This window comes from Plectropomus leopardus, chromosome 23 (assembly GCF_008729295.1).
Source record: "Plectropomus leopardus isolate mb chromosome 23, YSFRI_Pleo_2.0, whole genome shotgun sequence".
NCBI classification, from domain to species: domain Eukaryota; kingdom Metazoa; phylum Chordata; class Actinopteri; order Perciformes; family Serranidae; genus Plectropomus; species Plectropomus leopardus.
This window is the reverse complement of record NC_056485.1, coordinates 5,531,218-5,658,058: the sequence shown is the minus strand read 5'-3', so window position 1 is coordinate 5,658,058 and position 126,841 is coordinate 5,531,218. Positions and strand designations below refer to the sequence as shown.

General features: G+C 39.1%; 8 protein-coding genes across 10 annotated transcripts; 3 read left to right on the top strand and 5 right to left on the bottom strand.

Annotated features, from left to right (window-relative positions):
* Positions 1-3,107: 3,107 nt before the first annotated feature.
* kiaa0232 (KIAA0232 ortholog) lies at positions 3,108-15,695 on the bottom strand. The gene is made up of 8 exons (XM_042511867.1): positions 15,455-15,695; positions 12,627-13,202; positions 12,028-12,168; positions 9,661-9,730; positions 9,472-9,556; positions 5,931-9,312; positions 5,635-5,743; positions 3,108-3,975 (listed from the first exon to the last, which is right to left on the bottom strand). The coding sequence occupies exons 2-8, from the start codon at positions 12,861-12,863 to the stop codon at positions 3,959-3,961; spliced, it is 4,041 nt and encodes a 1,346-aa protein (XP_042367801.1). The 5' UTR covers positions 12,864-13,202; positions 15,455-15,695; the 3' UTR covers positions 3,108-3,958.
* A 13,875-nt stretch (positions 15,696-29,570) lies between these two features.
* LOC121962396 (troponin C-like) lies at positions 29,571-36,123 on the bottom strand. The gene is given in 7 exon segments (XM_042512655.1): positions 29,571-29,714; positions 29,806-29,837; positions 29,840-29,947; positions 32,389-32,497; positions 32,853-32,856; positions 34,954-35,093; positions 35,666-36,123. Coding segments are annotated over 7 exon segments (675 nt in total). The 5' UTR covers positions 35,804-36,123.
* A 2,926-nt stretch (positions 36,124-39,049) lies between these two features.
* On the bottom strand, positions 39,050-45,638 carry LOC121962206 (tyrosine-protein phosphatase non-receptor type substrate 1-like). 3 transcript variants are annotated; one of them, XM_042512426.1, is made up of 5 exons: positions 45,577-45,638; positions 44,522-44,878; positions 41,073-41,180; positions 40,457-40,557; positions 39,050-39,251 (listed from the first exon to the last, which is right to left on the bottom strand). In XM_042512426.1, the coding sequence occupies exons 1-5, from the start codon at positions 45,632-45,634 to the stop codon at positions 39,186-39,188; spliced, it is 690 nt and encodes a 229-aa protein (XP_042368360.1). In that variant the 5' UTR covers positions 45,635-45,638; the 3' UTR covers positions 39,050-39,185. The 3 variants fall into 3 exon arrangements, with proteins under 3 accessions (XP_042368360.1, XP_042368359.1, XP_042368361.1); XM_042512425.1 differs by lacking the exons at positions 44,522-44,878; positions 45,577-45,638 and adding exons at positions 41,473-41,829; positions 42,377-42,460; XM_042512427.1 differs by lacking the exons at positions 39,050-39,251; positions 40,457-40,557; positions 41,073-41,180 and adding exons at positions 44,008-44,199; positions 44,316-44,438.
* Positions 45,639-48,653: 3,015 nt separating this feature from the next.
* Positions 48,654-63,781, top strand: LOC121961995 (equilibrative nucleoside transporter 2). Its single transcript, XM_042512155.1, has 13 exons — positions 48,654-48,824; positions 54,839-54,895; positions 55,387-55,468; positions 57,077-57,222; positions 57,435-57,574; positions 57,659-57,793; positions 58,008-58,105; positions 59,289-59,358; positions 59,716-59,909; positions 60,004-60,106; positions 60,205-60,290; positions 61,570-61,769; positions 63,462-63,781. The coding sequence occupies exons 2-13, from the start codon at positions 54,864-54,866 to the stop codon at positions 63,571-63,573; spliced, it is 1,398 nt and encodes a 465-aa protein (XP_042368089.1). The 5' UTR covers positions 48,654-48,824; positions 54,839-54,863; the 3' UTR covers positions 63,574-63,781.
* Positions 63,782-69,173: 5,392 nt separating this feature from the next.
* On the bottom strand, positions 69,174-92,005 carry LOC121961997 (serine/threonine-protein phosphatase PP1-beta catalytic subunit-like). Its single transcript, XM_042512156.1, has 8 exons — positions 91,900-92,005; positions 76,241-76,372; positions 75,923-76,153; positions 74,574-74,678; positions 74,133-74,204; positions 72,383-72,534; positions 72,096-72,230; positions 69,174-69,770 (listed from the first exon to the last, which is right to left on the bottom strand). Exons 1-8 carry the CDS (start codon positions 91,949-91,951, stop codon positions 69,663-69,665), a joined length of 987 nt encoding a protein of 328 aa, XP_042368090.1. The 5' UTR covers positions 91,952-92,005; the 3' UTR covers positions 69,174-69,662.
* A 3,177-nt stretch (positions 92,006-95,182) lies between these two features.
* rela (v-rel avian reticuloendotheliosis viral oncogene homolog A) lies at positions 95,183-110,105 on the top strand. Its single transcript, XM_042512052.1, is given in 12 exon segments — positions 95,183-95,326; positions 97,876-97,911; positions 99,956-100,101; positions 100,281-100,426; positions 102,561-102,652; positions 104,165-104,299; positions 105,341-105,445; positions 107,033-107,248; positions 107,406-107,480; positions 107,591-107,674; positions 108,655-109,445; positions 109,447-110,105. Coding segments are annotated over 12 exon segments (2,121 nt in total). The 5' UTR covers positions 95,183-95,319; the 3' UTR covers positions 109,735-110,105.
* An 816-nt stretch (positions 110,106-110,921) lies between these two features.
* On the bottom strand, positions 110,922-112,733 carry c23h11orf68 (chromosome 23 C11orf68 homolog). The gene is made up of 2 exons (XM_042512053.1): positions 112,661-112,733; positions 110,922-112,183 (listed from the first exon to the last, which is right to left on the bottom strand). Exon 2 carries the CDS (start codon positions 112,137-112,139, stop codon positions 111,396-111,398), a length of 744 nt encoding a protein of 247 aa, XP_042367987.1. The 5' UTR covers positions 112,140-112,183; positions 112,661-112,733; the 3' UTR covers positions 110,922-111,395.
* Positions 112,734-114,280: 1,547 nt separating this feature from the next.
* On the top strand, positions 114,281-123,033 carry drap1 (DR1-associated protein 1 (negative cofactor 2 alpha)). Its single transcript, XM_042512796.1, has 7 exons — positions 114,281-114,501; positions 115,106-115,178; positions 116,094-116,187; positions 117,478-117,603; positions 119,310-119,400; positions 119,600-119,688; positions 121,875-123,033. The coding sequence occupies exons 1-7, from the start codon at positions 114,460-114,462 to the stop codon at positions 122,059-122,061; spliced, it is 702 nt and encodes a 233-aa protein (XP_042368730.1). The 5' UTR covers positions 114,281-114,459; the 3' UTR covers positions 122,062-123,033.
* The last annotated feature ends 3,808 nt before the right edge of the window (positions 123,034-126,841 follow it).

Here is a 126,841-nt window from a genome sequence, read left to right as displayed (position 1 = left end):
AAAAAGAAGAGAAAAAACACAGAAACACACAGGCTGAGGTTTGGTTTATTCCTTTATTAGATGTTAAGAAAATCCACAATGAAACAAAATAATTTACTCAGGGTGTACATGAAATTAGAACAACACAGCTACTCGGGACAGATGGGGTTGAGGAACATAGAGGAAAGAGGGGAGGGTGAAGGAGCGTCTAGGTGGGAATGAAAAGACGAGGAAAACTCAAGTTTTCAGTGCTGGATATGTTCTTCAGACCACAGTGCAATCGAAACTCAGCGACCCCTGTCAGTGTCGTTCCAAATGCATATACCCTCACTGAATGCATGTTTTTGTTTCTTTTTTAAATTTTTTTTTTTAACACGGCCTATCGAAAATGGAAGAATCGAATGGAGAAAGGTGTGATGCGTTCCTTTCAACCCCCATGTAAGTGCTTTTTGTGACTTTGCTTCTTGCACACATTCGCTCACAGATTCACACACTCTTCAAATCACTGATTTAACCTCACTTGTATTTTTTTTTTTTAAACCAAAATATATATATTTTTAAATCCAACATAAAAATGATGTTTGCATGCTGCATTTTCGGAGACACTCCCTGGTTTGTTTCCTCCAGGTGTCCCTCACTCAAAAGTAACCAACATGCAAAACTAACTGAATGACTTTTCTCCATATATTCTTGAATGTTTACATGCGCCAAGGTATTGCATAGAGGACTCAGGGCTCTTGAATTCCCCTCCACATTGCTTATGCAATCTACAATGGCTTAATTCTTTTATTTCCCCCCCACTAAAACTATAGCTCTACGTTAATGACAGTCACCTCTGTGTTTTGCTTCGACTCCTGTCAATAATTTCTGCTCTACAATCAAAAAAAAAAAGGTTTTACATTAATGCATCAATGCACTGTCACAGGTCTGAGTGTAGATTATGCAGTATGCTTATATCAAAAAATTCCTGAGTGTCTGATGACTGTCAAAGAAAGGTGATAAGACCCTGAAGTTGGAGTACCTTTCATTCAGCTACTTGGGGGTCCTTTTTTTTTTTTTATCAATTGAGGTGGACTGAACGAACCGTGGGCCTGTACATACAATCTTTGTTTTTTTTTCTTTTTTTTTTAAAATGAGGAAGCCGTTTTCAGAGCCATGCCTGCAACAGAGACAACCTGCGACAGTGCATTACAGAGTGTCTGCTCATACGTTAAATTGCCCATAAATGGAGGGATGGTTTTAGTTATCTGTGCTTCAGTTTCACCACATGTGACGAATACGTCACCCCGCTACTGTCCTCATAACCTGTTTGAAAATAGTTAAAAGGTCCAGCGTGTAGGATTTATTAAGGGATATATTGGCAGAAATGGAATATAACATAAAAAGTATGTTTTCTTAAGTGTATTATCACCTGAAAACAGGAGTCTTTGTGTTCTTGCTACCTTAGCATGAACCTACACAGGAGGCGCTTCCTTGTCTATGGAGATCGCTGTGCTGCATCGCCATGTTTCTACAGTAGCCCACAAGAGACAAACCAAACACATGCTCTACATAGGGACATTTGCGTGTTTGTTAGCAACCGTTCATTGACAAACAATGTTGGAAAAACAGGGGTTTTTTTTAAATTTGAAACAGCTTCATTTAGTCTTTTTACAAAATTAAATCACCAGGTTTGTTTGGTTTGGAAAAAAAAGACCTCTGCGGATAATTTGACTCCCGGTAAAAGCCTCTTAAACATGTGGATCTTGCCTGACAGCGCCAGAGAAACACTTATTTTAACGTGAAATGGCTTCATTCAATGGTTTTTACCAGTTTAAATATCACCGTTTGTTTTGGAAAGGAAGAGACTTCTGTGGATAATTCAGCTCCCTGTAAAAAACCTCCTGAGCGGCTGATTTTCAGTTATCGAAGAAAAAAAAAACGTGAGCACAGATTAGCGGATGCTAGGCCAACAGCCCGTCTTCAACGTGCCAAACAGCAGTGAAGAAACACTGATTCGTTGAGTGGAAATTGTTTTTTCAGTGTTTTTAAATGGTCTGAGGAGATCTCGTGTATAATTCTGCTCCCGGTAAAAACCTCCTGTACAATGAACACTGAAGGAATTCTAACCGGGAGGAGTTTCAGCTGGTTGCAATCTGCAATCCCCCTGAATCTTACACACTGGACCTTTAAATTGAAATATTTTTCACAATGCATTAATCTGCATATGCTTTGACTTCATTTTCAAAGCAGAGGTTGCTATAAGGGCCAGTCCAACACACCTTAAGGGTTTTATTTCAGGGTGAGTTTCAAATTTAGGGCGCACTAATGCTTTTTTTTTTTTTGAGAATGTATGTCTCTGCATACATTCATGTTTCTCTGAGATAAAGTTCTAGTACACTCATTCTGAACCAGTGCCTTCACGAGTTCTGCTGCCAACACACACACGCACACACAGTGAGACATTACTCAATATTTCAACAAGATATATTGTAAACCAAAAAAAAAAAAAATTAAAACACACCTCATATGGAAAAAAAAGCATTTGTACCTTAGTGTAATTATGTCATGTTTTTGGTTTGACCACCGCCCCACCACTTTTGTGTTTTGTTGTACGTTTGTTGAGTTGCAGCACGGACAGTTAATCATCAGTCAAAGCTGATTTTTGTCTGATCTGCTTGGGGACAAGTTTTCTGAATAGATGTGTGAGATTCAATACCTGCAAGTATTTCTGCTTCAGCTGTTACAGGCCTGACAACTAAGATTTTACCTTAAAAATAAAAACCAAGCCACATTAAGCAAGAACCGCCATCAGGCTAAACTTTTTTTTTTTTTCTTTTCACAAATTTTCGCAAAAAGGTATTCATGGAGTCTGACTGTCTGGACTACAAACAAAACTAGGCTATGCCATCTACTTATCACAGCCATATTATGGAACTGCAACTTCAAATTGAACATATTTATAGCACCAATAGTCTGTACCATAGAAATTACAAAAAATTAAAACAAAGGTTTCATTCAGTTGAACACAGGTGTCTGCAGAAATGGCTGTAGTCATGTCTTTTCATGATGGGCCTTTACCCCAAAACACAAACTTTTTTTTTCTATTTTTTTTAATCCCCGAATTATTTTACAGCATTGCATTTCAAGTAGATTATTAGTATTTTTTCCAACAAAACTCCTTTTGATTTTTTTCATTTTTAAAGGATTTTTTTTTATTTTAGCCTCACAAACCATACTATGTCTACTACTAGCTTCTGTAAGACTATCACCATTCAAAAAATCAGACTCATTTATAACTTTTCACACATGGGGAATTTCGGGATATTTAAAAGAAGGCTGCACACATTCTCTACTTCACATTCAGAAAGTCGTTCAAACAAACTATTTAAATTAAACTCTCAAATTCTTACACAACTCAAAAAAACTCAACATCCTTATATTATCTTTCTGAACACAAGATGGAAAGTAGAGGATGCGATTGCTTCACACAACATTATGTTCAACTAGAAAAAAGAGGAGTGAGACTGGCTGGACGAACAAACATGCACAACCATTCAGATACCACCAACTACCAGTATCCTAGCTCGAAAGCAAAAAATGGCGGGAACAAAACTGACGAGGACAGAACAAAAGATTGTCCCTACAACCTTACTGCGAGACTTGAATGAGGACCAGTGTACAGAAGAATCAAATGAAACAAATTCTAAAAATGTCTAAAATGCATGTCTGCACATTGCATCACTCAAAGACAGAACATATTTTTTTTTCTCTCACTTTTTGTTGATCTGATTGTTGGTTACACAAGGTTTTAAGTTAGTAAATGAAAACCAGCAGGGGTTATGTGTGGGAGTTTTTGGAGGGGTGTGTCAGAAAATTAGCCTACATTAGGTTTTCCAGCTCTGAGATGACCCTGAATCTTTGCTGGTTGAGGTCCAGTCACAAAAGGAGAGGAAGGGTTCCTCTCCGCGGACAGGTGTCCTCTGCAAAACTGGAGTATTCAAATGTTGCTGCTCCCTGTGGCAAGAAAGCAGACAAAATGTTTAGACTGCTGCACATGTAAATATCCTGACTATTCACTTTACTTTTAATTCCTTAATCTCCTGCATCTGTTGTTATTTCCTAACTCAGCCTACAGATTCTGTGACCCAATTAGGAATTTCAGCCCGACTGCCGCTAAATTGATTTTCAAAATCCCTCAGTGGAATATAAGTAGGTGTTATCAAAAATGTAGATACTATTTAGAAAGCTCCCTTTTATGGCTGTACTAGCAGAAGATGGTAGCCAGTAGTGTATAGCACTGATTAACATCAATGGAGAGTGGAGTGACAGTGTATGTCTCTTGTGGGAGGAAGCTTTAGGCAGTGGCTCTGTCCACCATAACCATCATACTTGCCTCAAAAACCAGTTTTCAACAATCGTGAAATAAGTGGCAGAGGCAGCGCTTACTTTCCCTTTGCTGATGAATACAATTTAAAGGAATAGTTCAGATACTTTGCAGTGGGGTTGTATGAGGTCATAGTCAGTGTATTACATATGTACACTGCAGTCAGCATGCCCCAAGCTTTGCCAAGTAGGCTGGAGTCCCAACACAGAACATAAGCGATCTACTGCTGTGGATGGAGTTAGCAACAAAATTAATTTTAGCAACCTAAAAAATCCTTATAGCATTAAAGTGTACGCTATAATTTATTTATTTTTTTTTACCACTTTACCTTGCCGTCACACAGCAACTTTCAATGGGGAACTGGAGTTGGTAAATTGCTCTTTTTACAGCCAGACTCCATTAAGAAAAACATTGATTTAACATCGCTGAACACGGAAGTTGCTGATCTACCACTGCCTCAATCAGTTATTTTGTTTGTGACATTTAAAAGACAAACAATAGCACAAACTAACTCACTGATTGAGGCAGCGGGAGACCAGCAGCTCACATGTTCATCAAGCTAAAATTACTGTTTTTGTCGAAGGAGTCTGGTGATTTTGACAAAAGCATAGCACATTAATGGTTACTGTTGGAAAAGGTCTGTCGGTGAAAATATAATCAACACAGCTTACACTTAAACTGTAAAGGATTTTTTTAAAGTGGAACTTTTTTTTTAGGTGGCTAAAAATCACATTTTGCTGCTGCCCCCCATCCATAGCAGTACATTGATTAGTTTCTGTGTCTGCTGCTCCAAGGGCAGCGTGCCAACCGACATATACTGTATGTAATATACTGACTGTGGATAAGTACCCCATACAGCCCAACTTCAATACATCTCAACTATCCCTTTAAACAATGTCTTGATGGTAGCCCTGCTACCACAGTCATTAAAGTGGTAGATGAATTAAGTAACAACTCCAAGCTGACAATTTACAATAAATTAGACTTGTCTCACCCACACAACTTACAGAAATATTGTCAGCAGAGGGTTAAATTAGTTGGTTTATTCATAATTCAACATTTACACTTTAAGTTTCCAACCACTACTGTGTTGTTGTTGCAGTTCTGCCTGGTAGATGATGTTCAAGTTGTATTTTGCTTAACCTTAAGACTGTTTTTTAATGCTGATCATCTCTCTGGTTGAAATAAAATAATGGCTCAACATTAACAGTGTCACTTGTTTGATGTGTTGCAAGAAAGCATGAATAAAATTGTAAGAATGTTAAATATGTTTCCGAAAGCTGCTCTACCTGTACACTGAGATCCAGGGAAAAGGGGGGAACAGAGTGTGTTCTGCCACCAGCACTCGTCTTGCTGGTTGCCAGTTCCTCCCTGTCCACTTATATTCAACAGAGGGAACTAAACAAGACAAAGGAGAAGTGGTTAGTGTGTTTCAGTTAACTGCTGCCTGACACATCAAAGGTGAAGCCCATTTTTACAGCTGGTGCCTGATTATGAAACACTGTGTTGTAAGGCTAACACTTCTCTTATTCTCTAGCATACTGATCTCAATTGATTTAAGGAGAAACTTTTAAGAAACCCTCACCTCTGGCACATCTCCAACAAAGTCATAAGCAATCCCATACTTGGGGATCTGACCTGCTGGTGCAGATAAGCAGGACTGCTTTTCTCCTGAAGATTCCTCCTTTTGAATCTTGCCAGCTGAGACGTCGGTCTGTCCACCTGCAGTTGATGCAGCTGCTGCCGTTTTGCAGTCTAAGCAAATCTCTTGCTCAGCAATTGGCAGGAGGGTACTGGAGCCCTCCTGTGAATCCAGAGAGGTCTGGGCACTCTTCTCCATGCCAGACTTCTTTAATCTGGGTAAGAATTTACCAGATTCCAGTTCTGACTTCCCGTAATAGGGGCCCTCACATTCTGCATCCTCCTCCAGAGGTTTGAGATCTGCCTGAGGATCATCGAAGACGTCCACCGGCGCCAGGACGGGAAAACTCATCTCCTCTTTGTCAGTCTCGGCCTCTGAATCGCTCACTCCACCAGGAGACAACTCTGAAGCCGATATTGGTCGGAAATGAGTCCTGGGGGAAATGCGGATGGCCCTGTACTGCGTCCGGTTGATGCCATATATTCGTGGGTGGAAAGCTTCATTCTCAGAGTCCGAGCAAAGAATAGATTTGGGCTTGAACCCCGGACTGAACGAAGCCATGTCCTCGGGCTCAAAAGAACACTCAACGTGGAGGACTTGAGAGAAGGGATTGTTCAGGTTGAAGGATGCAAACGGGTATTCTAAACCTTGCTCCTCGCTGTGCAAGCCTCCGTAAGATCCGAGCAAATCTTCATGGAAGATGAAAGAAAATCCCTTATTCAATCCGTCTCCGCCTCCCCTGATGGCCTGGTCACTCTGCCCAAAGGACACAAGAGGCCTCCACAGGGGCCTGTGTCCAGGGGCAAAGCAGCTGCCAGTGTTCATGAACACATCTGTGCCAGTGATGGTGAGCATATCTGAGCTGGAAGCAGAAGCAGCTGCAGCGGCACACTGGAGCAGGCTGTCTTGGGTGTCACTTGGCGGCACAACAGCCCAATTCTTATCACCGCTTAGTGTCTTCAACTCTCCATACACCCCTCCTAAGATGAACGATGTACTTTCCTTGTCAGAGTTCAAGTCCCAGGGCTTGGACGGAGTCATGTAATCCCCGGCACCATCTACCTTGGAGAGTTTGTTTTTGGCTAAGTCCTGTTCTTCTTTCTTGCCTTCCCAAAGGTGATACTCTGAGCGCTGCACTGCTTTTTTCTGAGGTCCCTGAATTGGAACTCCTTTCGCCTGCACTTCCAGACAGCTGCAGCAGTAACCGCCTGACTCATCGGAGAATAGCCCCTCGCTTGGTTTTTCGACTCCTTGCTTTGACATTACAGATTTGTCATCTCCTATTGCAGTCCAAATGTCCTTTATTATCCCTGAGCTGTAGTCATCACTGTGTTGGTTTGTGTTGTCTGAAAACATGCCAGTGCTGTACTGTTTACTCTCGTCCTCTTCCAATGCGATGCCACAAATGGACTCCAATTTTGATTTTTTGGTGAAGGTCTGGTTGGATGTTGTACTAACGCTGACCTCCTCACACTTGCGCCCGGGGTCTTCTTGCAAGAAATCTAAGATTTCATCCTCCAGATATGTACCAGAGAGAGGAGGGATTATACAATCAATCTCTTCGTTTCCGATTTGAGCAGCATCCTCTGTCGGAACATTTCCTTGCTCGTTGTCTGAACGAGTCTCCTCTGAATGTGACCACGGACTGCAAGTTCGTGTTGAAAGGTTTGAACAGTGTTCAGTTTCATCAAAGGCACTATTTTTGGTCCATATTAGCAAACGAGACTGTTTATTAGAATGTGGGTCGAGACAGCTACTAGAATCTGTGTTGTTTTCATGACCAACGGAGAGTGAGTCGCGAGGAAAAGGGAAAGTGGGGCTGTCATACTGCAGCTCAAAAAGAGAGAAGCAGGATGAGTTCAAACCAGATGGTTCACTGGCGGCTTCGGGGACAGGTGGCTCCTCCAGGTTTCCGGATAGTTTGCTCAGGGTGAACGAAACACTATCGAGAAGGGGGGAGAGCCGAATGGGAGAGTCTCCGACGAAGCTTTCTCCATCTATATCTTCTGAAGTAGATGGCGAATAACATCCCCACACTTGAGCCATGTTTTCAAGATCCTCCATTAAGAATCCCACAGATCCCGAAGCTTCCTGTGAGTCTGCCCGTATTGCACTTTTCCCTTGCTGCTCAAGGCCATCTAACACTAAACAACATTCTGCCTCAACGTCTCTTTGCTCTTTGCTTTTTTGTCGAATCATACTTAAGATCCGACTCTCTTGTATAGAGTCTGAGGCACTAGTATCCAATATGGATTGATAAATATCAACTTCATAGAAGTGAGTGAATTCAGACAGATGCTTGTCATCTAAATCTCTACTATCCTCTGGCTGAGGGCAGCTTGAGGTCCCAGTGAGTTCAACAGTTTCATCTTCTGCTTCGCCAGGCCCTTCCACAAAGTGCCCATCCACAAACGAGCCTGCTGCTAGGTATGCTCTCTGGTAACTCTCATTGGCAATGCAGATTCCCTGGATTCGCTCTGGCAGCCTCTCCATGTCGGCTGACAGTGCAAAGCCTTCAGGAGAGTCTACCCTGTTTCGATATTTTGTTTCCAGCTTGCTTTGTCTGCTGCTGAAAGGTACAAAATACTCTGTGATGGGCTCAGTATACCAAAGTGGCTCCTCCATGTATTCCTTTTTGTTTCGGGCCTCAACTCCGGACTCTTTTGCCTCCTTCCAGCCTGGATCTTTACGAATCTCCTTCAGAGGTCTCTTCCCCTTTTTGTAAAGCTGTGGTTGTTTGGCAGCTCCTGCAGTGGCGCTGCTACTGCTCCCCCCTGTGTTTCTTCGCTCCTCTTTGTCGATTACCTTCACCTGCAGCTTCACTTGCGCGCTGTTGCGTGTTCTCTTATTCTTTGCAGCCTCCCTGGATTTGTGCCTTATTCTAACTGCCTTGCTTCTAGATGACTTCAAGTCACCCTGGTTCCCGCTTGAGCTCGAGCCCGCCTCACTAGAGCCAGAAGACCAGGATCTGGGTCTGTATTTCCCCTCTGATCTGTGTCTCGTCTGTCTCTTGGAGTGGACGGTAGATTTCTCCTCTGCAGCTGCGCCGCCATGGTATCGGTTTTCTTTCTCCTTCTTGCTTCTTCGTAGCTGGCCTCTCTCGTTGGTCACAGTAGTGATGGTACCACATGCTTCGAGGTTTCGCTCCTTTGCAGCCTCGCCTTCGCTGTTGCAATCTTTTGGGGATGAGGTGTCTGTGCTGGTCTGTGGGGCTGCAGAGGATGATGAACTTGAGTATGTGCAGGCCTTAGCCTTGTTCCACACCGTCATGATCTCTTGGAGACAAACAGGTTTCTCTGACAAAGGAGGAAAGGCTTCATAATACCTGCAGTGACAACAGGAACAGAGACAACAGGAATTAAATCCATTCATAGCAGTACAGTTCAAATAAACAAATGAATGTGGATGTTTTTTGCAGACACTTTTGGTAAATACACATACACATACAGAGTCATTAATCCACAATATTCATGACGTAGCTTACATTTCCACCTGGTCCTTTGAAGAGGGGGACTCAGCTCGCTCCGGAGACTGAGAGCCATCAGATTTCTTTTGAATCTGTTTTTCCTCTGTAAAAACATAGATAAATAAAAAAAAATAAAAATGTAACATTTAAACATCTTGTTAGACCAATTATGATTCAAAACTGGTTAATAAAAAGTATGAAACAAACCTTTCTGTTTGTTTTGGATGTCCTTTAGTTTAGAGCAAAGCTCTTCAACCAGGCTCTCAATTCCAGAGTTCTGCACAAACACGACAAAAAAACAGACTGATTTTTTAGACCTCAAGCTCAATATTAGGAACAGCCTATGATTTTAAAAAAAAAAAAAAAAAAATATGATGTAATCATATACTTGAGTGGAACACATAAAACTTCTAGCTTGAACAATACTTGGAATTGGTCTGAACACATTACCTATACAAATGTTTTTGACAAAAGTTTTACGTCCAGAAACGTGAGTGAAAAAAAAAACATACATTTTAAAACTTTGTCAAAAATGTAATCAAAAGCCGCATCTTAGTATAGAATAGGAATGACTGGACATTGTCGATATAATGGTAGAGAATTACTGGTAATAAACTGCAGCAATATACTGTATTGTGGGGATGAGATGACAAAAACAATACAAAAAGCAAGCCATTACATAAACACAGAAGAATCGTGACTTTTTCAAATTCCAAAGCTGACATGACTGTCAAGATCCAGTAGCCTAAGGTGCCTTAGGTAAGAATGCAGAGTTCCCAAAAGCTACACTGACCCCTAATGCAACCCAAAAGAAAGAATTAAAGGCATGAGGTTGACACAAGTCAAGCCAGCTGACTTGTGAGAGCTTAGGCATGCTTGGCCATGACTGTGCTATATTTAGCTACAGTGCAGAGAAATGCTTTCAAAAAAATAAAAATAAAAGGGCTGAGCAACACTACAAGTGATTGCCTCACTGTGCTTTAAGACATTGAACATTTACTACATATCCTGTTCAGTTTTCTGCCTTCTCACATTTAGGTAAATTATACGTGAAAAACATAACAACAAAAGGTTTGACATAAACAAGACAATGTTCAAATGCATGCTAAGACCAACTCAGCACTGTTGTAGCAATGGCTTCAAACGAAATCACAACATTGCTGCTCCTCAGTACCAGCCATGTCTGCTCACTCATTTCCTGTTCACAGAAATAATATGCCTTACCATGCCACCTCATGAAAAGCAAAGCAAAGTTTCCTCCTGCCCAGTGTTTCCTCTTGCATCATTGTGCTAATGCCGGTCAGCTGACAGCCGACCGACTCCGCTGCTCAATGCTGCAATCCTGTGCAGCGTGTGCTGGTTAAAAAATAGACTGCAGAATCCAGTCCCCAGAGAAGAGCTCAACACTCCTCCTCTTGCCTTGCAGACCCTTCCCCCTACCCTCCCTCCAGCTTTATGTTGTGTCATTCTTCACTAAATCACACCTCCCTTACTACTGCTGGCCACTGCAAAAATGAGGCTCAGTCACACAAAGGTATGGAATAAAAGGGATATACATGCAAATTATATTTATTTGAAGGTCATGCATTATAAATGAATAAAGCATTTTTATGTCAAGAAACAACTTTTGACCTTTATATAACCTTCCCAATGAAGACTAATTGAAGATATGGCCACAAAGGCAAATGAGGTGACGATGCATTTACAACTAAGACTCCCCCTTGTTCAATGCCTCAGCCTCCCACATTGACATTGCTTTATTCAGTGTCTATTCACTGTGATTTATGCAATTAATATCTGCATGACTTCACTTCAACAAACAACAAGGAGTACTACTGTAACAAATTCCTCACATGCCTTATCAATTCAGAATGCTTTTCACTCAAAAACTGGTCAAACTGTTCAACATGTGAGTAAAGACTCCTTTGTATTCCTCAAATGTGACTCACGTGTGGGATTTTTTTTTTTACACAACAGAAAAAAAATAAACAGTTCCTCCAGGATTTCTTGGGCTATTTTTGTGAATGTTGCAGCCGTAAATGCCTGATTTCACAGCAGCTTTTCTAAAAAATTTAATGCAAGTTTTTTTAAATTAAAATTACATAGCAGCCAATGTTTGCGTAAAATAAAACTAATAATAAAAAGGAAAATCATTCAAGTGTTTGTTTTTGTGTTACAGTGCTGCTGGCACTGACTCCACATGACTTAAATCAGTCATTAAACCTGTTAATAAATTGCTGGGTAACATTAGCCTTGTTATGCTAACAGCTATCATTGTCACTGTGTTTGACCGTCACAGACGTAACAGTAGTCTGATAAACAGAGAGAAGGGCAAGAAGGAGTTAAGTGGATCAATACGCCACAGGCAGCTCTACTGATTTTTTTTTAGGTGTTTTGAACAGTCAAATTTGCTGTAAAGTTGGGGTGATTAGACAAAATTGAATTGCTGTGTACAATTCACAGGGACTGGCTAAAATTGCATTAACTGTTGCGATCGCAACATCACAAAATCCTTGAGGGACTGAATAAGGCATAATGTGACTTAGAGTTAGGCCGAATGATAATGATGCTTACTTCATCAGATGCAGAGCGGAGGCATTGCACAGCAGCTTGCTTCTTCATTTCCTCAAGACTCAGGTCAGTCCCTCCTTTCTTCTTACTCTTGCCCCATTTCTTCCCAGTTCCCTTCTCCCAGCCCAAGAAGATGTCATTTTCCTTTCAGGCACAAACAGAGAAATGTCAGTCACTAAAGGACAAACTAGTGTTTGTCAGGAAAACAAACATATCTTTCCATGCTTTTTAAAACATTTGTTAAATATGAATAATACAACAAATGTATATGAACATTTTTATGCAGGCTCGTATAACAACAATGTGCACATAAACACGGCAAACTATATGAATAAATGTAATGCCAAATGGCAGAAATCAAAAGAGGAATTAGTCAGTGGTGCGAGCACCATGATGTGAAAGAAAAGCCCCATTGTTACCCTCTCCTGGCAAATTGATGTCTTCCTCTAACGAGCCCATTATACTCATTTCACACACTTACTTCCCTTCCTGAATAAAGCCCACTGCCCACTCATTCGACAATGCAAAACACAAACAATGACAAACATTTTACTAAGCTTTTTGACACAACTGGAAATATTTCTTAAAATGTGGGAGCCCACCTGGTCCTGCAGGTCATAGTCGTAACTGTCATGCAGGAGAAGGCTGAGGACGTAGCGGGTGTAAATCATGGCATCAATCCCGCACTTCTCAAGCTCCTGGCCGAGCCAGCTTTGCACTGGACCCAGCGACTGGAGCAGGGACATCTCTGAGGCAGGCAGGGGGCCCACAAGGGGGTAGGGGCAAGAGAGGTTTTCGGGAGGAGCAGGACCGTCTGAATCGGTGCTCACTGGACGCATGGGACCTCAGGTGTTGGCCATTCTCAGATAGAGCAGCATTGTGATGGGTTGTTATTGTAGGGTGGTGGGCGGAGAGGGGTTCAGAAAGGACGAGGCAGAACCTTGGGAAGAGGGGTCAGTCACTCCAGCAGGACGCACTGAAGGGGCTCTACATGGGGTGGCATGTAGGGTCTTTTTTTTTTTTTTTTTTTTTATTGCTTTGAGCAAAAAGGGAACTTTACTCGTCAGGCATGGCTTATGCTGCTGATCGATCTCAGCTGCTGGGCAAAACACAAGACGTGTTTGCGTCTCAGTAGGAGGGGGCCATTTTGGGGCTACGTCTTACTTCACCGGCACAACCTGAAACAGAGCAAACATGTGTCCGTTTAGCTGACATATTTTGTTCAATACATTCATTTGAAAAAATAAAGCTAGAGTCAAAGAACTTATTCATGATCCATTGCCTCTTTATATTTAAAAAATGCATGAAGGGATGAGGTCACTGTTTTGGGCATGAAAATTTTGTTTTAAAGGGGGAAAGAAACAGGGAGATAAACACTATGGCAGATCATACAACAGCATGCAAGTTGTGTTCTTCTCCCAAAGGATGTAGCCTGACTGTTCATATCCTTGATTACCAACAAGCTAATGGGCTCCTGAGAGAGCATGAGCTCTTTAAATAATGCAGACACAAGTCACAATCATGACACATTATGCTTTAAAGCGGTAAACAGGTTAACAATGTGATGAGCATTTTTCCTCAGAATATAGCACATTCACTATCTCCCACATTCAGGTGAAAATACCTCTAATATCAGTTATGCAAGTTTGCATGTAATATGACTTCCGTTAACCCTTTGAAAGTTGAGCAAACAGGCTCGATTCCTGTTTCGATTCCTGGGGGAATCATTTACAAATATCAAGTAAATGACCTGGAAATCGCATCAATTTGTTTGGGGTTTAAATACTTGTGAAATGCATCTGAAAACAGCATAAGAAAAGTGATGTCGCTGCAGGTTTCAAAGTGTTAAGTAAATGCAGTGTGACACAAGAACTAAATGACAGAAGTTGTTATGAGCACATCATTTTTGAAACACCTTGGTGATACCAAGGCTTTGAAAAGAACCCTAAAACAGGAAGCACCACTTTGCTTTTAATTCCCTTTATTATAATCACAATCACAGTTTCAATTGTGAGTAATAAACGGAATATGTGCAAGATTAGTGCCCATGTCAGAACAACAAACTGCAGCACAACTGTAAAGTCAACGGGCAGGGCAACACTTGCTGTCAAGTGCATGTGTTTCATATGGCAGCAGCGGATTGAAGGGCCGACGTGAAGAGCAAATGGAGGCTGCGCCGGTTTGATTGGCTGACCCGGCCGTCACTCAGCACTGGCACATTATCGCTTACTCAGAGGCGTCGAAGGGGCATTATAATAAGTTTAGCAGCAACTTATGCAACTAAAACACGAAAGCACCAATCGCCATTTCATAGAAAACCGTTGTCAATTAAACGATATAGTTACGCAGAAACTGAAAGGTTAGCTAGCTTCATCGGTAACTGCTAAATATGGCTGACCAATGTCTACAACCCAGCTGTTTCTTGTATGCCCACTAGCCCCGGCTGCTAGCTCTTGACTGCACTGCCCACATACCAACTTTATCCTACAGCACATTACTACAGGCAATTTCTCTGACATAGACATGAACAACATAAAACTGTTTTAGCGATGTTAACAATCGAGTGACCTTTACTTGCGGGCGTTTTATAAGGTTGTGCAAACACATTTGGATTTATGGCATTAACATTACCTTGCTGTGCTAACGAGTGCGGCAATGCAACTACAGAACAGCCAGGAACGGTAGGGTACTAATATTAAATAACATTATAAATGCCGTTAGTAAAATAATATGGCATATAATCGGTGATTTGGTAGCGGCTTTAGTGCCACTGACTTGTGGTATTAGCGTCGGCTAGCTAGCGTCACTGTGCAGTCAAACGGCAAGGTTAGCTGGACCACCGACCTTTAACGTTAGCTAATGAGCTAAGTTAGCCAAGTTAGCAAGCGAGAGCTGCTAGTCTCCTGTCATAAGGCAGTTTATTATTATTTCTACCTAACATGTATCATTAAGGTGAGACATGATGTGTTACATAATTAATTTCAGGCTAGCTACGATGTTTCTCCGTCCCCGTGAGGAATAACGTTAGTTTGGCAATGTTATGTCGGGCAGGTGAACAGAGGCTGCTTCTATACAGTGACATTCGAGTCCTCCATAAAATAGTTACTTAGCAACACGCTAACGTTAGGCCAAATCTAAACTTTCAGTCGGAAAAATAGCAGCTAAAATGTTCAAAACTATATTGCACAAATGCCCGCTCCAAACTGACACAAGCTAACGTTAGCTTTTACGTACGCTTGTTGTTGTGACCAAGGGGGAGGAGGAGCAGCCCCGGTAGGCTACCACAGGACTGTCAGACGTTTTCTCTTCAAAATGTACGCCATATCGTCACACAGCCAAAGAGTAAGCTGACAAAACACGACACGCTTAAATGGAGACAAAACACCACACTACGACAAAAAAAACCGAGCCGCTTCGCCGGTTTACCTACCTGCCGTGGGCTGAAGTAAAGAGGAGCAGCGAAAGGGGAGCGGCTATTTCTCTCCCGCTGCCGTTCCGAGCTCGAGCTCTGGAATCCGCTGCGGTAGCATCGCGTATCATGGACGCCGACAGAAATGGCGCTGTTTTCAGATCCACTGCTTCTTCAACAGCGTCAAGGAAACCGGCGACATTACGGCTCATGCAGGAGGAAGGTCATTCCTCGACGACACTTAATACCCAGAACCACAATGTCCGCCATCCAAAAGCCAGTTTCATTCGGAGAAGGACTCCCGAAAGCGCCACCCTCCGCGTTCGTATCTAGGCAACAAGGCAAACCTCTGCCGTCCTATTCGTATAGGTTTGATTCTTCCGCTGGGGTATTGCATCAGAAGCCCAACTAGTACTCTTATCATCAGCACTCAAAGTTAAATCAAATGATGAATGACTCTCGGCAACTGCGCTGATAATTAGATAAGCGATTACATCATGTCTCTTGGGTTAAAGTTTGGGAGACTGATAATAAGTAAAAACCAAAATATAATCAATATTTCTCAGTCTATTGGCACCACATAGGCAACAACATAATATGATTTCAGTGGATCAAAATCTTTAATTTACAGTGTTATTATAATTTACAAAGGGGGGGTCACAATATCATAATGATACAGGGAAGCCAAGTATACATTTTGTTTTTAAACATATATTGTTTACATTGCAAATAGGCCTACAAATTAAAACTTTTGGTAACCCACTAAAACAAAAATCAACTTTTTTTTCAGTTTTCCTTTGGAGACATTATTTGCAGTTAAAAAAAAAAGGCAATAAATCGCAATATATGTTATTACAATACTCAGCCTATTGCAATAATGTTGAATCGTCACTTATGTTTTCAGATACAATAATAATAGTACCTTCATTTCTAAATTGGTTTTCGAAACATGTTACAATGAAAATGACAATAAACAAAACATATTATAATAAAAACAACAAAACAAAATGATGTATTCTTAAAACTAACCTTAAAAAAAGACAACGTTTTAGGGACTGTACTTCATTTATCAGAGTTGAGGGTTAAACCTGCTATAATTCTGGCTGCAGCATTTTGAAGTTACAGGAATATTACCTGAAAATAAATAAATAAAATAATATGGAGAGTAAAAAAAAAAGACACAAGAAGGAAGAGAATGTGAAAAAAATCAATAAAAAAATTCTCTGTAACATAATTTTATATGCAATTATAAGAATGATAAATATAGTTTTCTTGACTTTTTCTGATATCTAATAATCTCCCCACTTCTAACCTTTCCCCATCTTTAACCTTTTTTTCCCCAAATTTCCAGACATTTTTTGCATGTTACCAAAAGAAATTAAACCAATTATCTCAAACTCTATAGGTTTCAATGCTTGTGAAAAGCATCTGAACACAGCAATGTTGATCCAGGTTCTAAAGAGTTAAACTGCTGACTGAAGTCGAGGTGGTTTATATTATTAAACCAAGTACTCACCTTAGCTACATATTGCCAATAAATTTATGACCTCAGCCACAACAATATTGCCATTTCTGTGTATTTTTGCCATGTGTGTGACCACAGATTTGAGTTTTGCACAAACAGACCCAGGAGTTGCTCAGTGAGATCCAGCAACCATTTTCTGCCTCTCTAAGCATGTGTGTGTGTGTGTGTGTGTGTGTGTGTGTGTGTGTGTTTGTGCGTGTGTTGGGGGTGGTGCTTATTCTATAGACTGACCACCTGCCCCCAGTCAAGGGTCCATAGTGGCACACTTCATGTGCCCTCTGGCCCCTGGGGTCATGACCCCTGGGACGAGATGAGTCCAGGCCTATTGACCAGCTGTTTGCACTCCTGCCACAAACACACGCATGTGCACACACAAACGCATACACACACACACTCAGAGAAACACATACTACTGTGCTGTATTGCCTCTAATTATCTTAATCCCCGGTTGGCTGTTTTTGGAACCCCAGGGCAGCATGTACAAAAAAACTTAGTACCAGATACTTTTGCTTGATGGAAAACCAAAAAAAAAGGCAAGTAGAGTAGCGCAGAGCTGGTATCATGTAGGGGAAAAGCGCCATTAGTGTATGTGGTGTGAGAGTGTGTATAGAGAGAGCAAACAAGGTCAGGAGTGGGTGTGCAAATGAGAGGACAGACAAAGAAAAGGAAGCATGCCTAAGTGATAGATTGTTTATCTAACAGCTGACATGGTATAGAGGTAATATCTGTATGTTCACTACAGTTCCCAGGGTCCCTGAGGGCCAGCTCACAGACTAATATTGAGCTGCTTCTGATCTTTATGTGAAGCCAGAGCACTGCCGCCAAAGGCCAAACCCAAATTGACATCCTGCAACACTGAACCCTGATCAATGAGGAAGTTGTGTGGCTTTTCACCATCATCCTGCCGCTGATAAAATCTCATCTGCGTGCGTTGACATGCAACAACTTAACACCCGCGGAGCAACATCTAAATCAGCCCTGTGCTCTTTGCGCTGACAGCTTTCTTATTTGCCAGCGTTAACTGAAAGTCAATTTGGAGCAGATGGCACAGTTAAAAGATGCCCAATAATCCTCTCCCAGGAACGGGGTTAGGGAGGGGGTGGGGGTGGGGTTCTGGGTGATTTCACTGCGAGGTTGTGAAAGACAAATGAGACGCACAAAGCTTTGCCCTCCACCTGAACAGCGAGTTCACAGTGCTGTCTGGGGTGAAGGTGGTTATCATCCGCAGGGTCAGTCACTGAGGTGAATCCTTTATTAGTCAGCTCACGATCTAGATAACCATAGACATGTGGTGCACTGTACATTTGGACTTGTTTACATTGTCTGTGTCCTAACACAACCTCATAATCATTTTCATGCTGTCAAAGCAAACATTTGGACTGTTTGCTTTTGCCCTCAGTTATAATCAATTATAATCAGTCTGAATATGAGACAGTTCAAAAACCTTGTGTATGGGCTTTAACATTACATCTGCTCCACTACAATTCAAATACGATCCAATTTTAATTAATACAATAGACGTAAAGCACTGCTATTATTAATGATGATATTGTAACATTTTACTCTGCTGTCACTGTAAAAAAAAAAAGTTGGTGTCTGGGCTGTCTTGGAATTTTAAGTTGACTGAATTTGAGAAGACAAGTTGAATCATTACAAAATGGGCCATTCCTCTTATAGTATAAGCCTTTATATGACATACGAGTTCTAACGCATTACTTTTTGTAGTTCTATGTATGAACAGTGCATTAGAACAGCCTGCTCAGTTAGCTGCTGAGCAGTCACGTCAGTTATGTGTTGAAAATATTTTGCAATAACTCACCTCTACAAAACCATTGCAAACTCAGGAGGGTTCGTCATACCAAAAATGAGGCCTACAGAGGTGAAGAGAGACCTCTGTACAACCAGGCCAGAAACATAGAAATGTACTAACAGAGGACATCAGACTGGCAAAGAGGAGCTACTCTGAAAAGCTGAAAAACAAGTTTTCAGCAAATGACCCCAAATCAGTGTGGAGCAGCCTGCAGAACATCACCAAGTACAGGAATCAACCCCCCACTCTGTGGAGACCCATCAACTGACTGTAATGTGTTTTACTGCAAGTTTGATTTACCTTCTTTCACACCCTTCAACCGCTCCGACTTGGCAATCAATCAACCACCTGCACCGCCTGCCATCCCCTCACCCATCTCCACTGACCCCCACCTGCATTTAAGATATGTGAAAAGATGTGTGTCAACTCTGCTTTCAAAGATAGAAAATCAGGAAGGCAATTGGCCCATATGGCGTGTCACCCTCTTGTCTGAAAGTCTTTGCTGAGCAGCTGGCCCTCATCTTCACATGGATTACTGGAGCTGTGTGAAGTTCCCCCTTGCCCCAAATGTTCAGCTATTGTACAAGTCCCTAAGAAACCCTCCATCACAGGCTTAAATGACCACAGACTGGTTGCCCTGACATCTGTGTCATGAAAGCCTTTGAGAGACTGGTATTGATCCACCTGAAGAACATCACAGGACCCCTGCTGGACTCCCAGCAGTTTGCCTACTGGGTAAATAGAGCTGGACAGTGGATGATGCGGTCACCATGGGACAAAACGACAACCTGCAACACCTTCACACCCCCAGGGCATACGCAAGGATCCTGTTTGTGGACTTAGTTCAGTGTTCAATACCATCACCCTTGACATGCTACACACCAAACACTTCCAGCTCATTGTGCCAGCCCGTGCTTGTCAGTGGATCACAAACTTCCTGACAGACCCATGGCAGCAGTTACAGCTGGCGAAAGTCACATCCAGCCCTCAGAAAATCAGCACTGGTGCCCCCCAGGGATGTGTGCTCTCCCCACTGCTCTTAATCCTCTACACTAACAACTGCAACTCAGGAGACCTGTCTGCTGAACCCTTGAGATTTGCAGACAATACAATAGCTTCCGGGCTCATCTGAGACTTGTCTGCACACAGACAAGCTCCCATTACATCACCCGTTAGCAGGAGTGATTATTGGTCCAGTGCAGCGTGGTGCATTCTGGTAGTTGTAGGTTTTCTACCTTGTTAACAAAAGCAAATGTCATAGCCATTTTTCTTTGTTTTTTTCTGGTCCTGTAGCAATAATTTCAGAGGCTTTTCTGTCTTTGATAGGTGTGTGGTTGAGATCACAATGAAGGCAGAATTTGAAGCAAGGAAGGGCAGCAGAAGCCCTAATTTTATCTGTTATTTCAATTTCTATGCAAGTTGAGTGAGTCTAACAAAGACCACGAGTCAATTTCCTTTTATGTGTATCCTCTATGGGCCAATAAAGCTTACTCTGATTCAGATGCTTCACATGAAAAAAAAATGGTTCTCGTGATGCAACCTGTTAACCCCACACTTGGTAAACAGATACATTGTTACTTGGATAAATAAGTGTGAACATAGCTCAGTTATAAATAGCAAGTGCAACCAGTTCAGCTTCAGACCCAGAGTAAAATTCCTCAATACTAAATTCACAAAGAAATACTGCTGGGATTTTCAGGACTGGCCATCGGTATTCGATGCAGTATTGATTAATACTATAATAAATATGTAAAAAATCAAACCGTATCATCAGAGTTGAACAGATCTGGTTGGGTCAGTCTTTGTATTCCTTCAGTTCGTCTGGTAAAAGTTTATTCCGTTTAATGAAAGTTAATCATGTGTTGTCCAGATGATCTTTTGTAACGTACGATTTAATCATCTTGTCTCATATGTGCGGCAAACAGCCAACAATCCTGACCTTGCATTAAGTTGACACACTTCTTGACACTAATCCTTTTACAGAATTTAAATACTTGCCACTGAAGAGACCAATCACAGCTTGAAGCATTAATTAAAGACACCAGTCAGGATCTTAGGTAAGAAACGAATCCCACCCAAAACAAAGCCATATGGCTTTGGTTCCTGAAGCTATTTACCACTGTCTGCTTGCCGTCTAGGCTCCGTCTGCACACGTAATTGCATACATGCACTTGTATGTGCTCTCACACAGACTGATGTAACAGTGCCTGGGTGATGTTTTGTTTCCTGTGCTTACAGTTGCGCAATGCTTCCACTGGCGCTCAGCCAGTATACCATACCTCACCTCAGGCCATTCAGAAAGACAAAAAAAACCCTGCAGATAGACTCCTGTGACAATAATAAATTATTGTGTGTATTTTGACAATCTATTCCTCTCTTCTTTTACTACATGTTGCCGTAGCCATGCTGCGTCTTGCAGAGAGATTATAACCAAGCTGCAAACTGTTATCAAGAGCCAAAACATCAAAACAAAAAGCAACAGTGTGCAGTTATGTGATTGGGAATATTAATAAAAGGATCATTTTCATAATGTTAAGAGTTGATTACATTGTTAAGATGTGTGCCTTCACTTATTTTCTGCCAGCGTATGTGTTGGAGGGGTAAATAGTGTCTTTGTCTCTCTTTTTCACGAGTCTCATATAATTCTGAACAACAGGATCTCTTTCACCTCTTTTGGCCTTAATTTGGATGCTGCAATGCTAATTATTGAGATAGCTCTCAGTTTTTATGTTTCTATGACATGCATATAATCAGCAGTACAGTTTGTTCCACCACCCGCAGCAGCAACTGCGCATACCTCTAAAGGTCACCGAGTTCTTTCTGCAGTAGGTATGGCTGTTTGCAGCCTGACAGACACTTTGTCTACACTCGTGTAAAAGGTCAACTACAACGGTAAACATGTATGATCTTTGTTTTTTGCTCTGTAGAATGATCTAAAGAGGCTGATTATCTCTGTGACTCAATTTTTATTCCAGCAGAGAAATCAATCAGTAGGTCAATCAATACAGATCAAGCAGTCTGATGGTTTAGGGTGGTTGGTTTCTGCCTGTACTTACATAACAAAACCTGAGGCCCTTAAAGCTGAATTTGAATAACTATTGTGTTAGGATTAACAGTTAACATTATCCATGGATGGATGATGTTGCTGCATGTCATCCCCCCTCTCTCGCCCTTTCATGCTAACACTCTGTCCTAACTAATAAAGGCAAAAATGCCAAAATAATCTTAAAAAAACTTTAAAAGAGACAAAAAACATGAAACCATGAAAAACACACCCCAATAGACGCAAAACAAATAGAGAGACACATAATGACCAAAAAGAGACACCCACAAAAAGATACAGTGACGGCAAAGATGAAAAAACAACAACAGCAACAAAAAGAGGTAAAACCACCGTAATGACTGTGTGTCTTGCTCCTAGGAGAGGTGGTGGGGTCTTTTCCATATCTGAGCCCGGGGCCCCATTGTTTCATAATACGGCCATGACATTATCCCATGTTGTATTGTAAAACAGTGCAAAATTAAATAAAGGTCCATTTTCAGCATTTGATGAGGTGACAATTGACTGTTGAGTAAAGGAGAATGGTTAGTGATTGTTTCAATAATGATCTAAACTTTGTGTGTCCAGGGATTTACACTGGTGGGTTTTTTTTAAAAATTACTTGGCTCATGTCAAACCTCATGCAGAGAGAGAAAACTTGAGGGCATTGGGAGCATTACAGGACTTGTATGGGTGCTAATGGCTTTGGATGAATTCAGATACGTTCTGGCCGAAAGCGATGTAAGGGCCCAGATAGCTCTGACAGTGTGCAAATGTATCTGTGCTAAAAGACTTTTCTATAGGCTGCTGACGATACAGAAGGACAAAGTCTCTTTGTCATGCGTTTCACCGTGTCTGAGTGAGTGCCTGAATAAGAGACCAAGACAGAGAGAAGGCCTGTTTGGGACAACAGGACAGTGCACAAACATTACTCGTTTTGCTTTACGTCACAGGCAAGTGGCTGTAAAAGCAGGAAAATGTGGATTACATCATGCGGCCACAGTCTCTCCACAGAGAGCCTGTTATCAGCACAGTGCAGGCATGAATGTGCTCTCAATGCAAATAGTGTGGCCTGTCCGCCCTCTGTTAACCTGTATGCTGTCTGCACTAATGAATGATTAGAGATAGCTGTTTCAGCCGGTTTATATAGTGCTCCAAGTCAAACACAACTCGGACAGTTTTGTGTCTTTTCCCTCTCTCTTTGATCAGAGCCTGATTAACAGACAAGACACTTTTCAGGAGAATTAAATGATACCAAACCAATTTTAAGTAATTGAATCAACATTTTTGTCTGCAGAAAAGAGTTAAAGAAAAACTCCAACAGCAAAACCAACAATAATGTCTCCAACTAACAGGTATTGCCCGTTTATCCAAAGCCTAGTGTATTCCTCTATGCCATGATGCCTAAAAAAACTATTAAAGGGAACCTACATGCTTTTATTTATTTTATGCCATATAGAATTTTACAATGTTGGATATTTATATTGTAACGGGGAGTGGTAGGACAGAATTGCAGCACAACAGAGCAGATGAGTAATTAGTCATTACCTTTTTTATAATCTTTTGGAAGGCTGAATGGAGAAAAGGTGAGTATAATCAGGTTGCAGGTAAGTAGGGACAGTTATCAGTTCTGAGGTGGAGCAGAGTTTATGGGTCGAGCAGAGTTTGCAGACAGACTGGGGTGAGCTCACGTTCACAGGTGATAGCTCAGAGTTCGAATGGGGAAATTGTGAACGTGGAGCAGACTGGCAGGTGAATGTATCAGGTAAGTTGCAGAAACACTTACAACAGGGAGCTTGTGGGAAAAGCCGGGACTCCAGAGAGGGGCAGGCAGGGCTCGTGATCAAATATGAAGCAGAGTTGGTTGGTATGGTATGTGATATGAAGCAGGCAGGCAGCAGAGCAGAGGAATCCAGTCGGAGCAGGTAGCAGGATCAATGAGGATAGGCGGGGAATCGATGTACCATCAGAACAATAAACACCAGTGGCACTCACATGGAGGAGATGTGAGCCGAAGCAGTACACCGCACAGCCACGGGCAGATGAGAACCAGGAAGTGCACAGGCAAAACTCGTGGTCAGAGATAGAAGGCTGTTAGGTATACCGGGGCAAAGAGGAAGAGGTGAGCCTAGTCAAAACCAGGAAAAATAGCTTAAATACTGGCTTGATTGGAGATGAAGAGCAGCTGGGAGCACCAGGTAGAGGTGATGAGGTTGATGAGGGAGAGTGGCTGGGTGGAGAGAGAGATGGGGGAAAAAAGTAAGCGTAAAAAAATCCACAGCGGCAGGAGATAGGCATAGCAGGCCGTTACACACATTATAAATGTGATTACAGTTTCAAATAATGAGATAAAAGTATGTAAACGTTCTGAGTACTTTGTTTCTACTGTTTGTTTTTTTCTACTTTGGCTATAAAATGAGTTAGATTATACGGAATTTTTTTATATGATCATCTGCTCCAACCACAAGTATTAACATTCAGGCTTACTTCATGCTAATGTCAAGGAATGCTAATTTCTCCCAGGTTTTTGGATCATATTCCTGTTGGAACATGAGTGGTTGTGTTTAGAAGCTTTTATTTGTGATTCTTCAAGGGAGAAAGTGCTGCTACATGCAGCTAGAAGAAATCTAATCTTTGTTGCCAATGTTGTTAATTTTTCCCAATATCAGATCATATTCCTGCAGGATCACGTCTGGTTGTGAAGATTTTGGTTTGAAAGCCTTTTTTGTGGTTTTTCACAGTAGAGAGTTCTGTTATTCTCTGTTACATCATTTCCTCTGCTACAATGACTTTGCAGAGAGATCAGCAGAGGCAGTATACCCAAACATTTAAGTGCTGCCAGACTGTCTAACACAACAAAAAACAGAGAAGCTTGAACACAGAGAGGGAGTGTGACTTCATTCTCTGCTCAGGACGGTATTATTATAATATGTCTTTACATAGCAAATAGCTGTTTGCTGTTATATTAATGCTCTGAATTTTGCATACAACACCTTTGATACTCAGCTGTGAAAATCAAATGATGTATCAGCTGCAGTGTCTTGTGTCCTTGTGTGACACTGTAATCATTTATAGTCATTTAATACCTCATTCTCCTTTTAATTTGGCTCTCAACATTTCAAAGTGACAAATAATGCAGTAACACCTTGGAGCAACATAGTGAAAAAATGCATTACTATTTCAGGTCTCAAAACACGTGAATGATGGAGCCAACAAGCTTAACCACAAACGTTCCTGGCTGAGGAGCGCGTGGCATTATAAGCCTGCTTATCATGTGTGTAGGTCAAAGGTGATGGTGCTGAAACTACTGTCTGGTATGAATGAGGGCTGTTTTCTCTCATTATCAGCATTTAGAGCCACTTAGAGCTTCTTGTCATGTTGATAAAGACAACGCAATAAATCTTGTCAGCTAGTCACACAGATTCTTTGAAAAGGCATCTGGTGCTGGACAGACAGCGTCGCTCAGCTGTGTTCAGGAATCACAGTTCATCAGCGGAGATAGGACTCTTAAAAGCAGACAGATGCCAGAATCCTGTTTGACAGAAATGGCCTCTGTGACACTAAGTTAAAAGGAATGTGCGGTATGGGAGGCACTGTTGTATAAGCCCTAGCAATTGTTTAAAACTGATGATACAAAACTACCACTCCACACACACAACAGGCTCTTCGAGGAAGACAGGTTTTGAGGAAAGGGTAATGACATGCCCATTAACAGAGCCTTTGTTTGGGGAATGTTCCTTGCGTGGCCTCCTCCTCTTTTGCAATGCAAAATGAATACATGAATAATTCCAGTCATGTATAATTACAAAGACTCACACAGCAACAATTTCTGGCACGGAGAAACGCCTCATATGGTTTTGGCTATCATGATTTAAAGGGCCATTCCACAGTTTTTTCAATCTTGCCGCTCTGTCATAAAACAACATTGAATCATTCACTCCGTTAGTCCCTAAATGACTAACAGCACTTTAGCAGAAGCCTCTACCTTAATGTAATACAGCTGTGACATCACAACTTCACAAAAGTGCTGAGTGCCTGTTTAACCCTTTGAAACCTGGATCAATGTTACCTTTCAGACACTTAAAACGCTGAGTAAATTTTCTTTCTTTTGAGAACGTTTTTTTTTTTTTTTTTAAAGGGAAATGAGGAACTTGGCAAGAAATGTTCCACAGATTGTAAGAAATTGGTTGCAAATTATTTTGAAAAAAGACAAGGGGGGAAAATGAATAAGAATATATTTATATTATGTTTGTATTTATAATTATCATAACTATATATTTAAAGTTATTTTCACTAAATTATTTTTAAGCTTTTTTTTTAGGGTCTTTTCTTTGTTTGTTTGTTGAACTTTCTCCCTTTTTTTCAATTTATAGGCAATTTTATTGAATTTTTTACAACTAGTAAATTCTAATAATGTCAAATTCGATGTGTTATCACTGCTGTATGTTCCACTACTTTCATTTGCTTGCCCCCAACTATGTTTGTCAGCTATTGTGTGGGAAAGAAATGTACAGTGGGTTTATCAGAGGCTTTTCTCAGGAAAGTAAGATTAATGAGAGCGATAAGAGTGATCCAAAATCATAACTTATCAAACTGTTAAACCAAAACAACGACCTAAAAGATGCTTAAATGTTTCACAGAGCCAAGAAGAACTGCTGGGAAATCTCTTTTGTTTGTCCCAACGTGTACTTGTCCATTGATGACACATCACAAGCTGAAAATTGACGTAATCAACATTCAAACAACCCAGTCGTCAAACAGTCATTTTTCAAGCAGACTATCGATAGTACATGATGTAGATCGGACCCCTCTTTAAAATCCAGTGACGCTCCATGACGCCTCCGAGATCAGGAAAACACACTTGGTTAAAGTTCAGAGACAAAGAGCAGCACTGTGTTAATGGTGTTTCTCCTGCTGGAAGTCAGGCCACGAGATGAGCTGGACACCCTGGCAGCTCATATGACCAAGGATGTGTGGCTTTAAAACAGAATGAGGTATTCATAACTGCTTCGCACCTCCTCACGTGGGCCGAGCTAAGCAGCATTTGTGCGTGTGTGTGAGTAATTGGTGTAAACCTCTCACCACAACTATCTTGCACGACAAACGCTTTAAGATTGGAGTCTATGTGAAGACTTTTGTCCCAAAATGAGTCAGCATCAGCTGCAATCTGAAAGTGTGCTTTAAAAAATAAAATTAAAAAAAGTGTGATATTTACTCTATTTATAATGGCATTTATTATGACTACTACGGGTCACATATCTATGGTAACTATTCTAAACGCAAGGTCAGTTTATTAACCGAGTGGTGGATCTTAGGCGACATCAAGCGGTAACTTCTGACACTGAAAAATTAAGCAAATCAGGACGTGCCAAAAACTGTAGTTCACAGAGTGGCCTCTTGAGGCTGGCTCCACAACAGAATCCCTATAGACTCCCATGTTACAATAAAACAGATTTGTTTTCTTAAGCTACCGGTAATTACAGTTTCATGTGTTGTTATCAAGTGGAAGTGCTAACAACATCTTGATTTTCTGAGTTGTACTAGAATACGTTCGACTTGGGTGTGATGTCATTTCTAGCTCGGACCTCTGACTTTGGATGTAAACAAACACACCCCACTTTCAAACTTTGAAGCTTTCATGTGTATTAAAAAAGTTGGTTGCCAACAAGTGGCTAAATGAGACGACAGAACGCCATCACGCCGACCTGTGCCAAAAATAGCTTTACAGCCTCCCTCGTAGAGGTGGTGGTGACATGACCATAGTGTGGTTCGTTGTTGCCAAACAATAGTTTTTTACTTCTGGTGATTGTATCTAGGCTTCTAAAATCCTAAAAATTGTGCTTTACTGTGAACATTATCTTGCAAAACAAAATTGATAAATATCATGAACATTTTTGTGTCACAGAGCTCATTTTCTGCAATAATCCTCAATCCAATAGAAAAATCCCATCGGCTTTTTGACGAGGGAACCAGTGCAGCATCAGCTTCCAGGTTGGCTATTAGAAAAGCATTATGCTTTGGGGCACTCTGTGGAACACAATGAGCCCAGTGAGGGGCCACAGTGCAAAAACACAAAAAAAAGAAAAAGTGACACAATTCGTACATTTGTTTCGTATTCTTTTATTGTTTGATTTCATTATTTTTTGTTTGTGACTTATAGGGGAAGGGGAGTGGTGGGTGGCTTAGTTTGCTTAATCAGCGAATGTGCTATGTCCAGCACGAAGATATTCCCATTGCTTTTGACCGCACCCCACGGCCTGCCTCTGAAAATAGAACTTTCATATGAAGATATTGTAGACAGTGGTGGTATAGTAAAAATGTAATATGTTTGTGCTTCTGTGTACATTATTCATTTCTTATAATGCAGTAGAAATCTATGCTATGACAAATAGACATCAAAATATTAGATTACATGCAGCACAAAACACAGGACACTCACCCACCCTACCACCCTTTTTTTTCTTCCCACCTGAATCTCCTGACTCCAGAGCTACATCCTCCTCCACTCTGGATACCTAATCCCCATAAGCCTTTATAATGCCTCGGACAGAGAGAGAGAGAGAACCAGAGAGGAAGTAGAGAGAGGAGAGTCTGAGCTTAATGACCTTGCAAGCCGATTACGAGGCAGCCACGTTCCACAAACAGCCCTGTGAGGCCTTGCACTCAGCCTGCACACTCAAATCAACAACAGCCACGTAGAAAAGGGAGGTCATGAAAACAGATACAGTGATTTGTTCAGGGTGGCAGCAGTGACTGATGGTACTGATGATAATAGGGAACCTCTGCACTTCTTTCTTGAGTGTCCCAGTTTATTGAAAGAAGCACTAATCTGCCACTAGAGGGCAGCAGAGGCATTTTCTAATTACACAACTGTCCCCGCTGGAGAAAGTGTGTCACTTGGCCAATGCTCCCTGGTGGGCTAATAGAGTGTTGACCTGACCTCAAGACAGAAAGTATTACAGCGGTGGATTAGGAGGCAGGCCACATCAGACCAGTGGTGGGAGAGGTATTCAGAGCCTTAACTTAATTTTAAGTTAAAGTTTTAATTAATGATAACTGAGAAAATGCACTTTGAGTATTAAAAGTAAAAGTCCTCAATGCAGAAGATTGTCCCCCTGTACTATATATTATATATTTATAAATGAACATTCAAAGCACATTTTTTTAACTATTCACTAATTATTTTAATATTATTATTATTATTGTTGTTGTTGTATTATTGTTATTATTATGTATTTTTTTGTATTAAATATGTGCTATTAAATTAAACAGCTAAATATGTATTTTGGACCTTTTCCCCCACTAGTCTGAACATTCGACATGTTATGGAGGCAAAACAGTCCCAAATCTTAAAACTGATATATAGGCTTTTTTATACATGGTTGTCTACAAACAGCCTGAATTGAAGATTAAATTATTGCATGAAATTGTTGTGATCATGCTTTGTATTTTGATAGTGTATAGATTTGTCTATTCAAAGCAGAGCATGTAAAAAAATAGCTCAGTTTCACAAACTTTTTTGTTATGTCCTATAGCCTATTATTTTTTTTCACCATACTCTTACCATTTCCAAAGGTAATATTGGTGTATGTGGTCAATTCTGTTTGACCTACTCTTCTTATTGCATGTGATTTCATGTTATTCACACAATAAATTTACAGAAGCCATGCACAGGTAAATCATTTTATTGAAATGTTTCAGGAAATAGTTTTCTGCCTCTGCAGCTGCCATTTGGCCCCACCCCAGGGTGCTGTGGCCCTGTTCACTTCTTCTGACAAATGCGGCCATGGCAGGCACAGGCGAGAGCGCCTACCGTCTCTACAAATTCCTGGAAGTCGACCTCAGAGTCTCTGTTAAAATCCAGAGCTTTCAGCAGCTTGTCCACCTCGGCTTGGTTCTTTGTATCCTGTAGAGACAAACGAAAACAGCATTAATATTGTTGGCCACTGATTAAATCCTATGTTACACAATTATCCCTCCCAAGTGGTGTACAGTACCTTGAGCAGTCCAGGCAGCTCCTTCTCCAACTGGTCTTCACCTCAGCTTTGCTTAGGGAGTCCTTTTTGCTCTCTGCACCAGCATATGTATCAAAGGTGTCCGACAGGAGGGCCACAGCTGTCTCTAGCTTGCTCATGTTTGCTGTTTTAAGAGGTGGTTAGTCGTTGAAGAGGAAAATGGAAAATCGACACTGATCAGATGTATCGGGACTGGAAGGGGAAAATGTCAGCCTTTATACCTTTTGAAAAAATGGCTTGGGACATGTGTCAAAAGGTCTGCTTTTACAAGCTTAAGTCGATAAAGGTGGTGGCTCCACTTGTATCAACAAAGGCTCTGTCCAACAACGCCCTGTGCACCAGTTGCTTCAGGTACTAGGCTGTAGTAATTTAACTGATGATTTAAGGTGAGGTATTTCTTTTAAGTAAACCACAATACATTCTGGGATTTCTTTGATTTGAGACAATTATTTCATGGTGCAAGATTTAAATCCTGTACTGGTTGTGTCACGTAGGGTTTCATCATTAGATGATGCAGAAACATGTTCAGGTGTCACTGCATCTGCTGTGGTTGGTGGTTGTGTAGCTGCTGCGTAAAGGTGAACATAAACCACAAAAGAAAGGTTCAAACTGCTTAAAAGTCAATAACTCAGTTGCAGCACTTTGTTTTAGCACAATAAGAAAGAAACACATAGAAATCCCCACATTTTGCATCTCCAATATAATACTGCAGGACACATTTAAGAAGTTGGACTCCATACGAATGTAGATTGACATGTGACATAAGTATGTCATAAAAATGGCATTAAAAAAAAAATTAAAGTCACAGTACAGTTATATGTCATAAAAGAGTCAGAGTTTTTACTGCATGCATGCATGCATGCAATTATTCTATTATATAAATTATTTGCAAATCATTTTAGACCTATATTCATTAAAGTCCAAAGAAAAGATATTTAATGTTCAAATTGACAAACGCTGTTGTTTTTTGGTTTATATACACTTATTGTGAGTTTGACACCTGCAACACGTTCCAAAAAAAAAAAAAAAAAAAAGAGCCAGGGGCATATTTACCACTGTCATACATAACTTTTCCTTTTATCAACACTAAAATGTTCAGTTCAGCTGCTGAGTTTTTAAAAACTTCTCTCAGGGGTTTGTACGTAGTTTCATTCCACCGCTGCCTCAGGCTTATCAGGTGTAAACACAACGCAAGCAAACATCAACTCTTGCATAACAACCCAAAGTCTTGAATTTGTTGTGGTCTTTACAAAGATCCTGTTGCTGTGTTTGTGTTGGCTTTTAACACCTACGTGAGTTTAAAATAGATGTGTGTGTGTGTGACCACTTAGATGTTTGCAAGACGCTGCTTGTAAAGCGATATATTTTGTATGGCGCTCTGTTGCATCAGCTGCAAAGCCACTGCTCTGACCACTCGCTTGAGATTTTCCAATTGTCCTCTGGCTCTGCACGCTTCTGACGGGCCAGGATCACTTAGTCAGCTGTGTATTAAAACACAGCTTCTTATTGATTTAAGCTTGGCATGCTTGATCGAACCAAGGCTGGTAGTGTTTTATCAACAAATAAACACACGTCATCTAATCCTTCGGTTGAAGCAAGACCATGCAAATGTTGATTTTTATCTCTATGAAGACATAGCAAACTGTGCATGTGGGTGTTTTCACTTGTCCTAGTTAGACAGGAAGTCTAGCGATAGCGCTTACATGAGCGAGGCTATTTGACCAGCTGCCTTTGCGCTCTAAAACCATTTCCTATCATACACCATCGACCACATGAAATGTCAACTTCTTCTTCTTCCTTAATTATTAAATTAAATACATACATTTCTGGAACAAAAATCTAAACTTTGGATAAAATCAGGTTCAAATTATTTATTTTGTTGACATGTTAAAGTCAAACGTTTTACAATGGGAATTTTGGATATTATATACCATATATATTATACCATGTATCAGAAAAAAAGACTGTCATCAGCAATTTAAAAAAACAAAAACATTTTTTTGCAATGTTTTTAGGGATAAAATGGTATATCATTCTGGTTGTAAATTAGGAAGGATTTTTAAAAAAAAATCTGAACCGGACCTTTTTCTCCTACTAGTCTCAAAGAATTCAACATATTATGGAGGCAAATAAGCCCCAAATCTTAAAATTGACCACTGATATTGGGGTTGGTTACAGACACAGATGTCTACAATCAGCCCCATAAATTGTTGTAATCATGCAATGGATTTTAAAATTGTATAGATATGTCCATTCAAAGCAGAGCATATGAAAATAATGATATTTCACAGTTTTCATTTTTTATGTCCTGTATTACTTTTTTCCATCATAGTCTTACCATTTTTAAAGGTAACATTGGTGTATGTGGTCATTTCTGTTACCTAATCTTGTTGTTGCATATAATTTCATGTTAGTCACATAATGCATTCACACAAGCCATGCACAAGTAAATCATTTTATTGAAATGTTTCAGTGATTCAGTGACTGTGCAGCCGCCATTTGGCCCCAAAACAGAGTGGGGTGGCCCAGCTCACTTCCTCCTGTAATAGCGGTCGTGGCAGGCACAGGTTAGAACAGCTATCAGCATCATAAATTCGCTGAAGTCGACCTCAGAGTCTCCGTCAAAATCCAGTTCTTTCAGCAGCTCTTCCACCCTGGCTTGGTTCTTTGCACTCTGTACAGACAAACGAAACAGCATTAATATTGGTAGATACTGCTAAAATCCTGGGTCACACCTTAATAAGTGGGTTTATTTCAGCCATGATAAGTAGATTATAAAGAGTTCAAATCCACGATAGGTTGTTAGGGTGTGGATATGATAATAACTTAAAGTTGAGGGTTGACACTACAATGAGAGGGAGTTGCCGAGCAAGCCAAAAATGCAGAATCCACATTAATAAACAACTACAAATTGGCAGCTGCAAAATTATTTTTAAAGCTGCTGCTGAAGATTGTTAAAAAAAAACCTATGGTTTCAGGGTTTAAATTTTAGAATATACACCCAACCACCAAAACTGGTAGCCACAAACATTGCTAGGGCAAAAAATTGACATGAAAACACAGAATACAAGGTCTATTTTTGCATCAATTCAATCAGGAAAGCATATGTTAATATATTATCAGTATTGGTAGGTTCTTTTGTACTTTACCACTGAACTTATGCAATGCAGCATATTCGTTTAGTAGTAAAATACTGAAAGACTCATTAAACAGGTCTCAGTGCTGTTAACACCCTGATTGGCACAGTTATCCCTCCCCAGTAGCGTACAGTACCTTGATCAGTCCAGGCAGCTCGTTCATAAACAAAGCCTTCACTTCGGTTTTGTTTAGGGTGTCCTTATTGCCATCGGCACCAGCATATGTATAAAAGGTCTCCAACAGGAGGGCCACAGATGCCTCGACATTGCTCATGTTTGCCGTTTTAAGAGGTGGTTAGTCGCTGAAGAGGAAGTGAAAGATCGACACTGATCGACAGAGCTGTAGATGTGTAGGGACTGGAAGGGGAGAATGTCAGTCTTTATACCTTTTGGAAAATGGCTCGGGGTGTCAAAACATAAGCTTTTACAAACTTAAGTCTTTGATAAAGGCGGTGACTTCATCTGTGTCAACAAAGCCTCTGTCCAACAACTCCTTGTGAACAAATTACTTCATGTACCGGGCTTTAGTAATTTACTTGATTATTTAAGGTGATGTATTTTATTAATTCAACCACAATTGATTCTAGGATGTCTTTTATCTAAGACAGTTATTCTCATATACAGTACTGCAGGACTCCATATGAATGTGGAGTGACATGTGGGGTAAGTATGTCATAGAAATACCCTTAAAAAAGTCATAGTGCAGTTGTATATCATAAAAAGTCAGAGTGTGTACTGTTCCTGTATGGCCCTCAATTATGTGCTAGGTCACTAAAATGGCATGCAGTCATCAGATTTTTAAGAACCTCTGGATATAATGTAATTATACATTTTGTAGTACATATCATAAAATGTCATAGTATGTCATAAAAAAAGTCATTTAAAAGTCATATAGTCTAACCTGAATTCCAAAAATAAAAACAGAAAGCAAGTATTTGCAGATTACCAATATGATTTGAAATAAATACATTTATTGTGAGTTTGATGTCTGCAATATGTTCCAAAAAATTGGGCCAGGGGCATATTTACCACTGTGTTACATAACCTTTTCTTTTATCAACACTAAAATGTTCAGTTTAGCTGTCGGGTTTTTAAAAACTTCCTTCGCGGCTATGTACATACTTTCGTTCCACCACTGCCTCAGGCTCGTCAGGTGTAAACACAATGCAGGCAAACATCAACGGTTGCATAAGTCTCATCTACTTGAATATATCTGAATATTGAATATGTCTATAAAGACATAGCTAACTGTGCATGTGGGTGTTTTCAGTTGTCCTGTTTAGATAGGAAGTCCAGTAATTGTGCAAAAATGAGTGAGGCTATCTGACAAGCTGCTTTTGCACACAAAACCTTTTTCTTATCATACACCATCTACCATATGAAATGTCAACACATATTTTGTTCTTCCTCCACCAAACAAGTACATATTGTTTCCACCACTGGTGTGCAAAAGCAAAATGCAGTCTAGTTTATTTTATGTATGTATACCAGTGTTCTGTCTTACATGTGTTGAGGAGGTATATGAGGAGTTATCTTTAATCATATTTTTGTGTTGTAAATGACTGTGTGTGCGACACATGCCATATTTTAAAAATAAACCACTGATACTGAGGCCAGTTTTAGACAAGGATGTCTGTAACCAGCCTGGATTTAAGATTTAATTATTAAAATATATTGTTGTGATCATGCAATGGATTTTGATGGTGTATAGATTTGTCCATTCCAAGCAGAGCATGTAAAAATAGTGCAGTTTCACAATTTTTTTTATGTCCGTTGTTTTTTCACTGTACTCTTACCATTTTTAAAGGCAAGATACCGTTTGACCTAATTGTCTTATTGCTTATTTCATGTTAGTCACACATACATTTACATAAGCCATGCACGGGAAAATAAATCATTTTATTGAAATGTTTCAGGAAATTGTCACTACAGTTATTTTATGACTTTGCAGCTGCCATTTGGCCCCACCCCAGGGTGTGGTGTCCCTGTTCACTTCTTCTGACAAATGCGGCCATGGCAGGCGCAGGCGAGAGCGCCTACCATCACCACAAATTCCTGGAAGTCAACCTCAGAGTCTCCGTTAAAATCCAGAGCTTTCAACAGCTTGTCCACCTCGGCTTGGTTCTTGGCACCCTGTAAAGACAAACGAAAACAGCATTAATATTGTTGGCCACTGATTAAATCCTATGTTACACCTTAATAAGTGGGTTTGTTTCAGCCATATTTAGTAGATTAGAAAGTTCAAGATTGGTCTTTGGCAGAGATGACAAGAACTTAAAGGTGAGGCATAAGTCTTTAATCTGGCCAAAAATTCAAAATTCACACTATAAGACAACTAGCAGCTGCAAAATCATTTTTGAAGTTGTGGCTGAGAAATGCTCAAAAAAAAAAATTCAAGGTTTAAATTTTCTACATTTCACAAAATATGCCCAACCACCAAAACTGATAGTCACAAACATTTCTAGGAAGACAGAAGAAAAGGTGTTTTTTGCATTTTATTAATCAGGAAAAGCCTGGGGTAAAAAACACCATAAGTCAATACATTACATTATTGGTAGCTTCTTTTGTACTTTACCAGTGAGCTTGTCCTATGCAGTACATTACTAGGTTCTAGGTTCAGAGGTAAAATACTGAAATGCTCATTAAACTCAGTGCTGTTACAACCCTGGTTGGCACAGTTATCCCTACCCAGTGGTGTACTGTACCTTGAGCAGTCCAGGCAGCTCCTTCTCCAACAAAGTCTTCACCTCAGCTTTGCTTAGGGAGTCCTTTTTGCCCTCTGTACCAGCATATGTATCAAAGGTGTCCAATAGGAGGGCCACAGCTGTCTCTAGCTTGCTCATGTTTGCAGTTCTAAGAGGTGGTTAGTCGTTGAAGAGGAAAATGGAAGATCGACACTGATTGAGCGAGTGGTATATGTGTCGAGACTGAAAGGGGAAAATGTCGGCTTTTATACCTTTTTGAAAAAATGGCTTGGCGCATGTCTCAAAACGTCAGCTTTTACAAGCTTAAGTCTTCGATAAAGACGATTGCTCCACCTGTGACAACAAAGCCTCTGTCCAACAACGCCCTGTGCACATATTACTTCACGTTCCATTTGAGGCTTTTGTCATTCCTTTATTGATTTAAGGTGAGGTCTTTTCATTAAGTAAACCACAATACATTCTGGGATTTCTTGGATTTGAGACAATTATTTCATGGTGCAAGATTTAAGCCCTGTTTTGGTTGTATCATGTTGGGTTTCATCACTAGGTGATGCAGAAACATGTTCAAGTGTCACTGCATCTGCTGTGGTTGGCGGTTGTGTAGCTGCTGCATAAAGGTGGACATAAACCACAAGAAAGTTCAAACTGCATAAAAGGCCACCAGTGAGGATGTTTGCTTGCACGACTCTGCTCTCTGCCCTAGTTTCCTGAAAACATTGCTATTTTACAGTATAGATAAGATTCAGCAGTGTGTAGAAGAATTTCGCTGGTCAGACAAATACATAGATGGGCCCACATTTTGCATCTCCAATATAACACTGCATGATACATTTAAGTACAAGACAACCTCAGAGACACAAAGACACTAAAAGAGACACAAAAAAAGACCAGAAAGAGCAGCAAAGAACTACAAAGAGAAGACATGAAATAATTACAAAACCTGGCAAAACAATCACAAAGAAACACAACATGAACAAAACAAATTACTTCAAAGAGACACAAGACTACAGGAGAATAACTTCAAAAAAAGACACAGAACAACCACAAGGTGACACAAAATGAACAAAAATGGACACAAATCCACATCAAAGTCTTGCTCCTGTGTAGGACAGGTTGTGGGGCCTAATCCATATTTGTGCCCAGGGCTCCACTGTCTCAGAATCTCAGAAGTTTTTTTTTGGTTTTGTTTTTTGTCAGGATTCCACAGATCTGATTTATGTGCTTGATAGCAAAAGCAATGTATCACTATGTGCGTGTACAGGGGTTAATATCTGCAAGAAAAAGAAGGACAATGTGTGAAAGCGTGAGAAACCTACTGTCACCTTGTGTGGTGGTTAACACCTTTAGCGTGTAAGTGGATATAAGCTTTTTTTTCAGCTGGTAACTAAGTCAGAGGTTGTGCAAGTTTGTTTTGCTCACATGAGTGAAGGAGTGTCTCTCTCTAAAGCCTTTAATACTCTTTATCAGTCTGTAATGGGCTGACTCATTGAGCCAAGTATCTCTGTATCAACAAACTTCGTAGTTCGCGCCCATCAGGCTAGTATTATATTATAGTATATTAACTTATCAGTCATAACTTTAACATTATGACTTATCTCATCTGTTGTGACAACACAAACTAACATGCTAGAAATGTAGTCCCACCTTAAAATGGGGTGATGTTCAGCATGTTCACAAGAAGAGTTCATTGCTGCATTCAACGGATGTCGTGTTTAGGTCTACCGTGTTCACAAGAAGAGTCCATACGAAGGCCCACCTCTTGTGGTATTCATGACCTCGTAAGTTTCTGAACACTGTGATGTTGTTGTGATGTATTTGCTGATGTTTTTCGAAAAGTGGTGGGAGGGATGGAAGTTCATTTCTTGACGGACAGTAAATTTCTTTGTAATTTTAGAGTATGTCTTGTGATATTCTCGATGGTCCCAATGGTTCTCTGTCATTACTTTTGCATTCTCTGCATTACATTAACAGCTTGCTAGCTCACTAAAACAACAACAACCACCTCCAGGTGGAAAACCGAGATTGATTTCAATCAATATGTGAAATTGAAATGAAATGAAAAAAAAAAAAAAATTCATTTCTGTGGTTATTTTGTCATTTTGCATCTGTAATGTTTAAAGATATTTAGTTAAACATGGCACTCAGACTTATTTAATGTATCTGCTATGTTTATCTCATGCACTGTCCACAGACACAGAAGCCAAATAATGTCACCTACCATTGTGGACGGGGGCACAGCATATTCATTTCAGCTATACAAAAAAAGGTTTATATCAGTTTGAGTATTTTTACCTTACACACCAACTAATTGTGCCAGCAGTCGACCAGCAACTCCCAAAGTATGTATGTATATGTATTTCAAAAAGATATTGTGATTTAGTCATAAGCTTCGAGATGCTAAGAGTTGCGTCCATGTTGCCATTGCCTAACAGCCGTGCTCTGACTTAACTTGAACACCAAGCACATCCCCTACAAGACCTTACACATCCTCACATGTCCTAACCACATCCTTATAACTTCCATTTGAAGGCAAGAGCTGTAAACCTGTCAGTTCTCATCGCTGAAAGCAAGCCCAGTCATGAAGTAATTGGGCTAGTTTTATTGCTAACGTAACTTAGCATATCCTACAAGACAGATAGCTGCTAATTGATGAGCTTACACTTATCTTCACGTGTAGATGCTAGTTAAGTGAAATTATTTAACATACAGTCACACATGAGCACCTAAAACAGAGTTGAGATCTTGAACAGTATCATAATTATAACTTTAAGTGTAATGTTTTTATGTTTGAACAGATGTACTGTGTCCAACAAGCTTTAATGGTAAGGTAAAGAGTATGATTGTATAGCCAGCAGTAGAAACCCCGGCTAACTTCGGATGTAACTGTGATTTCAGTAATGCTAACGGTGTTTTACCAACATGTTCTCTGGAATTTTTAGAAAATTAACACATAACCTGAAATGCAGAGCATATGTATTGATTGAATACGGATAGTAAAACATTAGTCAGCAAAATGTAGCCTGTTTTCAGTAAGTCAGCCACTTATTATTGACCATTTTAGAAGCTCTGTATCAGTTTGTGTGATGAAAATGCACACAGCGAGTCCGAGGAGAAACTACTTCGACCGTCACAGGAGCTGCTTTTTCCATTTCCCGTCATTGACATATAATGCAGCCAACCCCTAACACCACAGTTTCCACTCAGCGTCCTTTTTGTGATCTGAAGTCATTGTGAAACCTGCATCTTTGCTCCTGAATCAATACCAGTCACTAATGTAGACCCCTGACTAGGTAGTGTGATCAAGCCAGAACAAAAGCAATAGTACAAGTAAACCTGTCTATGAATGCAAACCTTGTTATTATTGAAATCAACTCAGACCACAAAGATGGATCAGACTTTATAGAAAAATATCAAATATTTACATTCTAAAATCATTTACAAAATTCATGAGAAAATATACATGATGAAAAATAGGGAAATAAAACACTGGACAATGGGGGAAATTCCCCTGTGCAGATCCTTATTCACTTTCTTTGGTCTCGACACGTTCAAAGTAATCGAAGGATTCATACACCGGTACCTGACACTGCAACAGACAGACAGATTGAAACAGTTATTGCAAACCAAATTGTACTGTATCAGTGCAAAGCAGTGCATTAGTATGTGTTGACATGCACAATTTAAAAAAAAAAGTAGAAGGTGTAAAAATAGTAGGCGGAGGCATTAGGCACATTTCATCAGAAACAGGATGTCAGTTATTTTTCATAATAGTGTCCCAATACTAGAGACAATTACACAATTGAAATTATCCATTTAAAAATTTTGAACATTATTCTTCAGAGTATACTTCATGCCACCATGCCATGTATCAAGCGTGTAGATTATGGTGTTACTTTACTACATTACTAAAAGGGCACAGTTTTTGGGGGGGTACATGTAAAGAGGCGGTTTGGGGGATTTCCGCCAGAAAATTTGGAGCATTAAGCACTTAATTTCCCACATTGTGGCTCTGGTGATTTTGTTATGCATCAATGCATGGTGTAAATGTCTTGAATTAAACATTGCCAAAAAAACTGTCCTCAAGTGATGTGGCCATCCTCCCCCCAAACTTTATAAAAATGGTGGAAAAATACATAACAGAACATAATGCAGTCTAATGAAACTAAGTTCAAACTCGGAAATTCCTATAGTAGGCCTAGTGACAACAACAAACGTGAGTCTCAATAAAAAAGGAATATTTTAAGTATTAAAATTTGCTGTTTATGGGAACTATATGACAACTTACATGTGTCTCTGCAATTGAAAACAAATCGTACTGCAACTAACAGAGATAAAAGCGGAAAGTAACTGCGTAGTATGCAGCATGTACCACCAGGTAATTCAATACCTTTGATCAGAAAGGAATGAAATGTTGCACTTATCACATTGGTAACCAACAATAGAGCTGTAATTTAATGTAGCTTTCTTTGTCTATAAAATAATTTTATGAGCCTTTAGAGAGATGCATATTTGCACCTTTCACTACATCAGTGGCATGTCTTACACAGCTCACACACATTATATAAACCTCTCGTGCAAAGTAGTCCTGCAAAGAGGGGTAGGATCATATCGAAAGGTGGTTTCCCTTTTCCTAACACTATTTGATACCTCATTTACCACACTGAACAAAAAGAAACAAACACATCCTGCCCTCTAGTTAGTGCCACCTTTTTTTCCCTAGTTTGCTGCTGCTACTCTACACGCAACATTCGTGCACAAGTATCATTGCAAAGTAGATGTTATTCGACTCACCCACTGAGATGAACCTCTGGAGGAGCTGGTGCTGTGTTTGTCCATTTCTGCTTCCTCAGAGTCAATGTGGGGGACCTCGTAAATCACCCTAAGTGCTTGTGCTGAGCCCACAGGACACACACAAACATACAAATAATTAATAGAATTAATCAAAAAAAACCAAAATGAAACCCGGGTTGTACATAGAATACATAGCAGCACACTTCAACAAATTGAGCTACAGGGCGCCCCCATATTTGTCGTCTTTAAAGCACAGTTTAGTGCCAGTTATTTTTTACTCCTGAAATTCAATCTGCGCAGTTACCATTCTGTTAAGGTCTTGAGAACTATAAGTTTCCTTAAGTATAACTTATTACTTACTTAAGTTTTCCTGTAAACAGATTGTTGCTTAGAGTGTCATCTTGTATTGCGTTATCTAAAACAAATTAATAACATCTTACTCTTACATTTACAATTTGTGTGCACCACAAATATGATTGTGTTCGTCCATATTATTTGAGTACACAAAAGGTAAGTAAGAATATATGGGGGTTTTTTTTGTTGTTGTTGTTTTGTAATTTGGGTGAGTTAAACATTTGATCTGAATGCTATGGTAAAAATACATTTTTCTTTTTACCTCGCCTCCTTTGTTGAGCGCAGACACAGATGAGAGCGATAAGAAGCAATGGAGCCACTACAGCCAGGGTAACAATCACGGGAAACCGTGAAGAGCTGCTGGCAAATCCTGGATTCCCATGATGTTAGGGGGGAACGAAACACAAGTATTACAATTAAAAAAAAAGGATTTTACAAAAAAAAGATTTGTGTCTATTGGAATGGATTGTTGAAGAGATGAAAAAGTCACATTTACACTGGTTATAAAACTAGAATCGAAGGGTTTAAAATGAAAGGTGTTTTGTTAACAAACCAAATCCCATTCTGAACACATACCACTATTAGCCCCAGCTACGCAAACCAAAGTATTAGTCAAACTCTTAATGCAACACTATGAAAGCAACGGGTGTTTGGTCACTTACCTCCTGCTGTGTCATCCTTCATGTTGCTTCTGTCCGTAACTGTGATGACAGTACCATTTCCTTCAACCTTGGCAAAAAATGGTATCTCCACAGTCACCTTACAGATGTATCTCCCTGAATCCTCTGTTGTGACATTCACGACGGTTAAGTATGAGCAGTTAGATGTCTTTCTTATCAGAGATCCTTGAGAGCAATTTTTGAGGGAGGAATTCCCAGTCTTACTATCTGTTTCACTTTTCAGCCAGGTAACTCTCAGTCTTGTTGCTCCTGTCCAGCAGCAGGTTATGTTTACTGTGTCCCCCTCCATGACAGAGACATCAGGACTCTGGGTAACAAGTGTGCCCGTGGATGAAACACCTATGAAGAGACAGTGACACATAATTTAGTAGTTCATCACCACATTAATGCATCATTTCAGGCGTTAAACCAGAAGCTAAATGAAGTAGTTAGTTTTTGCTTTAGTTTTTTTCTTTATGGACATCATTTAAAACAGACCATAGTGATATATTAAGATTTTTGAGCAAGTCAACAACCACATAAATTGGTATTACTGCATCAACATTAAAGGAATTGTGTCACATGTCTGTCAATTTCTCGATTCTCGATTTCTCAATTCACATTTATCCATTTGAAAGATTTAAAGTGTTAAAACATTTTGGTTGAAACCGTAAGCGATTTAAAATGCTAATGTTAACAAACCCTCAGAGCACTCATATCATGAAGAACAAGATCATGTATCCAAGCATTCTGCACAATTTATGTATCACTTGTTTGACTATTGACATTATCAATATAGTAATCAGAAAAAGCTGTCATAGTTTTGACATTTTGAGTACAAATTTTAAAAACTGGTAGATGTCTATGAAAGAAATGTGATGTTAAAGTTTACTGTGTTTTTACTCACTCCAGGATGAGAGGGTACACAGAGAGGCCAGCAGCAGGCTGCTCAGTAGAAGCTTCATCTTGACACTGATTCAACACCGAAAACTGACACACGTCTCGTCACAACCGCACGAAGTCCTTCCCACACACACGTATACACGCACACACACAAAAAACATACTGGGCATCATCCCTCTTTGCGTGTTCCTCTGTATTTCCTGTTAAGATGTGTGAAAAACCACAGCTTTTGTTCCTTCCTTCTTCAGATAGACGACAACTATTATAGACTGAAGTCTTTCCCGTTTCTCTGTTTCTCACAATGTAGTTTTGAACATAAAAACGTATTTTACTCTGAAACAGAAATTCTGAATTGGGTCACCAGCAAAATATATGTTGAGTGCTGGCCTGATTTTTTAACCCAGAACCTAGACTGATGTTTACCTTTTACTTACAGAAAGAGAAATACAATTTTGTTTGCAGAAATTGAAGGGAATCTTGGTGGAAATTGGTACAGTTTACCTGTTTTTAGTGAAACAGAGTGCTGTGTGTATTCGTCTTTGACCAGGGGGCTAAGAAACTTGTGATAGTGTATATCATAAGTATCACCACTAGAAGCCACTAAAGTCTAAATTCTTTACAAAAGGACTCTAATTCACCTGAACTAGAATCAGAATATGTTTATTGTCTAGCAGGTTTTCACACACAAGGAATTTGCTTCGGTGTTTTGGTACATAGACATAAAACATAAATATAGAATTGAAAAAGCTACAATAGAAATATTGCATATATTTTTTAAAAGATGTTTAACCATTTTATCCATTGCTCTTTGCATCAATTCATAAATTGTCCCAAATTGCTGCAGCTTTGCTTTTACAAAAGCCCCTATTTAAATTAGGAGGAAAATTATGCTGTCCAGTAACAATTTTAACATTGTTTTATCGCCATGAATCAAAGAGGACAGCTGTAATCAAAGGAAATGTAGGCAGCTGACTAGACTCCTTGACTATGTAAATAAAACATCAAGATACATTTCAGTGCATATTTGCATAATGTTATAGCTGCTTCTTTTATATAAATCATTAGTCATAAAAGCTGACACCATGACTGGATTACTTACATGGGCCCAAAGTGTCATGGCGCCCCCTAGCTTTCACTCAAATATATCTTGTACTGACCAGCAAAAGGTTCAAAATGAAAACAAAGAGAAACAAAGGAACTTCAGAGAGACACAAAATAACTGCAAAACAGACAAAACAATCACAAAGAGAAACAACACAACTTCAAGGGCATACAAAAAAAAACACAAGGGGACACAAGTTGACAACAAAGAGACACAGTGACTAAAAAAGACAGGATTACCTCAGACTCAAAACAACTTAAAAAGACACAAGACAAACACAGTGAGACACAAAATGACTGCAGAGACACAAAATGACCAAAAAAGACCCACAATTACTTCAGTGAGACACCCCCACCCTTCCCCAACAAAAAAAAACAACAAAAAAACACAGAGACATAAAATGACTAAAATTGCCTCAAAGAGATGCTTCCAGAAAAACTACAAAAAGGCAAAAAAACAACCACAAGGAGACACAAATTACTACAAAGCGACAGAGACAGACAAGATGATAAGAGATAAGAGATGGCGGGGCCATTTGCATGTCTGTGCCCTGGGGCCCATTGTCTCATAATCCGTCCATGGCTGACACATGTTGACTTTGTGTCCCAATCAAGACAATTCAGTCATCCTTTTTTATTTTCACTCTGTTTCCATTTCCCTCTCATCTCTCGCCTCTTCTTCTTCGTTGGTTCTTTTGACTGAAGTGAGCTCATTTCCTGGAGCAGCTGAGACATGAACGCACTGATCGGTTAGTTATAATGTACGGTCACGTGCTGTGTATGCTGCTAATGCTTGAGATTAACACCAATATCATCATAATTGAATGTAAGGGATATTGTACCTGGTGTGTGTTGCTGAGATTTGCTTGTTAACTTGTTGATGCAGAAGACAGTTATGACGAGGGCAAGAATGCACAGGTACCTCGGGACAGTAATGAACACTTCCTCCACACTTCCACGAGAATCTGAAATTAACCCACAGAGGCAACATGCTTAGACTACATCTACAATATGCTATCCAAATTTTTGGGGGGCAGCTGTCACTTACCTCCTGCTGTGTCATCCTTCGTGTTGCTTCTGTCCGTAACTGTGATGACAGTACCGTTTCCTTCAACCTCGGCAAAAAATGGTATCTCCACAGTCACCTTACAGATGTATCTCCCTGAATCCTCTGTTGTGACATTCATGAAGGTTAAGTATGAGCAGTTAGATGTCTGTATTATCAGAGGTCCTTGAGAGCAGTTTTTGAGGGAGAAATTCCCAGTCTTATTATCTGTTTCATTTTTCAGCCAGGTAACTCTCAGTCTTGTTACTCCTGTCCAGCAGCAGGTTATGTTTACTGTGTCCCCCTCCATGACAGAGACATCAGGACTCTGGGTAACAAGTGTGCCCGTGGATGAAACACCTATGAAGAGACAGTGACACATAATTTAGTAGTTCATCACCACATTAATGCATCATTTCAGGCGTTAAACCAGAAGCTAAATGAAGTAGTTAGTTTTTGCTTTAGTTTGTGTCTGATGGGACACCTATGAAGAGACAGTGACACACAATTCTGTAATTCATCACAAGTGACAGCCTCATTGAGAGAATTAGGAGTCTAATTGACCATGTCTCAATCCTAGTTTTGTTAGGGTATGGGACCCCACACATAGTGGTTTTCTTAATTTGCGTTTCCTTAATAAATTAACTTTTAGTAGTTGTTACTCTGTGGACACCCTTTGTTTGTTATGATGATCATCATCATCTTTATTTATATAGCACATTTCAAGCTTCAGCACAAAATGCTTTAAAAGATTTACAGAATAAAACAAAAATATAGGAAACCCATGTCGCCCTACTACTACTACTACTTTTACTTCTGTAAAAGATTTGAGCACTCCTTCCATCATTGATGCGTTTTGAAATAACATATCCTTTTACAATCATTACTACCCAATCCATTGTTACAATATAATCCTTTTTTCATTTCCCCAAAACCATAACATTGTTTTGCTAAAATGTAATGACTCCGTTTGAAATTACTGATACTATGCTGTAATGACATACTGATTTTGTAGCTTTAAGCAGTTATAAAAATGTCATTATTGTATTTTTACTTACACCAAGATGAGCGGGCACGGAGAGAGGCGAGTAACAGACTGCTCAGAAGAAGCTTCATCTCTTCACACCAATTCACCACTAAATACTGACACTCATCTCTTAAAAGCATTGAACTTCAAACACACACGCATGCATGCACGCACACGCACGCACGCACACACACAGACACACACATATACGCAATGGTACCTTCCTGGCAATCTCATGATATGTGAATAGTCTGTTTTTAACCATAACGTTTAGCATCCGCTGTGACTCTAACTACAGCCCTCATTTAAAAACTAAACTAGTCCCTTAATATTTAAAAACGTATCTATTAATATCATTCACATCTATTAATATCATGAATAACAAAGACTTAAGGTTCACACCGGTAGCATTTTACTCCATCTCTCAAAGTTTCTAAAGATAGTGTATGAAAATAACCAAATAACAAAAAAGTTATTTTATCAAAGCAACTTATGAAATGACAACGTGTCATCTGAAAAGCAGTACCTCGTAGTGACACATGGGAATATCACCTCTAATTCCTCTTATCTCAATTTAGCATTTTAGCACTTTTCAGCCTATTGTTTTGGTCATTTTAATCCAGTTTGTATTTGGTGGACCCCGCCACTGGCAAAAAAACAAAAAACAAAAAAAAAAAAAACAACAGCTACTACATAGAGAGGTACTTACAAAATGTAAGTAAATTTAATAGCTATTGCTGGTCACAAATAGGCCAGTTTAAAAAAATTAAACCAGTCTATTTATTTTAATAAAACAAAAATCCTAAACAATGAAACCTCACTGTGGAGAGGGAAATTAAGAAAAACATTTTTTTTGTTGTCGTATCGTGTCTACTCTTCTTTAATTTGTATAGCGACATATTTCTTTTTTTTTTTTTTTACATATTATTATTTGACATATAATTTTAAAACTACCATGTGAAATTAATGTGTTATAAAGGCATTTTAAAGTGTTTCATAATGTAAGTGCACAATGTGAACTACTGTTCTATTGCAACATTTAGGGCAGATTTTGTACAGTATATTGAAATAATACATTAAATAACAGTTAATCAATGTCTGCATTTTAAGTAGTGTTTGCTCATTTTGATATAAATATATGTTTTAGTTTCCCTTGCTCAGAGGCAGTTAAGCATGGCACTGTTATTGGGGTACTGAACAAGCAATCTTTGGACACTGAGGAAGCATGCAATGGTGACAGAAATCAATGGAATTTTTGTTTATGTACAAGATAAAGTCTTTTTTAAATAGACTGTACACTCAGCCTGCTTTATGCTGCAATTTCTATTATGTCTATGTGTCATAAGCAGGCGTGTGCACTTCTATGGACATGCAGTAAGGCATCAGAAAAACAGGAAGACTCTTAGCCACAAACCACTTAATTTTAGAAACTGATATAGCCAGCAGCCCAGACCTTTTCCTGTTTGTGACAGCAAACAAGTGAACAAACAATTCATTTTGTACTTATTTACAGATAAACTTTATTCTGTTTGCTCTTGTTGTTCCTTTCACTATATTCTGTGTGTCAATGTACACTATATTGACACTTCGTGTCAGATTTTGGTTTGTTACATCTGATTATTTAATATACAGAATTCTGCACAGGAATATATCTTATTATTAAATCAGTGTATAGTGTGGAGACCATTTTTGCACATATTTTTACAGCTGCCCCAGTTTCCAGTGAGAAACAGGAAGCACAGATTGGCCCAACTCACAGTTCATGTTACTGAGAGTTCAGTTCCCACATTGAACCAGCGGAGGGCATAAAAAAACAATATTTCAGTAGTAGCATCACAAACACTTGCTTGTCATCATCTCTGACAGACAACTGTGACCAATCTGACTTCTCTTGAGTCTTTTAAAACACTGTGTAGGTAAAGAGTGGTGACAAAGGATGCTGTTCAAAGTCAGCAAGGGAGAGTACTTGGCAAAACAAAATATATAAATGAAAGATGCAAAAGGAGAGAAGAAAACACTGTAAAAAGAGGATTTGTTGATGGAAATGTATAATTACAGAAACTGAAAAGGAAAGGAAAAAAGAAACATCAATATATATATAGGACTAAACCATCATCACCCTGATTATATAGTACAGTAAAGATGGCCTGCCTAACAAAAAACTGACTAATAATAATAATATTAATAATACTAAATAATTATAAACAGGAAATAAAAAGTGATGGCATTAAAATAAATAAAGAATTGTGGTATTGGAACAGTCATAATAATAATACCGAGCTTTTTCACATAAATAGAAAGAACAGGGTTTGATTCCTTGAAAATCTTAACCAGTATAACTTTATTGCTTTATTGTGGAGAGAGCAAAGAAGAAACATATATATATATATATATATATATATATATATATAAAAGAGAGAGTTTAAAAAAAATAAAAACAGGAAAACCATATGGGCAAATGTATTGTATCACCTACGATATGTAATAATCATCATCATCATCATCATCATCACTTTTGTGTTAAACAGTGGAACTATTGGAGTGAAGCAGCCTTCCTCAGAACTGTAAATATATTTCTTTACATCCCTGCAAAGCTGATTTGCAGCTTACAAACTATTAAATTATCAAACTAATGTCAACACAGTAACTTTCTTATGGCTGAAACTCTGCATATTTTTAGTATACACTGTCAAATATTACCTTGTCTGGATTTTTTCCATCAGGCATCCGCTATAAAATGAATGAATAAGTTACAAGATATCATAAATAGATATGATCCTAAATGAACAAAAGATACAAAAAGGAAAGAACAAAAAAACAAAATTGTACAAATTCTGTTTTTGTCCATCCAACCAATCAAAAACAGTTACAGTGTAACATTTACACACAACATACTGTAATCTCTGTGTGGACTGATGTGATACAGTTTTGGCCGCCAATCTGCTGTGAAATGCCCGCGAATAACAAAGCACAAGATTTAACGACACCGGAAGTGCTGTGCTGGTTTTGGGGAAGCCGCTATAAGCTGCTGTAGCTTTGCGTCAATGACGAGAGACGCTACGTAAAAAAAAAAAAAAAAAAAAAAAAAACAGCTCACCGAGGTGGTTTATAAACTACCGTGGCCATTTGTACATTCCCGCCACGTGTATAGCGACGGATACATCTAGCTGTTAATTTCATTCCTGCTGAATTTCGGACCTGTTTGGATGTGTCAAATGCTTGAATTCACCGCAGGGACACTATGAAAACACAGTGAGAAAACCAGCAGCTTTTTCCAAGGTGAGCGTCTCTGTCACGTTAGCCAGCACTAACGTTGTGTTAACAGACGGTAGTGTTGGTCGGTTGTTTTTTAACGAAATGGTATTTTCGACATCTTCTAAGAAAGCGGGTTGTTTCACTGTCGGCTGGGTGATGAGGCGACAATACGGCTGTTGTTTCCTCCTGTGTTACTTCAAATTTGGATGTCAGACTGAGTATAAACTACCACACTACAACGTAGTTTACCTATAGTGCTTTTTAATAGCAGAAATAATGTGTTATTGCGAATTTAAATCACTACTTTTTGTGTATCTTCGGTTCTTTTCTGTTCCTTCGTGGAAAGAAACAGGTGTTTATTTAGCCGTGTTCAATTAAGACGCTATTGTTGGGGAATAGCTTTTTAAATACGATTTAACCATTCATATTCAGTCATGATGTAAGTCTGTTTTAAGTCTCCAGTTACAGTTACTGAGCTACTATTGAGTGAGACAGTTTATTATCTTAGGGACTGTTCTTTATTTATCAGAGTAGGGGGTGGCTGGGATGTGCTTTTTTGTATCATGATCCTCCCCTGGGCTACAAATATTTTAGCTTGAGCCTTTCTTGAGTGACCGGGGGAAGATGAATGACCCTCTGTCCAACATAAACAACAATATTTCAGTTTTTGGTTATGATTAATAAGATAGGATTGAAACAGGAAATGCATTGTGAAATTAAAGCAGTGCAAATACAAAGCAAGCTATATACAATGACTAGAGTTACATAGCAGAAAAGGAAATTCATAGCAAATATAGAATACAATGTATTACAAATATAAACTAAATATAGAACTAGATAACAGAACTGGCAAATAGTAAGGTGTAAAATATAATAAAAAATAGTCAATAGTAAGGTGCAAAACAAAAAAACAGATAGTAAGGTCTGAAATATAACAAAATAGCTTACAGTGAGGTGAAGAAATATTAAAAATAGCTTACAGTAAGGGGCAAAATATAAGAAAAAATAGCTTACAGTAGGGGCAAAATATAACAAAAAATAGCTTACAGTAAGGTGCAAAATCTAACTAAAATAGCTAATAGTAAGGTGCAAAATATAACAAAAACAGCTAATAGTAAGGTGCAAAATATAACAAAAACAGCTAACTGTAAGGTGCAAAATGTCACTAAAAATAGATTACATTAGGGTACAAATGTAAAAAGGAAAAAATAGATAACAGTGTGGTGCAAAATATAACAAAAATAGATTACAGTATGGTGCAAATTGGAGATTAATTTAAGAAAAAGATGCCTGATTCTGCAGGCATTTTAAACAATACAAAAAATAAGACCATTTAAAGTTGAATTACTCGTGGCGAAGCCAAATCAAACAACACTACTCCCTTCTCTGTGCTGAAAAAATAGTGTTTTACACCATCCCCTCTCTGCTCACAAATACAAGTCCCTTATAGTGTGTCTGTTTTCCTGTTGTTGATTGCATCATGGCCCCTGCCCTCTGATGATCACACTCAGTCACTGTGACTCAGGTTTACTGTACGGAACAATAATCTCCTATGACTCAGTGAAACAGCATCTAGGGTTTACCTGACACCTTTTTAAGGGTTATAGGCAACGTGAGGAACTAAACTGCAGATAGCAGAAATAAAACTAATCCAGTAGTTCCTAAACTGAAGTCCAGAGACTTAGATTTGTTCTCATGTATTATAATTATTTCTTCCACCACGTCTTCTCAAAGATCCAGTATGTAGAATTTGGGGGATATTTTGGCAGGAATGGAATATAATGTAATAAGTATGTTTTCTTTAGTGTATGATCACCTGAAAATAACAATCCTTCTATTTTTGCAACCTTAGTATGAGCAGTTTATGTCTACATGTTGAACAGGTCCATGTCCTTAGTCCACCTTGTTGTACCATCATGTTTCTACAGTTGTCCAGAGTGTACACAAATACTGGCTCTAGATTGGGCCATCCCTGTTTTTTGCGTATTCACTTCACACACACACACACACAAAAAAGATAAATAAATTACCGTGAAAATACTCAGGGCTTTATCACTTCAGTGTTTTTCAGTTTAAATTACGCGGTCTGTTGGTTTTTGAGACGAAGCCACCTCTCTGGATGATTTGGCTCCTGGTAAAAACCTCCTGAACATCTGGATGTTAAGTTCTCAAAGTAAAAAGGCGAGTAAACATTAGCAGGTGCAAGCAGCCTTTCCCTGACATGCCAGACAGTGTAGGAGAAACACTGTTTTGAACTAGAAACTGCTTTATTCAGTGTTTTTACTGCTTTAAATCACCTGGTCCATTTTTGTGGAGAGGAGGAGACCTCTGAGGATAATCCAGCTCCCGGTTAAAACCTCCTAAACAATGAACACTAAAGGAATTCTAACTGGGAGCTCACACTTGGCACATGGGAGAAGTTTCAGCTGGTTATAATCTGCTAGGTTTTTTTTTACTGCTAGATCCTACACACTACTCCTTTAACGAACAAATCTGGATTTTTGTTTCCCATAATGTGATTCATAACTTCAGTACTCTAATTTGAATATGTTTGTTTTTAGGTCTGACTCTCAGATTGTATTATTGACTCACAGACATTAGTTTCAGATCTTTTCTGCGCTCTGCGTGTTGTTCCCCTGCATCTTAATAGTTGACTGTCTGGAGATGAATGACCGTTTTTCCTAAATGACAAACACAAGTATTGTTTTAGTGTCCCGCGGACCGGAGCAGATCGGTTTCAGCCTTTTGTTCTGGTGGCTGTTTATCCTCCACACCTTCTTATGTCTTGATCAAGCGTCTTCGTAGGAACTGAACAGCCAGGCTCTGCAAACCTGTGGTATCTGTGGTATTGAAACAGTGTCACAATATTGTTCTTTTCTCCTTTTTTAAAATAAAGTTTAGGTTTTTTTTTCTGATTTTATCATATACAGTGAATATTGCATTGACAGAATCATTGTCTTAGTATCAGTTAACAAAGCATATTTGTTTGTGCAGATAGTCTGCACTTATAAAACTTAATGTGTTCATTATGTAGCAAATAGACACAGACGCATTTCTGTTAAAGAGCCATCGTTAGCGTGAACTTTTAGGAGTTCTATTTGTTTTTCGATCTTTGCCAAAACCGCCACAAATGAACTCGGAAACCCTGAATTGCACTTGGAGTTTATCACTCTGGAGTCTTGCTCCTAAGTTTTCAGAATCAGCTGCACGGTTCCACTTTTTGTGAGCTGAAACAAACTGTTTATCAGGGCTCACAGCGAGACTGAAGCAGCTGACAGCCCTGTTGACACCTTTGTGACTCTGTTATGTCTTTTTGAGCTCTGACCTTAGATGGCCCCCTTGGGCACTTGCCTTGTTGACTTCTGTGTGTCCTTATTATGATCACACAGAAACCAGACCACTGATAATTGTTTGACTGGCTGGCCTCTATCAGTTAGATATTAAGTGTTTTGTCCATAACACAGACTCATTTTAGTCCGAGGAACAAATTCGGAAAGCTTTGAAGCAGCAGGCAGTCAGTTTTAATTAAATTGTAACCGCTAACCAAGCACAGTGTGTGACCATTGGAGTTTTTCCCCTCCCATCCTGTCTGTTACTCTCTTTCATGATATGTTTGATGAAGTAGAACACCTTGACATTTTAATAACGTGCATGTCAACATCACTTTGTCCATGATTTACCAGCAGGCTCTAATTAGTTCTGCTCAGCTGCCTAAAATTTTGTAGCTTTCTAGGTAGACTGTAATGACTTTTGACCGAGCTGAATTACTGGCTGGCAGGCTTTAAAAACCTCGTCCGGTCTCACTGAGAGGCAGCCAACCATCTAACCAGGGAGAAAACAGGCTTTAAATCAGGGATACACAACTAACTTTACTTGGGGCCACTTTTTCCAAAATAAAAGGAGGCCAGGTGGCCCATACGCATTTCTAAAATAGGATTTTAACATATTTCTAGGATTTTAGGACGTTTTTAGGATTTTAGGACATTTCAAGGATTTTAGGATATTTCTAAGATTTTAGGGCATTTCTAGGACTTAAGGATGTGTCTAGGATTTTAGGACATTTTAAGGATTTTTGGACATTAATAGGATTTTCGGATGTTTCTCGGATTTTTAGTACATTTTAGACAGGACTTTAGAATTTTTATAGGACTGTAGGACATAGAGGGAAATTAGAATAGTTCTTGGATTTTGGGACATTTCAAGGGTTTTAAGACATTTGTAGAATTTTAAGATATTTCTGGCATTTTAGGACTTTTCTAGGATTTTAGGATGTTGCTAAGTTTTGGGGATGTTTCTAGGATTTCAAGATGTTTCTATGATTTTAGGATATTTCTTGGATTTCAGGACATTTGTAGGATTTTGGCACGTCTCTAGGATTTTAGGACTTTTCCAGGATTTCAGGACATTTCTGAGTTTTTAGGACATTTCTTGAACTTCAGGACAATTGTAGAATTTCAGGACATTTCTAGGTCTGAAGCACATTTCTAGGATTTACAGGATGTTGCAGGATTTTAGGACATTTCTTGGATTTCATGGAATTTGCAGGATTGTGGGAAATGCAGGGGATCTGCCACAGGCATGTTTTTGATAAACAAGCTCTATTTTGATGCTGTTTTATGCACTCTTGCATCTTATCTATACTAGAAGTACAAAAATTCTCAGTGTGAATCACCTTATTTTTATTTTTTAAGAAAAAATGGCACTGTATCGGGGGCCAGATTTGGCCTGCTGTAGGTTGAGTATCACTACATTAATTTAACTCAGCTATCAACGATGGCCACATTGCGTACAAGCCCTGTGATCCATGAAAAACAAAGGACACACAAAAGGTGGGAAATAAACTGAATTGTGTAATTTACATGTTTACAGTCAGCATCTGAGTCACACCTGCTTTTGTTTTTAGGCAGGAGGAGTTGGCAGTTGGCAGGTTTAAGGAAGTAGACCAAACGCTAACAAACAAGTGGAAACCAAACACCCTCGGGCAAAAAGTAGTCAGTGGAAAGAATATTCAGTCAGGCCACTTCCTCCTCCACAGCTGCAAAATGCCGACACATTCTTTATTATGTTCGTGAGATTTGGAGCTGTGTTAAGATTTGTTGCGTGTTTATGAGCCATATTTTAGGAAGGAGGACTCCCAAAGTAGGGCAAACGTGAGCCCAGCCCTATCGTATATCCAGCCTCAACAAGTCAAAACAAGCAAAGCAGCCACGCTTTACGCTGCCCTTTGCTGTGCTGCGAGTGGGGAAAGAGTTTTGCCAGAGACCAAATCGATACCTTTTAAGTGCTGCTGTTTGCTTAGGGAGTGCGAATTCATGACTACTATACACATTAAACAGGGAAACAGTGTGTTCCCAGCCTCAGGGTGCTGGTCCCAGTGCCAGCGACTCAATGGAAAGTTTTTGAGACTGCACTTAGTCAGGTTATTGGATTGGGACTAGGGGTCGACAGAAAGTGGTTTTTCAGGGCCGATACCGATAGAGGTTATTAGTTCTTAAAGGGACCTATAACTGATATGCATTTACAGTAAAAATGAAAATCTTTCTGTCAGTATTTAACAACTCCAACACAAAACCTTTAGCAAATGTTTAATCATAACTGAAACTTTCAACATCATCTACAGCAAGTTACCAGCAACTTTTTTTTATAAAGTCAAGTGAAAATTTAAATAAAAATCAATAAATAATAATAGCAAAATGCCAAATATCGACCCCAATAATTGGCCAGGCCGATAATCTGTTGAACCCCTGATTGGGACATTACGCTCCCCAGTGGCTCAGTGGCTCAATTACATTAAACTGCAAGTTGTTAGAAATTTAAAGGTTAACATCCATAATTCCCAGACACGTATCTGACATCTGCACTGCAGCATGTCTTTGACAGCGTCTTACCAGCTTCTCGCAGCCTCTTGCCAGAATGTCGATGAATTCCTACATCTATAAGTAGTGCAACCTTTACAGAGGAGCATCCAGGAGACAAACTACGCTCTAGGCTCTGTTGTTGTCGAAGATGGGGCTGACCTTTGTTCTCTCCTGTTGCAGTTTCACCAGAACTTCCTACATCAGGATGAAGGAACGGACAGATGCTCCTCAGGACCGGTGAGTTTCTAGAATCAAGAAACTCTCACTTCCTACTTTTTGCTCTCGACCACAGTTTCTGTGTGTTTTTTGAAACTGTTTTGTTGCACTGATGTAACAGTTTAAACATCTTGTGTTTCTTGTCTCTGCTGCTGCGCAGTAAAGTCCACCTTGTTAGTCACCAGTCGAATGCTTTTAAGTGAAGCAGAGGCAGCGGGACATGTTGAGTTTGCATTAGCAGTAACTTAACACGGCCCTGCTCCAGCTGTGAGAGAGTGATGAGTAAACATTGAGGCTGATATCCGTGAGATTAGATTACAAAGAATAGTGCTGGATAACGTGCGTCTTTTCACACGCACATGGATCTTTTGTGCATATGACGTCAGTTTGGGGAAACTGCTGTACATAGTGGTAGTTATAGATTGTCAACACATGAAATAGGCAGTTCGGCAGTATTCCTATTGTGTACTGTAAAGCATCTTTCACAAAACACTCTTTATTTCCATCTGCAGTGGCTGCTTGGTGGGAGTCTGTTTCTTCATTCTGGGCCTGGGAACGCTGCTACCATGGAACTTCTTCATGACTGCCTCATTGGTAAATGAACTGCAATTTACTCAAAGACAGTCGGACTGATACAGTACCTGTGCATTATATGCTGAAATGTTTTATTATGCTTTGTCATTGGCATAATGTTTGAGGGTCATTCTGTCTGATAATGATTATTTAATAACTGTAGAAAAGACTGCTCCCTGGACTCAAAAAAAAGAGTATATTTGAGGTGCTCTTTGGGATGGGATTCAAAAATTGGTAGAGGAAAAACAAGGAAAACTCCCGAGCACTCTCTTCAAACAATTAAAATGTCTTTTAATATCACGGCATGGTCATACAAACCTTTAAAAACAAGCTTTAATGCGTTTCAGCATCAAGCCTTCATCAGTAAGTCATGCTGACTTCTTAATTTTAATTCTTTGAAGAGAGTGTCTTGGAGTTGTTCTTGTTTTTCTCTACCAATAATTATTTAATACTGAGAAACTGCGATATTTTCAGGCGTTATCGTGCTGTGAAAATCTCCCACGGTAGCAATCCTAGTCATAACTCAGGAAAGGCCTGTTTTTAAAGTGACTTCTCTGAGGGTGAAATTGTTTGTCCGTTGGGTTACTACTTAAACCTCTTAAAGAATCACATGCTGGGTGGATGACAGTGGTCTTACGGATAATAAGCTGTTTATATAATACAAAAAATATTTAGATGGCAAATCTGTACTATGTAACATAAGTGTACATGATGGGCTGGATTAGTCAAATTGGTGTTATGAAGCGAGTGGTTTAAGTGATTACTTGATGTGTTGTGCAGTCTAAGTGTAATGATCCATAAATCCACACAGTCCATCATATGACTTTAGGTAACCATGTGGATCACCTCACAAGAACATGCAAACATGTGATCCACATGTTTGGGTTTCCCCCAACAATGAATGTGGGGAATGTCTGGCTCCACCATGTCCGCCATGCTAGAGACGTGTGTCTGGAAACACGGCTGCTGTGAGCACCGAGAATGAGCTCGAACGGTAAAGTTGAGGGCTATAAAACCAAAACAATGAGCTGAAAGGAACAAACATTTGACTGCGTTCCCGTGGATCCTTAAATAGGCATTAAATTAATTAAATCCCCCAAAAATTAAGGCCTTAATTAGTATTAAAGTGTATATTAATCGTTTTTTCTCTTATGTCGCATTTTAAACTCTCAAAATAATTGGTAACATCTTCTTTTTAAAAATAATTCATTGGATCTCACATTAATGTCAAGCAGATGTGTGAACATTAGAATCAACAACACTTTAATTTTAGGGGTTGGAATCACCAGAGGCTCCATGATATGATATTATCCCAATAAAAAAGTCATTACAACATGATCTTAAACACGTCGCGATATGCTGAGTATTGCTGATATATTGCGAATTATTGCCTTTTTTTCACTTGCAACTTATGTCTTTCAAAGGAAATATTTGTCAACCTTTGTTTTATCTTTTAGGAGAAGGTTTTCAGTCTGTTCATTTTATTACAGTCCTTATTATTGCTGCAAAGTGAATGACTTCTTTTCTATTGTTGGCTAAAATCATTTACGTTTGCATGTAAAGATTTTTGTGTGCAGTTCATTTGACAGTGATAATTCAACATTTGCCTTGTTTCATCCGGGTTCGCAGTATTTCCAAGGTCGCCTGAACACGACAGAATGGAGCAACGGCACAGTGGTGGTGCGCAAGGAGTACTACTTCAACAACTGGATGACCCTGCTGTCCCAGCTGCCCCTGCTGGTGTTCACACTGCTCAACTCCTTCCTCTACCAGAGGTCAGTGACAGGCTCAATCAGTGTCAGAGGAGGTCAATATTTGCAACAATAATTCACAAACAGACGGCGGTCCCATTATGTTCAGTAGAAGAAATGACAAAGTTGTGTATATGACCTTCTTTTGTGCCAAAATATTCCTCTGTGGTGTATGTCGTATCCAGTTTTAGGTGTGTTTTTGGTTAAATGACTGATGTGAGTGTGTGTTGTTGCAGGATATCAGAGGCAGTGCGCATCGCAGGTAGCCTGGTTTTCATCCTGCTGCTCTTCATCCTCACAGCCGTGCTGGTCAAAGTGCCCATGGAGGAGGATCGCTTCTTCTCTGTCACCATGGCTACTATCTGGTTCATCAACTGTAAGTCAGTCAGTGTGGCTGAGTGTGTGTAAAAGCCTGAAAGAAGAAGAAGAGATTAAGAGTACATTTCCCTCTCCTCCTCAGCGTTTGGCGCCGTGCTGCAGGGCAGCCTCTTCGGTTTGGTGGGTCAGCTGCCTCAGAAGTACAGTGCCATCTTCATGAGCGGCCAGGGCCTCGCCGGGACCTTCGCCGCCATCGCCATGCTGCTAGCCATAGCCAGTGAGCCACCCACATACACACAGAGCCCTAACAGGCGCCTAATCCCCAGTTGCCTAGTAACAGAGGACATTCAAAGTGGATGTCGAGCTAGTCAAATCAGCATGATGCCACAAAACACACTCTGTTCCATTTCAAAGAAACAGCTCGTGTTTTCATTCATTTATCTTTAAGGTTTCTCTCCCAGAATTCCTAATGAGTGTGTGTTTGTCATCAGGCGACGTCGACTCTGAGACAGCGGCGTTGGGTTACTTTATCACGCCATGTGTGGGAACGCTGGTCACACTCTTCAGCTACCTGCTGCTGCCCCGCCTGGTCAGTCAGCTCCCAGCTCTGCATGACTACATTACCCACAATGCACTCATCCTCTCATAAACTAGGGTGTCATGTCTTTGTTTGACCCCTTGACCATGAATCAATATGAAATCAGGCTATTTAAAGAGACGGTTCACCCCAAAATCAAACATTTTAATCTGTGCTTACAAGTTTTTCCCAAAATTCAGTGCCACTATCTTAAAGGGACAGTTCACCCAAAATTCCAAATGACATATTTTCCCTCTTGCCTGTAGTGCTATTTATGGCTAGATGGCACTCAGCTTGTGGTGCTCAGAGCGCCAAAAAAATGCATTTGAACACTCAACAGCAATGTCTCTCTCCAGAAACCTTGACCCGGTTACTCAAGATAATCCACAGACCTTGTTGTGAGAAGTTTAAAGTAGGAGCTATTTTCTTTCTGCTGAACTACACCCACGAACTGTATCATTATGCAGAAGGACAGTTTACCTACCCGAGCTCACCGAGCATCACTGAGCTAACTAATGTTACAGCTCAGCCAAGAAGGACGGCATTCATGCTTACAAGTCACGCTGTCATGAGCATTAGTCTCTCTTCCATGAGTAGATGCACACTTCCTCCTGTGCACTGATGGTCTGTTTATTATCTTGAGTAACCGGGTGGTGATTTCTGAAAAGAGACTTTGCTGCTGAGTTTTACAAATGTACTTAATGGCACTTTGAGCACCACAAGCTGAGTGCCATCTAGTTCCATTATACTGGAGAGAGGGCAGACATCTCTGCAGCTGATATCTCACTGCAACTCACACCAAAACCATTTAGACTTATAAATAGCACTACAGGTAAGAGGCAAAATATCTATTTTTAATTTTAAGGTGATCTGTCCCTTTAAGATGGTGCCGGCCTAACATAGTGGGACTTTGAACATTGGAAAAACATGTCGACACACATATTTTTTTTTTTAAATGGAAGCTAAATAGCAACCTCAGCAAATTTTGTGATGATCAAATGCTCAAAGGTGAAACAGGTGCCAAATATACTAGTTTGACAAGAAAAATACTTTACTACTACTACTTTAATACTTTTAAAAATCCATCCCAGTCTTGTCTATAGAAGTATCGGCCAAACAGCATAATGCATGTTTTGGTTTGGTTGTATTTTAATTTTTAAGGCCTAATTTGTGTTGTCTGGTGTTTTCCACGCAGGAGTTTGCCCAGTTTTACCTCAACAAAAGCGGCAAGTACGAGGCAGGCACCACAGACGAGCTACTAAAAGGTGGGAGTTTTGGGTTCGGCGCACTCTTTTTTTTTTTTCACACTAATGGAATTTATGACATTTATCTCCATGTTGGCACCAATTGTGAACCCCTTTAACACTGGTAGAACTGAGATCATCAAACAGTGAGAACACATCTGTTTGCTTTTCCACCGACTCGGGTTGAGTCAAATAAATTCAGCGGAGCATTATCTCGTTAAGTGAGTTGACCCTCCGTTTATCCAATTAGAGCGCTGGCAGTGCCCAGACAAAGACAGAGCCTGTTAGACTCAAAGAGGTCCACACACACCCATTTTCACTGTTTTCTAGGGAAAAAAAAAGGGACAGTGCAAGTAATCTGAATATATCCATTTACAGAGAGCAGCACAGTGGAGAACGGCAAGCTGAACGGCCACGCTAACGGCACGGTGAGCAGCAGCACAACCGAGAGGGACAGTGCAGCTGAGACCGAGGTGGACCCCAGTCCAGACGGGCCCAAGCAGGCCTTCCTGTCGGTGGAGCAAGTGGAGAAGGGACAAGCTAAGGCCTCAGTCATAGAGGTCTTCAAAAAGGTGCCACCAGTGATCACAAACATTGTTCCATCTACATAACATGTGTGAAATGAAATAATTAAATGTGCAAATGTGTCTTTTCTTTCATTTCTAGATCTGGGTGATGGCATTCTGCGTGACGTTTGTGTTCACAGTCACCCTGTCCGTCTTTCCCGCCGTCACTGCAGATGTGAAGAGCTCATTCCCAGGAAAATGGGGTATGACCTCACTTTAGCATGCTCTTACTGGATATCTGGAGGAGTGGTTTTGTAATCCTCCTGTCTCATGTTTTTCTTGCTGTTCATTCTCTCCTCAGAGCGATTCTTTATCTCAGTGTGCTGCTTCCTGATTTTCAACATCCACGACTGGTTGGGCCGGACAGTCACCACCTTGATCCGTTGGGTAGGTATCAGTCAAGATCATTTCTACATTGCAACCATACATTTCTTCTGTGGAACAGAGTAAAATTGACGCAATCTACTATAGTGGTTCTCAGTGTGTTTGGCTTGTGACCTCTCTTCACTGGTTGTCTCCTAGTTTTCGTTCTTTATTATAACAGAATGAAATCCTTTGTGATTGCACTTTCTCTTCTGTCCAACCTCCAGTTTAGTGTTAAATTACAACATCATCTGCTGTTGTACAAACAGGAATGTTTAGGCTTAAACCGGGCTCAGATTACAAGAGTTTTGGCCCAATTTATCCCTGAATCACCTTTCTCTACAATTGGAGGAGGAATCCGGTTTGGGACTTTGGTCGGTACAGATGTTCGGCTCAGATTATCTTGTAATGTGAGAGGTTTACTAATCCAGTCTTAAACCTCCTGAACTGCCCACAGACTCATCGGGGTGCCCGAATAATTTCAAGCAGGTTTGATATGAAGGATTTACAATCTGGATGATTACGTCAGTATGGAGCAGCTTATGATGTTGCCAAGAATTAGTCAACGTTCTTGCCTTTGAGGCTAACATTAGCTATTACACTACTGTTGACAGATATTAAAACTGACAGGTAAAATCTCTCTTCTAGTTCTGGTTTAAGAATGGGCAATCCATGTTGACCATTGTCTCATCCAGACTCATGTAGCCTTCTGTTTTTGTGTTTCTCACTGCAAAGCGTTATTGCAGGAAGCTGTTGCATCACGTCAGTCACCGTTTTGTTTATATCTGCTCCCCCTGAGATCATCAGTTGAGGTTGTGCATTCATGTCCACTAAGGGAAAATAATCTTAACATTTTGTCGTGTGTGTGTTTGCGATAAGAGGGAAGAACATCCGGAAAGTTGGTTAGGATTTTGACTCCTGTAATCTGAGCCCTGCTGTAAGGTGTTCTACGAGAGACATTTAGGAAGATCCAACACTTCTTTTTATTTCACCTCTGTTACTCTTTGTTCCTTTTGTGCCTGTGGAGGCATTATGTTTTTGGGTTGTCTGTCTGTCTGTCCATTTCCATAATAAAGATGTGTGTGTGTGTGTGTGTGTGTGTGAAGCATCCATGTTTTCACAGACATGAAGTGTAAGTGCACCTTGAATGCCTTGCTGCAAGGTGGCACACAGGGCTTTGTTTCTAGTTTTATATCCTCACCTGTTCCAAATCCACTTCACACTCCACCTCTTTTTACACAATGTCACCACATGTTTTTACTCCCCTCTCTCCCTCCATATGTCCTCCTCGTTTTCTCTGCAGCCTCAAAAGGAGTCTCGCCTGTTCCCAGTGCTGGTTGTCTCCAGAGTGATCTTCATCCCTCTGCTGATGCTCTGTAATGTCCAGAATCGCTACTTCCTTCCCGTCTACTTCGGCAATGATTTTGCTTTCGCCATCATCATGGCTCTCTTCTCTGTGTCCAGTGGCTACTTCGTCTGCCTCTCCATGTCCTACGCACCACAGTGAGTCCAAATAAGTTCATCTCTGATGCTGATTAATGTGGCGATAAAAACATGTATAAATATCACTCTGAAATGACAACTGCAGGACTTCGATAGCTTTTGAAGCTGTTATCATAGCTGTTTTTATATAATTTGTTTTATCATAATATGTACATTTTTGTGTTGCATTTGAATTTTGGCCTACATATTATTGTTCTCAGGACGACTGCCACATTTTACATCTCGGTTTACAACTACCTACAGATTACACATTCATAATAGGAGCTGTTTTGGTTGGAAACAAACAAACAGTGCCAGATAAAGATCTGAGTTGCGCCAGCACGTACATGGTCGATAAAAATCATACCAGGAAGGAAGGCACTAATCAGAGAGCGCCAGCAGAGCCTGGCATTCTTAGCAGTGAAGGTCAGTGAGCTCCTCCAGCTGTAAACAAACAGCAGTATTGTGCTTTGTCACAAACCAAAGCTTCATGCTGTGTCACTCAATAGAAAAACTCATGGACGTTTGATAAAAAAATGATTCGAAGCAGGCAAATTAATAAAATGACAACAATTTTGAAAAGGGTTACTAGTTAGTATATAAAAACAGGCCAGTTGGTTAAAAATCTTACTATAGGAAAATAAGAACTCAAAACTTTAACTTTAATATACTTGGCTATAGTTGAAAAAATGCTGTGCAATACAAAAGTGCTTTGGTTTCATTTAAAGGGACAGGAATACAAAAAAAAACATATTTTTCCTCTCATCTGTAGTGCTATTTATCAATCTAGGTTGTTTAGGTGCGTGTTAATGATATTGCTCTTAGAGATGTCTGCCTTCTCACCAATACAATTGAACCACATGGCATTCAGCTTGCGCGTGCTCGAAGTGACAAAAAATAAAAAATTATATATAAAATTATTTATTTATTTTAGCAAGAATATTGTGTACAACATGTATAAAACTTAACAGAGCATATACAGGACGAGGAGCACAGCATGAAATCAAATTACAATCCTCCTCATTCCTGTATCCTCCAAATAACAGCCGTATTTTTGACAAAAGGACAGTCGTCTGCCTCTAGAGGTTTAATTTGAAAAAAAGAAGTAAAATAATTTTTTTTATAGCAATATCTCTTTCCAGAAATCATAACCCGATTACTCAAGATAATCCACAGAGCTTGTTGTGAGCAGTTTCATGTAGGAACTATTTTCTTACTACTGAACTACACCCACCGGCTGTATCACTGCACAGGAGTTTTTCCTCTTGTATTTCTTTGGTGCTTTGAGCACCACATGCCGAGTGCCATCTACTTCTGTTGTACTTGAGAGAAGGCAGACGTCTGTCCGGCCGATATCCCCAACCCTCGGCAAGTCACACCAAAACAGTTTAGACTGATAAATAGCACTACAGGTTAGAGGAAAAATATATTTTTGACTTTGAATTGCCCCTTTAAAATCACAGGGATTATATAACATTAAACATACAGCTCACGAATACAATGTGATTTAGCAGCCGACTATTGAATCTCTTTGTGTCCTTGAACGCAGCAACAAGGTGTGTTCGAAATCACTCCTTGTCCTAGCTGGATCGCCATGGCAACATTGCGTAACTTTGACACAAACACTGGGGGAGACTTAAACAAAAGCGCCAATGTGGAGCTTGACTAAACCCTCCACGGCTGACCGCCTGTTCCCTCGCACTCTCTTGTCAGGTTGGTGGAGCCTAAGGATGCAGAGACTGCAGGAGCCCTGATGACTTTCTTCTTAGCGCTGGGTCTGTCCATCGGAGCCGCCCTGTCCTTCCCTCTCCGAGCCCTTGTCTAGTCACACACACATACAGCACTGCATAGACACTGTAGAATATTTTCACACGCACTCGGAGGGGAAATATGATCAACGTGTTTTTTGTCAGTCTGCCCCTCCTGGACGACCTCCTCGTTTTTTCTCCATTTTTTTCTGTCAGGTGCTGTGTGTGTGTTACAGCCTTGACAACCAAGCACCCTGAATGACGCTGGAGAAACTGGTTTAGGTAAAAAAAAAAAAAAAAACTGACATGGTTCCCTTTGAACGTAAGAACAAGGGAAATTCTGTATGTTACTCTGGTTGTGTTACCTGCTGCTAACATGCTGGAAAAGATTTCCTCTGCAGCTTATACAATTGATTTTGTTGGATTTTTTTTACGTCGACAGTTGTGTTTCTACATTTTTAGGTTTATTTATGTTGAATTTAGGTTTGTTGTAAGTAGATTTAGAACATCATCTTGTATTTTTTTTATTTGATTGATGGCTTGAATGATTATTTTTGTGTTAGATTGATACCTTAGATATTTTTGATGTACTTTTCCTCCCAGGATTTTTTTGTATTTTGTAAAGGAATAGCTCTATGTTAAAGATGTAGAACAAGAAAAACATTCTTTGAAATGTTGTACTGTAAATTACCAACAGAAGGTCATGGGCAAGTATGGATCAGGAAACAGGCAGCAGGGCACAGGCTGAGGAGTCCAAGCAGCCAGGGGGGGCCTTGACCCAGAGCCTCTGTTTAAGTGAGAGTTAACATTTCTTTCATGAATGTCAATCACATTACCATACAGAGGGACAAATGGCCTTAAAGAGACATTTAACAAGCGCGAAGGGATGCAAATCCACCAAGTAGACACACAAAACTACCACAACACACACAAAATTATCAGAAAGAGCTGTAAAACAACCACAAAAGGATACGAAATGTACTTCAGTCACAAAATTACCAGAAAGATACATGAAATGACAAAATATTGCAAAATGTATCACAAAGACCCATAAAACAATGGCGAAAGGATGCAAAATGTACCACAAAGACACACAATTGCAGCAAAAACTCATAAAACATGTAAAAAAATGTATCACAAAGGCTCAAAATTACCACAATGAACTGTAAAACAAAATCGAAAGAGTGCAAACTGACTACAAAAACTGACAAAATTGCCACAAAGAGATGCAAAACCTCTTTCAGTCTGGAGGGTCTTGCTCCTTGGTAGCAGAGTTTGGGGACCTTTAACGCATCTGTCGCCCATTGTTTTCTAATTCATCCATCCTCATGGGACTTTTTGCCAGTTTTGTTCTTTTATGTAGGCCACCTAGTCTCCTCTCCAGTGCAGCAGTACAGAGCTGCAGCATCAGCTGTGTGTCTGCAACGTCAATGCTTTTGCTGCCATCTGCTGGTCAAAAGACAGCTCCAGTTCCTTTGCTGGAAACCTTCAAGCTGATCAAAGCTGACTGTTGTTGTGTGACACTGACTACCTTCTCATGCACTAAATATTCCAGTATTTGCTTTTATTCTGAAGAAGACAATATTCCTAATGAGCTCTTACATGGCTAATCAAAAGAATACTTCACTAACAGCTTACATGCAGCCATACATACTCTTATTAACATTCCAAAACATGTTTATATTATCAGAATATGGATACATTTAAATATGAATACTCTAAATGTGCCCTATACATGTCCAAAGAATGCTACTAAAACCCAATAATATCATGAAATCCCATGTCTTACTAGGAAAATACACAAACATGTTATGCAATTTACATGACAAGCATCAAATTCAGAGTTAGTATTATCAGAATAATGGTTTAATATTAGTGTGCATGCAAATGTAGTCAGTATGAGGTCATAGGATAGTACCAACTGACAGGAAATGAATGCCAGAGTTCACGTTAACAGGTTATATGAGTATGACCACATTCTTCTACTGACATGGGACCTGGCTGGCACCGAAGCCATGATGCAATACTGGCTCAATACAAGAGGAAAATTTACCGTCAGCTAATTAAAATATTTAACTTAAGCCTGAGAACAGCCTGCAGCTACTGTTTTGTCACTAAATGTACCAACCTAGAGATGCTGTAAGCCATTAAAAAACAATTGAATCATGTGGAAGTTAGAGGAATTGTTTTCTTCAATGAGGCTATGCATTGTACAGATATTGTGTGGGTCTTTTCAATAGTATTAGTATTGCATTTTTTTGTGCCAATGATGTAGATAATTTCAGTTTTGTTGAGATTGTTTTTTCATTGTAGTGCACAAACATCTTGACATGTTAGGAACTAACTTATGGCTCAAGCTTGATGTAGATTTCTTTGTTCATGATCAGTATCACAATCTATGTAGACTGAAATTTTTCGGTAACAGTTTCTTTTTTGCTCAAAGGGATACTTCTGATCTTTTTTGTAGGTGATGGTGTATGACGTACTTTTCCGTAGTCAGTGTATTATATACAGATGCCAGTCAGTAAGCTGCCTGTTTAAAGAAGCGCTAGGAGTGCATAAATGGAGGCTAAGCAATGTACTGCTTTGAATGGTGGTCTGCCACAAAACATATTTTAGCTACTTGAAAAAAGTCCACGGGAAGCTATTAACAGCTTGAGTTCCACATTTCAAAGCCACCAAACTCAGCTGAAAGAAAGCATAAATTTTAGCTTGCTGAACGCAGGAGCTACGGGTGTACCACTGCCTCGATCAGTTAGTTAGTTTGTGTTCTCGTGTGACTGTTGTAAATCTGAACTCAGCTATTTTAACGCCAAAGTCACACAATAACATAAACAAAATAACTTATTGATGTAGTGGTAGACCAGCCGCTCCTTTGTTAAGCAAAGTTAAATCACTGTTATTCTCAATAGAGTCTAATGTGACGGCTTCAGTTCCTCCCAAAATATCTCTATCATTAAGGTAAAGCAGTTGAAGTACTCTTAATATAGCGCGCACTTAAACTAATATTGATTGTTATAGCCGGGTATTTTTTATGGTGGTTAAATTATGTTTAATTGCTGGCCCCCATCCACGGCAGTACATTGCTTAGCTGCTGTGTTGGACTCCTACCTGCTTTGCAAAATTAGGAGCGTGCCGACTGACATCAATTGTAGGCAAGTACATAGTCTATGGATAAGTACCTCAAACAACACCACTTCAAAAAATCTGAACTGTCCCTTTAAGTATACAGTTAGCATTGATTTATATGCATTTTTCCAATGTTCTTTTTTTCTTATAATAATTGGTTTACTGTATGAGGTGTCATGTGCGTGTAAATGGAGACAACTTGTCAATTATTGTGACAGCTGCTGCTTATGAAGGGAGCAATATTAGTGGAGCTTTGTTATTTTTAAAATGTTATTGTGCTGCATTCAAATGCAGCAGGAATAATCAATCTGGAGTGAACAAGCATGCATTTATATTTGAGTTAATGGTGTACAGCAAACAAAATAGGGCAGTGTAAATGGGCAAACGCAAGCAAGAAGTTCAAATGCAGTTGATGCTCACTTGAACAATGTATTTTCAGTTGGAGGCTCCTACAGAATGAAGAACTGGGACCATGATGCAGTGATTTAACACGAAGGACCTTATGTTTCATTCCATGTTATACTTCAAGATTAAGACAGCATTGCAGGTCAAAAAATTTCAAAATCTTTATTTCAAATTTTCTTTCTGCTTCTAAACTTAATTTTTGCATTGCATAAAGAACATGACTTTGGGTGGTTCTCAGGCCGTGTACAGTACTTACTTGCAGGTTTTATAACAGTATGTAGGAGTCATAATCAGCCTTAAAAATGATGAAAAGGTTTGTGTTGTGTTGACTGTAACCGTGACTGTCTGCCTCCTTGTGGTAAGTGCTGCTAATTGCAGATGTGTCAACATGGAGCACATAGCAGCGGGAAATCCTTCAGCATTAGCAACAAAATTAAGAGTTGGATGCATTCAGAATGTCTGTTTTTTTTTAATGATATGGATCAATATGTCACGTTATCCATTATGTGCAGTTCATTTGTGCTCCGTACAGACACACAGAGGATCCTGACTGAACCACCAGATTGTCTCTTGAGTTAGAGTAAAGGGAAATCATGCCTATGCATGTGCATAATGTATCTTTGTAGATTTGACTGTCAATAAACGGATGGTTTCAATTGGTTGTTTGTTGGAATTGCTCATTTGTATGAAACTTTCACTTGAGGCAGCATCACTATTTGTATGAGAAGAATCTGGATATTTGTATCCAAACATGGCCTTACTAATTTAGGCTTAAATTACCCTGTTAATCAGCGAACAAGGTTGCCTGAATACAGAGGATTAATATGTTGATCTTAGATGACACTGTATTGAGTAGCAGTGCTTTTATTTTGAAATATGAGTTGAAACCATTGTCCTGATTTTTTTATTCATGATAAATTTCTGGCAAACTGAGTTCAGTAATCAGTCTTACTTACTTGATCTTATTTACCTGCAAACCATGAATCCAAACTGTCAATTACTACCTGTTAAATTAAATTCCCATGTGTCCATTGCGAAGAATCCAAAAACAGAAAATTCTTGAAGAGTTGGAGTAAAAGGGGTCCATATTTAACAACAGCAAAACTATGTCAAAACATCTCTCTAAAAACTCTCACAACTCATGTAGTATAATCCAAGTCTCATTTATCTAATTGTATGCAAAGTACTTCCCAAAGTCCCTAAGTATTAGCAAAATACACGTGTTTGAGAAATAATGAGCACACCACATGTTAAATGAGAGCTGGGCCTTGTGAACACTGACAGGTATTTTTCTAAACAGCTTTATTTTATGCGTTTTGACCTTTCATCTTCATGCAAACTTTTTTGAGTCACTAAATTTAACCTTTTATAAAACTTTGCGTAGGTAGAACTAAGTTTCCAGTTTTGATGCGTGGACAGGGAAAACATTTTTGGGGTTGTGATGTCAAGTGTGGGCGGGGTTATCTCCTTTGTGAAATCTCATGGCAGAAGAGGACAAAATAGTACTGGTTCAAACCTTGTTAAAAGGACAGTTCTTTGTACAGTTAATTGTACAGTTAATCTTCTATAACTATACTATATTCAGTACTCGGAGGTGTCAGAGTGCACTATGGAGGTCATTGCTCCACGTAGCCTTTTAGTAATTAGCTTTTTTTAGGCCTCTGATTGGTCAAAATCACTTCTTTTTACAGCTACCAGTTGAAGGGTTTTATATAGTTTTTCTGTAAAATGTGGACCCTGATTACTCTAATTCATGAATAATGTTAGCTTTTTTTGGATTCCCCGTTCACCAATGATGCATGCCAGAAAAACAATATTCTTCACAATACATACTATTTGTGTATAATATACAAAGTATATCTTTAAGCAGCAATATATTGGTTGTTAAATGACATCACCCTCAAAATTATTTTGCATATTTTCTGGTTCCGGTCCTGGATCTAAGACCAACAAATAAAACCTCAAACTTAAACATCATGTTAGCCTGAATTAGTTAAACCAAGGTTTATAGAGTACAAGGCTCACACTCAGGGGCACAGGAGGACCTTATACTGCTGATGTGAGTTTTGTGTCACATTTCAGTTTCCAATGAGCTCTGGAGAAGTAATTTAGCTAGAAGAACCACACAGAACATTCAGACCGATTCATTTCCTGTATTATTTATTGAAAACCCAGCAGTCGTCATTAATACCTGTTGTGTCTGTACAGGCGGGGGGTGGGGGGTGGGGGTAAGGAGGTGTGGTAAACTAAACTAATCGTCATTCTGTTGTCAAGAAAATAAAAGGCAAAGGACAAAAAGACAAAGAAAAAAAAAACCACTCCGATATGCTACAGAATGACACCCCGTATTGTTTTTTCCTTTTAACACTTTTAAAAATGTTACACAGATGCAGAGAAAAAAAAGCATTGAGGAAGAAGAAGGGAGTGCGACAGCAGTTCAGAGGGAGATAAGAAAGAAAATGAAAGACAGATTTGGGTGTGTCTTTTTAAAATCGTCGTGTTCATCGGTTTTCTCTCTCTGCCAAGTGTTGCTTTTACGTATTTTGTGTTGAGAAAAGCCATCGGGAGACAATCTTTGACATTCATCTCCCTCTCTCTCGTTCTCTGTGTCTCTTCCTCCCTCTGTCCTTCTTCATCGTTTCTTTGGAGGTTGGGCTGTGCGGGGAGGAGTGATGGGCCGACTCATCGCTCCAATGCCTCCATACTGGTACTTGGCTTTCTTCTCAGATGGCTTCAGGATCTAGAAACATTGAGAGGAATAACAAAAGTGTTTAGATAATAGAATAACATTCTGATATAAGTGTAAAGTTAGGATCAATTTTGGAAAGGCAAAATGGCATGGTCATCTCACAGGAGTCGCTTGACCTCTTACCTCAAGGTATCTAAATTAAAATGGGTTTTATGTGTAACCCCTGGGTAAATCTCCAGAGCTTAAATGCTCACTGCAAGCAGAAATGTTAAGAGAACCCCAGTAATGAGTCCTATAACCCGTAAATTACCTAGCATTTTAGCACCTCCGGTCCCCTAGTCTGAGTCAATGTTTTACAGCCTCCTAGCGGTTGCGACGCGACCTTAATGTAATTTGTTTTTGCCTAGCATTAGCGTTACTACTGGTGACTGTATTTAGGCTTCAAAATCCTGAAAGTGGTGTTCATTTGTGAAAATGATCTGTCTGAGAAAAAAAGTTTATCATAAACATGTGTTTACTACAGAGCTTATTTTTGCCATAATAAAAAAAATCCCACAGAAAATTCCAATAGGCTTTTTCCGGGGCGACGTTAGATTATTTTAAAAAATAGTAGGTATTTCCCTTTAAGAGTAACCTGTCAATAGTTTGTTTTGAGGTACATCTCTCAACACGAGATGTTGACTGACTATCTTGCTCATGTCGAGTTTTATTCGCCTCTGATTGGTGCATATAGAGAGATATCACGTTTCTGAACTTGTGATTGGTTGATGGGCGGGACTAAGGCATTCAGCAGGTCGTAGTAACGGAGGCGAACGGAGATGGCAACGCAGAGGCTAGTGAGTGTTTTAACTCCTTAAAAGTGGCGATTAGGGACCAAAAGTGAGCATTCCGTGATAACTAAACTCCTTCAAAAGAAGTGTGTGATTCGGCTGTTAGTTTTTTTTTTTTGCCGTACAGTGCGTCTGCGAGCAAATGTCAATTTCTGCTGCTGCTAGCATATCTGTTAGCACCTTGCTAACGACTGGCTCGCGCCGATTTATAATCGATCGAAGGCTCGCGCTGGTTAGATGGACTGTGATAGCGGCCCGCGTGACCGGGATAACACTGGAGCATCTCTGGCTCCAAGGAAGACCCGCTGCCGCCCTTCATCATCACCACTGGGCCTGTGAGTGGACTCACATTTGTCTGGAAACTTTTGAACTGTGAGTAACCTTCCAGCTTTTCTGTTTGGAGCCACAATAGTAAAACTGTATTATGCTGATTGATGCAAATAGACTCTAATGAGTTTAACTAATGAGGTTATATTGTGTGGAAATAAATAGTGTGGGGGATTACAGTGGTGAAATCAAGGGTCGAAAATACTCTGTCAATGCACTATACTGTAGTTCATTTAAGTTAAAACAATACATACTATCCAAACTTTCAATGGTGACGTAACGAAAGTACTATTTCCGGGTCCAAACCCATTGTTTACAATGCCGCAGTGCTGGGTTTAAACAGATATGAGTAAAAATAACAAATCAAAGTGTTAAAAAACTGAACAATGCAGTGGGACACAGAGGCTGAGTGGACTGGTTATACTGGGAGGGAGAGGGTGTGTGTGTGTGTGTGTGTGTGTGTGTGTGTGTGTGTGTGTGTGTGTCGTACTTTGCGGTGTGTAAAAACTGTGCAGCTCTCTTTTGCTGTAATCTGTGGTAATCTGTGTGTTTGTGGCTGGTTTTGATGATGTTCAAAACCATGATGATGTTCTATAAGAAGTGTCACGCAATTTAATTTGTGCAGTTAAATGATGCTTGTAGCACCTGCCATGGTGTCCATTGAGTTTTAATTTATTGTCATATTTAATTTAACACTCTAAAACTTGGCTCATCATCACCTCTCTTGTGCTGTGTTCAGACACTTTCGTAAGCAAATTGGTTTAGTTGAGAACACGATTGAGAAATTCCAGGTACTATTATTTTAAGCATTCTCACGTTCTCCTTTGTTTTTTTCTTTTAACCTTTTTCCATGTTTTTTTCCCCTAATTTTTAGGTAGTTTTTTAAATTTTATTTTTTGCTCAATTTTTGTTAATTTCTTTTTGAGTTTTTTAATACCTTCTTCCCCTGTTTTTGAAAGAAATCAAGCAAATTTCATCAGGTTTTATCACCAGGAAATGATGCTTAGGCAGAGAGACTTCTTCACAGGAGAGATGTTTGATGGAAAAAAACATGATCATTTTGATTTTAAAAAAAGTGACATTGATTAAGTTACCCAAGTTATTTAGCTTTACACGTAAAACTGACACGTAAATAAGTGCCACTGTTTTCTACATACTGAGGTTTCAGTGCCTGATTACTTCAACACAACCACATCAGAATATTGTGGGAACTTCCTACCTGGAAGGAGCACATCAGGGTTTCATCCACGCTCATCATGCCGCCAGCGTTGTCAAACTCTCCACAGTAGTTGGGAGCTGAGAACAGAGTCACCAGCTGCCGCTTGGCAAAGAACTCATAACCGTCTTCTACCACCTGGGGGCGTCAGACACACGGGATGGTCTCTCAGTGAGGAACAGTTTTTATATGGCTTCTTTAATGCCTATATGTAAACTTTGAACAGATAAGATGTGTGGCTGGCTGGATTCTGGTTAGGGAAGCCATTTCTATGGATGTGTGTGTTGTACCTGGTGGGCTCTGCAGATGAGGTCCAGGTCATGGCGGTTTAGGAACTTGCTGACAACATCAGCACCAAAGGTGAAGGAGACGCCGCGGTCATTTTCTCCCCAGCCCTGGACGTCTTTGTCGGGGTCAGACCACAGCAGATCACACAGGAGGCCTGGAAGGAAAAACCCACAAAATTAATCACATCTCAGTGCTGTCTGCAGGTGTGTAGACACGGTTCGTCCCCATGTTTGACCCGCGATCACTCAAATCTGAAGAATTAAGCATTCCTCAAACTGCTAGAAGTTACCTATATGTCACATTTACACTGCCAGGTGTTAAATCACCAAGGCTGCCCTGTGTATATACGCACACACATTCTTCACCTCCACACACTCCGAGTCTCCCAGAAAGACCATAAGAGGATCTGAGAGACAGCGGCTGCTGGGGTCTGAACACTGGCTGCCTTATAAGGACAAGAATGACCAGGTTTAGTGAAGAGGGGGCAAAGACTCACGTCCACTGCTTTACTGACTTAGAGACATATCCATCATTAGCTGCGGTTACAAGGAATGGAATCACGCTATCTTTAAATAACGTCACTGTCATAAATAAACAGCTCTCCTCCCCCAGCATCCGTGTGCATGCCTCTGCCTAAATATCAGCAGACATAGGAGGCATTTCCTTAGTTGAGAATGTTGATAACATGCTTTTACTCCTGCAGTTAAAAGTGGAACCAAACCTGCGTCACTTTGAGAATTTCTGGCTATTTGGGGCCGAGTTCCTCCTCTGAGGAGCTTGATAAATATGGGCTCAGATTTGTTTTGGCCTAAGCTAGTAAAATTGACTGTATTTGGTTGTCAACATATCAGGAGGATACAAAGGATCGTAAGTGGATTGCTCTTTAAGTAGTCCATAAACAATCCATTGAAAAATGCCTGGATCGAGCCTTATCTCCATCCTGTAGGTGAGATCAGAACATGGGATCCTAAGGTAAAAGCTCTGCTCCACTTGTATGTCATCATCTTCAGCTAAAATGATCAATTGATTTATAACTCGTCAATCAATTAATCTCCATTTTCTTTGAGGACTAGGCCCGTGGTGACATGCTCATCTTTCGATTCAATCATGACACTTGGGTTCCAATTCCATGCATGGATTTTACAAATATTACAATTTGATATTACGATTTACTGTGGTTTTTATTTACTTTTTTAACACTAGACCATGTAAATACTTGAATAACACAGTACATGTACATGCGCAGTTAAGCTGAGCTACAGTGAGAGCTCGATTATTAGACTACTGTTTTAGTATGCAATCACTGGGGGAGAATCAATTAATTGGCCGAAGTATATCTGACTTTAGCTAGTATCTGTGGGACCTTTTTCTGGTTGACCCTTTATGTCACACACCAAAGTGGTAACTTTTAACTTTTTTCCAGCTTTCCTCTACAAATTTATGCTGTTCAACTTCTGGGTCAAAGCCCTGTGCGGGGATTATAGAGCATGTGCAGAATGCCAAGGCCAGTTTAGATCCGGTTGTAGCTTATACACGAAAGAATAAATCGACACCCAACTGCATTATCTTGGTGTGTTATGATTTCAGTCTTACTAACATGTTCACGTGCATTTTAAAAGTCCAGTTTTAGTCAGACTAATACGATGTATCCAAAATACAAATAAACCATCGCTTTCCTTAGCTCCCATAGTTCATGTGTTCCCATTCACAGACCGCTCTTAGGTGGAGCACACCCTGTGTGTGCTGACCTACCTGTGTCAGGCACGTCTGTGGGTCTCATGATGCGTCGGATCTGCTCCATAGACTGCAGGTCTGGAGAGAGACCTGCGGGAAACACAACGACATAAAACCATCACAGGCTGTAAATCTCTGAATAAATCTCCACCTGGGCTCGGCAGGTATTAATCCATATCACTAAAGCTATCTAACTGCTTTGACCCATCTACCTCATAATGGATTAGTCAAACAAAAATACTAAAAGCTTATAAGGTTAGTGAACTTTATTTTTCATAAGTAGATCACACATTATGGAGGCAATGACAGGATAGAACGGTTCTACAGTGAGCTCTGAGGACAAAACCAAAACATCAAGGACATAAACTTTAAATCCAGAATGCTGAAAAATATTAACAGCACAAATGTTTGAATCATTACAAACAATGAACCAGATACATGATGTATCAACATAGATACCTCCGTGACAGCAGAAGATCTTCTCGTCCACTATGGCGGCGATGGGCAGGCAGTTGAAGCAGTCGGTGAATGTTTTCCACAGCTTGATGTTGAATCTGCGTTTACCTGCAAAATCAACAAAAATGCGAGTCAGGAGGCCTCATGGCCAAAAACCGCATCAGGCTGTTTAAAATGTTTACACAAGCTCAGTCTGGAGATGTTGGGATATAAGACTGATCTGGAAAAGTGTGTACCCCTTTTTCTGTTCTGAAAATGTAATTTTATTACTTAAAATGTAATAAATCTTAATTATTCACTTTTACAAAAAACAAAACAAAGCAAAAGAAACAAATGAATTTCCAAAATATATAAATACATTTAAAGAATTAATTAAAAAACAATAACAAAAAACTAATAATATTGCATAAATGACTTAATAGATACAAATGCTGTTATATGTACAAAATAATCCATTAAATGAATAATACAATAAATACATTCAAAAACATTTTAAAAATGACTGCAAAAGCTTAAAAATAAATAAATAAATTACTGGATAAATAAATAAATGCCACAAAATAATTAATAATGAAGTAAATATATAACTACATTTAAAATAACATCAAAAAATTGCATGCAAAAATAAACAAAATAAAAAATAAACATACATTTTTAGGAAAAAATGAATAGGAAAATATATAAATTGGGGAATTGCAGTATACAAAACATAAACTTCTACAATTCATAGATATAATGTGACATACATTTATATTTCTAAATTTACTTATTTTTTTGTTAGATTTACTGGAATATTAATTTATTCAGACATTCATGGATTTTAGTTTGGCAGGTTCTGTATTTCAAAGACTATTACCTAGTTTTAACTTTCAAAAGTCGCTATTTAATGACTTTAGAGTGCAGCTACAATACGAATCACCAAACCCAAACCCAAACAGAATGCAGTTGGCAGTTTACCACAGTGATCCAGAAAAATCTGAATTTGTTTTGTTTGGTTTGTTTGTTTTTGCTTGTAATATGCTAAACCTGCAGACATGTTTTCAGTATTCTGCAGGCACAGATTTCCTTGGGCCTGCTCATCCTACAGAATCACAATATTTCCAAATAATGACAGTCAATTATAAGAAATTACAAAAAAGTATCACTTTTACCCTGTGTTTACCATTTCCCCCCTGAAAGAGTCAATTTGAGGTTCGTCAGCCTGCTTCTCTTTTGCAACTGCTATTCTTATCACATGTTTTCGTGTGAAGTCATACATAATGGAACTAGATCTACCACAGTGGGACTTGAGGGGGAAGTAAAAATGAAACACACTCCACTTCAGCATCATTACATGAGAGCAGAGCACTCACACTCGTCGTAGAAGCCGTAGATGCGGTTGATGGAGGCACACTCGTGGTTGCCCCTGAGCAGGAAGAAGTTCTCGGGGTATTTGATCTTATACGCCAGCAGCAGGCAGATGGTCTCCAGAGACTGCTTCCCTCTGTCCACGTAGTCGCCCAGGAACAGGTAGTTGGCCTCTGGAGGGAAGCCGCCATACTCGAAGAGCCTCAGCAGGTCTGTGTATTGTCCGTGGATATCACCTGGTGGACGGAGAGGAGGCGGTGATGGAGCGAGGAAGGAGGAGCAGGAGATAATGAGAAGACAGGGCGAGGCGGGAGGTTACTCACCACAAATTTTGAGGGGAGCCTCCAGCTCCAGGAGGATTGGCTGACTGAGGAAGATCTCCCGGGATTTGATGCAGAGACCTCGCACCTCAGCCTCCGTCATCTGGACTATCTTCCCTGGACGACATCCTCGCACTGGTGGAGGGACAGAGCAGGGTTAAAGAATGATTGCATGTGTGTGCTTTGGAGAGACATCATTAAAAAAGGCATAAGCCGTTCCAGCGAGAGTCTGGCCTGAGTTTTTCTCGGGGACGTGACTCTGCTGACCATCACATTTCCTCTCCCACAGGGTGAGTGTTTAAATGGACTGAGGCGGACAGGTTTAGTCAACAGGCAAAGGATGGAAATAGCTTGTGTGAGCTCTGTTGATGTTGCTGGGAGTGTTTTGGAGACGACTTCCTGTTGTGTAACTGGGGCAAAGAGAAGGGGAGTGTCACTGTGGTCATTTGACAAGGAGCTTTTAAGATCCTTGTAAAGGAATGGGATCACTCTATTAAAAGTCAGCAGTGCAATGCCGATGCCTAATGCTTGTTTGTTGCTTCCTGCAGATCAATGATGGAAGATTTTAGACGTAGTATGCTATTCACATTATGTTATTAAGTAAGCGTCAATACAAGTCCATTAGAATTAAAGCCACACAACTATTTCAATATGTACGCACTCATTTTCAGCTCCGTTTCCTACTCTTTTCCTTTATTCCCAGTTAATTAATAAATTAGGCAAGTGGCTGTACGAGAGAAACATACAGTATACAATACAGAACATACAAGACAACATTATGGCCATCTGGACCAATGTCCATTCAGCATGGACCTGCAACCCACTTTTGGACTGCAACCCACCAGTTTGGAACCCTTGCTATTGCCTTTCCAATGGCGTTTTATACAATTTTCTGAAATTTTATAGAATAAAAAAATAATCAGTTATTCAAGAAAGTTATCTGCAAATAAATTAACAATTTAAAATGTTATTACTCCTGCTATTCAGCGGCATTCTGGCCTCTGGAAATCTGTTGATGTCCTAATGCTGCTTTGGAAATATACTTTCTTTACTTAAAACTGATGCAAACCAGCTCTGACAACAACCCCTTTCTAACTGCCTTTTTAACTTTCACTGCGTTCCATTGCCACTGCCCTATATTCCCTATGTGTTTAGATTAATAGCCACGTCAGACAACAGGTCCTCTTTTCCTCCTGCTTGGTAAACCACAGAAGTGGGCCAGAGCTGAGTAAGACCGTCGCTGTCAGATGACACCACAGCAACGTGATGCAAATGCAAGCAGGCGTCAAACGCCACTTAATAAGTATATAAAATAGACGAGGTGAGAGGAGCAGCTCCACAGCCAGAGGAGTTTTTGTATGAGTATGTGTGTGAAAGGCGGTATGTGACTCCTGCAGGTTACTCCCATCAGCTCTCAAGGTATTTATCATGCACTTTTAAAAGGACAACACAGTGTGTGTACATGTGCAACATGACCCTGCTATTTCTGCCTGGAGACCTTTGGCAGTAAACACTCTCTGTCTGTGTCCTCCTTCACAGACCAACACAACCTGCCATCACACACCTGAACCGTGAGACCGGGGCTAAATTTAGACTGTGCAAAGGTAGAGTTTCACAGGTTCACATAAACAAAAACATTCACGTGAGCCACAATCACGCTACAGAACATCATGCCCTCAAAATATGAACACTTTCTATTATTGCTCTTTATGCACAACACGTCCTAGAGTGAGCACAGGCAGGGAGTGTGTCCACTGAGATTGTCTGCTGTCGAGAGAGTGATTTCACACCCCTCCCTTTCAGCTCTGCGATGACGCGTTTGCAGGTCTGTGCTGGCTCAGCTGACAGGCAGGGAGGCCTAATATAGGACACACACACACACACACACCCAGGAGCACCACTAGTCGCACTTGCTTGGGAGGATCCCCTTTCATCATATGGTAAAGTTAAGACAGAGCTGGGAACACACACACACACACACACACACCCATACAGAGCGATCAAGTGACCTTGACTTCAGATCGTACCACTACGGGATTGTGGGGAGGTATCCCAGCATCCTTTACTCTGTCACCACTGCACTGCAGCTCCCCCAGTGAAGAGAGCGAGAGAGAGAAGGGAGTGAGAGATGCTGAGAAAGAGAGAGAGGAAACAGGAGGTGGTACCCACATCTGATCACCATGGCAACCCAGAAAGACCAATTTCCAGCCTGGAAGGTGTCGGTGAGCGGAGCTGCTGCTGTTGTATGCGATCGTTGGGGCTGATTTGCAGATAAAGTGGCATCTCCACCAACCCACGCCATGCATACCAACATATAGTCTTCATCTGACAACAGTGAATTAGAGACTACGAGAGGCCTGATACATGCACAAGAAGAACTAAAGCAGCAACTTACAGCCTGCGGACCAAATCTGGCACCCTAAAAGTGCCAGGTGGCCCTCCAGCCGTTTTCTAATTTACAATAACAATAATGTGATTCACACAGGGAATTGTTTTTGTACTTTTAGTATACATAAGGCTCCAGAGTGCATAAAACAGCATCAAAATAGAGCTTGTTTATCAAATCTTCCCATGGAGGATCCTCTGCACCCCCTGACAGAGGTCCTAGCTAAGCCCCTAATGTCCTAAAATCATGGTAATGTTCTAAAATCCTAAAAACGTCCTAAAATCCAAGAATCATCGTACAATACAAGAAAAGTCCTGAAATCATATAAACATCCTAAATCCGAGAAAGGTCCTAAAATCCCCAAAACATCCTAAAATCGTAGAAATGTCCTAAAATCATAGAAATGTCCTGAAGTCGTAGAAACATGTATGGGGCTGCTGTGACGGGCCTCCCGTCATTTTGCAGAATCCCTGCATCTAAGCTCCAAAATCAGATTCTGGCCTAATAAATTACTAAATGATAAGAATTAAATGTTAAACATCAATAGGAAGGAATTTCAAATGTGAAACTACCATGATACACTTACAGAAAGCATTCAGATCATTTTGCCCTTCATCACATGTGCGTCACTCAGCAGCAGGCCTTCTGCTCTACAAAATTAACTGGAGTGACAGCAACAGGTAGCGACTTGCCGGCTAGCTGTTCACTGTGATGCTTGCGTTGTTTGTGGTTAATCAAGGAGAATACGAATAGTAAAATATTTTAGGAAGAAGTTTTGCCAGATTGACTGATCTGTTTTCAATAGCAAAAAGTTCCGAAATGTGTATTTATGAACTTTGATGGGAGTGTATGATTCTGGGATTTTGAAGCGTTGTTGACCCATGTTAGGGACTAATCGTCAGAATATCACACTGTCTGCTAAAAAAAATACCACTACCACTCCTTTTTGGTCAGACCATAGAGTGAAAGGCCAGCACTATAAACATGTATGTGTATGAGTGAGTGAGTGATGCGTTCACACCATTGTTGGGAGTGAGTGATGACGAAAGTTTTGGTGTTTCCATATTGCCCATTGCTCTTTAGAAATTAACAGACGCTGACAGTCATAATACAGTCCTGTATTACAGCATTCCTCACTTTCTGTAACCACTGTTGCGTGATAGCACAGTGAAATTAGCAAGCTTCTAGCTAACTAGCCAGCTGCAGTAAACTTGGCATATATATATATATATATATATATATATATATATATATATATATACTTTTTTCATTGTCAATTTGTATGACATTGCAAAAGATATTGAACCCTGCCATTTCTTTAGTTTGTTAAAACAGCTTCAGTAGAAATCTCTATTTAAACTACTAACTATCATTCTGTTTTTGAGTGATGCCTTTTGTATTCAGGTAAAAATGTTAAATTGGTTCAACGTAATAATAATGGAAGTCATTTCCTTTTTTTTATTTTTTAATGTAACATGCTATTTTTGTATTTTAGCAGTGTTCTGAAAGCAGCAGAGAGAAAGAATTGAGTACACCTTAATATCTGTTTATTTATGGCAAGGAAGTATAGTATAATCAATGCATTATTCAACAATATTGCATGTTTTCCTCATATCCTGCAGCCCTAGTCAAAATGTTAATACCCAATAAAATAATATATTTTCCGAAAAAGCAGTAAAAGGTGAAATTGTTTTTTTAAAATAATGTAAATTGTACACACAGTTGTGTTTTTTCATGATTTGTTTTCTATATTAGATTGAGAATTATTGACCGATAAGAAAACACGCTGTTCTCCAATAAACAATGGTTCAGATGCATTTCTAAATCAGGCACGGAGGCTTACAAACAACAAATACATGTAAACACAAGCTGAAAGACCCACACACTGACAGACAACCCAAACAGATGCACAGCCTTTAGCAGTCAGTGTTGCTGCTGTCTCAGTGGCAGCACTCAGGATGAATCAGGTTCCTCCCAAACAGCTGTTGAGCTTCACTTCAAGACAGACTCGTCTGGACTGATGTTTAGTTACATTCCCCCCGTGGCTTCTAATACAAGATTAGCCAAAATCTCTTCTTTGAGAAAACTCTATTTTCTGAGTCATCTCTCCTAATTTGGTCAGGTGCATGCGTCAGTCTGCCTAAGCTTTTAAGTTTGGGTTTGGTCGCCCTCTGACCTCTGCAGACTGAATATGTGTCTTTTCTCCAGCTAGATCACAGCACTACAAGTAACTCTTCTCACTGTGTCTCTCTTGCAGACCTCCTCCCCCCTCCTTCACCTCTTCACCCCTTGTTTCCTCTTGAGGCTGAACTTCTGGGTTATCGTCATCCTCCAGTTTTATCTTGTGAACCGTGCTGACGTCAGAGGGCAGCTCAGCTTTGTTCCCCTCCCCGAGCTGCCTTTGCATTCCACACAGATCGCAGACCCCTCAGACCTAAACAGCACTGGCTGTGCAGAGCTACACATCAGTGCCGCCTGGGACACTCACTGGTAAGGGTACATCAAAGTCTAATAAGTTTAAAAACATTTTGAATCAAAATGAATGTTTTGGATGGAACTTGGTTAGAGACAATGACAAACAGCAGCATTTAAATGGACTTTTAGACCATGAATTTCTCTATTAAAAAGTCAATTAATCTATAGATTCTTTTCTACCGTATCAGTGCACAGAAGGCTTAAATGTGCAAGAACAAACATAAACGGTGTCCTCCTCAGCTAAGCTGTATTGTTAGGAAGCTTGGTGATGCAAGGTGAACTAGCAGTGATGCACTTTCCATTCTGCACAGTGATACTGTTTGCAGGTTTGGTCTGATAGAAAGAAAATAGATCCTACATGAAATTGCTCACAAAAGGTCTGTGGATTATCTTGAGTAACTGGGTCGTGATTTTTGGAAAGAGACATTGCTGCTGAGTTTTTCTAATGTATTTTTTTGGCACTTTGAGCACCACAAGCCAAATGCCAACTAGTTCCATTATATTAGAAAGAAGGCAGACATCTCTACAGCTGATATCTCCAACACTCAGCAACTCACACCAAAACAACCTAGACTGATAAATAGCAAGACGGCTACGAAGGATATATATTTTTTATTTTGGGGTGAAGTGTCCCTTTAATGCACCACCGCCCAGCACTGCTCAGTAACCTGTGTTACAGTGGCTGATCGCCTCGGGTACAAATGTTCCCTGAGTTTAAGTCCAGCTGTCTCGCAGTTGCCACGTTAATTCACCAAATATTTGGGAGGATCTTGGTTGCTGCCCAACCCACTATTGTGCTGCTGTGGAACCACACCAGAGTTGTTTCGACACACAACTTGACACACTCTGAACAATCAAACTCTTCCACATCTCACTAAGTAAACTGGAGTCATCATTTCTTCTTGTTGCAAACTACTTGCTAAGGGTCGAGGAGGTTAACTATTTTTCCATTATTTAAAAGAGCAGAGTTCACTGGAACAGTGTGTGTGTGAGAGCTAGAGAGAGAGAGTGACAGATAAGTGAATTACAGACAGATTGCCATATATGGGCACCGCTGTATGGAGGAAGGAGGAAGTGAGCTAGTCAGTTGGGACAGAGAGGGAGCACTTGAAGGCTCTGTTGTTATATGGGAGAGAAAGAGAACAAGACCAGCCAGGCTCAGGCCACGACTCCATCAGCAAGTGCAGGTCCACAACAATGTTACAGCTGCCAGCTGCACTGCCAAAGAGCTGCGTAAGCCCATTCACATCAGCACTATTACTGTACATTCATTTTACCATTACTGGATACCAGCCTACTTACTTTTTTTATTCTATATTACATTTACTCCCATATTTTTAATAGCTGCGCTGTTTTATGTCTTAGATTCTACTTAGATTTTACTAGCGCTACTGACACCAAAGTAACACTTTCAACATCATAAACTAAGAAAATCACAGCACACATAAAGTAACATTAGCATTCATTTTAATCCTTTGAAACTTGGAGCGACATCACCTCTCCTCTTCCAATGCCTTTCGCTAGTATTTAAACCTTTAAACCCTGCGCTAAGTGTTGTAGTTTCATTCAAAAAATGGTCGGTAAGAAGTGTTTCAAGAAATTGCAAGAAAACAATAGATTTAGAATTAATTTTAATTATTAGATTTTTCTTTAAAAAAGAAAAACTAGGGAAAATGCCAAGGGAAAACGGTCTAGGGAAAAAAGAAAAAAGCCAGTGCTGCTGACAGAACTAACGATGCTAAAGACATGAGGCAGGGCAGTGGGGAATATTAATGTGCCTAGCTTACTCACAGTAACAATACTTTGATACTTTTTGATACCACATATGATAGTAACTAAGTATCAAAGCTATAAAAAATAAAAACAAAAAAACACTACAATCAGATTTTCAACCCAAGGCTATTGTACTATAAATAAGTTTCACAGTATGTTCTAAGTGACTTTTTCTGTAACCGCACCATGTGCATGTTGTTAATAGAAAATGTGCCTCTTTTGTGTACATTTTGTTATACAACTACTGTATCAAAGTTTAAAATTCTGCTACTGTAACCATATTACTATGTTCATCAGCCAGTAGCTATCTTTGTTTGCTGCGTATGTTGGATTTAAGAGAGCTTGCTGGCTAAAAACAGCTGCCCGCTGCAGCTGGAAATGAAGTTGATGAGAGTGATGGAACAAAAAAATTTAAGTTGCGGGCCGGAAACCAAAACCATTAGCTAAAAAAAAAATGCTTAAACAAGAGCTGACTGAAACTGCACAACAGCTTTTCACAATTTATGTGGTATTTTTTAAAATTGTTTATACAAATTTCTCCAGTATTTGTTGCTTGAAATGGCATTTACCAGAAGACATGACTTTTTATTTTCCCTAATTGCCTAGCAAACATATGCAAAAGCACTTCAGATGAGTCAAGCAGAGTCATGAATTCTCAGCAGGTACGTCGTGCATGTTTCAGTCACTGCAGCACCAATAAAGATGCCCTGTCAGACCTTTTTTAGCTCTCCACCTCCACTGTCTATTCTTTCCAACTGGGCACGAGGCCAGCGGCTCCCCTCCACTCCTCCATCTAACCCTCTCCCACACAGGGGCAATGGAAAACACTGACCTCTCAGTGAACGAGAGACACAAAGTAACTCTGGCGAGGAGAGCGGGAGCGAATCTTAAGGCAGAAATCCCGACTGCAATGGCATTTCTGTGCAGGCTTTTGCATTTTCAGAGGACGTTTTGTCCGCCTTTAAGTGCCACGGGTGAATGGCTGTCTTTGTGGGGCAAAAGAAAGGATGAAATTGAGAGGAGAGACTTGGGGGGAGAAATAAACAGGAGGCACAGAAAGTGGGAGAGATGGAGAGGAGAAGACGAAGAGAGTAATGCAGGGAGAAAGTGAAGCCTGAGCGAGGGAGACACAGAAGGAGAGGGAGTGAATGGAGGCAGAGAGGAGAGGAAGGGTTTATTGGAAAGCCTAGCCGGGGTAACTGAAAAGCCTGGGTGAGCTCTGTGCCACGTTTGGTGCCAGGGGGCGAACGCTCCCCGCCACACAGGCTCCACCATTGTTGTTTCCATAACAGAATGCCACGCCAGCAGCCCGAGCACCACGCAACACAGCAGCAGTCCTCCACGTCCGACAAAAACAAGGAGGGTGACACCAGTGTATTATGAAAGAGCAGAATACTTTACTTGTTGTTAAACTTTCAGTTCAGCCTGTGATATCTTACTTGTAGCAGGGAGGAAAAGTTCCCAAAAGTGGCAACAGAGACCAGAAAAAGTTGAGAAATGCTGACAAATCAGGAGTTCAGGATGGAGAACACTGATTACATGGCAAACATCTGTAATACATCACTGTACGCTTGCTATTAAAGCAGGACTATGCAATCTTTGAAAGAAGAAATAACATAAATGAAAAGTTAAAAACTAATTACCAAAGTTGTGACTTATTGTTGTAAAAGTTGTGTGCTTCCACTTTAATTTAACACGCTCACTGACTGCTACAGCCTTACTAAATCTTATATAACCAGCTTAACATGGCTACTTTTAGCTGATGCCAGCAAACTTTTGTTAGACATTGCTGTACAAAAGGACAAAAAGTTTTTTAACTTTGGGACTAACATAGAGCTACAGTTTGTAACTTGCTTTCCTCTGCAGAAATTGACACCAAATTCAGACAGTAAGACAGATAATCTGTGATAAAAATCATGTTCCTCTGACTTCTTTTAGTGCTTCTAATGGCATTTGCAAGAATCCATTGCAGCTGCAGGCGAACAACCAATCGAGGAGTCTCTAACACTCCCATCAATCATGTCAGTCACTACTCTTGAAATGCAGTGAAACTTGCCTTAAAGTGCTTTCAGGAACATGTTATTGTACTGTTTAGCTGTAAATCAAGAAAGTTTTCTCTTGCGCCTGGTTGGTGTTTGGCTCATCTCTTTTTAAAATGCTGCCGGATCACAAACCTCATTTTACAGCTAAACAGTACACTAAAATATGTTTCTGAAAACACCTGAGGTGAGAAACAGGCAATGCAGTAACCGAATCTTGATTTGGCGTAGATTCACTCTGCCACGATGCAGATAAAAACGGGTTCAAAAGGTTTTTTATCCCTCCTGCTATCAGTGTTAATAATAACACTGTAATTGTAATCTGTGAATGGCATTTGTTGCTGTATTTATTAGTTTTGTTTGATGTCTATTTATTACTGCTGGCTGTAAATTAAATTGCCCCCATGGGGAAAACAAAGATACCTTGAACCTTGAAGAACAATTTGAATCTTGTGTGGGAATGGCAAAACTCCATCACTAACAATGGCAACTACTGTAGAGAGATAATTGCATCATGTAAATACATCAAATAGCTATTGTTTAAAAAATGTTGAGCATTTTTAGTACCAAAAAGGGACAGTAAGGAAAAATGTTTGTTTGTTCATCATTTTCTTATTGATTAAAGTGATAATTAAGCCTCTGTTTTGTCTTTAGAATTTCCAAAATCAATGACAAAAATGTTGTTTCCCTTAATTTAAAACTGAAGCACACACCAAATTATGTTACGTGTGTATTGTTACGCCCCTGATATAAAATACAGTCTTTATATTTGATTGTAGCCCTGCATTTATCATGTGTTGATTGGTGATTTCTTACATAAATGCAATTTGTCCAAAGAATGTGCAGTTTAACAGCCCATAAATCCATTTCAGGAAATAAACTCAACCTGGACAGCTCCTAAATAGAGCAATGCCCTTTAGAGATATTCCATGCACCCTTACTGGGTTACAACTTGGCTGGCATCTTTGACCATAAACCAAAATGACAAAATGGCTACAAAATTCACTTTCCATCCTGGCTCCCTCCACTCTCGCTGGCTGATGTATGGGGCCGTGGTGTTGATTGTGCCACATAAAGCCTACAGGCCACCTGTGCTGGCAGGCCAGACAGAGGGCTTGTTGTTGCTAAAGCCCGGGCCAGTGTGGGCTTAGCATGGGCATGTTGGGAAACTGTAATAGTTGCTTTGCTACTTACAGCACACAGACATAGTAAAGCACTAGTAAACACTAATGAGGAGAGGCAGGGGCCTGTTATGGAGAACTCGGGAAACAAACGAATACACAGGGAAAGACACGGGCAGTGTCCCTGTGGCATGATGCCGCCGTCCGCTGTGCAGAGACAACTGAAGGATTTCTATGAATACTGTGAAAACTGCAGCGTCAGCTCAAATGTGCTGTAACCAACTGTAGTGACTCTGCTGTGAAATCTGAAACATGCTACTGAGAGCTGTACTCAAACAGCAGAATGACTGATTGATTTCCCACAGTGCCACACAATACTGTGCAATGTGGCTGTGACGGTATCGATTGTTTCTCACCGCAGGCACACGCCATCACACCCTGATGATTACACACCTAACCATCAACTGTATGTTTATTAGACAAAGGAACACCTCGCCCCCAAAATGAACACTTGTACCTCAATTGCTCACGAAAAGTTTTTCTGTCTTGGCTCAATGGCGAACAATGAATCCTAAAACTGTGACATTTCTTAATGAACTGAAGAAAACGGAGGCTGCATTTAACAAAAGCAAAACTACATCAAAACAGTTTACAACTCTTGCAGTATAATCCCAATTGCAGGTAACTAGTCGTATGCTCACTGCGTCCAAAACAAATGCATTTTTACCGAAAATCTTATTATTACTGCAAATCCAAGTATTCAGGAAGCACGGAGCATACAACTGGATAAATAAGACTTCGATTATACTGCACGAGTTGTGTGAGAGTTTGTAAGCAAATATTTCGATATAGTTTTGCTGTTGTTAAACGTGGCCCCCCCCATTTACTCCAACCAGTCAAGAATTTTCTCCATTTTTGGAATTCTTCATTAACTCTGGAAGTATGTTTTCTTCACAAATTAAACATAACACATGGCCACTAACTCATATACAAATGATCATTTTGTGGTTGAAGTGTTTCTTTAATCCACAATTAATAATTCAATAATTCCACACACAGCATGAGGCAGTTGCGATTACCTTTGCATTGGCTTTACACACTACTACTTTTAATAATGAACCTTATATATGAAAAAATCCTACAAAAGGCTTCATATTACTAGGGTATTACAGTATAACTGAGAGCTTCTAGGCCCAATGTGAACCACTGACAGAAGTCTGACTTCATAATATTAACATACAGATATGCACAGACATTCAAATACTGATTTATTACTAGACAAATAGCTTTGGCTAATTAATCTCTCCACCTTTTTGTTGATTACCTTTCAACTCGTGACTCATAAGGCAGCAAATGACAAGTCATTGTATACTGAGAGACAAATAAAACCAGAGAGGCGCAAAAACCTGTGCACTGAGGCTGCTGAGGAGGCTCCAGTGATTGTAAACCATGTTGTCAGTTGATCAGGTTTAGCTTGTCAGCTATACAGCGCCTGTCAACCCCCCCCAGCCAAAAAACTGCTGGAGGACACGTGCGCTGTATGTGTGTGTATGTGTCTGGATGTCCACAAACTTTGTCAGCACAAAGTTTTTCACAACTAGTTCTTAGAAATTTTTCCTCAAAACCTGCACGACAGTAATGTGACAGTAAAAGCAACAACAGGTGGAGCTGAAAATCTACTGTATAACTGTATTGCCCTTTTTACATGCTCCCCCTGTGTGTGTCACCCAAAGGGTAAGTTAATTTCTACCAGGGACAGCTGGGCCTGTTGACATTTAATAGGAGATCAGAGAGCTCTCCATATGTGCGTCTACGTGCATGTTGATTCCCTGACTGACACCGTTGAAGACGTGAGAGATCGACATCTTATTGAAGTGATTAAGGGACTCCTGTCTCAAGGAAAATCTCCCTTTATTCCTGCAGAGTTAAAAAATGACTTCCTCGCCAGTGTGATAAAAGCTTCTGAGCTTCTTGAACTGAATGGCAGCAGGGGAGATCCACTGACAGGCCATTTAGTGAACGTCTAGGTGAGAGCAGGCTGTAGATGTAATCAGGTTAAGTAAACTAAGATGATAGATATACAGGTTTTGGAAAAACCTGTGAGAGTTCTTTGTGTTGTTGAAAGGTCGAGTCTTAAAATAAAATGCAGCACTTAGGAAGACAAACTGAAACACCAAGAACAGTTTGTGTGTGTGAGCTTGTATTTCTGCTTTTGTATGGTCCACCTGTGTCCTGGTATTAGACCTATATCAGTTTGCCTTTGTTGTCCTTATATTAAAAACAGAAAACATAAGCCCAAATATGTTACAGGCTGATTTTGTCTTTTGCTTGCAGATATCAATACTGCGCTTGCTGTTTGTGAGAAACTATTTGAATATGTCAACATGAGATTTAGCAAATCACGAAAAGCAGTTTTCACTATTTTCTGAGATTCTATACACAAAATGACTAAACGGATAAATCAAGAAAATAACTGACTTATTGATATGTTTGACCAACTTTGAACAGTGTTCTTGACTTGACCATGACGCACAAAGCTGACGGCCAGTTGTCGTTCAGTGTGACGTTGGTGAGTGCCCCAGTTTTTGTGGTGTGTTCTGCACCGCTAACAGTAGTCTAGGCTTATTGGCCGTTATTCAGCATGTGAGACAGACAACTTTCTCTTTTTGTTTCTTGTAAATGCATGCTAATCCATTGTTATCATTCTGTGCTCCCTCACTAAATTTGGAGTTTTTTTGAAGGTCCCTGAACACAGCACAGGCAGAGTTGTCCAAAACGTATTTTTTCCTCAGCAGTAGTTTGTAACTGGCAGGGTGGATGATTGATCTGTTGATCCGTTCATAAATGATCAGATCAGATAAATAGCTGAGAGGAGCAGTTTGTAAGTGAAATGAAACGTTTAGACCCTGCAGAATGAACGGTTAAGTTTCACTTTCAATGCGCCTAATCCTTTGTGGCGGCACGTTTTAATCGTGGCAGGTCACCACAAATATATGAACGTGTGGGAAACTCTGAACTAGCTAACTCGCATTTTGAATGCGTCCAGTGAGACTTCCCTTTTTTTCTTCTGCCGCCTGCTGTTATGAAGATTTATTTCCTCTCACGCAAGCACAGAACGTACGTGCCAGTTGGCCATTGGGTGCGTTAAGGTGCAACATTTTGGCTGGGACATAGGCTGACAAAAGTTGTCCTTCATCGCCGGTAGCTGTTGAATATTGGTTTGGTGTGTCAGGGTCTTAGAGGGACTCTCCAAAATTCAGAGCATATAAGTTGTCTGCATACTGTTCTCAACATGGAGTTGGCTGAGCAGGCAGCTAGCAGCTAACGGTGCTAACTCCATAAACAGAACTAAACAATGGCAACAGTGCTGACAGAGGTAATCCACAGTTTCGTGGCTGATGAAAATAAAAATGTTTAAAGGTAAAAAGCTTCAGAGCAGATGATGAGGTAGAGACTGTTTAGCAAAGACTTTTGCTGGTTATAGTACAGTCCATTCTTGCAAAGTTCTTGTATGGCTTGTGTTTAGATATTTGAGAACTTTTGTAAAAAATAAAAAAAGAATTTAGTATATTTTTTTCAAGCTATCCAGAAAAAATGTCAAATATTGGTAATTGCGTTAAAACTCATTGGAAATTTTAAACGTATTCAGCTCAGGTATAAAGAACAACAAGCACTAAATAATGTTACATTTTTGTTGTGAAAACTGGTTCAGCTTGCCTCTCAGCATTTTCACACCAAAAATTGAGCCAGCCGGATACAAACTAGCTGTAAATTGAAAGAGAAAGCAGCTGAAAGAAGATGGATGGTTGGATATATTCACAACTCACATCTGGAAGCCTTTAGGCCCAGATCCCTCCAATTTCCTCCACTGAGGTTTCCTACTCACATAAAAAAGCAACTAAATATGTAACAAGCTAACCAGCTACAGTAAAGCCGGTCCTAGCTGACAATACAGACTCACATTCCCGTAACAACACACAACAAACACTTTTATGTAATCAGCCCCAATCAATCTAGATGATTAGGTTCCTCTGACATGTTGATCCACAGTGTTGTCATTTAATGGCCCACTCTGACAAACTGACAATACTATGTGTGCGTGATTTTCAGCACATTCAGTCTGTGCGTGTGACCGACAATCGATCATGACTGTTTGTTCACTGCTGCCTCAGCTGTCCACATGTTTACTGAAGACACAGAGGGACACTGTCTCTGGGTTCTCAAGAGAACGAAAGGCAACAGAAAGACAAATCAGCTCACTTACGCAATGCTTAAAATCCACTGAGTGAATAAAAATACATTACAGACACTTTTATGAATTATTGCCATTCACAGTTAAGCTGGGATGTCTTATTTTATTATTGTATGTATGTATGTATGTATGATAATACTCTTTTTCTCCATGATAAAGTTCAGGAGTTGATCTGCCAAAAGTTGTATTAATATTAAAACCTCCAAAAGATAATAGCTCAAAACTGTATTAGTATTTAAACATTGAACAAATTGGTAAAATTTATTTTAAAAACATGGGGGGGGAAGGAAAAGAGAAACTTGCTAAAAATAAAAATTGCAACAAATTTGGGGATATAGAAAGTTGCTTTTTTTTTAAGGCTAGGGAATGTGTCTGAGGAAAAGGGAAAAAAGCCAGGGAACAACAATGTTTATAACTATCATCGTTACATTTTTAAAATGATGTTACAGAATTACTGTGTTTTTGAGGACTTTTTTCATGTATTTTTTAAAAACTAGCTTTATTTTTTTTTGTTTTTTTTTTTTGCTAATTTCCAGGGAATTTTTTGCAGCTTCTACTAATATCTTGCCAATGTTCATTTATTTCTTCCTAAGTTGCCCATTGCCCTTTCCCCATGTCTTTCAAAGAAATCATGCAAGTTTGCCTGGATTCAAACAGTGAGAAGTTATAATGCCAATTTTTAAAGACTAAGTTTGGACCACATATGAGTCTCTCAAAGTATTGGCAAACAAAGTACATGTAATAACAAACTGACTTATTTTGAAATGCCTACAACAGGGTACAGACTCTGCAGTTCTATTTAAAGTGGAATATCATCAAGGTCTGTGGCTTAAGTCAACATTACCATTCAGCAATTTTCCTCTAAACATCATAACCCCGTGACGTGCCCTCTGTTCTCAGCTGAGAAATCCTTCTGCCAAATCCTATTTGAAAACTTGGCATTTTTCCTGTAGTGTGAGCAAACGATATAAAAACATACTAGAATCACAATTTAAGTTGTCCTCGTAGATAAGACAACTATGCTGAAATTTTCGGCATATATGGTTCACTAAGCTGCATTTTGTTTTAAAAGCAATGTCAACTTAAGGGACTGATGTACACCACAAGCTACCGCGCCCATCATGGGACAGTTTGTTGTGAAAAGCTTGTGGAAATATAAGCAGAGCCGTTTTTAAGCTTACGACGTTTCTAAAGTAAAAGCTTATTAGATAGTGTTTCACATGGTGCATGCCAAAGTGATGATACCAGTAATGATGTAATACAACTATTACGACAGTAATCAGATAACAATAAATGAGTTTTAAGGTTGGTCTTGTGTTCTCACCCATACCCGACCTGTCCTGGTACAAACAGTCCCCGAACTATAACTTTGTTCCCATTCAGTTTCGAGGACACACTTTAACACTCATAACTCAATTTATAAAAAGTCGCACGTGCCATTAGGTATGATTTCATACCTAACAATACGGGACTAGTCCTGTTCACTCCTCCGCCGGGATACTCTTAAGCGGGCCCTTTTTTCTTGTCCACTCGAGTCCAGAACAAATCTAAATTACAATCGAGGGCTATCACCGCGAACAGAAGAATATATAAATGTAGTTTGATTAGGAACTCACCCTCCAAAAGCCTGGAAATCAGCGAGTCGACGTCCAACTCCCCCTCCGCCATTTCTGTAGCAAACAGCTCTGCCCGCCGCAGTCTGGAGCAGGCAGGGCAGGCACCGCCTCACTGCACTGAAACGCACCGCCAACCTCCTCCCACTCACCGGCCTCCCGTTTAGGACCATTATGCTGCGTTCAAGTACTCCTCGGATACTCTACTTTCATCACAGAGAGAATACTGCAAAGCTTTTGTCAGTGGTGGAATGTCACTAAGTACATTTATTCAATTTATTTATTTTTGAGGTACTTTACTTTTCATGCCACTTTATACTTAATTACTTCACTACATTTCAGAGTGAAATATTGTACTTTTTGCTTCACTACATTTATCCGATAGCTTTTAGCTTTACTTACTTTACAAATTACGATTTTTTTCATTAAAACAACATTAAAATAATTCATAAAATAGGATGTTTTGTTTAAAATGACATTACCAAACACTTTAAAGTAGGCTGAAATGATAAGTTGATACATTAATTAGCTGATTGGCAGAAAACGAATTGCCATTTCTTATGGTAAACATTTTAATCTTTTTTATTTATTTATTTATTTTTAAATAATTGTATGTTTTTGGTCTTTTATTGTTTGTTTGTTTTGGATAGCGATGGGGATGTTTGCTCATATTTTTTTTTTTTTATTTTCTGCATTGGATACTTTTACAATAATACTTCATATATCCTACATTTTTGTGATTATACTTTTACGTAAAGGTCCAGTGTGTAGGATTAAGTGGCACGCAGTGGTGAGGTTACAAAACTGAAAATGATTTAAACATCTAGGAAAACTACGGTGGCTGACAAAAAAAGGAAATGCATACCTCTTCCACCACTGGCTTTAATTTGCCACAAAGTAAGTGTTTTTTTTTTTTACTTTTACCCCATAATGTTTAGCAAAGAAAAAACATTAAGTGTCACTCACTAGCTTTTTCCAGAGCTTTCAACTTCATCTTACAGTCTTCCTCGATGGATTGACTTTGCCCAAATTGCCCAAAAGACTAATGCTTCCGAAATAAACATAACTTTTGAGCTGATGTTCACAGTAATTTACATTAATGTGCTGATGATTTAAATGCATGTGTAGCATCTCAAATACCAGAGTACATTTTTCCTTCCTTGCATACAGCCATTGCTCTCCATTCATTTCCAAAATCAGTTGGAGACTCGTAGAACGTAACTAAACTTTACTTTAACGATATTTTCAACCGTAGCATACAATGTAACAACACCTTAAAAACACCCACCTAAACACAGGAACAACACTGACGCTGTACAAAAATGACAAACACAATTCTTTATTGCTTTTTGTTGTTTTCTCAACTTGTATCTAGGATTTCCAGTGATACCTAAAGGCATCAGTACAGCCAGAGCCTTTTTGCAACAGGTTACTGTGATATTACAATGTAATAAAAACATATATATTTACAAAAAAAAAAAATTTAAAATTTAAATTAATTTGAAATTTAAAAACAGTTGAAAACGTGCAGGAAAGAAATATCAAAGCCTATTTAATTTCTGGTAATTTGTACATCAATATAATAAGGGACAGCTATTACTGGTTATTATAAGACAGTTTTATTGACTTAAAGATCAAATTAAAATAAAAAAGAAAAACAAAAAATGTGGAAAAGCAAAAAAAAAAGGATATTTATGAAGGTCCAGGCACTAAATATAATCAGTGGATAAAAGCACAGTGCTGGTAATGAGAGCAAAAGGCTGATTTGTTCTCTTATAGCGCCCTCTTATGGTCCTAATGGGAACATCATGAATGTAAACTTTGTGGCAAACATTTTATTGACAATTTATCAGAATTCCATTTAATTCAGTTGAAAAAAAAACAATTGGCCTAATAATTAATAGAAATATGAGGGGACTCTACATGTTTATTGGCACTATTTTCCCAGTGTCAGAGGCCTGGAAAACACTTTTTCTTGCGTGGGTCTGTCGCAGAGTGGATCCAGTCTAACTCTCCAGGTTATGACTTAAACCAAAAGTTATGTTATTGCCTCACCCACTCACAACCTATTTTTCTGTTCCTTTCAAGTGCGTCATCTGGGTATTTCCGCACTGTTTTGAGTGGGTGGTGGCAAGTTGCACTGCAGAGGAAAGACAGGCAGACAGAGGGGAGCAGCTGGGTCAAGCTCCGCAGGGGACATTACCGGAAACACACGACTTTTTCCTTCAAAATAAAAGCAAAACGTTGCTGCGAAAAGATATGCATCTGCATAGATAGATTTATGTCACCTAAGTGTTGCATAAATGTATCATTTTTTTTTTGTATGATATGTTGAAGCCTCTGTGTGAATGACTATTTTCGAGGTTCCCAAATAATCCCTCCGATGCTTGCATAAAGTCCAAAACATTTGAACAATCTAGAATGTATCCAGTGGAATTAAAAAAAAAAAAAACTGTGTATGCTAAAGTAAAGAAGAGATTTTTTTGGGCAGTATTTTGTGTTTGCTAAATTAAGATGAGTTTATTGTTCTGGTGAGAACCTACACATTGTGTTGTTACCAATCCTGCACACTTTGGTTAAATAATTATAATAATAATCAGTAGGGTCTCAACTTAGTTACTGTGGTTGAGTACTTCAATTTAAAAATCTCAAGTACTTAAATGTATTTTTTTTTCTTTCTCCATTAAGAATGAAAACCATTTTAAAGGGATTGCCATTGATATTTTTGCCATAGGTCATAACAAATATATCATTAAACCAAGTGCAATGGTTTTATTCATGGCGAGATCATGGCTTTATGTCTGATTGGCTTTTTTATTAAGTTATTTGAAAAAAAAAAACTTGGGAAAACTTAAATTATCATAATTTTAGCAAAATCAAATCCAGTTTTTAACTCTTTTTATTTCAAGAAAGACTGTGGGCTATCTGCATGTGCATGTCTATGCAGTGCATGTATATTCTCATTATTTACTTAAAAATGTATATACTTCAGATAAATTAGCAATTGAAATGAATTAATGAATAGGCCAGTAGAAAGAGACTTTCGATTTTTATGAGAAGACAAATGACAGTGAAAAACAGGGGAGGTACCTCAAATATTTTTTTAAAAGCACTCAGAATGGAATCATGTTTTTTTTAATTTTTTTTAAAATTTTTTTAAACAGTCTGATAAGTTAAGTACAGTCCCTTGCAGCTGCACTATTTCATCAGTGTTCGCAGCGGAAGTGTTGCCTTATCGAGCTTTACCAAGTGTGCTGCGTCGTACTCCGCTGTGGGAGGAGCGGAGGAGGCGACTAACAGCTCTGTCAAGAAGTTTTAGAGAGTCCGCACTGTCGTGTATGCAGCGTCTTTTAGCTGAAAAAAACAAACAACAGACAAACGCTGGTGTCGACGGGAAAGAGCGACTCGGACTCGGACACAGCCATGGACGGTGAGTGTGACTGGGTGGGTTCGCTGGGCTCGTTACTCACTTCATTCAGTGGAGGTGAAACTGTACAGGGAGTTGTTTTGCGCGTAGGGGAAAACCCCGCTATCACTGCGCTAACAAGGAGAGTCTACTGTTGCCGGAGAGCAAGCTAATGTACAGTCTGAAGTTTGACTTTGTGATTTCACAACTTGTCACTGTCATATCCGAGTTAGAGTTTACATTAGTTGTAGTTATTCCTCTGTGTGTAGCTAACTCACCTGGCAGGCGTGAACCCAAACAGTGTCGAGCTGCCAAGAGGCCTGCTGGGTTAGTCCACCTCATGGATTTCCCCTCGGTCACTGACAACACCAAACTTCCTCTAAAAATCTGTCAAGCCATCATTAATTTGTCTATTTAGGGAAAGGCGTTAGGGAATATTCATAAATACTTTGTTATGTGTCATTGCTGATCATTTCTCTTCGGTTCGGCATACATGTAACCTTACAGGTGGCTTTCGTTTTAATTAAAATCCGCCCTATTGGTCCACGGTATTGCTCGCAATCGCCCACCCATCAGGCTATATAAATCAAGCCTGCCTTAAATTTAGTGGACGAAACTGATGGAAATAGCACATCGTCAGTAGCACAGACATACAGGCTGTATAGTGGGACCTACAGAATATTTGCCTATGTGAAAAGTATCCTGTTACCATATTTAAACTGCTCACATCACTTTTTAGAAAGATATTTAAATTTGTCTGCATTCCAAAGAACATTAAAGAGAAAAAAAATTATTATGGAATTAATAGATCTTTATGCATTATTAGTTTTTTTTTCCCGCACAGGACAAGCCTGATCCTCCAAAAGGGATTGACATTGTAAATAGACATGAGTTAATATGATTTAACCCCCTAAAATCTGAGCAGATTGGCTTGATTTCTTTCAAAAACATGGGAAGAAGTTATGAATTTCAAGGAAATTACCTAAAGTTTAGCACACAAAAAAAGAAAAATAAATCTAAATATATAGATACATTAGTTAATTTAATAAAAAAAATGCTATAAATATAGTTTTCTGGACATTTCTCCCTATTTTTAGTCATTCTTATTTATCATAATTTCTCTTGAAAAACTGTTTCGGGTAATTTTTTTCCCCCTAATTTCTTGGCATTTGTGGGACATTTTTTTGTCACGTTGCTCATTGCTTTTTAGCTATTTCTTTTTGTAAAGAAAAATCAAACCAATTAGCTCAGGTTCAAATATTTAAATGCATGTGAACGGCATCTGAACGCAGCACAAGAAATTGGATGCCGTTCCAGGCTTGAAAGAGTTAACATTAAAATCAAATATCACAATATTTTTGACCAACAAAACTCGATAATGATATTGTAATGATACTGATACTGTAGGTTTTACTTTTGGTGCTCCCACAAAATATTTACCCAGTGAGACTTATCATAATAATCAACAGTAATCTGGATATAATATATAAGTGGGTAAAGGCAAATAAAGGGCAGCTAGAGCAGTCTGCTAAGTTGAGAAAATTACTTTTTTAATGCAGCCTCTAAAACCCAGAAAATGCAACATTTGCAATATTACAATATCCAAAATTTAAGACAGTATCTTGTCTTATCTCATAATATTGACAAATTATGGATAATATATCCATATCTAAATCTATAACACAGAAAGTGAAGAGTGTGTGGCAGCCGGGATACCTTTATTTCCAAGTGAAAGTGACTCAGATTCTCTGATGTGATATTTGTGCATGTAATGATTTATGAAGACCAACTTGTGGTAGACACTTTCACTTTCACAACATCAGACTCAGTAAACAGGCAGGGATGTCTCAAACAAAAAGCAAAAAGTGTAATTATTACACACGTATTGGCCTTTATTCTTTGTTTTTTTCCAAGATCCACATTTATTTACTTTAATGTTGTATAATTAGGCGATTGTCCTTTGCTCCACGTTCTGTGACTTTGGTGTGAGGCTGGGAGTCGGCGTGTTACAACTTGGAAAGTATCCGACCCGTGCTTCCACATTAAAACAAGTCCCACTAGCAGGGTGGAGTTTTGACCGCCTGATCATGTGTCACACCTCGCTTCTTTCTATGAATCTCAACAATTCATTAAGCGCGTACCTGAAACCAGAGCGCAGCCTGCTCTTAGGTTACAATGGAGTTTTCCTCGCAACAAGGCAGGTAACTTGACACCGATATCACACCCTGCCTGTCACTGTTTGCTTTATTCTGCACTTCTTCTTCTTCTTTGCGCGCTTGGCAGGCAGTTAATGGAGAGTAATTATATTTAGCTGGGAAGCCCTTGTATCTCAGCGCCCTTTGACCTCATTGGACGCTGTGCTGTCTAGTAGATTTCCACCCTGAGTGACCACAGCACAAATGACAAACTCTCACTAAACCTCAAATATGTGCTGAAAGCAGCTTTTGGTTTTTGTCATGGATGCTGCCGCTGTGTGCTGTGTGTCATGCACTGTGGTGGTGAACCACTAATCGCCGTAGGACTTTGACTAACAAGTGGCTAACATGTCTTTTCATGTCTTCTGTCCACCACAGGTGTGTATGGATGGGGCATTAACCCACTCAACCCAGGTAAGAGGCCGCTTCCCGTAAATGACCGCTATGAACCAGGACTGACATTGACTGCAGGCTCGTCATGAGTAAACATTTCAACACTCTGTGTACAGATGATCAATGATAGGGCTATTTCTGTGTTGGCACACTGATTTAGGTAAAGCAGTGCAGACAGGCAGTGTTTTACAATCTGGATACTGTTTTTAAACAGAAATTAGTACCTACCAAATCATTTGATTGTTGTACAGTATCACTGGCATTTTTAAGTATGCCCTTAGCACATTATTTCAAACCTTTAATCAGAATCAGAAATACTTTATTAAGGCCCAGGGGGAAATTGTGGTTCATTACAGTGGCTCTAATGCCAAGAATTGAGAACTATAGAAAATAGAACTAAGTACAAGCATAAAGTATGAAAAAACATAAAATTAAAATAAAAACAATGTTAACACTATTGTGCAAAATATTTTCAATTGTAAATATATATAATGTGCTGAGTGTGTAAAAAAATATAAAACTATGTGCCAGGTTTCTCGCGGATCCCTGAACAGATCTTAAAATGTTTTAAATCTATTAATGTAAATATAAGGCATCAAAAGTCTAAAATCAATCTTTCAGACATCTTAAAAATGCTCGGGGGATTTTTATGAATTGTTTCTTTTCTGTCATTGTCATGCCAAAGCTCAAAATTTAACTTTAAAGAAATATTAATAATAATAAAATTATTGCATAAACATATCCAAAAAGTATTTTTTATGTTTCCATGTTTATTTAAAAAAATAAAATAAAACTCTCACCAAGTTGTTTATTAGACTACATTTACTTTGTACCCTAAAAATGAAAATAGCTCCACAAATAACATCTGGGTTGAATCATAAATGGTTGTCAGAAGATAATGAAGGGAGGGACAGAATCCTGCATACTTCACTGCAGACCTCCTGCTGTGCTTATATGACATCAACCGATGTCGCAATGTTACTGTGTGATCAAACATTAACTCATCGGAATCACACATGCCACTAAAGCAACTGTCAAAGGACTCATCTTTTTATTTAGTTGCACAATAAATGGAAATATACAGGTACATGTTACAAAGTGGCTGGCTGGCATTAACATGTAGACCCACACAAAGTAGCAAGCTAGTGTGCAGGAAGGTTTTACCGTGAGACCAGTCCCAGTCCAAGGGGTGAGAATCATAAAACAATAACAATACAATGTTGTCACGAGTAGGGATGTCAGTTTAATGCCAACATGCATTAACCGGTAGCTACCTGTTAATGTTTTAGTAAGAGGAGGTGTGAAATACAAGAGGCTTTCCTTCAAGTCCCGTGCTCCTGAGTGAGCTTTAGTGCCACTTTTCAAAGCGCCATCCATTTAGAGGAAGTGAAATTTTTAATGTTTTGCCATGTAAATGTCTTGACTTTTATTTTATTTTCTGTTTTGTTTTATTTTCCGCTGGCCAGCCATGCTAACGTGGAACATGTGTGTGATAGCACCACTACCCATGCTGACACAGCTAATGGTGGTAACAGAGCTAACAGTGTTAACACGGTTGACAATGGTAAAGGGGTGTTACGGCCCCTAAAAATGAAACAAAATTTAAATTATTTGCTGCCCTCCAGAATGGAATTTTCTAAGAAGACAACATGGTAGATCTGGGCAGTGAAATCATTTTGGTGCAACAACACCTGAAGTTGTATGATCAGAAATTGAGATCCTACCGAGATGTTACAAAAAAAGCGGACATTCGGCTCTCTTGAACTTTCTTTCCATTTTAGGGGGAATTTAAAAATCATTTGAAGTTTGTAATAGAATATGAAGAACAAACAAACTTGATTTTATGGCAATGTGTGTGCAACAATAATTACATAAAACAGACACGCAATAATTTTATTTCATACATTTATTCAATTTTTGACACATCACCATAGCAACATATCGTTATGTATAGTGTATTGTGCCATCCTGCTATTCCGTCAGATTTTTACTTATTTATTTATTTATTTTAACTCTGCATGTTAATCACATTGTTCTTCTTCTCTCACTTCCACCTGCCCATCAGTCCAAGCAGCAAACCCCTTCATAGAGATCATCGAGCAGCCAAAGCAGAGGGGGATGAGGTTTAGGTATAAGTGTGAGGGACGGTCAGCTGGCAGCATCCCCGGAGAGAAGAGCAACGACACCACTAAAACCCACCCAGCCATCAAGGTGAGGTGGATGCAGCTTATTGAGCAGGCCGTCTAGCTGTGATCTATAGAATGTGGCTGAGATAACATAATAATCCACTGTGGTTGAAGTTTGTGAAAACCCAACTATGATATCCTTACTTTTTACCACACTGGTGCACACGCTACCATTCTTACATGTAATCATATTCCTCTCTATAGGTGCACAACTACAGCGGGCCCCTACGTGTTCGCATCTCACTGGTGACGAAGAACGCACCGCACAAGCCACACCCCCACGAGCTGGTCGGGAAAGATTGCAAACATGGTTACTACGAGGCGGACCTGCAGGAGAGACGAATACACAGGTAGACTTTAGACTTGAATATGTGGCCATGCTCTATGTCTAGGGTTCCTATGGTCATGGCAAACCTGGAAAAGTCATGAAATTTCAAAATGACATTTTCCAGGCCTGGAAAACTCATGGAACTAGTTCATTAATCTAACTTAATGGTGAATTTATTTTCCGCATTTGACAAAGTAATGAAAATGAATTGTGCGTTAACACGTTACAACATTTTGGTTGTTTTTGTTTATTTGTTCATCATGAGTTTCTTAATTTTCCTCCCTTTTTGGCGATTTTTTTCTTTCTGTAGAATTTTTGGTGATTTTTATAGAAAAAAATATCATTTTCTTAAATTTATTTAACCACATGTTTTGAATGCTTGTTGTCTTAAAAAAAGAGAGATTTTTTTTCCTCTTTTTTTGTAACATATTTAGCAATTTTTTATAGAGCACAGAAAAAAAATGTGGTGATTTTTTTTCCACCCCAAGGAAACAGGTTTGGAATGCATGTTTTCTTTTTGTCTTTTTTTTATATCACCAAAATTACACTATTTATAACAGCCAGAAACAAATATTTTTTATTTGATTTTCACATTTCCAACAGTCTTGAACATGTCATTGGGGACACAGAAAGTATGTTTGAACAGAGTTTGAATCTTAAATGTTTGAAAAATGCTGGGCAAGTGTAGCAAGGAAAACAAATATTTTGAGTCCTTCGAAAGTCAAGGAAAAGTTTTTTGTCCATGAAAATGTGTGGGAACCCTGTGTGTCTCACACACTTGAAACTTGAGGAAATGATTTTTACAAGTGTTCAAAATTACCTTTTAGATGAACATTAAACATCGACTTACCTAGATAAGAACTTTATCGTTGGTGGAAGATGACGTGCGCGCTGTTGCCATGGTAAAACCCATCACTGGCTTCACTTTGGGTTCATAGATGAGTAAAATATTAACAGCACAAATCACCTGTTGACCAGTTGAGTTTACCTTTGCTTGCTTAGCTGTCTTTCAGTGTGCTGTGTAACGATGAAAATGTGTTACTGCTCGAAGTCAAGTAGAATTGAAAATCCTTTGAAAGAAAACACAACAACAGTGACTCACAAGATCATTATGTAATGTGTAAACTTAATATTACATCATTTAGCCAGTCTGTCGGGGCAGAATAAACAATGTTTGTCTATCTTTATCACAAGTGTGACACAAGTGTGAGGAAATTCAGACAGTGTGTACGGCTCTCTGCTGCCAGTATTGTGCTACAGAGAGATAAAGTGTACTTGTTTGTATTAGTCATTTGTTTTTCCCGCAAAAAATCTACTACACATTAAGAATTAACAATAACTAACACAAAATATCAGTTTGAACAGCTGGATTGACATCACTTGTCTTGTGTTGCGTTTATATGCCATTCAGAAGCGTTTAAACTTCTGAAGCTTGAGAAAATCAGTTTGGTTTCTTCAAAAACATGGAAAAAATATGAGCAACTTGGCAAGAAATGTCCCACAAAGTGCCAAAAAATAGTAAAAATTGACAAGAAAATGATCTGAAATTAGCCATAAGTTATAATAACCAAAAAAAGGAAAAAATTGTTTTCATTTTCTTGAGGAAATTTTGATGTTTTTTTTTGTTTTTGTGTGATTTTGTGCTCTATATTTTCGCATGCTTAGTTTCAGAATTTGTTGCTTGTGGCCTTTTCCCATGTTCCTGAAAGACATCAAGCCAGTTTTACTCAGTATCAAAGGGTTAAACTGTTGTTAAACTGTTTATATTATTGGGTCTCTAAAATATTTATTGGTACTGCACTTAAAATCAAGTATTTTTCCACTCACACTTAACTCTCCTACACTGTCCTCCCAACTCGCGGATGTGGTTGATGACCCACAGTGATGATGCTTTATTTTTAAATGTGGCTTTTATGGGAACAAAAATGTCCAAAGTAGAGTGCAAAGAAGATCAAAACCTGGATTAATGGAGCGAAAACTCACAGCATGTGTTAACTTTAAACTGGGTTTTTTAACAGTGATGTGTTGGTCCCTGTTTTGTGTCACAAAAAAAAACACCAAATATGTAAGAATACATAATATCAAAATAGAAATTGCATGTAAGCTTGAGTGGTTTCTGTCTTTTAGTTTCGGTCTTATGCTGTATTTGCTTTCAGTTTTCAGAACTTGGGCATACAGTGTGTGAAGAAGAAGGATGTGAATGAGGCCATCACTTGCAGGCTGCAGACCAATAACAACCCCTTCAACAGTAAGTGGTTGTACTGAGAGTGCACGACACAAAGCACGTTCTGTGCTGTTGCCCTTTCTCTCTCAACGGTTGTGTGAAAAGTTAATGTGCAGTGTGGAGAGTGTCCTTAAATGTCCCACTCAAATATAGAGACCAATAATATAAAGACTATTTAATCACCGAACTAGAACAAATATATCTGTCATAAACTTTAATGATGAAAGTAAAGGGATCTTTTTTTGAAAAAAACAAATTGCCAAAACCAGAAGTGAATGAATTTAAAGTTGGTATTTGAAAAGCATGTCTGCATTTTATCTTATTAAAAATATTAAAGAGGTCCATTCTTCCTGAAATTTACTGCAAGTGTTACTTGTGAAGCATTTTTTAAAACTTAAATTAGCCTTACTTGCAAAATCAAAAAAGTGGCTTATAAATAGAATAAAATAAAATAAAATATGAGGGTGCTTGAATTATGTTTTCCTACCTGCAAGAATAAAAAAACAGTAAACACCAATCCAGCATACAAATACAACTTCAATCTGACTTTGTCCTCCCTCTTCACCCGAAATAACCCCAAGAACCTGAAGGAACCAAAAACCAAAAAATACATAAGAAATGTGGCTTCATTTCAAAGAAGATATATAGAAAAATCAATAAAATTAGACAAACACATTAAACCACATTAAACAGATGTGGACATTAAAGAATATAAAAAACACCTGACAGCAACTGTGATTTAACTGCTTTCATCTTACTCTTACTTATATGTATTAAAAGCAATATACCTTCCCCACTGGAGCACCTTGAGTACCTTTCTGCTCTATAACAATTCCAGTATGGTATATTTTCATACGTAGAAAACGTTCCCATTTCAGTTAGTCCTAAGAAGCAGGTGTTCCAGCTGTTTTCTAACTTTGTGCTTGAATTAACTTGCAAGGCTAAAAATAAACAAAACTTAAAATGGTTGTTCTCAAAAAAGACGGCGGTGAAATCCTAGATGCTTTTTGGATAATGTTAATAATTAGCAGGATCCAGACAGAATAAAAGTTAAAAAATCAATTAAAAGACAACATCACGTGAAAGCAAGTATATAAAAATGGGTTTAACAACGTGATTTAAAAGAAGTCACTGACTCCTGCAAGTTCCAAAACTTGAGGGGCTTCATCTTTTGATTTTGCACCAGAAACTCAAACTTCATCGCAGTTCCACTGTTTATTTGTGTTCAGTGTGTCCACAGCAGTGGCTACTAAACCCAGAAACCCAAAATAGAGATAAATTACTAATACTGCTTACTGAAAAAATATCTGTGTGATTACCAGTTGTGTGTGTACGCATCTGTATTATGTATGTGTGTGCGTGTGTATGTGTGTATGTTAAATACACAATAACAACAGGAAGTGCAGTTTGTTTCTTTTACCCTTGACTGATCTTGAAATACTGCTAGCATACATATGACAGGATGCGGTGCTCTGCCAGACTGCTGTGTTGCCTGATTGTGCACCCCACCCTTTCCCTGCTGTGTCTTGGCTGCAGTTTCCGAGGCGAAGGTGTGGGAGGAGGAGTTTGACCTGAATTCAGTGCGGCTTTGCTTCCAGGCCTCCATCACTCTGCCTACAGGGGAGCTGTTTCCTCTGGAGCCGGTCGTATCGCAGCCCATCTATGACAACAGTGAGTGGACAACACATATACATATACAACATATATCCTCTGCTTTTTAATATCTTAAAGAGAGGTTATGTCAGCTGATAAACCTACATTGGATTTAAATAAAATACCAGTATGTGTGTAAGTAAGTTTAACATTTTGGTTTCACCTCCCCCTATGGTGCATCTAAATGAAAAAGTTAGACACACCAGTGCAACCCTTGAAAAAGTTATTTTGGAGCTCTTATCCCTCAGACACTCTTTGTTCCTCTTTACATGTTAACTTTTCCTGTCAGCATGAAGGTCAGTCATAAAAGAAAGTATCTCAATTCTTGTTCAGTTGCAGAGCCCTTTTTAACTCTAAGCCTTATACACATGATAATAATAATATAATAGAAAAATAAATATAATGTGTATACCATTGAATTTTAACAGTAATACTAGTAGTTGATTTTGGTCCTTATTAGCAATTTTTCAAAGAGAAGGAAATAAATTAAATTAAAAAAAACTTTAGGAAATAAACAAATGTAAATGTATGTAAATTTAAATGTATTTATTGCATGTCTTGTCAAGACATTTGCACAGGTTTTGCACAATTTGATGGTGTTTTTTTCTTAACATGCTTTTTTTCCTATAGAAGATGATACAAACTAGTCAGGTTGTAACTTTGTAGTCTCCACTGTGTTTTTTTTCACTTTCGAAATGTCACAGCCACTATTTTAATATCAGCATGGCTGACTTTCAGAATGAGCAGCAGTCAAACGCTGTACACAAACCGAGAAATTTGCTTTTTGCTTTACTGTGGTGAAGTAAATACAGAAGCTACAATATCAAAAATCAAAAGAAACCAAAAAAATATTCCAGTGCATTTATAAAAATGTAAAAACAGGAAAAATATTTATTAAGGGGAAATAATATAATTTTTTTGGGCTTCTTTAGGTAGTATTGACTCATCAGTCACAACCTAAATTCCTCTGGATTAAAGAGGTGTCTTGTTAATCTGTAGCCTCAATCTTGTTTTTATTTGTCTGTACATGTATTCATAAATGCTTGTTTTGTCTTAAAGGGGCACCAAACACAGCTGAGCTTAAGATCTGCCGAGTCAACCGCAACTCTGGAAGCTGCAAAGGAGGAGATGAAATCTTTCTGCTGTGTGACAAAGTGCAAAAAGGTACAACATGCCTGGGCTGTATGTGCTTCTGTCAGTTCATGGGTTTAACTTTTAGAAAGAAACACTGATCATGAGTTTTTACTGTAAACATAGAAACAGAACTGTGACTCATAATGTGAGGCATAAAGCACTCCTCGTCACTGTTAATCAAAGGGTGTTTAGTAATCTCTATATATTGTTAATTTGGTGATACTGAGTTTGTTTGTTTGTTTTATAATGATTTTACTTTTTGTTTTTGGTCATCACTCACAATTTCTCCTTTAAGTGCCACCAATAGGTGCTTTTAATATGCTTCTGTGGATAGCTGGGGCCAAAGGCAGTATGTTTACGGGTTGTCCGTCCCTCCGTCCCATTCTCGAGCACACAATATCTCAAGAATGTCGCGAGGAAATGTCTTTAAATTTGTAACAAACGTCCACTCGGACTCAAGGATGAACTGATAAGATTTTTGTGATCAAAGGTCAAGGTCAATGCGACCTGGTTCATCTCTTTTTCTGATCGTGATATCTCAGCAACGCCTTAAGAGGATTTCTTCAAATTTGCCACAAACGTCCATTTGGACAAAACGATGAAATGATTAGATTTTGGTGGGCAAAGGTCAACGTCATTGTGACTTTGGGCCAATCTCATTCTCGTGAACTCGATATCTCAGGATGGCTGTGAGTGAAATGCCTCAAATTTGGCACAAACATCCACTTGGAGTCGAGAATGTATTGAGCTGATTCTGGTGTTCAAAGCTCACACACACACATTTTTGGCTGGAACTCAATAATTCATATACTAATTAAGACAAAATTCTGGTTTATATTATGGATGAAATAACAATGTTTATTTGAAAGATGATGCTTGTACGGATGAACCTACAGGGAATTATCACCCAACTCCGCAGTGTAGAGATCGATGTTAATGTTTTGTTTTTAGCTTAGTCTTGGGGCCAAAAATAAACTGATGCAGCTGTAAGCGCACATTTCATGACAAAAACATCTGCTCTCTGATAGCATATCATCTATACAAGCAGTTTTCGGTGATATTTTTAGCCACTGCCATTGTAGCATGTGAAGTTTCATTACCTGTTACAGTTTCTGCTGTGTGTGATGAAATGCAGTCACATTATGCCTGTGTGACTAAAATCGTGAACCAAAAACTTTCTTACTCTATCTAAATGTTTGATTTTTTTTCTATTCTCTCATAAATGACTAACATTTTATTTGTGTTGAATGAGAATTAACTGCGTCCCACTGTGTTTCTGTGGCTGCTAAGTGTGAAAGTTTTTGCCGTGTCTGTTGACGTTCACTTGTGAAGGATTTTCTGCGTGGGCTGCTGTGACGCTGATATAAAATCCACCTCTTAAACCTTTCAACCCCCCCATGACCTCAGTTTCTCTCTTCTTCTGTTCCATTTCTTTGCATTATCTGTTTCTAATCAACAGCCAGTTTTAAAAAGCACAAATATATGATCACGATCAAAGATAAATCATTTTTTAAATTAAATTAACTCGTCTTCCTTCAGTTATCTGCAACACTTTGATCGTGGCAGGCGTTTGTGTTGTTTATCTCCTCATATTTCCCACTTTCTATTTCCCTGTAGAGGACATCGAGGTGCGTTTCTTCCAGGACTCCTGGGAGGGAAAGGGCACTTTCTCCCAGGCTGATGTCCACAGGCAGGTGGCCATTGTGTTCCGCACACCGCCATACCGCGACACTAACCTCACCGAGCCCATTCGAGTCAAGATGCAGCTCCGCCGGCCCTCTGACCGCGAAGTCAGCGAGCCAATGGACTTCCAGTACCTGCCCGCTGACCCCGGTAAGGCTGTGCTCCCATTTTTCCACGTCATGTCACATACTTTGTTACTATTGTAAGCTTTTCCTGTGATTATTTAACATTTCTTAAAATACCTGAGAGATGAATTTGTTTATCAACTTCACAAAACCTAACTGCCTATTAAAATAACCCCCTATAGATGAATACAGGCTGAGTGATAAGAGAAAGCGCACAGGGGACATGTTCCAGAAGCTGGGGCCCATGCTATCGACTGGTACGCTGATGAGATTTTTTTTTTCTATCATTCTCACTGCTATATTTGCTGAGGTAACGATGTTTTTTTTTAGTCGCAGTGTAATTTAATCATGTGTGTTGGAATTTCAGTCACCATTCCTCCAGACAGACGGAACATAAGTCTGGCAAGAAGAACGGTCACAGCCAAGCCGCCATCGATGAACACACAAGGTGGTGAGTGTTTACTCTGTCCAGAAGATGCAGAGGCATGTCAACGCTTACTTACAAACAACCTTAATTTGATTCCATTATAACAGTATTCTGTCCATTTTATGATAGCAGTACTTCATTTACCTTTATTATAACAGTACGTTATTATTTAACTTTATTATAACATCACTTTACTTAGCTTTATTATGAGAACATTATTGAACTATTTTAGAGCACTTTTTTATATAACTTTGTTATGACTATTTCACTTTATTATCACACTACTTTATTCAAATTTATTGTAACAGTACTCTATTAAACATTATTTAAATTTATTGTAATATTACTTTATTGAACATATTATAACAGTACTTTAGATTACTTTATTTAACTTTAATATAACAGTAAATGATTTAACTTTATAATAACATTACTTAAATGAACTAACAGTATAGATTTAATTAAGGTACTGTGTAGTGGCACTCTATTATAACACTACTTTATTTTATTCAATTATAACAGTGCTTTATTTAACTTCAGTGTAATAGTAGTTTATTTATTATATTTTATTTATCATAACACTAACTTTATTATAACAGTACTTTATTTAATGTTATTATAACTCCATTCTGCTCAACTATAACAGCATTATTTAACTTTATTGTAACAGTACTTAATTTAACTAAATATATTACAGTTATCATAGCACAACTTTTGTATTCAATTATAACAGGACTTTAAATAACTTAATGGTAACAGTACTTTAACGCAATTGTAACATTCTTTTATTCAGCAGTTCAGTACTGTAGCGGTTCACAGTAGTTTATACAAGATTTCAAATTCTCAAGATATATATTGTGTATCGCGATATAGCCTGAAAATATTGTTACATATTTATATGCTGTATAGCTCAGCCCTATCTGTAGGTCATTTCCTGTACTAAGATTACATTACTGCAAGATTTTCAGGAGCAGGATTCAAATCCTTTGTTAATGTGTCCCCAGCATCTGCAGTGCTCCCAGGTGCAAGTGCAGCAAAACCCCAGTCTAGCTACTCATATCAGCCAGGCCAGCTGTTCTCTGTCCAGCCCAAAGTGGAAGCCTCGCCCTCCATCTCCTCTGCAGCCACAAACCAATCCTGGAGGATCATGGAGAGCCTGAACCTGGGCAATCAGCCTAAAGCCACTCCGGTGCCTAATTTCACAATGAGCCAAGCACCGTCCTCCGGCTCCTCTATCACCACTTCCACCGCCAACCAGGACTACTCAACCGTCAACCTTTCAGACCTTCATGAATTCTTCCCCGGCATTTCCTCCACCATCGGCCAGGAGTCAGCAGCTTCCCGGGGAGGTGTGGCTTCCTCGCAGACCAGCAGCTCCTTCTCCTCTCAGTTCCGGCAGGACGCACCACTTGTGGACGATGATATCCCAGAGTTCCCTAGCTTTTCCGAAGCGAGGGAAATCAATTTGGACAGCCTAAACATGGATGACCTCGAGGACCTTCTGAGCCCCCCTCTTATGAACGAGAGCGGAAACAGCACCTCCATGTTGGCTCAAGCTCAGTGCCAACAACCTCCCAGCTCTTCTACAGCTGCCCACAGCGCAGCATCCCAGAACACTTCTGACCCTGCCAGCAACCCAGGAAGCACCTGGATGAATTACCCCAACAGCATCGTCAATTTGCTCCAGACTGAGGGCATGATGGACGTGGCGACCAACAACGGCAACCACCAGCCAGCTGTGCTGGATGAGTTTGACGAGCTGATGTCTGCTGACGAGGATCGCCTCATTTCCATTTTTAATAGTGGAGCCCAAGCTGGGTTTGTGTCAGGACATCCCACTTAAACTTTGTCCACACGACTTTTTTTTATGGACATATTTGCCTAAACCACTTGTATCTGCCCTTAAACCTTCAGAACTGAAACTCTATGTTGGTATGAAAGACAAAATGAACAAGGTGAATATAAGAGGGCTGCAAGGGACAGAATGTAGCAAAACCGCTCTGGGCTCAAAACTGTGGGCATGCAAAGACTCCTCACTGTATTCAGTTAGCCAGGCATTTATATACCGTTTAACCGACAAATGATAAGCCAGGACTGAACTCTGACAGATTTCATTGCCCTTCAGCCCATGTTCAGCATCAGTCATTAACATTTTTCAGTCAGATCCGATGCACTGCTGAAGGGATCTGATTAAATGTTTAGCTTGTGTTCTGTAGAACATGTTAAGCATGTTTGTGTACTTGTCATTTTAACCGTTTTGGTAGCTCTGGTCAGTGTCCATGTGATATTCACTCTGAAATGTCTAAGTTTAGTCTGCATACAAAAGCTCTAGCATTCTCAGTAGTGATTTAACCCTTGCGCAAATTGGGTTGATTTTTTTTTTTTTTAACATTGGAAGATGCCAATGAGCACTTTTGCAATTCCAAAAAATGACCTTAAAATAAACACACACACACAAAAAAAAAGAAAGAAAACAAGAAACCAATATATATTTCCTCGTTAAGGACATTTTGTTTTTGTTTTTTACTTATTTTCTGTAACATAATTAGTTTTTGATAATATCTTATAATCCCCCACAGCTAGTTTTCAGGTCATTTTCTTCTAACCTTTTACTAATTTGATTTTTGTTTTCATTATTTTTACAAGTTACAGGACATAAATTGTCGATTTGCTCTGTACCTTTTTCCAGTGTTTTCATAAGAAATCAAATCCGTTTTCTCAGCTTTCAGAGGCTTAAAGGCGTCTGTTCGCAGCACAAGAAAACTGGTGGTAAAAGGGTTAACCAGGTCTGGAGGTAAGTCTATGCAAATATTGTCCACTGTCTTTGTTATGAAATATCCCCATGTATTACTTTGGAACACAACTGAATGTTTTCTGAAGGTCAGCAGTAAATGTAACCCTTATACAGGTGCCTTTGTTGATTCTCAACAAAACGTAGTAATGTGTTACAAACCAAATGAAGGTCTACATATGAATAATTATCAAGTACATGCTTATAGCAGAGAAGCTCAGTCATGGAGCTGTATCAAATCTTGGTTTTGTGTCTGCTGATTTAACTTTCCACTGATCTCTACAGTTATTTCATGAGCGATGGCTGCAATGTAACTCACGTGTCAGACCTGTATGTCAACCTGCTTTACGCTGTAGTTAAAGATGCTTTAAGATGATATGATGCTGTTTTATAAAAAGGTATGTAAGCTGGTATTGGCTGTAATAAATAATCATGTTCAAATTCCGAAACACTTTTCTTGGCAATAAAAACCACAACATGTTAAGATGGTCTTCAAAAGTAGACGTTTATTTGGCAACTCTTATCGTGGTTCGGTACAAACGAAAAAAATAAAGCCAAACAAATGTGTATTGTACAGAAAATCTTCATTGGATGCTAATTGTCCTCTGTGCATACAAATCAAGGACTTCTTCACTCACCCTGTCCATCAGGTAAGTGTTAATGTATTACAAACAAAACATCAAGAATACAAATACTCTTATGAACACATTAGGATCGCTTAAAAAAAGAAAGGAAGTGACAACAAATCAGGTCACCTCGGAAACATTGAAGCATGACGATGAGACCGAAATGAGATTTAGTGCTTTTTTTTTTGCCAAAAGGAAGAACTTGAGATCAAAATCCATCTGTCTTTCAAACCCCTTTTAATCAGTGAGTCTTTCTGCACCACTCAGATCATGGAATCACTGAGCGCCTCTTCATCTACCCGTTCTGCAAAACTTTCCTCTTGTTCCATTATGTCACTTCAAGATTGGTGACTTTGTTGATAATGTGGGAGCGCCGGGGCACACACTCCAGGTCAAATTTGCTCTCGTATATGGTTGGACAAAGTTTCCAGCGGTTGTTTCGGTAGATCCCCAGGTATGTGTACACGTCTGGCTTGTAGGTGAGAGGGCATTTGACCCCTGTGGCGCGGATGATGGAGTCCAGCTTTATAACCTCTGTCTCATCTGTGAAGTTCTGGTTATAGGCACATATCACCTGCTTGCCCTCTCCTTTGGGGTCATGTGGACTGACTTTAACAAGGGAGATTTTTCCATCCAGGGCGGCTCTGGCCACACACTCCCAGGCATGGTCCAACTTGAAACCAGTGTCCAAGTGCATGAGCCATTTGCCCGTGAGTACTCCGTGGTTCAGAGCCAGCTCCTTCACCGTCTGGAAGCTGACAGGCCGCCCACTGGCCAAAAGTTTCTCCCAGCTCTCCTGGAGACCTGTAACATCCCCGCTGCTGGGGCAGTGGTTCAGGCCCAGCACAGCGATCCACCCCACAGGGCTCACACCCCCCTCCTCATCACCAAATCTGTACACCTGCGAGGGCCCGTTGCTCTCCAGCCAGCTGTCAAACTCGGATCTGGGAGTTCTTCTCGAGTCAAACACAATCCAGGGGTCCATGTCTGCAGCCATGGCCTCCGCTGCGTAGGTCTCTGCGGCATAGGGGGTCTCCACCTCGCCGTCTGCAGGGGCCCCTTCCTCCTCCATGATACTGTCAGTGTTAGGCAACTGAACAAGTGCTGGAACTTAACCTATGAACATGAGAAAGGTGTTTTGTATTAAAATGTATATTTAAACCGCAGGTGCAGCCTCTGTGTCAGTTTGCAGTACTTCAAAATCCCGGAAAAAAAACAGTGGACAGCTGGATTGTTAGCGGATGTTTACAGTTATGCTGCTAACGTGTTAGCCTGGTACATTAGCAATACTTGTTCAACCGCTAACAGGTTAATTCATAAAATAAACTTACTATCCATGTCATGTGTATATCTTCGTTATCTGACGTGTAACTACAAACGACGGAAATATTTAAAATTGCTTGGCTCCAGTCAAAATATAGCTAGCAAGCTAGCTAGCCATTGTACCAAACGTCCATGTTCGTCTTTTGGAGAGTTTTGGAGAAAAGGCTATTTACAGCCAGCTGTTGATCACACCTAAGGTTATAACATGCATGCTTGACATGGACTTATCGTACAGTGATGGCAAACTATGGACTTTGAGGTTTAACCTACCCGCAGTTGTTGAATTTTTCTCCAGTGTTGTTCTTCCGCACAAGCTGACTGCGGCCAAGCTGGGCGCCGTTTGGGTTATGATGCGCATCTATTCATGCAATTATGGTACGGGTGCTGAGAGTAGACAAAGTTGTGAAAAACACAAACAAATCTCAAACTACAATGAATTCTTCTATTTTCTACACATTGTGTATCCTATAGCTATATAACAAACTCTATGCAAATTTAGTATGTCACTTAAAAAGAATTACCTTGCCTATCGACTAAGGGACTGTTCATTATTTATGAGAGGGGAGGAGATGGTGCAAAAAGGGGGAGGAATGTCGAATACATTTTTAAGCACTAGGGAGTGACTTGCCTTTTTATATTTTGGCCTAGTAAAGGTGCGTACAACTTCAAATGGCTGTATTTTGTATTTACTTGCAGATTGTTAAAGAAAATTTGATATCCAAACCTGCAGGTTTCCTTTCTTTTAAAATAGCCAAAATTACACCATTTATCATAGCCAGAAACCGTACAAACATAATTTATTGCTGGCTTTTTGAGTTTCCAAAGGTGGGTCTGGAGGATAGCCTATGTTTACTTTAAAAATTGCCAGAATTGCACCAATTATCATAGACAGAAACTGTAAAAACAGATCCTATAGTTGGATTTCCATATTTCTGATGGCAGGTTTGGGCGGCATGTTTTCTTTAAAAAATGCCAAAATTACAATATTTATCATAACCAGCAATTGTAAAAACACATTTTAATCTTGGATCTTCAAATATTGGATGGTATTTTGACTCATTATATAGGACTAATGCTTCAGTCAGAAGAAAAGAAGGAAAAAATATATGCTTGAAATACTAATATTTCATCAAAATCACTTAATCCACATGTCTCATGTAAAATTTTGCCCCCAAAATAAACTGTTTGCACTAACTAACCAGAATGCATGACAAGATTGAAAAAACAAGGCTTTTTTTTTTTCAACTCCAAGATATCATGTTCAACTTTTAACTTTCAAACATGAAAGTACTGAGATTGTTGAATCTCAGATGGTGAGATCGCTACTGATTATTTCTTTGGTTTCCAAAAAATAAATAAATAAATAAATGTGCGGCACTTCTTCTGCCACTAGACGGCCATACTTGTGACCAATCACACCTGAAGCACTTTTTGCACTTACTAAGGGTTTTTTCCTTAAGTCTAAATTCTTGCTTGTGTTGTACGTCGCTTTGGATAAAAGCGTCTGCTAAATGAAATTGTAGAATTGTAGAATAAAAGAGTATGTTTTTAAAATCAAACATCTACTTTATGGTGGAGGGTCATGTATTTATCCCAAGTAACTCAAGGAAAAATATTTGTTTTGAGGAGGGTAAACAAAAATAGTCACAGCCACCCCTCCCTTCTGACAAGTAGAGAACAGTCCCTAACTAAAAATACAATTCATGCTGCATTACGAGGTTCATTTATTTCGGTACTTTATGCAAATCTAGGATAAAGTCGTTAATAAATGTTAATTTGGGCAGTGTTAGTTTTGTGTGGCTATCAAAGGCAACCGTTCTGCATCATTAGATGAAAACTAAGGTAGTTTTTACTGTCCAAAGTTTGTCCAAAGCTGACGGCGCTGTGACCCTGCGGCAGCGAGCTGAGCTGCCGGGAATGAGCGAACGAGTGACGACATGCTAGCGAGCTAGCAGGGAAGCTATCGCTATCTAGTGTGTGCGCGGTTGAGGTGATTTATATATGATATAGAGTAATACTACACAATATAGCCCTCCTTACTTTACACTAGCCATTCAAGTTATTTAACTATGCCCAGCAAAAAGAAGAAATACAACGCCAGATTTCCTCCGGTAAGTTTAAACTTCTCATAACCGGTGTTTAGAGTAGGCAACGTTAGCAAACTGGGAAGCTAACCTGTTTAGCTAGCTTGAGTGGAATTCGGCCTGTTTTATTTCATAGAGAGCCTAAAGCTAAAATGCAAGCATTTTCACTCGAAAATGTAAATTACATTAGCACCATAATATTACGTCGTTGGTGTACCGAAGCCAGCTAACTTCCTTGTTTGCTAATGTACATTTACAGCGTGCGACGTACGTTAACTAACTTAGCCAAGTTAGCAAGTCCACTCTTTGTCGTTGTTTTTAGCATGCCAAGCTAAGTGAAACTACACGTTATAACTTAAATATGAGCAAATCAGTGTTTTGTAGGTGCATAAATAGATAGCTGTTGTGATATTTGCATTTCAAACACTATAGAAACTCTAAACAATATGATAGGAATGAATGGTTTAAACATGCCATTAAAGTCCTATTATCGTGATAACGATTATTAGATAAACTTGTACTGCATTTTTGTATCAATTTAGCTGTCTTGAATACTATATTTTATTTTAAAAATATTAAAAAGTCAATATGTTCACACACATACGTAATACTAACCATTTTGTCATTACAGGCAAGGATTAAGAAGATTATGCAGACTGACGAGGAAATAGGCAAAGTGGCTGCAGCAGTACCTGTTATCATTTGTATCCTTCTGCCAAATATCTTTGCTATTCTGCCCCTTTCATCATCTGCATGTGTTTTGAATGCACAGAATGATGTTAAATTTATCTTGATTGCACGAAACTGGCACAAGCAGTGGGAAGTCATATTTGAAAAGTTGGTTGTAATCACAGTAATGATTGTGTCACAATCATCTGAAGCAGACTGGTCATGTTTTTCATCTTAAAGGTTCTGTTTGTATTTTTGTTACCTTGGAGTGGCTGTTTATATCTGCATAGATAGAAGTTGCTATTTTGTTCCACAGAAGTCAAGAACAGAAAAAAACAAACACTGGCTCTTAATAGTTAGGGCAGGGTTTCCCACACATCCATTTATTTGTGACGGTCCACTACGATTAACACATCTGCCACCACATACTTATTTCCTATTTTTTGAGCTGGATTGTTCTTTAGGAGTGCTACCATGTGGTTATTCATTGCACAGTAGGCACAGATGCCATAAAAGAACGGTTCATTGTGCTGGGTCTAAATGTTTGCTTGCTTGCTTGCCTCTCTCATCTATCATTCTGATCGACCGATCGATTGTCACTGTGTGACTGAAACTCCTAAAACTGCTGCTGAGGGAAAAAAGAGAATTCATGACAAGTTCTGCCTGTGCTGCATTCAAGGACCTGCAAAAACATCCAAACTTAGAGAGGCGGTAAAGACTGAATGAAAAAAAAGTCAAGTTACAGATTCTAATTCTGTGGAAAGACTGTAGGGCCTCTGCATTTGTGTGTCAGCCACCGTCATTCAGCCACTGTTATTTGCCATTAAATCTTACACACTTTGGTTTTTTTTTTTGGCTTTGTGCAAAAGCTACACCACCAGTGAATCTGTTTTATTGAAAACAAAAGACACAGACTTGCTGCATCATAATTTCCTTGACTAAGACATCAGCGAGAGCTTTGGAGCTTTTTTTGGAATCATTGCTTACAAAGGCCTGTCAAGTCACCCAGTCTAGGAACGCAAAGACAATGACAACATCGCATCTGTAAGCGTCTGTGTTTGTTTGTGTGTCTTAATGAAGAACCAGAATTGTATCACACTGTTTTGGAGTTAACATTGCAACAGTATTGTAGGTCTGACCATGTGTGCTTTAACAAAATATTTACACAGTGTTATTGTTGATAAATAAGCATCACCAATGTGATTTATTGTGTAAGTGGGTAAAAGCAAGCTAGAAAAATCTGCTAAGTTTTAAAAAAAAAATTGTTTACATCCTTTTACTTTAATGCAGCCAACAGCACTTGTGATTTTTACAATGTCCAAAATCTAAAACAATATCTTGTCTCATATCACACTACCAATTTAATGTCGATGTATCACCCAGCCCTTAGTAATCTGTGTGTTCAGTTAATGCTGACTGACATACCACAGGTGGAACTTCAGGCAGCTAGATAATTAAAATAAGTCATTAAAAGCTGTAATTTAATTTTGGAGTCATAAAGCTAAAAAGTGTTTTGTCTTCATCTTCAGACACTTCAGCAGCTTATTGTATACTGTATGGTATATAGTGAGAGTACACCTGTGATGTTACTCTGATAGTGATGCATAGAGCAACCCTTGTACCTGAAAGTATTTTTGGCCCAGATGCAGCTGCCAGGAGAATCTCCTGCGCGACTGTAGGCGGGTTTCCATTACAGATTTGCACAAAACTTAGGTCGATAGAAAACAATTGCAATTACAATTGCAAGAATACTGTGTTTCCATTGAGTGATGTTCTGCGACTTCTCCTTTTATGGAAAGACAAGCCTCTTATATGTGGGAGCAGCCACAAATTAGGGTTCTCCGGGAGGTGATAGTCCACATTTCACCTAGGAATTATGGATTCAAAATTTCCGGATGATCTGCTCAACTTTTGAAGAGTTATGTGATGCAGTAAGACCTCTTGTAGCTCCTGCTGCATCATGAGGGAGTCAGTTCCTACGTAGCGCATAGCCATAGCATCATGTGACCTATAAAAGCAAATAAAGTGTTTCCATTGCAGTTTTGCGATATATGGGTCTATCCAATCACCCAAAATACCACCTTGTGAACGTAAAAACGTAGTTTTTTTGGAAATTGATGTATTTACATTAGGTGTATTTTATATTCCTAATTTCATTTTGTGCGATTCGATGGTTAATGGAAACCTACTTTGTGATTCTGCTACTGCGATCCCCATGTATACAACATTGGGTTGATTTTATTTTATTTTATTTTTTTTACTAAATTCAGACTGCACATAAGGATGAAATTAGTGTAGAAAATAATGTCCTGATTTTAAATCTCGTGTCCACAGAAAGCAGTGTATCGAGCTGGAGCAACAGTTTGATTTCTTGAAGGACCTGGTGGCAACGGTGCCGGACATGCAGGGCGAGGGGGAGGAGAACCACACAGAGGGGGGAGGAGAAAAAGTCCCACGCAGGTATGTCTGTCACACACACACACACACCAGTATGTTTGCATAGCACCATGACTACAAGGAATTAAACACTCAACACTTGGAAATGGACTCAGAGATTAACATTATCCCGTTGGACAGACATGGCCAGACCATGATAATATGTTTAGGATTACGTCTAATCACAGGTCATGCAGCTGACTCATTATTCAGCTTTATCGCTTGATTTGTCATTATCATAATACAGTCATTTCTGATAAATGTTTGCACCCACACTTTTAGGTGGAAGAAGTTAATCACTCAGCAGGGTGTAAGGAGGGTTACCTCTTCCAGGAACAGCTGCCGCTGTAAATTGAAACAGACTAAAGCAGTATTTTTGTCACCCTTTGTGATTATTCCGGTTTCCATTTTGTTCTGTGATAATATACTGACTACAAAAAAGAAAAGGAACAAAACAAGAGAGAGCACACTAATTACTGAGGATGCTATAGAAGAGAAAACAGTATTGACTGTCAAATCAAACACTGGCGCTGCAGCTAAATTGACGCAGCGAGCTTGGCAGAAAGTTACACAAAATAAACGAGGGACTTCTTTTCATTAAACAGTTTGGCTTATTCAGTTGTGATTTAATTTAAAGTGGTTGTAAGCTCTCAATATTTAGACACGTTGTCTCATAAGGGATTGCAGCAAGTATAGTCACAGCTTTTTTGAATATAAATTGCTGGACTTAAATTTTTACCAGCAGTATTGGCCACATTGTCCCCCAAGTCAGAATTGTCTCTGTTTATCCTAATGCATGGGTGGTAAATGTCCCTGCAAAAGTATGCAGGACATTTGTCACATGAGCTAAAAGTAGGGCTGAGGGATATGGCTCCAAAATAATATCACAATATTTTTAGGCTATATGACGATACACAATATATCTCTCGATATTTTTAAAATCTCCTCTAAACACCTTAACTACGAAAATACAAAACTGTTTTATAAACTACAGTTACAAATAAAGTAGCTACTGCTAAAAGAATACAGTCACACAAACTACTGTTATAATAAAGTCTGATAAAACAAGGAACAGGCCGCAGTACACATTTTTGATTTATTGCCCAGCCTGAGCTAAAAGTAAAATGTGTCTGACTACTCAAATTAAAAACAATTCAGAACGAACGTTCAACTTTTTATGCCTGCATGCTGGAGACAGCGTTGGCAGGAAGCATAGTTTTTTCAGGTTGTCTGTACCATTCTCATGGACACAATTTCTAAAGAAAGTCCCAAGGAAATTTCTTCAAATTTGGCACAAACATCCACGTCAGCTGAACCATGAACTGATAAGATCTTGGAGGTCATAGAGCAAATGTCAAGGTCACTGAAACCTTATCTGTCTTATTCTTATGAACCCGATATACAAAGAACACAGGGAATTTTTTTCAAATTTCGCATAAACATCAACTTGGACTCAAGAGGTATGTTATCTCTAAATGTTGCATTTAAAGATAACATACCTAATGAAGTTCAGCATGGCTTTTAATGACAAAATCAGTCATTGCTGCCTTATGTGAACAGCTTTCAGACCAAACAACAAGCGCTGTCATGTATCCGTACAGGCCAAGAAGCTTTTTCAGAGGCTTGTTGCATGACCATGACTTTTAATATCTCTCCAAAATTCACTTTCCTAAAAAACTGACACCACATCTATTTTCACAGAACAATGTTTTCCTTCTGTTTCCTCCCAGGGGTCGAAAACCAGGGTCTGGCCGCAAGAATGGAGGAGCTGGCTCCAAAGGCAAGGACAAGAAGTTATCTGGCACAGAGTCAGAGCAAGAGGTGGGACTTTATTTATTGCTGTCTACACTTTTATGGAGTTATATTTTCCTGAGTGCGCAGCTGGAAATTTTGAGCACATTAAGATATTTTTATGCAAGCACATACATTATGTTTTAAGGTGCAATTTCCATGCGCTTTTCATTGATTTGTGTGTTTGAGGTAAGACGGCTGACTGATATGTTTGTTGTGATGCAAACAGGACGACTCTGAAGACAGCGAGACGGATGGGGACGAGGAGGACGGCTCTCAGTCAAGCACAAATCTGCAGGCTGCATCCAGGTTCCACAGGTATGGACTCGCATCATTTGTACTGAATATTGTGGATCCAAACTGTCCACTCCACAGCGATCTCATTCACACGTCAGTATTTCTAATTTTCCTTCAAAGCTGCACAGTCAGAGGGGAGATGGTACTTTTTATGTACATGCTGCTGTAGCTGTTCCGCAAAACCCAGGCAAGAATCATTTAAACCATCAGCTCATCTGAAAAATGATTAAATTTGTAGATACATGTTTTCCACTAGATGGTGACACTGTTGACTAGACAGTCAGTGTGGCTCAGTGATAAAGTTGGGCGTCTAAAATGTTTAAAGTTTGAAAAATGAAAAAGATATTTTGATATAAGTAATCTTATTATTAAATTGTGTAAAAAAAAAAAAAAAAAAAGACTTTTACTTTATAATGTATCTTCATCGTTTTTATTTTGTCTAGTTGTATCAAATATTTACTTCATGACAAAAAAACTGTATGTATTTAGGACAAAAAATGACACAGTAAGAATATATTTTTAAAAGAAATACAAAAACATATGCATAAACACAAACAGGAATAAATAAATATGGAAATGAATGAAAATAATCCAGAAATAATCAGTTCATGCATAAATGAATAAGATGTGATGACTAAACAAGACACAAATTAACATCTTATATACATTTCTTTATTTTTCATTTAAATCTGTGTCTGTAAGTTCCCAAGGTAGGAAGCTCTAACCTCTGCATCGATTTCTGTTTATGCATGTATTTATTATTTTACTAATTTATTCCTGTATTTATTAATTAATTCATCTGATTTCCAAACTTATTTCTGCATGTTTTCATCTTTGCACTTATATACAGATTTCCGTATACCTGAATTTATTTATACATTTCAGCATTATTATTCTTTTATTTATTTACGAGATTATTTATTTTATTTATTTATTTATTTACACATTTCTGTATTTATTTATACATTTATTCATTATTCATTCACTTTAATGCCATAGAGTGACAGTCATAAAATCAGTGAGAGATTTTTGCTCAAATTATCCCCCATCTGTCACACAGGACAAAAACATCGGGCATCCTGTGTGTATTTATTTATACATTTATTCATTATTCATTCACTTTAATGCCATAGAGTAACAGTCATAAAATCAGTGAGAGATTTTTGCTCAAATTATCCACCATCAGTCACACAGAACAAGAAAGGATATATCTAAACCCCAGAGTGTGTTGAATTTAGGAACGGTGCATTTAATTGCTTCTCATCCTCACTTTTCATTGGTAAAACAAAGAATGTGTAACTCTGTTTGGTTCTGTATTGGCCTCCACTGCTCCTGTAATGAATTTAAGAATTGTGTGCCACCTGTTCAGACAATCTGATGGATTGTTTTACAGCCAAGAGCAGGGAGAGGGCGCTGTTTTTTCACTAGAAACAAAGCTAAAACCAGAGTTTGTCATCAATTGAAACTCCCAAATTAATGGTGAGGTCCCTGTAAATGATTTTTTTCCATTTGTTGAACCCTTTGAAAACCACTTATCTTGTGCTGCTTTCCAAGACCGTTCACCAGTTTTTCAACCTTTTAAACCTGAGCAAATTGATTTCCTTCACAAATATGGTAAAAAGCCAATAAGCAGCTTGGTAAGAAAAATTCCACGATATGCAAGACATTAGCATGTTATGGAAATTAAAAAAAACAAGGGGAAAATATCAAGGGATAAAGGCTTGAAAAAATAAATGTATAGCTGAGTATCACAATTACATATTTAAAACTTTTTTATTAGGTCAATTATTATTTCATTTTGGTATACTTTTTTAAAAAAAAATTATTATTATTATTTAAAAAATTTTCAAGTATTTTCTACAGCTTTTTACTAATTTCCTCCTAATTATTTGGGTCATTTCTTCTTTTGTTTGCTCATTGCCCTTCCATGTTTTTGAAAGAAATTAAGCCAATTTGGTCAGGTTTCAAAGGGTTAATTGGCCCAAAGTCACAGTTTGACTGACATGCAGTTGCACATGTATAATTTCAACATGATTAAAATGCATCTTGTTTTTTGGTGCTCTGACAATAAGCATACAATCGAGTGAGTATTCTATATAGTTAGTTTGTTGAGCGCTTTTTTAATTCCAGTGTTGTAATAGGTTGTACCCCCTAAGGGTACATTTGATCTGATTGACTCCTAACACCTCTGCCTGTGTCCCCCACAGCTCAAACGCACCCCCTCAGTACATGCACATGGGCGGCGTGGTCTCGATGGGCAGCATGGCTCCCGCACAGCCTCAGAGCGGCATGGCCTTCGCCCCCCACCCCTCCATGATCAGCGTCGCACCACCTCCCCCAGCCCCGGAGCCGCACAAAAATGAGGACGACGACGATGAAGACTATGACTCTTAGCTCCTTCCTCATCCACTGCGCACTCACACACACACACACACACACACATACATACCTACACTCTTTCGACATTATTTTCAATATCTTAAGTTGTTCTGGCGGCGGCCGCTCGACGCCGAGGAGGGAAAGACTCTTCACCGCGGCCCTCAGCAGCCGGCTATTACAGACACCGCCGCAGGAGACAGGAAAAACTGATGTATATTATGTGTTTTAATTTTCATTTTTTAAAAACAAAAGGTTTTATTTTATTGTAGAGGAGAATCCGACGAGGATGTTTTTTAACAAGTCAGTCGTTCTTTTTTTGACTATTAAAAACAGCAGTGGTAACTGTTTTCGCCCCCCCCTGCAGACAGGATAGGTGTGGTTTGTGTTGCCTTGTAGCTTTTTCTTTTGGCACTTTTCTTTCCTCAGATCCTCTGTAGTCGTGAAGTGAACAAATCAGTCGCTCAAGGTTGACTGGATTAAAAAAAAAAAAAATCATAAGTGGTAGTTAAAGCCTTGTAATGTGCATATAAAAGCAGCTAGCTGAGTTCAGGGCAACAGTTTGTACAGTATTTGGAAGGTTATCAGCACTTTTTGTCTCGCCCATGAAGTGTTATATTACTGTTATCGATTGGCTATGAACTACTGCTGCTGAGCCCCACTTCCCGGCTTTGTCACAACTCGCCAGTCAGTCCAATTGTCAGGCTGTAACATAAACAAGGAAGCAGGTGTATTTTTACTATAGGTTCGCCAACCACAGCTTTTGTTTTTTCTATTTTTAATTCACATTTTAATCAAAAGACCATAAACCTCCACAACCGCAGTCAGCCATATCAGCAGGTTAATGAGTACCATTTTGTTTGTCGTTGTTTTGGATGCTGTCGGAGGTTAATTCTCTGGCCGTTGGACTTTGTATATTATTTTATACGCCCATTAAATTCCCCTGAATTGCGCATCAGAAGTATACTGTGACTCTCGGACCATAACTTTGTTTTTAAAGTTGTTTGTCTCCTTTGTCCACTCTCATTTCTATTCTGGCCCCCGATTTTGGTTCTTTTAGATTGTTTTAAATGTACCCGTCGAAAACAAGAGATGGGGCTCCCGTTTATGTGTCAATCTCAGTATGAAATGTTTCCGAATAGACAGTTGACACTGTATTGTAAACTTTTAACATTCTTTTTATTTTGTATGGGTGAAATAAAGTTCATATTTCAATTAAAAAAAGCAAGCTTTCTCTGTTGTGTTTTTCCATATCATTAAAGGAAATGCCTGAAATGCTTTCCACATCAAGCAAATCTGCAGCGGCGCTCACCTTTAGACTCAGTTGTTTGTTTACCAGCTGGAAGGGCAAAACCTGACTCCTGCGGCATCTTAAAGCAAAATATTTCAAAGTGCTTCCTACTTCATATTTCAATTTCATAGATGTGGAACATCTCCTTTGTAGTCCTGACTTGATGCTGTGCCTTGTTACACTTTTTGATCTTTGTACTCTTTGTAGAGCCCGAATTCCAAAAAAGTTGGGACGTGGTGTAAAATGTAAATAAAAACAGAATGCAATGACTTGCAAATCTCTTGACTTATATTTATTTAGATTCAGTCCAAAGACAAGATGATTCGTGTTCAAACTGACAAACTTTATCATTATTATTATTGTTGTTGTTCTTTCTTTCTTTCTTTATTGTAATACAAATATCATCCTGAATCTGATGCCAGCAACACCTTATAATAATACTGGGACAGGAGCATGTTTCCCACTGTGTGACATCACCTTTTCTCTCAACAACATTCACAGTAAAAAGTACTAAAACCACATTGTGAAAATACTGTGTTACAAGTAAAAGTCCTGCAAAAGTCATTTAAAGTTAAAGGAAATGTAATCAGTAAAATGTACTTACAGTATTAAAAGTACCCAATTCAGAAAAAAAACTTTAAAAAAAGAAAAAAAACAAACTTCAAATTATTTTTTAAAGTACTTTGAATAATCAAAATAGTTGGCAAAAAATCCTCAATCAATTGGCAAATATTTTCTATTCATCTATTTTTAATTAAAAATCTTAAATTTTACTGTAACTAGTCACTAAAGCTATCAGATGAATGTAGTGCAGTAAAGCTACAATATTTCCCAGTTAAAGTTTAAAGTGGCATTAAGAGAAAATGCATGAGTACAGTACATTTACCTCAAACTTGTACTAAAGCACAGTACTTGAGTAAAAGTACTTAAAATTTCACCACTGGTATTTTGCAATATAAAAAAGTTTCCCATGGATGTATCTCATGTTGAGTTACTGGCCGATGACTCATGCAGCCTGAAAGACAAGCGCTTGTATTTATCCTCAGCCTCCTCCTGACATTTGAATCTGATAAGAACAAGACAGTGCAGGTTGGAAAGGTGTTCATAGAGAGGCGATTGTTTCCATCACAGACACGCTGTATTTCAAAGTAGCCGGCACACTTGGCCCTGAGTGTGTGTCCGGCCCCTTTCCTCTTCCTCCTGCCTTCTTTATTTTTCAAACAGCCCATTTTGTCGTGTAAATGCAGCCGCCTCATCCACCCACCCCCCACACCAAGCAACCCTGAGCCGGGGCTGCAAAAACAACTGCATCCTTCCTGCACAAGCGTTGACTCAGCGGACTGCGAGGAGGGTGGGGTAGGCTGTATGATCAATGTGTGTGTATGTGTGTGTGTGTGTGTGTGTGTGTGTGTGGGTGTTGGGGAGGGGTGAGGAAGGTGGTTGACTTTAGGAGGCTGGTGTCCAAACAAACGGCAGCCATGGGGCGGGGAAGGAGGGAGAGAAGGGGGAGCCATCAAAGGGCTGACAGAAGGAAGCACACTGTTTCCACACGGCCGCCAGCGGGGCCAAAGGTGGCCCTCTGATTCCCATCCCCTCCCATAAAGCCACTGGCTTTTAAGCAGCCTGCAGTTTTGGAAACATGAGAAAATGTTGCAAAAAAAAAGGAATTCCCCGACCTTTTGACGAATAAAAGCCCTTCATTGTGTGGCTACATGAAAAGCACGTGTTTAAAATGCACTTTGTGTTTTAGCCATGCTGTGACCTTGATCAGAGAGCACACTGGGAACCGGCTCATTAATATATACTCTCACACCTCTGAGGGCTTTTCTTAAACAGTATGGCTACACCTCACCACGGTAGGTGATGGTGGTGGATGAGGTACCTAAAAGCTATGTTTGAATACAAAGTACAGATTTTTTTTTACCATTAAATAACTTTTGATTCACCTTTAAGAATATTATTTAAGTAGAACCCTTTTGGAAGGACAAGTCATTAAAAAAATACTTGTCTTCTTAAATTCAGTCAACTTCAAATTTCCAGGCTTCCCAGACACTAACTTTTTCACATTAAAACATATTGTTAATTTTTACTGTTCAGACAGAATTCTGACGATTGTGACGTGCATTTCTTTTTAACATACACCACCTTAAAGTGGAGAACACATTACACTTGAAGAAAAACAAGATCTATTGTACAAATAAAAGAAATTAAAGAACAAAGTTCCAGTTTTTCCTTCCCTACCATTCCTTCATTCCCTTCCTCTCTTCCCTATTGTATGTAGCATAATAAAAGTGTACATTTTATGTAGTAAATGTAATGAAGTAAAGTCAAAGTTGACAGAAATATAAAAACTAAAGTCAAGTGCAGATATCCCACAAAAATATTTGAATACTGTAAGGAAGTATTATTACTTTGTTACATTACACCAGGTGACGTGGAATATTTAGACATATTGTAATATGTATACCAGTGGTGTGAACTTGAATCACATGACTTGGACTTGAATCAGACTTGAGTCAGAAATTTAGACTCAACTTGATGATGTCCCAATGACTTTGGACTGTCTTAAAAACTGTTGATACCCTCCCATAAGCCCAAAAATGATAAAGTTCCTTTATATCCCTTTATTTCCCAAATCAGCTAACATTGACATTATTCATTCCCAGCTGCACTTAAGTTCCTAAATCCACTTTGAACCACTCCGATGGCATCCAGTCAAACTGCGGGAGAGAACTAACGTTACGTTTTTAAACACCAGTCCAGAAAATAGATAATTTTGTTGCTACACAAAAACTGCACAGTGGTCAACTAAAAAAATAAATTGCAGAATGTGATATGGTTAAAAGTTCAGACGAAGATGCAAAAACTTCCAATTTCATGCGGCATTTGAAGTTACGTAGAGATTGGTGAGTCAAGGCTAATATTAACATGGCGAGCTAATGCTAAGGTAACGTTATTTGTTGTTAAACTGCCATTAGCCTACATTTGGTGAAACAATGACTTGGTCCCACCATTAAAGTAAGGCATGCTAAGTTTATTTACATATGAAACGCTTCATATTGTACGCAGGGGAGACTCAAGGTTCTTTACGTGAAAATTAAAAACATGTCTTAACAAACACTCAGAAAAGAGCACGTGTGAAGGAGTCCGTAGCTGTGGTTCTCTGAGGCTAAACTTATGCTTTGAGCTAAATGCTAATGTTAGCACACATTCACAATGCTAACATGCTGACATTTAGCAGGTGCAGTGTTTACCGTAATTGTCATCACCATTTTAAGTTAGCACTGGGCAAGTGTGTTAGCATGCTAACATTTGTCGATTAGCACTGAACATTAAGTGCGGCTTAGGCTGTTGGAAATGTCATTAATGAGGTGTTAAGTTATCAACCAAAGTACTAAACTCAGTAAAAAAGTATTTTTACAATTTTTTCTTCTAAAAAAGAAAATAGTCCCGACGGTTGTTAAAATGGGAAGAAAGTTTGTACAAAACTATGTTGCCCTGCTGTTT

Bases quoted from the DNA above. Each gene is read 5' to 3' on its own strand.
- kiaa0232 (XM_042511867.1), bottom strand. From the start codon at position 12,863: ATGCGTCCAGTGAGCACCGATTCAGACGGTCCTGCTCCTCCCGAAAAC. The intron at 9,731-12,027 runs GTAAGCATCATT...GTGTTTGTGCAG, and splicing joins TCCGCTCTGCATCTGATGAA to AACTCTGGAATTGAGAGCCT. The intron at 9,557-9,660 runs GTTTGTTTCATA...ATGTTTTTACAG, and splicing joins CATCCAAAACAAACAGAAAG to AGGAAAAACAGATTCAAAAG.
- LOC121961997 (XM_042512156.1), bottom strand. From the start codon at position 91,951: ATGGCGGAGGGGGAGTTGGACGTCGACTCGCTGATTTCCAGGCTTTTG. The intron at 76,373-91,899 runs GTGAGTTCCTAA...TCCCTCCACCAG, and splicing joins GATTTCCAGGCTTTTGGAGG to TGCGAGGATGTCGTCCAGGG. The intron at 76,154-76,240 runs GTGAGTAACCTC...TCCGTCCACCAG, and splicing joins GGCTCCCCTCAAAATTTGTG to GTGATATCCACGGACAATAC.
- c23h11orf68 (XM_042512053.1), bottom strand. From the start codon at position 112,139: ATGGAGGAGGAAGGGGCCCCTGCAGACGGCGAGGTGGAGACCCCCTAT.
- drap1 (XM_042512796.1), top strand. From the start codon at position 114,460: ATGCCCAGCAAAAAGAAGAAATACAACGCCAGATTTCCTCCG. The intron at 114,502-115,105 runs GTAAGTTTAAAC...TTGTCATTACAG, and splicing joins ACAACGCCAGATTTCCTCCG to GCAAGGATTAAGAAGATTAT. The intron at 116,188-117,477 runs GTAAGCGTCTGT...TCGTGTCCACAG, and splicing joins ACAATGACAACATCGCATCT to AAAGCAGTGTATCGAGCTGG.
- LOC121961995 (XM_042512155.1), top strand. From the start codon at position 54,864: ATGAAGGAACGGACAGATGCTCCTCAGGACCG. The intron at 55,469-57,076 runs GTAAATGAACTG...CCGGGTTCGCAG, and splicing joins TCTTCATGACTGCCTCATTG to TATTTCCAAGGTCGCCTGAA. The intron at 60,291-61,569 runs GTAGGTATCAGT...TTTTCTCTGCAG, and splicing joins TCACCACCTTGATCCGTTGG to CCTCAAAAGGAGTCTCGCCT.
- LOC121962206 (XM_042512426.1), bottom strand. From the start codon at position 45,634: ATGAAGCTTCTTCTGAGCAGTCTGTTACTCGCCTCTCTCCGTGCCCGC. The intron at 44,879-45,576 runs GTAAGTAAAAAT...GTCTCTTCATAG, and splicing joins CCGTGCCCGCTCATCTTGGT to GTGTTTCATCCACGGGCACA. The intron at 39,252-40,456 runs GTGAGTCGAATA...TGTCTGTTGCAG, and splicing joins CCAGAGGTTCATCTCAGTGG to TGTCAGGTACCGGTGTATGA.